Source organism: Labrus bergylta, chromosome 17 (genome assembly GCF_963930695.1).
Source record: "Labrus bergylta chromosome 17, fLabBer1.1, whole genome shotgun sequence".
Taxonomy (NCBI): Eukaryota; Metazoa; Chordata; class Actinopteri; order Labriformes; family Labridae; genus Labrus; species Labrus bergylta.
The window spans coordinates 20,309,709-20,447,758 of NC_089211.1; the positions used below are offsets into that span (position 1 = coordinate 20,309,709).

A 138,050-nucleotide genomic window follows, 5' to 3' on the forward strand; every position below is an offset into this window, starting at 1 on the left:
GCTTCTCAGGCTACCTTGGGCTCTCACACAGACATTGACACCTACACTTCTTCTGTGCTGGATTATATCAACACCACCATCGACAGTGTTACAACATGGAAGCAGATCACCACGTACCCAAATCAGAAGCCATGGATGAACAAGGAGGTGCGTCTCCTGCTGAAGGCCCGCAACACCGCCTTCAGATCAGATGATGCAATGGCCTACAGCGTATCCAGGGCAAACCTGAGGAGGGGTATCATCAAGGCCAAGCACTGCTACAAGCTGAAGGTTGAGGAACACTTCTCCAACTCCGACCCCAGACGCATGTGGCAGGGCATCCAGGCCATCAGTGACTATAAACCCAGAAACTCCACCCCGATAACCACAGATGTCTCCTTCCTGAACGAGCTAAATCACTTTCATGCTCGTTTCGATAGAGACAACAGAGAGACGCAGACCACGACCAGACCTCCTGCAGACAACCAGCCCCTCTCACTCACCTCCACAGACGTCCACGCTGCACTGAGCCGGATCAACGCTCGAAAGGCTGCTGGTCCAGACGGCACCCCCGGGCGCGTGCTTAGAGCATGTGCGGAGCAGCTCACTGGGGTTTTTACGGACATCTTCAACCTGTCCCTCGCCCAAGCAGCTGTGTCAGCATGCTTCAAAGCCACCTCCATTGTCCCAGTGCCGAAACACTCCAGCCCGACAGGCCTGAACGACTACCGCCCTGTGGCACTCACACCCATCATAATGAAGTGCTTTGAGCGACTGGTCCTAGCACACCTGAAAAACTGCCTCCCACCCACACTGGACCCATTCCAGTTTGCCTACCGCAGCAACAGGAGTACAGAGGATGCAGTCTCCACTGCGCTGCACTCTGTGCTCGCTCATCTGGACAATAACAAAACATACGCACGAATGCTGTTTGTTGATTTTAGCTCAGCATTCAACTCTGTCATCCCCTCCAAGTTAAACACTAAACTCGGAGACCTGGGCTTCAACACCTCCCTCCGTCACTGGATAATGGACTTTCTGACCAACAGACCCCAGTATGTTAGGTCAGGACACACCTGCTCCACCACCATCACACTCAACACAGGCGTACCACAGGGCTGTGTGCTGAGCCCATTCCTCTACTCCCTCTTCACTCACGACTGCAGACCTGTACATGGATCCAACACCATCATCAAGTTTGCGGACGATACAGCGGTGATTGGCCTCATCAGCAACAACGATGACACGGCCTACAGGGAGGAGGTACAGCATCTGGCCGCCTGGTGTGCTGACAACAACCTGCTCCTCAACACCAGCAAGACGAAGGAGATCATCGTAGACTTCAGGAGAGAAAGAGGAAGCACGCACAACCCCATTCACATCAACGGGATGGCTGTTGAACGTGTCTCCAGCTTCAAGTTCCTGGGGACCCACATCACAGAGGACCTCTCCTGGTCCACTAACACCTCCAGTCTGGTTAAGAAGGCTCATCAACGCCTCTTTTTCCTGAGGACACTGAAGAGACACCACCTGTCTTCAGCTGTACTGATGAACTTCTACCGCTGTGTGATCGAGAGCATCCTGACCAGCAGTGTCTCAGTCTGGTACGGAAACTGCTCTGTCGCAGACCGTAAGGTGCTACAGCGGGTGGTAAAAACCGCCCAGCGCATCACAAGGTGTCCACTTCCTGCCATTGAGGATGTCCAAAGAACATGCTGTCTGCGGCGAGCTCATGGCATCCTTAAAGACTCCTCCCACCCTGCCCACAGACTGTTTATCCTCCGCTTCAGAAGCCTCCGGACCAGAACCAGCAGACTGAGGAACAGCTTTTTCCCCAGAGCTGTTTCTCTACTGAACTCTACCCCCCGAACTCTGAACTCTGTCTCTCTCTCTCCCCCCCCCCCTTTCCCCTGCATATCACCTCACACCCATCATCCCCCCACCACTCCTCCTGGTCACACACACACATCTCTCAACCTGTATTATTGTATTATAGTATGTTCATATTATGTCCATATTCTTTATATTATCTGTAAACTAGTATAGCATGCTCACTGCATCTTAATCTGTATATTATTAGTATAGCATGCTCACTGCACCTTAATCTGTATATTATAATCCTAAGAATACACTTATTTTGTAGCATCACTTATTTATAGCATTTATTTATATTTATTACATCCCATTAATCCAGCCATCCAGAAATACCTAATAATTCACTTTTTTGTCTACATCTGTAAATTTTGTAATTACTGTACATAGCACAGACTCTTGCACTTTCTGCTTATTTGCACTTCTGGTGAGATGCCAAACCTCATTTCGTTACTCTATACTTGTATATGTGTAATGACAATAAAGTTGAATCTCATCTCATCTCATCTCTCATCTTTTAAATGTAATACAACTTTGTGTATGATGTGATAAGGTACAAATATTCAATGACAAGATTAATGAAAATTCTATTACCAGTGTTGAATCTATACATGGAGTTGGTCGCTCCTTCTGCTGTCATTCCCCCAAAGATATAGATGTTCTTTCCCAAAGCCACAGCTGAGTGGGCTGCTACTCCTGGTGGGATATCTCCTTTGACTTGCACCTTCTCCCACTTCATGATCTCTTTGAACAGTAGACACTTTGTTTTATTTTTTTAATCAAACAAACATGACATTCCCAAGTTTTGAGGCTCTTTATTTTAATCTTGTATTATCATTTAGAAAACTTTGAAAATAGATTTTATTTTTTTAAATCACACACAAAACGTATTACACTTCAGGAGTAATCAGTCTTACTTGTATCGAGAGAGAACACGTCATTGTGGAATTTGTCCCCGGCCATGCCCCCATGGATGTAGATCTTTGAACCTGCTGCTACGATAACATGGCCATGTTTGTCTGGCGGCTGTCGTCCTTGTGTTTCCGGTTGGGACCAGGCGGAAGAGGCTGGGGGGTAATTAAGATAAAAGTGATCTCATATTCCCGTATTGCTGTCTACGTCATGAAACAGACTGAAATGAAAACGAATGTCCTTATATGACCTACAAAAGAAAACAACTCTGATTGTTTCTATACTTGGTCTTTTGAACGCCTGTAACTATTGCAGCGGGGTAGGTGTACCAGGTGATTTACAGCTCGCTGCAAAGGAATTTCCATGGAAAATATTCACAATCAGTGATACGTTTGACTGTTTGAAGAAAGTAGCATGAGATTTTTTGTTAAAAACAATTTTTATACATGTACAGGAAAAAATCAGCAGTGAAATAAGATGTACTGTTTTGTCCACAGAGAGCGCCAAAATTGACATAAACCGAAATTACGAACAGGATCTTTCACAAACAAATAAAAAAAAAGAAAAATTGAGAATTGAAATAGAAACCAAACATCAAGTTAAATGGAAAGACGCTGTATGTCCAGCATTATTATAAACAAAAATTACATTAATAGAGTTATTTATATACCTGAAAGATTACAAACATGTCTGAAGGAGGGCAGAGAGACTTTAGTTTTTCACTACATCAGATAATTCCAAAGTAACATACACAGTATATTAGCACCTCTTCTTCATGTGAATTGGAATTAGTCAGGGAAACCATCTGAAAATAAGAGAGTACTGGATTCATTTGAATTGGGATTTACCTGTTAGCTGTACATTCTGGATACAATTGCGGTTGCCGCTCTGCTGTGCCCCTCCAAACACCCACAGGCTCTGAGGACAGCTTTCTGGGACAAAGCAGCAGTGTTCATACCGCAAGTCCAAACCCTCCCACTCTGGGATGTCCCACTCATGATTATCTGGGGGAGTCAGAGAGAGGAAAAATACCCCAAAAAATGTCTAACAATATAGAAGACATGGGAACACAGATGACACTTCAAAGTAAACAACAATGATAAACACCTTTTAGCAATATGGTTTTTCACAATCAAAGTCAGTCAAAATTTTTGAAATTGCTTGTAACTGCAGACATAATATCTCTGCACAGTCTCTTTCAATTACCTAGATCAGTGGTTCTCAAACTATGGTATGGGCTCCCTGTGGTGGTACGCAAAGAAATCTCCACAATATAAAAAACAAACCCGATCAGCATAAAACCACAATTTTTGTATCTTGTATCTATTGGGTTGTATTTATATCAAATGTGTTTTCCCCTCTAAATTAATCTAGTTTTTGCAACAAACAACTTTAATCTGCTCAATTTATGCTCACGCACACACATAAACAACAACAGGAGTACGCCTCGCGTTTTGAAAAGTTCCACTCGATATTCCGTTATAGTTCAGTACTGAAACAACAGCAAACAGCTGTAGGCCTACATTAACAGATATATTAACAGATATATTATATTCTGTGAATGTAGGCCTACAGTAACAGATTAATGTATGTATTTCCAAACAGGTTGTTGGTCTAAAGTTGTCATTTTAATTTTTCTGCACTTTTGTGTGTGCAAGTTCTAGCGCTAACCATTAGTAGGCCTACAGTGTGCCTGCCAGCAGACAATAATAAATAATATTCTTTTTTTATGAATTAATTTGCCTCTTGCATTAAAAATACGTGTTGAAATTGGCCTACAGTGTATTACAACGTCTAACTAAGCATTACTAGTCTTAAATAGGAAGATTAAATATGGAAGATTGAATGTAAATGTGCAAAAACAGAGTTGTAAATGGACAGTATTGACATAAGTTAAAGTGCATGAGTGTAGACATATTATAAGCAGAAACTATTCAATATAACGGCGAGTAGACAGACAAATGAAGTGAACATGAGTGCAGGGATAATTTGTAAATTTAACAAAATTTAACAACCTTAATACAAACGTGTACAAATGTAAACATTGTAGCCTGTTTTCAATTTGCGGAGTTAATATGACATTAATGATAACAACTTTGGCATCCATATGTGCACTTTTGTCTCTTATCAAGTTCACTCACATTTAATTAGCCTATAACCTCTATTAGCCTAACCTATAGTCTGTAACCTATAGCCTGTAACCTCAGGTGCAATCAGAGATAATAAGTGCAATAAGAAAACTTATTTATATTTTCATTTCATTGTACAGTGTTCCCCTTGTTATTTTATTTTGTATTATATCTTTGCTTTAATACAGTGTATAACTTCTGTAGTTTATTTTAAATCACTTAGCTGTTACTACAACTTTTTTACTTTTACATTTTTTATACTTTTCTACTCTTTTTTTTCTTCTTACAATGCTAGTCTATCTTATATATAATTTTAACTTTTTTTTTGTAGAAGCTGACTCAGGGAGAAACGCACAAGAATTCCAACATACCTGTACTGTCCTGTACCTGTGCAAATGGCACTAAACATCTATTCTATTCTATTCTATAAGCCTCCATGAAAATCCAGAGTAATAATAAATGTAAATAGAAATACACTAACTCAATTAAACCACTTTACGTGGTAGGCCTAATCAAAATGATAATAACACAGCAATACTTAGCCTATTACTGTTTGTAAAAGAAGATAAGATAAGATAAAACTTATTTGATCCCCCATTATGGGGACATTTTTTTGTTACAACAAAATGTTGATTCAAAAAACAGGAATAATAATAATAATTTATTTGCAGATACTGGTCTCAATCCGGCCTAACATATTTCAATAAAGTAATAGTTTTTAATCCAGTATTTACTCAACCAAGGCTATCAATTGATATTTTGGTTTCTAACTGAGATATTCTAAGTGTCTTCAATATCCTTGCGCATAAATAATTATCCTAATTGGGTTAATCCAACTTGGGAAATAAAAAGACAAAAAGGAAAAAGCAGCATATTGTAAATTATGAATAATTTCTACATGAATAATTGTATTTTTTTACTGGATTAGCTCTTATGTTTTTTGGTATATGATGTTTGACACTCCCTCCAGCATTCATCTTGTAGTGCCATAGTTCTACTTTCAATTTTAGGGAGAAAAAAGTGGTTGGGGGGCATATCCCCTTCAAACTTAATAAGGACCCATCTGCTTTTGTCTGCAAACAGAATGGATAACATTGGAGGTTTAAACTTCTCAACCACAGTTTTAAATGTAATACAACTTTCTGCGTATGATGTGATAAGGTACAAATATTCAATAACAAGATTAATGAAAATTCTAGTACCAGTGTTGAATCTATACATGGAGTTGGTCGCTCCTTCTGCTGTCATTCCCCCAAAGATATAGATGTTCTTTCCCAAAGCCACAGCTGAGTGGGCTGCTACTCCTGGTGGGATATCTCCTTTGACTTGCACCTTCTCCCACTTCATGATCTCTTTGAACAGTAGACACTTTGTTTTATTTTTTTAATCAAACAAACATGACATTCCCAAGTTTTGAGGCTCTTTATTTTAATCTTGTATTATCATTTAGAAAACTTTGAAAATAGATTTTATTTTTTTAAATCACACACAAAACGTATTACACTTCAGGAGTGATCAGTCTTACTTGTATCGAGAGAGAACACGTCATTGTGGAATTTGTCCCCGGCCATGCCCCCATGGATGTAGATCTTTGAACCTGCTGCTACGATAACATGGCCATGTTTGTCTGGCGGCTGTCTGCCTTGTGTTTCCGGTTGGGACCAGGCGGAAGAGGCTGGGGGGTAATAAAGATAAAAGTGATCTCATATTCCCGTATTGCTGTCTATGTCATGAAACAGACTGAAATGAAAACGAATGTCCTTATATGACCTACAAAAGAAAACAACTCTGATTGTTTCTATACTTGGTCTTTTGAACGCCTGTAACTATTGCAGCGGGGTAGGTGTACCAGGTGATTTACAGCTCGCTGCAAAGGAATTTCCATGGAAAATATTCACAATCAGTGATACGTTTGACTGTTTGAAGAAAGTAGCATGAGATTTTTTGTTAAAAACAATTTTTATACATGTACAGGAAAAAATCAGCAGTGAAATAAGATGTACTGTTTTGTCCACAGAGAGCGCCAAAATTGACATAAACCGAAATTACTAACAGGATCTTTCACAAACAAATAAAAAAAAAAGAAAAATTGAGAATTGAAATAGAAACCAAACATCAAGTTAAATGGAAAGACGCTGTATGTCCAGCATTATTATAAACAAAAATTACATTAATAGAGTTATTTATATACCTGAAAGATTACAAACTTGTCTGAAGGAGGGCAGAGAGACTTTAGTTTTTCACTACATCAGATAATTCCAAAGTAACATACACAGTATATTAGCACCTCTTCTTCATGTGAATTAGAATTAGTCAGGGAAACCATCTGAAAATAAGAGAGTACTGGATTCATTTGAATTGGGATTTACCTGTTAGCTGTACATTCTGGATACAATTGCGGTTGCCGCTCTGCTGTGCCCCTCCAAACACCCACAGGCTCTGAGGACAGCTTTCTGGGACAAAGCAGCAGTGTTCATACCGCGAGTCCAAACCCTCCCACTCTGGGATGTCCCACTCATGATTATCTGGGGGAGTCAGAGAGAGGAAAAATACCCCAAAAAATGTCTAACAATATAGAAGACATGGGAACACAGATGACATTTCAAAGTAAACAACAATGATAAACACCTTTTAGCAATATGGTTTTTCACAATCAAAGTCAGTCAAAATTTTTGAAATTGCTTGTAACTGCAGACATAATATCTCTGCACAGTCTCTTTCAATTACATTGCATTACTAGTCTTAAATAGGAAGATTAAATATGGAAGATTGAATGTAAATGTGCAAAAACAGAGTTGTAAATGGACAGTATTGACATAAGTTAAAGTGCATGAGTGTAGATATATTATAAGCAGAAACTATTCAATATAACAGACAGACAGACAAATGACAACAAATGAAGTGAACATGAGTGCAGGGATAATTTGTAAATTTAACAAAATTGAACAACCTTAATACAAACGTGTACAAATGTAAACATTGTAGCCTGTTTTCAATTTGCGGAGTTAATATGACATTAATGATAACAACTTTGGCACCCATATGTGCACTTTTGTCTCTTATCAAGTTCACTCACATTTAATTAGCCTATAACCTCTATTAGCCTAACCTATAGTCTGTAACCTATAGCCTGTAACCTCAGGTGCAATCAGAGATAATAAGTGCAATAAGAAAACTTCCAGACAATCTAACTTATCTGATGTAACAGCCTTCACTGTGACATTGCCAAGACGCGGGAGTGCCAGCATGTCGCGGGGCTTTCCAACGAGCAGCCGCTCAGCCAATCGCGGGCCTCTCCGATTGGGGAGGAAGTGACGGCTTATATATGGAAGAGAGCGCGGTTCATTCAACATCACTTCACAGACGGGGAAAAAAACACTAAGAGACAGAAGAAGACGGACACGCTTTGGCGTTGAGAGGCTGGTCCTATCCGAGACGACGTGAAGGCCGTTAATTAATTGACGACATTGTTATTCAGGTACGTGGAAACATTTCTTTGAATACGATAATGTGACGACGTTGTATTTTTTCACGTTGTGAAACAATTTTCATTCTGACCAAGCAAGCTGAGGTAATAATAACAATAATAATAATAATAATAATAATAATAACTTTATTTATATAGCACCTTTTAAAAACACAGGTTTACAAAGTGCTTTGACAAACAGCAAGAACAAAGCAAACTAAACCAAACACAGAAAAAACATTAACAACAGTAAGAATATAACAGATGCAAAATACCAAAAATAATTAAATACAATTCAACAGAAAAGAACCCAAAGTGCACGATACACAACCAGACATATATAACCCAACCATCATAAGAACCATCATAAGAACCATCATAAGAACCCAGGAACACAAGAACCCAACAACACGAGCTGAGACCAAGAGGACCAAAGATTTAAAAAGATGTAAGAAACTAAGAGATAAAAGCAAATAAAAAGCAATGAGAAGTTAAGCGTAGTAAAAGAAATAAAAACAAGTGGTTAAAGGATCAAAAAACCCAAAACTATAATATTAATAAAAATAAAAATTAACTATAAATACGAAACATAAATAGACAAAGTAAGTAAGATCAGAAATTACCAAGTTAAAACACAAGAGGAGATTAAGATATGAGCATAAATACGAGATAAGACCATAAATAAAAGACAGTAAGAAGTAGAAGAAGATAAAAATAGTAAAACCAGTAAGAGAAGACATTAAGAAGACGACATCACATAAAAGCAAGTCTGTAAAAGTATGTTTTAAGAAGGGATTTAAAAGAATTGAGGGAATCTGCAAGTCTTATCTCCTCAGGGAGGTCGTTCCAAAGTCGAGGGGCCCTGACTGAAAAGGCCCGGTCACCTTTAGTTTTAAGTCTGGACTTTGGAACGACCAGGAGGGCCCCACCCGAGGATCTAAGACTGCGGGCTGGCTCATATGGTGTCAGTAACTCTGTTATATAGCTTGGAGCCAGCCCCGTCCGTGCTTTAAAAGTAATGAGTAAAATCTTAAAATCGATTCTAAAACGTACAGGAAGCCAGTGTAATGAAGCTAAAATTGGAGTGATGTGATGTCGTCTGTTACAACCAGTAAGAAGCCTAGCTGCTGCATTTTGGACCAGCTGGAGGCGAGACAGTGACTTATTTGTGATTCCGGAAAAGAGGGAGTTACAGTAGTCAAGTCGGGAGAAGATGAGGGCGTGGATGATCTTTTCAAGGTCTCGTTGGGTTAGGATTGTTTTAATATTGGAGATGGTGCGTAGATGGAAGAAGCTTGATCGGACAACTGTTTTGATATGGGATTCAAAGGTGAGATTGCAATCGAATGTTATTCCTAGATTTCTGGCGGTGGGTTGGACATTGGTGAATAAGGGACCGAGGCTGCTCTTTGAGATATGAGTGGTGTTTGGCGGGTTGAATACTATGATTTCAGATTTAGAATTGTTCAGTTGGAGAAAGTTTTGCGCCATCCAGCAGTTGATATCGTTTAGGCAGTTTCTGACAGCAGCTAGGCTCCTAGGGTCCTCAGGTCTCAAAGGAAGGTATATCTGTGTGTCGTCTGCGTAGCAGTGAAAGGAGACATTGTGGCGTTCAATTATTTGGCCAAGAGGCAGCATATAAATGGAGAATAACAATAGTGACGATAGTGATATATAGTAGTGACGATAGTGATATATTTTACCAAACTTACTTCTTTTTTTTTAATGCATGTAGTTAAACAATGTGATAATAATGACAAAGTAGCTGGCCCTTGTGATTAGATATGTTGCCTTGCATGTCTGCTAAGCACGCCAACGTGGTTAAGCTAGGTGCCGGCGGATGGGGAGGGGGGAGGGGGGGGAAGTAGCCAGGGGTGTTAACAGTGAAAAAGAGGCGGTGTTGCTCCACCCAGTTGACCCCATGTTCTTTTTAAGACTTTGACATTTTGTGATTTCTTTGGCTAAAAAAAAAAAAACACGCTTCTCTCACACAATGACTCCAAATCCCAGAAAATGACACGCCATCATTGTTTGACACTAGCTTTGTGAAATGGTAGACAGCTAAGGTAAAGCCACATTGTTCTAATGATTTGTTTCTTTCTGTAGATTTTTTTTTTCACATACTGGAGTATAAACAAGCCAAGATGAAGCTGCTGTGGGTTGTAATGTTGGTGGCCGGCACCGTGTTCGCCGACGAAGACGACAAGAAGGACAGCGTGGGGACTGTGGTTGGAATCGACCTCGGGACCACCTACTCATGGTAAATAGAGACAAAGTGACAGCTGTCTTGATTGTTTTACACGCAACTTTTAAATGTGGATAACACTAATCATTTCTTAATTGTTTTTTTTTTTTTTTCCTTTTTAGTGTTGGAGTGTTCAAGAATGGGCGTGTGGAGATCATCGCCAATGACCAGGGTAACCGCATCACTCCATCGTACGTGGCCTTCACCAGCGAGGGTGAGCGTCTGATTGGCGACGCTGCCAAGAACCAGCTGACGTCTAACCCTGAGAACACCGTCTTCGATGCCAAGAGGTTGATTGGGCACACTTGGGGAGACTCGACTTTGCAGCAGGACATCAAGTACCTGCCGTTCAAAGTAAGTTTCCGCACTTCTTGACGTTACTGTTAAGAGTCTTAAGGTCCTTTTTTGGTATCGTTTGAGCTTCATTCTCTGTTTGTAACATTGATTCATGTTCCTTTTTAGGTAACTGAGAAGAAGAGCAAGCCCCATATTCAGGTAGACATTGGTGGTGGCACGATGAAGACATTTGCTCCTGAGGAGATCTCTGCCATGGTGCTGACTAAAATGAAGGAGACTGCTGAGGCTTATTTGGGCAAGAAGGTACAAACACATGAAAAAAATACATTTAAAATATGTACCTCATCAAAATGATGTTCAATCAAAGCTAATGAGTTTATCCTTTTTGTCAGGTTACACATGCTGTGGTCACTGTCTCTGCCTATTTCAATGACGCCCAGCGTCAGGCCACTAAGGATGCTGCAACCATCGCTGGTCTGAATGTCATGAGAATCATCAATGAGCCGTAAGTTTTGAATGAAAATGATGTTTGTTGTTGTGTTTATAAAATATTTCCCTTCATTTTTGTATTAACGTATCTTCCTTTTTTTTTTTTTTTAGAACTGCTGCCGCCATTGCTTACGGTCTTGACAAGAGAGACGGCGAGAAGAACATTCTCGTTTTCGATCTTGGCGGTGGCACCTTCGACGTCTCCCTGCTGACCATCAACAACGGTGTGTTTGGGGTGTTGGCAACCAGTGGTGACGCTCATCTTGGAGGTGAGGACTTCGACCAGCGCGTCATGGAGCACTTCATCAAGCTGTACAAGAAGAAGACCGGCAAAGATGTGCACAAAGACAACAGGGCAGTGCAGAAGCTGCGTCGTGAGGTCGAGAAGGCAAAGAGGGCGCTGTCCGCTCAGCACCAGGCCTGCATTGAGATCGAGTCCTTCTTTGAGGGAGAGGACTTCTCTGAGACCCTGACCCGTGCCAAGTTTGAAGAGCTCAACATGGTAAATAATTGAACCAACATTTTGGTTATAGAAAAACTGTAACTCTAGTATAATGTTACCCTCTTGTTTATGAAACATGATTTACTAACAGTTGAACCTTTTTTCTTTCTACAGGACCTGTTCCGTTCCACCATGAAGCCTGTGCAGAAAGTACTGGAAGACTCTGACCTGAAGAAGCCTGACATTGATGAGATTGTCTTGGTTGGAGGCTCCACCCGTATCCCCAAAATCCAGCAGCTGGTGAAGGAGTTCTTCAATGGCAAAGAGCCCTGCAGAGGCATCAACCCTGATGAGGCCGTGGCATACGGAGCTGCTGTGCAGGCTGGAGTGCTTTCTGGAGAGGAGGACACTGGTAGGTTATCATCGTCTCACATCATTTAATTTAATTCTAATTCGCTGAACTAGCTTTTATATTGTGTACTAATAATGTTCCTATCTTACAGGAGATATTCTTCTTGTGGACGTGTGCCCCCTGACTCTTGGTACTGAGACTGATGGAGGAGTGATGACTAAACTGATCTCCAGGAACACTGTGGTGCCTTTAGAGGAATCCCAGATCTTCTCTACAGCTTCTGATAACCAGTCCACTGTCACCATTAAGGTTTATGAAGGTAAGAATTGTGCATACCCAACATGAAGAAAAAAAAGTTTAAAAATAGCTGTTTTTTTTTTTTGGTATGCAGAAAAAAAAATGGAATTTTGCAAAAGTTTATTCATTGATTCTGTCTCTAGGTGAGCATCCTCTCACAAAAGACAACCATCTGCTGGGCACATTCGACCTGACTGGCATCCCTCCCGCCCCTCGTGGTGTGCCAAAGATTGAGGTCACCTTCGAGGTCGATGTCAACGGTATCCTGCGTGTCACAGCCGAGGACAAAGGTACAGGCAACAAGAACAAGATCACCATCACAAACGACCAGAACGGCCTGACGCCAGAGGACATCGAGCGCATGGTGAACGATGCAGAGCGCTTCGCCGATGACGACAAGAAGCTGAAGGAGAGGATCGAAGCCCGCAATGAGCTGGAGAGCTACGCTTACTCTCTGAAGAACCAGAACGGAGACAAGGAAAAGCTCGGCGGAAAGCTGTCGGATGAGGACAAAGAAATCATTGAGAAGGCAGTAGAGGAGAAGATTGAGTGGATGGAGTCACACCAGGAGGCTGAGCTGGAAGACTTCCAGGCTAAGAAGAAGGAGCTTGAGGAAGTGGTACAACCAATTATCAGCAAGCTTTACGGCAGTGCAGGAGGACCACCACCAGAGGGCGCAGAAGCCGAGCAAGACGAGAAGGATGAGTTGTAGGCAAGTTTGCCATCAACTGTTTTGTCGCCCCTTGCCTCTCTGTTAGTGGCACTTAGATGTACATAATGAACTGATGAGACTCAAATCGTGAGAGGAACGGTTGGGAAGGGGTGGCCATAACAAGCAACCCTACTAAATCCTCTGAAAGACTTTAAAAAAAAAAACAAGTTTCAGTGTGTGAGAGGTGTTCTCTTCGCTGGAAGGCGGAGATATTCGTCAGCCTGGATATGAGGCTTGCTGCTGCTGTTCTCAGGCAGTCCTGTTGGGGTGATGTTGTGGGGAGGGACTTAGTGGGTGGGTTGGGGCAGGTGTTAGGGGGCAAGAGCTCCAAACTTGGAAACCCGCCATTTCAGTATTCATAGAATTAAAAAATGTATCTTGGGTTTGTTGATTTAATCAAGACAGAAGAGTTCTTAAAAACGATTTATTTAAACTTTAGTGAGTATTACATCATCATGAAACCACAGTCACAACACAGTCATTATGAATGACACCCTGGGTATCCATCCCTCCAAATACAAAGGCCAAATGTATTGTCTCTGAGGCTGTTGGGCAGTCGGCCTGCTCCTTATCTCCATTCCCCTCAGCATGCACCGTCCAGGGCAATAAACACATGGAGTGGTCCAGGCGGTTGGGGGGCATATCCCCTTCAAACTTCATAAGGACCCATCTGCTTTTGTCTGCAAACATAATGGATAACAATGGAGGTTTAAACTTCTCAACCACAGTTTTAAATGTAATACAACTTTCTGTGTATGATGTGATAAGGTACAAATATTCAATGACAAGATTAATGAAAATTCTAGTACCAGTGTTGAATCTATACATGGAGTTGGTCGCTCCTTCTGCTGTCATTCCCCCAAAGATATAGATGTTCTTTCCCAAAGCTACAGCTGAGTGGGCTGCTACTCCTGGTGGGATATCTCCTTTGACTTGCACCTTCTCCCACTTCATGATCTCTTTGAACAGTAGACACTTTGTTTTATTTTTTTAATCAAACAAACATGACATTCCCAAGTTTTGAGGCTCTTTATTTTAATCTTGTATTATCATTTAGAAAACTTTGAAAATAGATTTTATTTTTTTAAATCACACACAAAACGTATTACACTTCAGGAGTGATCAGTCTTACTTGTATCGAGAGAGAACACGTCATTGTGGAATTTGTCCCCGGCCATGCCCCCATGGATGTAGATCTTTGAACCTGCTGCTACGATAACATGGCCATGTTTGTCTGGCGGCTGTCTGCCTTGTGTTTCCGGTTGGGACCAGGCGGAAGAGGCTGGGGGGTAATTAAGATAAAAGTGATCTCATATTCCCGTATTGCTGTCTGTGTCATAAAACAGACTGAAATGAAAAGGGATGTCCTTATATGACCTACAAAAGAAAACAACTCTGATTGTTTCTATACTTTGTCTTTTGAACGCCTGTAACTATTGCAGCGGGGTAGGTGTACCAGGTGATTTACAGCTCGCTGCAAAGGAATTTCCATGGAAAATATTCACAATCAGTGATACGTTTGACTGTTTGAAGAAAGTAGCATGAGATTTTTTGTTAAAAACAATTTTTATACATGTACAGGAAAAAATCAGCAGTGAAATAAGATGTACTGTTTTGTCCACAGAGAGCGCCAAAATTGACATAAACCGAAATTACTAACAGGATCTTTCACAAACAAATAAAAAAAAAGAAAAATTGAGAATTGAAATAGAAACCAAACATCAAGTTAAATGGAAAGACGCTGTATGTCCAGCATTATTCAACAAAAAAAAAAAATGACGCCTGATTGTGTGGCAGAATTGTGTCAGAGTTCCTTGTAACACAATATACCAAGAAGAAATAATGACTGGGAGTTGGAAACGCAAGAATATACAACATGTTCATAAGCTTTGCATGTGATACAAAGTTTCACCAGTGCTTTCCAACAGGTGAAACATTTCTATCATTGTGGAATCAGTGGCTAATACCACTGTAAAGCTCTGTATGATACACCTACTGTATGTTGAGCAGCTGGTTAATTAAACACAAACCTGTATCAAAGACGTGAAGTGTGGGGTCTGCGACAGGTGCAGCTCCTGCTTCCCCACCCGAAAAGACGTACAGTCTGTCCCCGAGGCAGGCGGAGCTGGTGTGGTATGTTCTCGGGCTGGGGGGTTTACCATTCACAGATACACTCTTCCAGGAAGACCCACTGTCTGGTCACACAGGAATAATTGCTCATGTACAATAATATTAGTCTGTCTGTTCAGAAATGGGAACATCACTGGTTAAAAAAGAATTAAAAACAAAAATTACATTAATAGAGTTATTTATATACCTGAAAGATTACAAACATGTCTGAAGGAAGGCAGAGAGACTTTAGTTTTTCATTACATCAGATAATTCCAAAGTAACATACACAGTATATTAGCACCTCTTCTTCATGTGAATTAGAATTAGTCAGGGAAACCATCTGAAAATAAGAGAGTACTGGATTCATTTGAATTGGGATTTACCTGTTAGCTGTACATTCTGGATACAATTGCGGTTGCCGCTCTGCTGTGCCCCTCCAAACACCCACAGGCTCTGAGGACAGCTTTCTGGGACAAAGCAGCAGTGTTCATACCGCGAGTCCAAACCCTCCCACTCTGGGATGTCCCACTCATGATTATCTGGGGGAGTCAGAGAGAGGAAAAATACCCCAAAAAATGTCTAACAATATAGAAGTCATGGGAACACAGATGACACTTCAAAGTAAACAACAATGATAAACACCTTTTAGCAATATGGTTTTTCACAATCAAAGTCAGTCAAAATTTTTGAAATTGCTTGTAACTGCAGACATAATATCTCTGCACAGTCTCTTTCAATTACCTAGATCAGTGGTTCTCAAACTATGGTATGGGCTCCCTGTGGTGGTACGCAAAGAAATCTCCACAATATAAAAAACAAACCCGATCAGCATAAAACCACAATTTTTGTATCTTGTATCTATTGGGTTGTATTTATATCAAATGTGTTTTCCCCTCTAAATTAATCTAGTTTTTGCAACAAACAACTTTAATCTGCTCAATTTATGCTCACGCACACACATAAACAACAACAGGAGTACGCCTCGCGTTTTGAAAAGTTCCACTCGATATTCCGTTATAGTTCAGTACTGAAACAACAGCAAACAGCTGTAGGCCTACATTCACAGATATTCTGTGAATGTAGGCCTACAGTAACAGATATATGAACAGATATATTATATTCTGTGAATGTAGGCCTACATTAACAGATATATTAACATATATTATATTCTGTGAATGTAGGCCTACATTAACAGATATATGAACAGATATATTATATTCTGTGAATGTAGGCCTACATTAACAGATATATGAACAGATATATTATATTTTGTGAATGTAGGCCTATATTAACAGATATATTAACAGATATATTATATTCTGTGAATGTAGGCCTACAGTAACAGATATATGAACAGATATATTATATTCCGTGAATGTAGGCCTACAGTAACAGATATATGAACAGATATATTATATTCTGTGAATGTAGGCCTACATTAACAGATATATGAACAGATATATTATATTTTGTGAATGTAGGCCTACAGTAACAGATATATTGACAGATATATTATATTCTGTTAATGTAGGCCTACAGTAACAGATATATTAACAGATATATTATATTCTGTGAATGTAGGCCTAAATTAACAGATATATTAACAGATATATTATATTTTGTGAATGTAGGCCTACAGTAACAGATATATTAACAGATATATTATATTTTGTTAATGTAGGCCTACATTAACAGATATATTAACAGATATATTATATTCTGTTAATGTAGGCCTACATTCACAGATATATTAACAGATATATTATATTCTGTGAATGTAGGCCTACATTAACAGATATATTAACAGATATATTATATTCTGTGAATGTAGGCCTACAGTAACAGATTAATGTATGTATTTCCAAACAGGTTGTTGGTCTAAAGTTGTCATTTTTATTTTTCTGCACTTTTGTGTGTGCAAGTTCTAGCGCTAACCATTAGTAGGCCTACAGTGTGCCTGCCAGCAGACAATAATAAATAATATTCTTTTTTTATGAATTAATTTGCCTCTTGCATTAAAAATACGTGTTGAAATCGGCCTACAGTGTATTTCAACGTCTAACTAAGCATTACTAGTCTTAAATAGGAAGATTAAATATGGAAGATTGAATGTAAATGTGCAAAAACAGAGTCGTAAATGGACAGTATTGACATAAGTTAAAGTGCATGAGTGTAGATATATTATAAGCAGAAACTATTCAATATAACGGCGAGTAGACAGACAAATGAAGTGAACATGAGTGCAGGGATAATTTGTAAATTTAACAAAATTGAACAACCTTAATACAAACGTGTACAAATGTAAACATTGTAGCCTGTTTTCAATTTGCGGAGTTAATATGACATTAATGATAACAACTTTGGCATCCATATGTGCACTTTTGTCTCTTATCAAGTTCACTCACATTTAATTAGCCTATAACCTCTATTAGCCTAACCTATAGTCTGTAACCTATAGCCTGTAACCTCAGGTGCAATAAGAGATAATAAGTGCAATAAGAAAACTTATTTACATTTTCATTTCATTGTACAGTGTTCCCCTTGTTATTTTATTTTGTATTATATCTTTGCTTTAATACAGTGTATAACTTCTTTAGTTTATTTTAAATCACTTAGCTGTTACTACAACTTTTTTACTTTTACATTTTTTATACTTTTCTACTCTTTTTTTTCTTCTTACAATGCTAATCTATCTTATATATAATTTTAACTTTTTTTTTGCAGAAGCTGACTCGGAGAAACGCACAAGAATTCCAACGTACCTGTACTGTCCTGTACCTGTGCAAATGGCACTAAACATCTATTCTATTCTATTCTATTCTATAAGCCTCCATGAAAATCCAGAGTAATAATAAATGTAAATAGAAATACACTAACTCAATTAAACCACTTTACGTGGTAGGCCTAATCAAAATGATAATAACACAGCAATACTTAGCCTATTACTGTTTGTAAAAGAAGATAAGATAAGATAAAACTTATTTGATCCCCCATTATGGGGACATTTTTTTGTTACAACAAAATGTTGATTCAAAAAACAGGAATAATAATAATAATTTATTTGCAGATACTGGTCTCAATCCGGCCTAACATATTTCAATAAAGTAATAGTTTTTAATCCAGTATTTACTCAACCAAGGCTATCAATTGATATTTTGGTTTCTAACTGAGATATTCTAAGTGTCTTCAATATCCTTGCACATAAATAATTATCCTAATTGGGTTAATCCAACTTGGGAAATAAAAAGACAAAAAGGAAAAAGCAGCATATTTTAAATTATGAATAATTTCTACATGAATAATTGTATTTTTTTACTGGATTAGCTGTTATGTTTTTTGGTATATGATGTTTGACACTCCCTCCAGCATTCATCTTGTAGTGCCATAGTTCTACTTTCAATTTTAGGGAGAAAAAAAAACTATGGCTTGATTAAGACTGACCTACACAAAAGACAAAAAATGTATAGGGTCCGTAGGTGAAATGTAGAATGATATAGTTGGTGCCCAACACCATGCAGGACGCAATCAGCAATCATTCTTTGTCTGTCTAGTTCATGAATTTTCTAGAATTATTATTATTATTCCGTCTGTTTTCAAGATATAGGGCAAAATTAGTAGAAAAGCCACAAAATGAGTGTGAACAGTTTCAGGAATTTGCTACAAATGATTAATTAACTATATTGGTGTTACCCATTGAAACAATATAGTAGAATAACATATTTTAATCAGGGTAGAGCAGCAGTGTGCAGCGTTGCATCAGTGCTCTTTAAGGACACATCGAGTTTGCTGACTTTTCTACTTTCTGTAACTCTTTATGCGGTTATTCACCAGAAGTGTTTTTGTTGTTTGAATGTGCTCCTTTTTCTACAGTTTGAACCCCTTAAAACAACCCATTAATGAACACATGATTGAATGAAGAAATAATAAAAGAGAAAGAAAAAAAAAGAAAGTAGATCAGTGATACTATTAAACAATACAAATTCACAAATTCCTGAAACAAGCTGATTTGTTTTTGATCCTCACCCCAGTGGCAGATTGATTCCTGCTATAAAAGTGTTTTTCACTCTGTTTCTTGTATTTTTTTACACCATACATTGGTTTTACAACAGAGTAGACTGTGTGTTTGTTGGAAAACCATAGAGCGTCATGATTAAAACAAACACAATTATATATAATATAATATAAATATATAATTCTCATAGTAGAATAGAGTGTGATTTTTTTGTCTGTGCTCCTCGACCTGCAGATGTGTATATTGTACAAAATAATTAAGTGCATTTGTAATTTAAGCTGTTGTGAGCCTGTTATAAAGTCAAGGTTTAAGGTACTGCAGGTTTCTTGCATTTTAAGTGGGGATGTTGAGCCTTAATTGAACTTGTGTACATTATAAGATGAAACGTCCAGACAATCTAACTCATCTGATGTAACAGCCTTCACTTTAAGGTCACTGACTAGTCACATGCATCACATGCAGCGGCAATAAAGCGGCCCAGTATCGGTGACATTGCCAAGACGCGGGAGTGCCAGCGTGTCGCGGGGCTTTCCAACGAGCAGCCGCTCAGCCAATCGCGGGCCTCTCCGATTGGGGAAGAAGTGACGGCTTATATATGGAAGAGAGCGCGGTTCATTCAACATCACTTCACAGACAGGGAAAAAAACACTAAGAGACAGAAGAAGACGGACACGCTTTGGCGTTGAGAGGCTGGTCCTATCCGAGACGACGTGAAGGCCGTTAATTAATTGACGACATTGTTATTCAGGTACGTGGAAACATTTCTTTGAATACGATAATGTGACGACGTTGTATTTTTTCACGTTGTGAAACAATTTTCATTCTGACCAAGCAAGCTGAGGTAATAATAATAATAATAATAACAATAATAATAACTTTATTTATATAGCACCTTTTAAAAACACAGGTTTACAAAGTGCTTTGACAAACAGCAAGAACAAAGCAAACTAAACCAAACACAGAAAAACATTAACAACAGTAAGAATATAACAGATGCAAAATACCAAAAATAATTAAATACAATTCAACAGAAAAGAACCCAAAGTGCACGATACACACCCAGACATATATAATCCAACCATCATAAGAACCATCATAAGAACCATCATAAGAACCCAGGAACACAAGAACCCAACAACACGAGCTGAGACCAAGAGGACCAAAGATTTAAAAAGATGTAAGAAACTAAGAGATAAAAGCAAATAAAAAGCAATGAGAAGGTAAGCGTAGTAAAAGAAATAAAAACAAGTGGTTAAAGGATCAAAAAACCCAAAACTATAATATTAATAAAAATAAAAATTAACTATAAATACAAAACATAAATAGACAAAGTAAGTAAGATCAGAAATTACCAAGTTAAAACACAAGAGGAGTTAAGATATGAGCATAAATACGAGATAAGACCATAAATAAAAGACAGTAAGAAGTAGAAGAAGATAAAAATAGTAAAACCAGTAAGAGAAGACATTAAGAAGACGACATCACATAAAAGCAAGTCTGTAAAAGTATGTTTTAAGAAGGGATTTAAAAAAATTGAGGGAATCTGCAAGTCTTATCTCCTCAGGGAGGTCGTTCCAAAGTCCAGGGGCCCTGACTGAAAAGGCCCGGTCACCTTTAGTTTTAAGTCTGGACTTTGGAACGACCAGGAGGCCCCCACCCGAGGATCTAAGACTGTGGGCTGGCTCATATGGTGTCAGTAACTCTGTTATATAGCTTGGAGCCAGCCCCGTCCGTGCTTTAAAAGTAATGAGTAAAATCTTAAAATCGATTCTAAAACGTACAGGAAGCCAATGTAATGAAGCTAAAATTGGAGTGATGTGATGTCGTCTGTTACAACCAGTAAGAAGCCTAGCTGCTGCATTTTGGACCAGCTGGAGGCGAGACAGTGACTTATTTGTGATTCCGGAAAAGAGGGAGTTACAGTAGTCAAGTCGGGAGAAGATGAGGCCGTGGATGATCTTTTCAAGGTCTCGTTGGGTTAGGATTGTTTTAATTTTGGAGATGGTGCGTAGATGGAAGAAGCTTGATCGGACAACTGTTTTGATATGGGATTCAAAGGTGAGATTGCAATCGAATGTTATTCCTAGATTTCTGGCGGTGGGTTGGACATTGGTGAATAAGGGACCGAGGCTGCTCTTTGAGATATGAGTGGTGTTTGGCGGGTTGAATACTATGATTTCAGATTTAGAATTGTTCAGTTGGAGAAAGTTTTGCGCCATCCAGCAGTTGATATCGTTTAGGCAGTTTCTGACAGCAGCTAGGCTCCTAGGGTCCTCAGGTCTCAAAGGAAGGTATATCTGTGTGTCGTCTGCGTAGCAGTGAAAGGAGACATTGTGGCGTTCAATTATTTGGCCAAGAGGCAGCATATAAATGGAGAATAACGATAGTGACGATAGTGATATATAGTAGTGACGATAGTGATATATTTTACCAAACTTACTTCTTTTTTTTTAATGCATATAGTTAAACAATGTGATAATAATGACAAAGTAGCTGGCCCTTGTGATTAGATATGTTGCCTTGCATGTCTGCTAAGCACGCCAACGTGGTTAAGCTAGGTACCGGCGGATGGGGAGGGGGGAAGGGGGGGGGGGGGGGAGTAGCCAGGGGTGTTAACAGTGAAAAAGAGGCGGTGTTGCTCCACCCAGTTGACCCCATGTTCTTTTTAAGACTTTGAAAACCACGCTTCTCTCACACAATGACTCCAAATCCCAGAAAATGACACTCCATCATTGTTTGACACTAGCTTTGTGAAATGGTAGACAGCTAAGGTAAAGCCACATTGTTCTAATGATTTGTTTCTTTCTGTAGATTTTTTTTTTCACATACTGGAGTATAAACAAGCCAAGATGAAGCTGCTGTGGGTTGTAATGTTGGTGGCCGGCACCGTGTTCGCCGACGACGATGACAAGAAGGACAGCGTGGGGACTGTGGTTGGAATCGACCTCGGGACCACCTACTCATGGTAAATAGAGACAAAGTGACAGCTGTCTTGATTGTTTTACACGCAACTTTTAAATGTGGATAACACTAATCATTTCTTAATTGTTTTTTTTTTTTTCCTTTTTAGTGTCGGAGTGTTCAAGAATGGGCGTGTGGAGATCATCGCCAATGACCAGGGTAGCCGCATCACTCCATCGTATGTGGCCTTCACCAGCGAGGGTGAGCGTCTGATTGGCGACGCTGCCAAGAACCAGCTGACGTCTAACCCTGAGAACACTGTCTTCGATGCCAAGAGGTTGATTGGGCGCACTTGGGGAGACTCGACTGTGCAGCAGGACATCAAGTACCTGCCGTTCAAAGTAAGTTTCTGCATTTCTTGACGTTACTGTTAAGAGTCTTAAGGTCCTTTTTTGGTATCGTTTGAGCTTCATTCTCTGTTTGTAACATTGATTCATGTTCCTTTTTAGGTAACTGAGAAGAAGAGCAAGCCCCATATTCAGGTAGACATTGGTGGTGGCACGATGAAGACATTTGCTCCTGAGGAGATCTCTGCCATGGTGCTGACTAAAATGAAGGAGACTGCTGAGGCTTATTTGGGCAAGAAGGTACAAACACATGAAAAAAATACATTTAAAATATGTACCTCATCAAAATGATGTTCAATCAAAGCTAATGAGTTTATCCTTTTTGTCAGGTTACAGATGCTGTGGTCACTGTCCCTGCCTATTTCAATGACGCCCAGCGTCAGGCCACTAAGGATGCTGCAACCATCGCTGGTCTGAATGTCATGAGAATCATCAATGAGCCGTAAGTTTTGAATGAAAATGATGTTTGTTGTTGTGTTTGCAAAATATTTCCCTTCATTTTTGTATTAACGTATCTTCCTTTTTCTTTTTTTTTTAGAACTGCTGCCGCCATTGCTTACGGTCTTGACAAGAGAGACGGCGAGAAGAACATTCTCGTTTTCGATCTTGGCGGTGGCACCTTCGACGTCTCCCTGCTGACCATCGACAACGGTGTGTTTGAGGTGGTGTCAACCAGTGGTGACACTCATCTTGGAGGTGAGGACTTCGACCAGCGCGTCATGGAGCACTTCATCAAGCTGTACAAGAAGAAGACCGGCAAAGATGTGCGCAAAGACAACAGGGCAGTGCAGAAGCTGCGTCGTGAGGTCGAGAAGGCAAAGAGGGCGCTGTCCGCTCAGCACCAGGCCCACATTGAGATCGAGTCCTTCTTTGAGGGAGAGGACTTCTCTGAGACCCTGACCCGTGTCAAGTTTGAAGAGCTCAACATGGTAAATAATTGAACCAACATTTTGGTTATAGAAAAACTGTAACTCTAGTATAATGTTACCCTCTTGTTTATGAAACATGATTTACTAACAGTTGAACCTTTTTTCTTTTTCCAGGACCTGTTCCGTTCCACCATGAAGCCTGTGCAGAAAGTACTGGAAGACTCTGACCTGAAGAAGCCTGACATTGATGAGATTGTCTTGGTTGGAGGCTCCACCCGTATCCCCAAAATCCAGCAGCTGGTGAAGGAGTTCTTCAATGGCAAAGAGCCCTCCAGAGGCATCAACCCTGATGAGGCCGTGGCATTCGGAGCTGCTGTGCAGGCTGGAGTGCTTTCTGGAGAGGAGGACTCTGGTAGGTTATCATCGTCTCACATCATTTAATTTAATTCTAATTCGCTGAACTAGCTTTTATATTGTGTACTAATAATGTTCCTATCTTACAGGAGATTTTCTTCTTCTGGACGTGTGCCCCCTGACTCTTGGTATTGAGACTGTTGGAGGAGTGATGACTAAACTGATCCCCAGGAACACTGGGGTGCCTACAAAGAAATCCCAGATCTTCTCTACAGCTTCTGATAACCAGCCCACTGTCACCATTAAGGTTTATGAAGGTAAGAATTGTGCATACCCAACATGAAGAAAAAAAAGTTTAAAAATAGCTGTTGGGTTTTTTTGGTATGCAGAAAAAAAAAATGGAATTTTGCAAAAGTTTATTCATTGATTCTGTCTCTAGGTGAGCGTCCTCTCACAAAAGACAACCATCTGCTGGGCACATTCGACCTGACTGGAATCCCTCCCGCCCCTCGTGGTGTGCCACAGATTGAGGTCACCTTCGAGATCGATGTCAACGGTATCCTGCGTGTCACAGCCGAGGACAAAGGTACAGGCAACAAGAACAAGATCACCATCACAAACGACCAGAACCGCCTAACGCCAGAGGACATCGAGCGCATGGTGAACGATGCAGAGCGCTTCGCCGATGACGACAAGAAGCTGAAGGAGAGGATCGACGCCCGCAATGAGCTGGAGAGCTACGCTTACTCTCTGAAGAACCAGATCGGAGACAAGGAAAAGCTCGGCGGAAAGCTGTCGGATGAGGACAAAGAAATCATTGAGAAGGCAGTAGAGGAGAAGATTGAGTGGATGGAGTCACACCAGGAGGCTGAGCTGGAAGACTTCCAGGCTAAGAAGAAGGAGCTTGAGGAAGTGGTACAACCAATTATCAGCAAGCTTTACGGCAGTGCAGGAGGACCACCACCAGAGGGCGCAGAAGCCGAGCAAGACGAGAAGGATGAGTTGTAGGCAAGTTTGCCATCAACTGTTTTGTCGCCCCTTGCCTCTCTGTTAGTGGCACTTAGATGTACATAATGAACTGATGAGACTCAAATCGTGAGAGGAACGGTTGGGAAGGGGTGGCCATAACAAGCAACCCTACTAAATCTGAAAGACTTTAAAAAAAAAAACAAGTTTCAGTGTGTGAGAGGTGTTCTCTTCGCTGGAAGGCGGAGATATTCGTCAGCCTGGATATGAGGCTTGCTGCTGCTGTTCTCAGGCAGTCCTGTTGGGGTGATGTTGTGGGGAGGGACTTAGTGGGTGGGTTGGGGCAGGTGTTAGTGGGTCATTTGAGTTGGAAGTCTGTGGGATCAAGGGCTCATTATGTCCACAGTCAAGGCTAAAAGTTATTTATTGAATCTGGTCGTTGTACTTCTGGAAAGACATTGAAATAAATGTTTGATAAAAAATCCAAATCTGGTGTCTGTCATTTCATAGTGTACCTGGTCACAATCAATATTTCAGCCTTTTGTAGCACTAAGATGAATTCTCAAGAGCTCCAAACTTGGAAACCCGCCATTTCAGTATTCATAGAATTAAAAAATGTATCTTGGGTTTGTTGATTTAATCAAGACAGAAACAATTTATTTAAACTTTAGTGAGTATTACATCATCATGAAACCACAGTCACAACACAGTCATTATGAATGACACCCTGGGTATCCATCCCTCCAAATACAAAGGCCAAATGTATTGTCTCTGAGGCTGTTGGGCAGTCGGCCTGCTCCTTATCTCCATTCCCCTCAGCATGCACTGTCCAGGGCAATAAACACATGGAGTGGTCCAGGCGGTTGGGGGGCATATCCCCTTCAAACTTCATAAGGACCCATCTGCTTTTGTCTGCAAACATAATGGATAACAATGGAGGTTTAAACTTCTCAACCACAGTTTTACGACAATTAAAGACAATTTACAACGATTAAAGTGTGGCCAGCGGGGACAGACTCTGTACTTCAGGACAAGTTCCATCACACAGGCTGGAGTATGTTTGCTTCTCAGGCTACCTTGGGCTCTCACACAGACATTGACACCTACACTTCTTCTGTGCTGGATTATATCAACACCACCATCGACAGTGTTACAACATGGAAGCAGATCACCACGTACCCAAATCAGAAGCCATGGATGAACAAGGAGGTGTGTCTCCTGCTGAAGGCCCGCAACACCGCCTTCAGATCAGATGATGCAATGGCCTACAGCGTATCCAGGGCAAACCTGAGGAGGGGCATCATCAAGGCCAAGCACTGCTACAAGCTGAAGGTTGAGGAACACTTCTCCAACTCCGACCCCAGACGCATGTGGCAGGGCATCCAGGCCATCAGTGACTATAAACCCAGAAACTCCACCCCGACAACCACAGATGTCTCCTTCCTGAACGAGCTAAATCACTTTTATGCTCGTTTCGATAGAGACAACAGAGAGACGCAGACCACGACCAGACCTCCTGCAGACAACCAGCCCCTCTCACTCACCTCCACAGACGTCCACGCTGCACTGAGCCGGATCAACGCTCGAAAGGCTGCTGGTCCAGACGGCACCCCTGGGCGCGTGCTTAGAGCATGTGCGGAGCAGCTCACTGGGGTTTTTACGGACATCTTCAACCTGTCCCTCGCCCAAGCAGCTGTGCCAGCATGCTTCAAAGCCACCTCCATTGTCCCAGTGCCGAAACACTCCAGCCCGACAGGCCTGAACGACTACCGCCCTGTAGCACTCACACCCATCATAATGAAGTGCTTTGAGCGACTGGTCCTAGCACACCTGAAAAACTGCCTCCCACCCACACTGGACCCATTCCAGTTTGCCTACCGCAGCAACAGGAGTACAGAGGATGCAGTCTCCACTGCGCTGCACTCTGTGCTCACTCATCTGGACAATAACAACACATACGCACGAATGCTGTTTGTTGATTTTAGCTCAGCATTCAACTCTGTCATCCCCTCCAAGTTAAACACTAAACTCGGAGACCTGGGCTTCAACACCTCCCTCCGTCACTGGATAATGGACTTTCTGACCAACAGACCCCAGTATGTTAGGTCAGGACACACCTGCTCCACCACCATCACACTCAACACAGGCGTACCACAGGGCTGTGTGCTGAGCCCATTCCTCTACTCCCTCTTCACTCACGACTGCAGACCTGTACATGGATCCAACACCATCATCAAGTTTGCGGACGATACAGCGGTGATTGGCCTCATCAGCAACAACGATGACACGGCCTACAGGGAGGAGGTACAGCATCTGGCCGCCTGGTGTGCTGACAACAACCTGCTCCTCAACACCAGCAAGACGAAGGAGATCATCGTAGACTTCAGGAGAGAAAGAGGAAGCACGCACAACCCCATTCACATCAACGGGATGGCTGTTGAACGTGTCTCCAGCTTCAAGTTCCTGGGGACCCACATCACAGAGGACCTCTCCTGGTCCACTAACACCTCCAGTCTGGTTAAGAAGGCTCATCAACGCCTCTTTTTCCTGAGGACACTGAAGAGACACCACCTGTCTTCAGCTGTACTGATGAACTTCTACCGCTGTGTGATCGAGAGCATCCTGACCAGCAGTGTCTCAGTCTGGTACGGAAACTGCTCTGTCGCAGACCGTAAGGCGCTACAGCGGGTGGTAAAAACCGCCCAGCGCAGCCCAGGTGTCCACTTCCTGCCATTGAGGATGTCCAAAGAACACGCTGTCTGCGGCGAGCTCATGGCATCCTTAAAGACTCCTCCCACCCTGCCCACAGACTGTTTACCCTCCTGCCCTCCGGCAGGCGCTTCAGAAGCCTCCGGACCAGAACCAGCAGACTGAGGAACAGCTTTTTCCCCAGAGCTGTTTCTCTACTGAACTCTACCCCCCGAACTCTGAACTCTGTCTCTCTCTCTCCCCCCCCCCAACCCCTTTCCCCTGCATATCACCTCACACCCATCATCCCCCCACCACTCCTCCTGGTCACACACACACATCTCTCAACCTGTATTATTGTATTATAGTATGTTCATATTATGTCCATATTCTTTATATTATCTGTAAACTAGTATAGCATGCTCACTGCATCTTAATCTGTATATTATTAGTATAGCATGCTCACTGCACCTTAATCTGTATATTATAATCCTAAGAATACACTTATTTTGTAGCATCACTTATTTATAGCATTTATTTATATTTATTGCATCCCATTAATCCAGCCATCCAGAAATACCTAATAATTCACTTTTTTGTCTACATCTGTAAATTAAATGGAGTTGGTCGCTCCTTCTGCTGTCATTCCCCCAAAGATATAGATGTTCTTTCCCAAAGCCACAGCTGAGTGGGCTGCTACTCCTGGTGGGATATCTCCTTTGACTTGCACCTTCTCCCACTTCATGATCTCTTTGAACAGTAGACACTTTATTTTATTTTTTTAATCAAACAAACATGACATTCCCAAGTTTTGAGGCTCTTTATTTTAATCTTGTATTATCATTTAGAAAACTTTGAAAATAGATTTTATTTTTTTAAATCACACACAAAACGTATTACACTTCAGGAGTGATCAGTCTTACTTGTATCGAGAGAGAACACGTCATTGTGGAATTTGTCCCCGGCCATGCCCCCATGGATGTAGATCTTTGAACCTGCTGCTATGATAACATGGCCATGTTTGGCTGGCAGCTGTCTGCCTTGTGTTTCCGGTTGGGACCAGGCGGAAGAGGCTGGGGGGAAATTAAGATAAAAGTGATCTCATATTCCCGTATTGCTGTCTGTGTCATAAAACAGACTGAAATGAAAAGGGATGTCCTTATATGACCTACAAAAGCAAACAACTCTGATTGTTTCTATACTTTGTCTTTTGAACGCCTGTAACTATTGCAGCGGGGTAGGTGTACCAGGTGATTTACAGCTCGCTGCAAAGGAATTTCCATGGAAAATATTCACAATCAGTGATACGTTTGACTGTTTGAAGAAAGTAGCATGAGATTTTTTGTTAAAAACAATTTGTATACATGTACAGGAAAAAAATCAGCAGTGAAATAAGATGTACTGTTTTGTCCACAGAGAGCGCCAAAATTGACATAAACCGAAATTACTAACAGGATCTTTCACAAACAAATAAAAAAAAAGAAAAATTGAGAATTGAAATAGAAACCAAACATCAAGTTAAATGGAAAGACGCTGTATGTCCAGCATTATTCAACAAACAAAAAAAATGACGCCTGATTGTGTGGCAGAATTGTGTCAGAGTTCCTTGTAACACAATATACCAAGAAGAAATAATGACTGGGAGTTGGAAATGCAAGAATATACAACATGTTCATAAGCTTTGCATGTGATACAAAGTTTCACCAGTGCTTTCCAACAGGTGAAACATTTCTATCATTGTGGAATCAGTGGCTAATACCACTGTAAAGCTCTGTATGATACACCTACTGTATGTTGAGCAGCTGGTTAATTAAACACAAACCTGTATCAAAGACGTGAAGTGTGGGGTCTGCGACAGGTGCAGCTCCTGCTTCCCCACCCGAAAAGACGTACAGTCTGTCCCCGAGGCAGGCGGAGCTGGTGTGGTATGTTCTCGGGCTGGGGGGTTTACCATTCACAGATACACTCTTCCAGGAAGACCCACTGTCTGGTCACACAGGAATAATTGCTCATGTACAATAATATTAGTCTGTCTGTTCAGAAATGGGAACATCACTGGTTAAAAAAGAATTAAAAACAAAAATTACATTAATAGAGTTATTTATATACCTGAAAGATTACAAACATGTCTGAAGGAAGGCAGAGAGACTTTAGTTTTTCATTACATCAGATAATTCCAAAGTAACATACACAGTATATTAGCACCTCTTCTTCATGTGAATTAGAATTAGTCAGGGAAACCATCTGAAAATAAGAGAGTACTGGATTCATTTGAATTGGGATTTACCTGTTAGCTGTACATTCTGGATACAATTGCGGTTGCCGCTCTGCTGTGCCCCTCCAAACACCCACAGGCTCTGAGGACAGCTTTCTGGGACAAAGCAGCAGTGTTCATACCGCGAGTCCAAACCCTCCCACTCTGGGATGTCCCACTCATGATTATCTGGGGGAGTCAGAGAGAGGAAAAATACCCCCAAAAATGTCTAACAATATAGAAGTCATGGGAACACAGATGACACTTCAAAGTAAACAACAATGATAAACACCTTTTAGCAATATGGTTTTTCACAATCAAAGTCAGTCAAAATTTTTGAAATTGCTTGTAACTGCAGACATAATATCTCTGCACAGTCTCTTTCAATTACCTAGATCAGTGGTTCTCAAACTATGGTATGGGCTCCCTGTGGTGGTACGCAAAGAAATCTCCACAATATAAAAAACAAACCCGATCAGCATAAAACCACAATTTTTGTATCTTGTATCTATTGGGTTGTATTTATATCAAATGTGTTTTCCCCTCTAAATTAATCTAGTTTTTGCAACAAACAACTTTAATCTGCTCAATTTATGCTCACGCACACACATAAACAACAACAGGAGTACGCCTCGCGTTTTGAAAAGTTCCACTCGATATTCCGTTATAGTTCAGTACTGAAACAACAGCAAACAGCTGTAGGCCTACAGTAACAGATATTCTGTGAATGTAGGCCTACAGTAACAGATATATTAACAGATATATTATATTCTGTGAATGTAGGCCTACAGTAACAGATATATTAACAGATATATTATATTCTGTGAATGTAGGCCTACATTAACAGATATATTAACAGATATATTATATTCTGTGAATGTAGGCCTACAGTAACAGATTAATGTATGTATTTCCAAACAGGTTGTTGGTCTAAAGTTGTCATTTTTATTTTTCTGCACTTTTGTGTGTGCAAGTTCTAGCGCTAACCATTAGTAGGCCTACAGTGTGCCTGCCAGCAGACAATAATAAATAATATTCTTTTTTTATGAATTAATTTGCCTCTTGCATTAAAAATACGTGTTGAAATCGGCCTACAGTGTATTTCAACATCTAACTAAGCATTACTAGTCTTAAATAGGAAGATTAAATATGGAAGATTGAATGTAAATGTGCAAAAACAGAGTTGTAAATGGACAGTATTGACATAAGTTAATGTGCATGAGTGTAGACATGTTATAAGCAGAAACTATTCAATATAACGGCGAGTAGACAGACAAATGAAGTGAACATGAGTGCAGGGATAATTTGTAAATTTAACAAAATTGAACAACCTTAATACAAACGTGTACAAATGTAAACATTGTAGCCTGTTTTCAATTTGCGGAGTTAATATGACATTAATGATAACAACTTTGGCATCCATATGTGCACTTTTGTCTCTTATCAAGTTCACTCACATTTAATTAGCCTATAACCTCTATTAGCCTAACCTATAGTCTGTAACCTATAGCCTGTAACCTCAGGTGCAATAAGAGATAATAAGTGCAATAAGAAAACTTATTTATATTTTCATTTCATTGTACAGTGTTCCCCTTGTTATTTTATTTTGTATTATATCTTTGCTTTAATACAGTGTATAACTTCTGTAGTTTATTTTAAATCACTTAGCTGTTACTACAACTTTTTTACTTTTACATTTTTTATACTTTTCTACTCTTTTTTTTTCTTCTTACAATGCTAATCTATCTTATATATAATTTTAACTTTTTTTTGCAGAAGCTGACTCAGGGAGAAACGCACAAGAATTCCAACATACCTGTACTGTCCTGTACCTGTGCAAATGGCACTAAACATCTATTCTATTCTATTCTATAAGCCTCCATGAAAATCCAGAGTAATAATAAATGTAAATAGAAATACACTAACTCAATTAAACCACTTTACGTGGTAGGCCTAATCAAAATGATAATAACACAGCAATACTTAGCCTATTACTGTTTGTAAAAGAAGATAAGATAAGATAAAACTTATTTGATCCCCCATTATGGGGACATTTTTTTGTTACAACAAAATGTTGATTCAAAAAACAGGAATAATAATAATAATTTATTTGCAGATACTGGTCTCAATCCGGCCTAACATATTTCAATAAAGTAATAGTTTTTAATCCAGTATTTACTCAACCAAGGCTATCAATTGATATTTTGGTTTCTAACTGAGATATTCTAAGTGTCTTCAATATCCTTGCGCATAAATAATTATCCTAATTGGGTTAATCCAACTTGGGAAATAAAAAGACAAAAAGGAAAAAGCAGCATATTGTAAATTATGAATAATTTCTACATGAATAATTGTATTTTTTTACTGGATTAGCTCTTATGTTTTTTGGTATATGATGTTTGACACTCCCTCCAGCATTCATCTTGTAGTGCCATAGTTCTACTTTCAATTTTAGGGAGAAAAAAGTGGTTGGGGGGCATATCCCCTTCAAACTTCATAAGGACCCATCTGCTTTTGTCTGCAAACATAATGGATAACATTGGAGGTTTAAACTTCTCAACCACAGTTTTAAATGTAATACAACTTTCTGCGTATGATGTGATAAGGTACAAATATTCAATAACAAGATTAATGAAAATTCTAGTACCAGTGTTGAATCTATACATGGAGTTGGTCGCTCCTTCTGCTGTCATTCCCCCAAAGATATAGATGTTCTTTCCCAAAGCCACAGCTGAGTGGGCTGCTACTCCTGGTGGGATATCTCCTTTGACTTGCACCTTCTCCCACTTCATGATCTCTTTGAACAGTAGACACTTTATTTTATTTTTTTAATCAAACAAACATGACATTCCCAAGTTTTGAGGCTCTTTATTTTAATCTTGTATTATCATTTAGAAAACTTTGAAAATAGATTTTATTTTTTTAAATCACACACAAAACGTATTACACTTCAGGAGTGATCAGTCTTACTTGTATCGAGAGAGAACACGTCATTGTGGAATTTGTCCCCGGCCATGCCCCCATGGATGTAGATCTTTGAACCTGCTGCTACGATAACATGGCCATGTTTGTCTGGCGGCTGTCTGCCTTGTGTTTCCGGTTGGGACCAGGCGGAAGAGGCTGGGGGGTAATTAAGATAAAAGTGATCTCATATTCCCGTATTGCTGTCTGTGTCATAAAACAGACTGAAATGAAAAGGGATGTCCTTATATGACCTACAAAAGCAAACAACTCTGATTGTTTCTATACTTTGTCTTTTGAACGCCTGTAACTATTGCAGCGGGGTAGGTGTACCAGGTGATTTACAGCTCGCTGCAAAGGAATTTCCATGGAAAATATTCACAATCAGTGATACGTTTGACTGTTTGAAGAAAGTAGCATGAGATTTTTTGTTAAAAACAATTTGTATACATGTACAGGAAAAAAATCAGCAGTGAAATAAGATGTACTGTTTTGTCCACAGAGAGCGCCAAAATTGACATAAACCGAAATTACTAACAGGATCTTTCACAAACAAATAAAAAAAAAGAAAAATTGAGAATTGAAATAGAAACCAAACATCAAGTTAAATGGAAAGACGCTGTATGTCCAGCATTATTCAACAAACAAAAAAAATGACGCCTGATTGTGTGGCAGAATTGTGTCAGAGTTCCTTGTAACACAATATACCAAGAAGAAATAATGACTGGGAGTTGGAAATGCAAGAATATACAACATGTTCATAAGCTTTGCATGTGATACAAAGTTTCACCAGTGCTTTCCAACAGGTGAAACATTTCTATCATTGTGGAATCAGTGGCTAATACCACTGTAAAGCTCTGTATGATACACCTACTGTATGTTGAGCAGCTGGTTAATTAAACACAAACCTGTATCAAAGACGTGAAGTGTGGGGTCTGCGACAGGTGCAGCTCCTGCTTCCCCACCCGAAAAGACGTACAGTCTGTCCCCGAGGCAGGCGGAGCTGGTGTGGTATGTTCTCGGGCTGGGGGGTTTACCATTCACAGATACACTCTTCCAGGAAGACCCACTGTCTGGTCACACAGGAATAATTGCTCATGTACAATAATATTAGTCTGTCTGTTCAGAAATGGGAACATCACTGGTTAAAAAAGAATTAAAAACAAAAATTACATTAATAGAGTTATTTATATACCTGAAAGATTACAAACATGTCTGAAGGAAGGCAGAGAGACTTTAGTTTTTCATTACATCAGATAATTCCAAAGTAACATACACAGTATATTAGCACCTCTTCTTCATGTGAATTAGAATTAGTCAGGGAAACCATCTGAAAATAAGAGAGTACTGGATTCATTTGAATTGGGATTTACCTGTTAGCTGTACATTCTGGATACAATTGCGGTTGCCGCTCTGCTGTGCCCCTCCAAACACCCACAGGCTCTGAGGACAGCTTTCTGGGACAAAGCAGCAGTGTTCATACCGCGAGTCCAAACCCTCCCACTCTGGGATGTCCCACTCATGATTATCTGGGGGAGTCAGAGAGAGGAAAAATACCCCAAAAAATGTCTAACAATATAGACATGGGAACACAGATGACACTTCAAAGTAAACAACAATGATAAACACCTTTTAGCAATATGGTTTTTCACAATCAAAGTCAGTCAAAATTTTTGAAATTGCTTGTAACTGCAGACATAATATCTCTGCACAGTCTCTTTCAATTACCTAGATCAGTGGTTCTCAAACTATGGTATGGGCTCCCTGTGGTGGTACGCAAAGAAATCTCCACAATATAAAAAACAAACCCGATCAGCATAAAACCACAATTTTTGTATCTTGTATCTATTGGGTTGTATTTATATCAAATGTGTTTTCCCCTCTAAATTAATCTAGTTTTTGCAACAAACAACTTTAATCTGCTCAATTTATGCTCACGCACACACATAAACAACAACAGGAGTACGCCTCGCGTTTTGAAAAGTTCCACTCGATATTCCGTTATAGTTCAGTACTGAAACAACAGCAAACAGCTGTAGGCCTACATTCACAGATATTCTGTGAATGTAGGCCTACATTAACAGATATATTAACAGATATATTATATTCTGTGAATGTAGGCCTACAGTAACAGATATATGAACAGATATATTATATTTTGTGAATGTAGGCCTACAGTAACAGATTAATGTATGTATTTCCAAACAGGTTGTTGGTCTAAAGTTGTCATTTTTATTTTTCTGCACTTTTGTGTGTGCAAGTTCTAGCGCTAACCGTTAGTAGGCCTACAGTGTGCCTGCCAGCAGACAATAATAAATAATATTCTTTTTTTATGAATTAATTTGCCTCTTGCATTAAAAATACGTGTTGAAATTGGCCTACAGTGTATTACAACGTCTAACTAAGCATTACTAGTCTTAAATAGGAAGATTAAATATGGAAGATTGAATGTAAATGTGCAAAAACAGAGTCGTAAATGGACAGTATTGACATAAGTTAAAGTGCATGAGTGTAGACATATTATAAGCAGAAACTATTCAATATAACCGCGAGTAGACAGACAAATGAAGTGAACATGAGTGCAGGGATAATTTGTAAATTTAACAAAATTGAACAACCTTAATACAAACGTGTACAAATGTAAACATTGTAGCCTGTTTTCAATTTGCGGAGTTAATATGACATTAATGATAACAACTTTGGCATCCATATGTGCACTTTTGTCTCTTATCAAGTTCACTCACATTTAATTAGCCTATAACCTCTATTAGCCTAACCTATAGTCTGTAACCTATTGCCCAGGGGTGTCCAAAGTTTTTTTAGTGAGGGCCAAATACAAAAAAAATTATTTGGGGCCGGGCCACACACTAGAGGTGACATATTAACACATGAATACTGTGTGTATTTCTAACTCACTTATAATCTGAAGAACATTGCACTCAGTGGGAGCAGTGATGCTGTCCTTTGGATTGAACGATGGCTGACATGTCTGGAGTAAGTTTGGTGGTTGAGACACGAAGGACTTCACAGAGATGGCTATCAGTCATTCTGGTTCTCAGTCTGCTTTTGTTATGATTTAACAGAGAAAATGTTTGTTCACATATGTATGTTGAGCCGAACAGGCTCATCATTCTTTTTGCGTGGCGTCTCATCAGAGGAAACTTGGCATTATCCAAACTCTGATAGAAGTCAGGGAGGGAGAGAAGCTGATGTTGAGTCTTCAGAGAATCATCACATTGCATTTCAATCAGTTCTAACTGCAGACTCTCTTCCACTTCTTCTGCATCCACCAGAAAGGGGGTCGAGAACAGCTTGATTTCTTTTTCAATGACAGAAAAATCTTGGAAACGCTGGTTGAATTCTGTCAGGAGAGATGTAATCACAGACACATATTTCTCCTTTTTAGCAGAAAGGTCGGCCTTTGGAATAGCAGACTTGATTTCAGACAGCGCAGGGAAGTGTGCAGCATTAAAGCTTCGTAGTTGTGTCTCAAACAGACGGAGCTTTACACAGAAGGCTTTCATGTGCGCATACAGGTGAGGCACCAGCTGTTCTTTGCCTTGTAGGTTCTTGTTCAGTGTATTCAGATGATGAGTAAGATCAACTAAAAAAGCCAGGTCTGACAGCCACAGAGGGTCACTCAGTTCATGAAGAGGTCGGCCCTTTTCTTTCAAAAACTGGTCGATTTCTGATCTCAGCGAGCACAGAGCCGCGGCTGAGCCAGCGCACATCAGAGTGGTAGAGTACATCCCCGTATTCCGCATCCACGTCAGATAGGAAAGCTTGAAATTCTCTGTGGTACAGTCCTCTAGCGCGAATTATGTTGACAGTTTTCACAACAGTGTTCATCACATCGCCCAGCTGGACAGTCTTGGCACACAGTGCTTCTTGGTGGATTATACAGTGCATCCTAACAGCCTCACCTCCGCTCTCTTTTACCTTGGCGCACACCATCGATGCCATTCCTTTGCGCTCGCCGGTCATGGCCGGAGCTCCATCCGTTGTTACTCCACAGAGCTTTTCCCATTTAAGCCCCATCTTTTCAACGGCCTCCGACACAGCTTCAAAAATGTCTTTACCCGTCGTTGTGCCTTTTAGGCTCATCATATCAAGCAGCGCCTCCGTACAGGAAAAATTATCATCCACTCCCCGCAAAAAAATTAACAGCTGCGCGATGTCTGTGGCATCTGTGCTCTCATCGCATGCTATCGAGTAAAAATCAAAAGCACAAGCTTTGTCTTTCAGCTGAAGTTTCAAGTTAGCTGACAAGTCCTCGATTCTCCGCACCACTGTATTTCTGGACAAGCTCACGTTTTTGAAATCCTGCACTTTTTCCGGGCACATTATTTCTGTGACTTTGATGAGGCACTGCTTTATGAAATCGCCGTCTGAGAACGGTTTGCCGTGCTGGGCAATAAGTTTAGCCACTTCATAGCTTGCTGTTGTGGCGTTTTCCTGTATTTTGTTTGTACGAAAAAAAAACTGTTGTTGAGCTTGCAGGCTAGCTGCCATTTGCTTGACTTTCTGTGTTCGTTCGGCACCGGTGTACGATGTGTAGCTCTGATGTTGGGTCTCATAGTGCCGATGGACATTATACTCTTTCATCACAGCAACATCTTCCTTGCAAATCAAACAGACACACTTTCCGTTGACTTCTTTGAAGAAATATTCATTTTCCCACCGTGTTTGAAATCTCCTACACTCACTAGCTATTTTGCGCTTCTTCGGTGCTGCCATTTCTGGTGACGACTTTCGCTGTATAAGTTTTTCTTTGCTTAATTTTGTTTAGTGGAGAAGCACCGTTTCTGTGGCTGGCTCCATCTAGTGTTGAAACTGAGGAGTGCAACAGAGTTGAGCTCAAGCTTCTTGTACGGGCCATATTCAATTATATTTTCAGAATTTGCTGCGGGCCAATAAAAACTGGACCGCGGGCCGCAGTTGGCCCGCGGGCCGTAGTTTGGACACCCCTGCTATAGCCTGTAACCTCAGGTGCAATAAGAGATAATAAGTGCAATAAGAAAACTTCCAGACAATCTAACTCATCTGATGTAACAGCCTTCACTTTAAGGTCACTGATTAGTCACATGCATATTACACAGTAATCGGTTACCCAGTATCGGTGACGTTGCCAAGAGGCGGGAGTGCCAGCGTGTCGCGGGGCATTCCAACGAGCAGCCGCTCAGCCAATCGCGAGCCTCTCCGATTGGGGAAGAAGTGACGGCTTATATATGGAAGAGAGCGCGGTTCATTCAACATCACTTCACAGACGGGGAAAGAAACACTAAGAGACAGAAGAAGACGGACACGCTTTGGCGTTGAGAGGCTGGTCCTATCCGAGACGACGTGAAGGCCGTTAATTAATTGACGACATTGTTATTCAGGTACGTGGAAACATTTCTTTGAATACGATAATGTGACGACGTTGTATTTTTTCACGTTGTGAAACAATTTTCATTCTGACCAAGCAAGCTGAGGTAATAATAATAATAATAACTTTATTTATATAGCACCTTTTAAAAACACAGGTTTACAAAGTGCTTTGACAAACAGCAAGAACAAAGCAAACTAAACCAAACACAGAAAAACATTAACAACAGTAAGAATATAACAGATGCAAAATACCAAAAATAATTAAATACAATTCAACAGAAAAGAACCCAAAGTGCACGATACACACCCAGACATATATAACCCAACCATCATAAGAACCATCATAAGAACCATCATAAGAACCCAGGAACACAAGAACCCAACAACACGAGCTGAGACCAAGAGATTTAAAAAGATGTAAGAAACTAAGAGATAAAAGCAAATAAAAAGCAATGAGAAGTTAAGCGTAGTAAAAGAAATAAAAACAAGTGGTTAAAGGATCAAAAAACCCAAAACTATAATATTAATAAAAATAAAAATTAACTATAAATACGAAACATAAATAGACAAAGTAAGTAAGATAAGAAATTACCAAGTTAAAACACAAGAGGAGATTAAGATATGAGCATAAATACGAGATAAGACCATAAATAAAAGACAATAAGAAGTAGAAGAAGATAAAAATAGTAAAACCAGTAAGAGAAGACATTAAGAAGACGACATCACATAAAAGCAAGTCTGTAAAAGTATGTTTTAAGAAGGGATTTAAAAGAATTGAGGGAATCTGCAAGTCTTATCTCCTCAGGGAGGTCGTTCCAAAGTCCAGGGGCCCTGACTGAAAAGGCCCGGTCACCTTTAGTTTTAAGTCTGGACTTTGGAACGACCAGGAGGGCCCCACCCGAGGATCTAAGACTGCGGGCTGGTGTCAGTAACTCTGTTATATAGCTTGGAGCCAGCCCTGTCCGTGCTTTAAAAGTAATGAGTAAAATCTTAATATCGATTCTAAAACGGACAGGAAGCCAGTGTAATGAAGCTAAAATTGGAGTGATGTGATGTCGTCTGTTACAACCAGTAAGAAGCCGAGCTGCTGCATTTTGGACCAGCTGGAGGCGAGACAGTGACTTATTTGTGATTCCGGAAAAGAGGGAGTTACAGTAGTCAAGTCGGGAGAAGATGAGGGCGTGGATGATCTTTTCAAGGTCTCGTTGGGTTAGGATTGTTTTAATTTTGGAGATGGTGCGTAGATGGAAGAAGCTTGATCGGACAACTGTTTTGATATGGGATTCAAAGGTGAGATTGCAATCGAATGTTATTCCTAGATTTCTGGCAGTGGGTTGGACATTGGTGAATAAGGGACCGAGGCTGCTCTTTGAGATATGAGTGGTGTTTGGCGGGTTGAATACTATGATTTCAGATTTAGAATTGTTCAGTTGGAGAAAGTTTTGCGCCATCCAGCAGTTGATATCGTTTAGGCAGTTTCTGACAGCAGCTAGGCTCCCAGGGTCCTCAGGTCTCAAAGGAAGGTATATCTGTATGTCGTCTGCGTAGCAGTGAAAGGAGACATTGTGGCGTTCAATTATTTGGCCAAGTGGCAGCATATAAATGGAGAATAACGATAGTGACGATAGTGATATATAGTAGTGACGATAGTGATATATTTTACCAAACTTACTCGTAGCTTTTCTTTTTTTTTTAATGCATATAGTTAAACAATGTGATAATAATGACAAAGTAGCTGGCCCTTGTGATTAGATATGTTGCCTTGCATGTCTGCTAAGCACGCCAACGTGGTTAAGCTAGGTGCCGGCGGATGGGGAGGGGGGAGGGGGGGGGGGGAAGTAGCCAGGGGTGTTAACAGTGAAAAAGAGGCGGTGTTGCTCCACCCAGTTGACCCCATGTTCTTTTTAAGACTTTGACATTTTGTGATTTCTTTGGCTAAAAAAAAAAACCACGCTTCTCTCACACAATGACTCCAAATCCCAGAAAATGACACTCCATCATTGTTTGACACTAGCTTTGTGAAATGGTAGACAGCTAAGGTAAAGCCACATTGTTCTAATGATTTGTTTCTTTCTGTAGATTTTTTTTTTCACATACTGGAGTATAAACAAGCCAAGATGAAGCTGCTGTGGGTTGTAATGTTGGTGGCCGGCACCGTGTTCGCCGACGACGACGACAAGAAGGACAGCGTGGGGACTGTGGTTGGAATCGACCTCGGGACCACCTACTCATGGTAAATAGAGACAAAGTGACAGCTGTCTTGATTGTTTTACACGCAACTTTTAAATGTGGATAACACTAATCATTTCTTAATTGTTTTTTTTTTTTTTTCCTTTTTAGTGTCGGAGTGTTCAAGAATGGGCGTGTGGAGCTCATCGCCAATGACCAGGGTAACCGCATCACTCCATCGTACGTGGCCTTCACCAGCGAGGGTGAGCGTCTGATTGGCGACGCTGCCAAGAACCAGCTGACGTCTAACCCTGAGAACACCGTCTTCGATGCCAAGAGGTTGATTGGGCGCACTTGGGGAGACTTGACTGTGCAGCAGGACATCAAGTACCTGCCGTTCAAAGTAAGTTTCCGCACTTCTTGACGTTACTGTTAAGAGTCTTAAGGTCCTTTTTTGGTATCGTTTGAGCTTCATTCTCTGTTTGTAACATTGATTCATGTTCCTTTTTAGGTAACTGAGAAGAAGAGCAAGCCCCATATTCAGGTAGACATTGGTGGTGGCACGATGAAGACATTTGCTCCTGAGGAGATCTCTGCCATGGTGCTGACTAAAATGAAGGAGACTGCTGAGGCTTATTTGGGCAAGAAGGTACAAACACATGAAAAAAATACATTTAAAATATGTACCTCATCAAAATGATGTTCAATCAAAGCTAATGAGTTTATCCTTTTTGTCAGGTTACACATGCTGTGGTCACTGTCCCTGCCTATTTCAATGACGCCCAGCGTCAGGCCACTAAGGATGCTGCAACCATCGCTGGTCTGAATGTCATGAGAATCATCAATGAGCCGTAAGTTTTGAATGAAAATGATATTTGTTGTTGTGTTTGTAAAATATTTCCCTTCATTTTTGTATTAACGTATCTTCCTTTTTTTTTTTTTAGATCTGCTGCCGCCATTGCTTACGGTCTTGACAAGAGAGACGGCGAGAAGAAAATTCTCGTTTTCGATCTTGGCGGTGGCACCTTCGACGTCTCCCTGCTGACCATCGACAACGGTGTGTTTGAGGTGGTGGCAACCAGTGGTGACACTCATCTTGGAGGTGAGGACTTCGACCAGCGCGTCATGGAGCACTTCATCAAGCTGTACAAGAAGAAGACCGGCAAAGATGTGCGCAAAGACAACAGGGCAGTGCAGAAGCTGCGTCATGAGGTCGAGAAGGCAAAGAGGGCGCTGTCCGCTCAGCACCAGGCCTGCATTGAGATCGAGTCCTTCTTTGAGGGAGAGGACTTCTCTGAGACCCTGACCCGTGCCAAGTTTGAAGAGCTCAACATGGTAAATAATTGAACCAACATTTTGGTTATAGAAAAACTGTAACTCTAGTATAATGTTACCCTCTTGTTTATGAAACATGATTTACTAACAGTTGAACCTTTTTTCTTTTTCCAGGACCTGTTCCGTTCCACCATGAAGCCTGTGCAGAAAGTACTGGAAGACTCTGACCTGAAGAAGCCTGACATTGATGAGATTGTCTTGGTTGGAGGCTCCACCCGTATCCCCAAAATCCAGCAGCTGGTGAAGGAGTTCTTCAATGGCAAAGAGCCCTGCAGAGGCCTCAACCCTGATGAGGCCGTGGCATACGGAGCTGCTGTGCAGGCTGGAGTGCTTTCTGGAGAGGAGGACACTGGTAGGTTATCATCGTCTCACATCATTTAATTTAATTCTAATTCGCTGAACTAGCTTTTATATTGTGTACTAATAATGTTCCTATCTTACAGGAGATGTTGTTCTTCTGGATGTGTGCCCCCTGATTCTTGGTATTGAGACTGTTGGAGGAGTGATGACTAAACTGATCCCCAGGAACACTGTGGTGCCTACAAAGATATCCCAGATCTTCTCTACAGCTTCTGATAACCAGCCCACTGTCACCATTAAGGTTTATGAAGGTAAGAATTGTGCATACACAACATGAAGAAATTTTTTTTTTAAAATAGATGTTTTTTTTTTTGGTATGCAGAAAAAAAAATGGAATTTTGCAAAAGTTTATTCATTGATTCTGTCTCTAGGTGAGCATCCTCTCACAAAAGACAACCATCTGCTGGGCACATTCGACCTGACTGGCATCCCTCCCGCCCCTCGTGGTGTGCCACAGATTGAGGTCACCTTCGAGATCGATGTCGACGGTATCCTGCGTGTCACAGCCGAGGACAAAGGTACAGGCAACAAGAACAAGATCACCATCACAAACGACCAGAACCGCCTGACGCCAGAGGACATCGAGCGCATGGTGAACGATGCAGAGCGCTTCGCCGATGACGACAAGAAGCTGAAGGAGAGGATCGACGCCCGCAATGAGCTGGAGAGCTACGCTTACTCTCTGAAGAACCAGATCGGAGACAAGGAAAAGCTCGGCGGCAAGCTGTCGGATGAGGACAAAGAAATCATTGAGAAGGCAGTAGAGGAGAAGATTGAGTGGATGGAGTCACACCAGGAGGCTGAGCTGGAAGACTTCCAGGCTAAGAAGAAGGAGCTTGAGGAAGTGGTACAACCAATTATCAGCAAGCTTTACGGCAGTGCAGGAGGACCACCACCAGAGGGCGCAGAAGCCGAGCAAGACGAGAAGGATGAGTTGTAGGCAAGTTTGCCATCAACTGTTTTGTCGCCCCTTTCCTCTCTGTTAGTGGCACTTAGATGTACATAATGAACTGATGAGACTCAAATCGTGAGAGGAACGGTTGGGAAGGGGTGGCCATAACAAGCAACCCTACTAAACTTTAAACTTTAAACCTACTAGACTTTAAAAAAAAAACAAGTTTCAGTGTGTGAGAGGTGTTCTCTTCGCTGGAAGGCGGAGATATTCGTCAGCCTGGATATGAGGCTTGCTGCTGCTGTTCTCAGGCAGTCCTGTTGGGGTGATGTTGTGGGGAGGGACTTAGTGGGTGGGTTGGGGCAGGTGTTAGTGGGTCATTTGAGTTGGAAGTCTGTGGGATCAAGGGCTCATTATGTCCACAGTCAAGGCTAAAAGTTATTTATTGAATCTGGTCGTTGTACTTCTGGAAAGACATTGAAATAAATGTTTGATAAAAAATCCAAATCTGGTGTCTGTCATTTGCATTCATTTCATAGTGTACCTGGTCACAATCAATATTTCAGCCTTTTGTAGCACTAAGATGAATTCTTAAGAGCTCCAAACTTGGAAACCCACCATTTCAGTATTCATAGAATTAAAAACTGTATCTTGGGTTTGTTGATTTAATCAAGACAGAAGAGTTCTTAAAAACAATTTATTTAAACTTTAGTGAGTATTACATCATCATGAAACCACAGTCACAACACAGTCATTATGAAGGACACCCTGGGTATCCATCCCTCCAAATACAAAGGCCAAATGTATTGTCTCTGAGGCTGTTGGGCAGTCGGCCTGCTCCTTATCTCCATTCCCCTCAGCATGCACCGTCCAGGGCAATAAACACATGGAGTGGTCCAGGCGGTTGGGGGGCATATCCCCTTCAAACTTCATAAGGACCCATCTGCTTTTGTCTGCAAACATAATGGATAACATTGGAGGTTTAAACTTCTCAACCACAGTTTTAAATGTAATACAACTTTCTGCGTATGATGTGATAAGGTACAAATATTCAATGACAAGATTAATGAAAATTCTATTACCAGTGTTGAATCTATACATGGAGTTGGTCGCTCCTTCTGCTGTCAATCCCCCAAAGATATAGATGTTCTTTCCCAAAGCCACAGCTGAGTGGGCTGCTACTCCTGGTGGGATATCTCCTTTGACTTGCACCTTCTCCCACTTCATGATCTCTTTGAACAGTAGACACTTTGTTTTATTTTTTTAATCAAACAAACATGATATTCCCAAGTTTTGAGGCTCTTTATTTTAATCTTGTATTATCATTTAGAGGCTGGGGGGAAATTAAGATAAAAGTGATCCCATATGCAGGTATTGCTGTCTACGTCATGAAACAGACTGAAATGAAAACGGATGTCCTTATATGACCTACAAAAGCAAACAACTCTGATTGTTTCTATACTTTGTCTTTTGAACGCCTGTAACTATTGCAGCGGGGTAGGTGTACCAGGTGATTTACAGCTCGCTGCAAAGAAATTTCCATGGAAAATATTCACAATCAGTGATACGTTTGACTGTTTGAAGAAAGTAGCATGAGATTTTTTGTTAAAAACAATTTTTATACATGTACAGGAAAAAATCAGCAGTGAAATAAGATGTACTGTTTTGTCCACAGAGAGCGCCAAAATTGACATAAACCGAAATTACTAACAGGATCTTTCACAAACAAATAAAAAAAAAGAAAAATTGAGAATTGAAATAGAAACCAAACATCAAGTTAAATGGAAAGACGCTGTATGTCCAGCATTATTATAAACAAAAATTACATTAATAGAGTTATTTATATACCTGAAAGATTACAAACTTGTCTGAAGGAGGGCAGAGAGACTTTAGTTTTTCACTACATCAGATAATTCCAAAGTAACATACACAGTATATTAGCACCTCTTCTTCATGTGAATTGGAATTAGTCAGGGAAACCATCTGAAAATAAGAGAGTACTGGATTCATTTGAATTGGGATTTACCTGTTAGCTGTACATTCTGGATACAATTGCGGTTGCCGCTCTGCTGTGCCCCTCCAAACACCCACAGGCTCTGAGGACAGCTTTCTGGGACAAAGCAGCAATGTTCATACCGCGAGTCCAAACCCTCCCACTCTGGGATGTCCCACTCATGATTATCTGGGGGAGTCAGAGAGAGGAAAAATACCCCAAAAAATGTCTAACAATATAGAAGACATGGGAACACAGATGACACTTCAAAGTAAACAACAATGATAAACACCTTTTAGCAATATGGTTTTTCACAATCAAAGTCAGTCAAAATTTTTGAAATTGCTTGTAACTGCAGACATAATATCTCTGCACAGTCTCTTTCAATTACCTAGATCAGTGGTTCTCAAACTATGGTATGGGCTCCCTGTGGTGGTACGCAAAGAAATCTCCACAATATAAAAAACAAACCCGATCAGCATAAAACCACAATTTTTGTATCTTGTATCTATTGGGTTGTATTTATATCAAATGTGTTTTCCCCTCTAAATTAATCTAGTTTTTGCAACAAACAACTTTAATCTGCTCAATTTATGCTCACGCACACACATAAACAACAACAGGAGTACGCCTCGCGTTTTGAAAAGTTCCACTCGATATTCCGTTATAGTTCAGTACTGAAACAACAGCAAACAGCTGTAGGCCTACATTCACAGATATTCTGTGAATGTAGGCCTACAGTAACAGATATATGAACAGATATATTATATTCTGTGAATGTAGGCCTACATTAACAGATATATTAACAGATATATTATATTATGTGAATGTAGGCCTACAGTAACAGATATATTAACAGATATATTATATTCTGTGAATGTAGGCCTACAGTAACAGATATATTAACAGATATATTATATTATGTGAATGTAGGCCTACAGTAACAGATATATTAACAGATATATTATATTCTGTGAATGTAGGCCTACAGTAACAGATATATTAACAGATATATTATATTTTGTGAATGTAGGCCTACAGTAATAGATTAATGTATGTATTTCCAAACAGGTTGTTGGTCTAAAGTTGTCATTTTTATTTTTCTGCACTTTTGTGTGTGCAAGTTCTAGCGCTAACCATTAGTAGGCCTACAGTGTGCCTGCCAGTAGACAATAATAAATAATATTCTTTTTTTATGAATTAATTTGCCTCTTGCATTAAAAATACGTGTTGAAATCGGCCTACAGTGTATTTCAACGTCTAACTAAGCATTACTAGTCTTAAATAGGAAGATTAAATATGGAAGATTGAATGTAAATGTGCAAAAACAGAGTCGTAGATGGACAGTATTGACATAAGTTAAAGTGCATGAGTGTAGACATATTATAAGCAGAAACTATTCAATATAACCGCGAGTAGACAGACAAATGAAGTGAACATGAGTGCAGGGATAATTTGTAAATTTAACAAAATTGAACAACCTTAATACAAACGTGTACAAATGTAAACATTGTAGCCTGTTTTCAATTTGCGGAGTTAATATGACATTAATGATAACAACTTTGGCATCCATATGTGCACTTTTGTCTCTTATCAAGTTCACTCACATTTAATTAGCCTATAACCTCTATTAGCCTAACCTATAGTCTGTAACCTATAGCCTGTAACCTCAGGTGCAATAAGAGATAATAAGTGCAATAAGAAAACTTATTTATATTTTCATTTCATTGTACAGTGTTCCCCTTGTTATTTTATTTTGTATTATATCTTTGCTTTAATACAGTGTATAACTTCTGTAGTTTATTTTAAATCACTTAGCTGTTACTACAACTTTTTTACTTTTACATTTTTTATACTTTTCTACTCTTTTTTTTCTTCTTACAATGCTAATCTATCTTATATATAATTTTAACTTTTTTTTTGTAGAAGCTGACTCAGGGAGAAACGCACAAGAATTCCAACATACCTGTACTGTCCTGTACCTGTGCAAATGGCACTAAACATCTATTCTATTCTATTCTATTCTATAAGCCTCCATGAAAATCCAGAGTAATAATAAATGTAAATAGAAATACACTAACTCAATTAAACCACTTTACGTGGTAGGCCTAATCAAAATGATAATAACACAGCAATACTTAGCCTATTACTGTTTGTAAAAGAAGATAAGATAAGATAAAACTTATTTGATCCCCCATTATGGGGACATTTTTTTGTTACAACAAAATGTTGATTCAAAAAACAGGAATAATAATAATAATTTATTTGCAGATACTGGTATCAATCCGGCCTAACATATTTCAATAAAGTAATAGTTTTTAATCCAGTATTTACTCAACCAAGGCTATCAATTGATATTTTGGTTTCTAACTGAGATATTCTAAGTGTCTTCAATATCCTTGCACATAAATAATTATCCTAATTGGGTTAATCCAACTTGGGAAATAAAAAGACAAAAAGGAAAAAGCAGCATATTGTAAATTATGAATAATTTCTACATGAATAATTGTATTTTTTTACTGGATTAGCTGTTATGTTTTTTGGTATATGATGTTTGACACTCCCTCCAGCATTCATCTTGTTCCGTCTGTTTTCAAGATATAGGGCAAAATTAGTAGAAAAGCCACAAAATGAGTGTGAACAGTTTCAGGAATTTGCTACAAATGATTAATTAACTATATTGGTGTTACCCATTGAAACAATATAGTAGAATAACGTATTTTAATCAGGGTAGAGCAGCAGTGTGCAACGTTGCATCAGTGCTCTTTAAGGACACATCGAGTTTGCTGACTTTTCTACTTTCTGTAACTCTTTATGTGGTTATTCACCAGAAGTGTTTTTGTTGTTTGAATGTGCTCCTTTTTCTACAGTTTGAACCCCTTAAAACAACCCATTAATGAACACATGATTGAATGAAGAAATAATAAAAGAGAAAGAAAGAAAAAAAGAAAGTAGATCAGTGATACTATTAAACAATACAAATTCACAAATTCCTGAAACAAGCTGATTTGTTTTTGATCCTCACCCCAGTGGCAGATTGATTCCTGCTATAAAAGTGTTTTTCACTCTGTTTCTTGTATTTTTTTACACCATACATTGGTTTTACAACAGAGTAGACTGTGTGTTTGTTGGAAAACCATAGAGCGTCATGATTAAAACAAACACAATTCACATCCGATACAGAATGTTTGTGACAATACTTAATACTTCTGCTGAGACAAGTCTAAATATTCAAAAGGGTTAGCTATTGCAACCAGTTACCTAATCTTGACCTACTTGGACTTCTGTCATAAGTGACTGTGGGTCATAGTAGAATAGAGTGTGATTTTTTTGTCTGTGCTCCTCGACCTGCAGATGTGTATATTGTACAAAATAATTAAGTGCATTTGTAATTTAAGCTGTTGTGAGCCTGTTATAAAGTCAAGGTTTAAAGTACTGCAGGTTTCTTGCATTTTAAGTGGGGATGTTGAGCCTTAATTGAACTTGTGTACATTATATGATGAAACGTCCAGACAATCTAACTCATCTGATGTAACAACCTTCACTTTAAGGTCACTGATTAGTCACATACATATTACACAGGGTTTGTACAATTGTACAAAAATGTTCACTGTTCCAACTGTGTTCACGAATTCGCCTGACAGCCAATCAGCAGCGGCAACAAAGCGGCCCAGTATCGGTGACGTTGCCAAGACGCGAGAGTGCGCAAATCAGCGTCGGCCAGCGTGCCGCGGGGAACCAATCGGCGCGTTCCAACGAGCAGCCGCTCAGCCAATCGCGGGCCTCTCCGATTGGGGAAGAAGTGACGGCTTATATATGGAAGAGAGCGCGGTTCATTCAACATCACTTCACAGACGGGGAAAAAAACACGTAAGAGACAGAACAAGACGGACACGCTTTGGCGTTGAGAGGCTGGTCCTATCCGAGACGACGTGAAGGCCGTTAATTAATTGACGACATTGTTATTCAGGTACGTGGAAACATTTCTTTGAATACGATAATGTGACGACGTTGTATTTTTTGTTGTGAAACAATTTTCATTCTGACCAAGCTAGCTGAGGTAATAATAATAATAATAATAATAACAATAATAATAATAATAATAATAATAACTTTATTTATATAGTACCTTTTAAAAACACAGGTTTACAAAGTGCTTTGACAAACAGCAAGAACAAAGCAAACTAAACCAAACACAGAAAAACATTAACAACAGTAAGAATATAACAGATGCAAAATACCAAAAATAATTAAATACAATTCAACAGAAAAGAACCCAAAGTGCACGATACACACCCAGACATATATAACCCAACCATCATAAGAACCATCATAAGAACCATCATAAGAACCCAGGAACACAAGAACCCAACAACACGAGCTGAGACCAAGAGGACCAAAGATTTAAAAAGATGTAAGAAACTAAGAGATAAAAGCAAATAAAAAGCAATGAGAAGGTAAGCGTAGTAAAAGAAATAAAAACAAGTGGTTAAAGGATCAAAAAACCCAAAACTATAATATTAATAAAAATAAAAATTAACTATAAATACGAAACATAAATAGACAAAGTAAGTAAGATCAGAAATTACCAAGTTAAAACACAAGAGGAGTTAAGATATGAGCATAAATACGAGATAAGACCATAAATAAAAGACAGTAAGAAGTAGAAGAAGATAAAAATAGTAAAACCAGTAAGAGTCTGTAAAAGTATGTTTTAAGAAGGGATTTAAAAGAATTGAGGGAGTCTGCGAGTCTTATCTCCTCAGGGAGGTCGTTCCAAAGTCGAGGGGCCCTGACTGAAAAGGCCCGGTCACCTTTAGTTTTAAGTCTGGACTTTGGAACGACCAGGAGGGCCCCACCCGAGGATCTAAGACTGCGGGCTGGCTCATATGGTGTCAGTAACTCTGTTATATAGCTTGGAGCCAGCCCCGTCCGTGCTTTAAAAGTAATGAGTCAAATCTTAAAATCGATTCTAAAACGTACAGGAAGCCAGTGTAATGAAGCTAAAATTGGAGTGATGTGATGTCGTCTGTTACAACCAGTAAGAAGCCTAGCTGCTGCATTTTGGACCAGCTGGAGGCGAGACAGTGACTTATTTGTGATTCCGGAAAAGAGGGAGTTACAGTAGTCAAGTCGGGAGAAGATGAGGGCGTGGATGATCTTTTCAAGGTCTCGTTGGGTTAGGATTGTTTTAATTTTGGAGATGGTGCGTAGATGGAAGAAGCTTGATCGGACAACTGTTTTGATATGGGATTCAAAGGTGAGATTGCAATTGAATGTTATTCCTAGATTTCTGGCAGTGGGTTGGACATTGGTGAATAAGGGACCGAGGCTGCTCTTTGAGATATGAGTGGTGTTTGGCGGGTTGAATACTATGATTTCAGATTTAGAATTGTTCAGTTGGAGAAAGTTTTGCGCCATCCAGCAGTTGATATCGTTTAGGCAGTTTCTGACAGCAGCTAGGCTCCCAGGGTCCTCAGGTCTCAAAGGAAGGTATATCTGTGTGTCGTCTGCGTAGCAGTGAAAGGAGACATTGTGGCGTTCAATTATTTGGCCAAGAGGCAGCATATAAATGGAGAATAACGATAGTGACGATAGTGATATATAGTAGTGACGATAGTGATATATTTTACCAAACTTACTTCTTTTTTTTAATGCATATAGTTAAACAATGTGATAATAATGACAAAGTAGCTGGCCCTTGTGATTAGATATGTTGCCTTGCATGTCTGCTAAGCACGCCAACGTGGTTAAGCTAGGTGCCGGTGGATGGGGAGGGGGGAGGGGGGGGGAAGTAGCCAGGGGTGTTTACAGTGAAAAAGAGGCGGTGTTGCTCCACCCAGTTGACCCCATGTTCTTTTTAAGACTTTGACATTTTGTGATTTCTTTGGCTAAAAAAAAAAACCACGCTTCTCTCACACAATGACTCCAAATCCAATGAAAATGACACGCCATCATTGTTTGACACTAGCTTTGTGAAATGGTAGACAGCTAAGGTAAAGCCACATTGTTCTAATGATTTGTTTCTTTCTGTAGATTTTTTTTTTCACATACTGGAGTATAAACAAGCCAAGATGAAGCTGCTGTGGGTTGTAATGTTGGTGGCCGGCACCGTGTTCGCCGACGACGACGACAAGAAGGACAGCGTGGGGACTGTGGTTGGAATCGACCTCGGGACCACCTACTCATGGTAAATAGAGACAAAGTGACAGCTGTCTTGATTGTTTTACACGCAACCTTTAAATGTGGATAACACTAATCATTTCTTAATTGTTTTTTTTTTTTTCCTTTTTAGTGTCGGAGTGTTCAAGAATGGGCGTGTGGAGATCATCGCCAATGACCAGGGTAACCGCATCACTCCATCGTACGTGGCCTTCACCAGCGAGGGTGAGCGTCTGATTGGCGACGCTGCCAAGAACCAGCTGACGTCTAACCCTGAGAACACCGTCTTCGATGCCAAGAGGTTGATTGGGCACACTTGGGGAGACTCGACTTTGCAGCAGGACATCAAGTACCTGCCGTTCAAAGTAAGTTTCCGCACTTCTTGACGTTACTGTTAAGAGTCTTAAGGTCCTTTTTTGGTATCGTTTGAGCTTCATTCTCTGTTTGTAACATTGATTCATGTTCCTTTTTAGGTAACTGAGAAGAAGAGCAAGCCCCATATTCAGGTAGACATTGGTGGTGGCACGATGAAGACATTTGCTCCTGAGGAGATCTCTGCCATGGTGCTGACTAAAATGAAGGAGACTGCTGAGGCTTATTTGGGCAAGAAGGTACAAACACATGAAAAAAATACATTTAAAATATGTACCTCATCAAAATGATGTTCAATCAAAGCTAATGAGTTTATCCTTTTTGTCAGGTTACACATGCTGTGGTCACTGTCTCTGCCTATTTCAATGACGCCCAGCGTCAGGCCACTAAGGATGCTGCAACCATCGCTGGTCTGAATGTCATGAGAATCATCAATGAGCCGTAAGTTTTGAATGAAAATGATGTTTGTTGTTGTGTTTGCAAAATATTTCCCTTCATTTTTGTATTAACGTATCTTCCTTTTTTTTTTTTTTAGAACTGCTGCCGCCATTGCTTACGGTCTTGACAAGAGAGACGGCGAGAAGAAAATTCTCGTTTTCGATCTTGGCGGTGGCACCTTCGACGTCTCCCTGCTGACCATCTACAACGGTGTGTCTGGGGTGTTGGCAACCAGTGGTGACGCTCATCTTGGAGGTGAGGACTTCGACCAGCGCGTCATGGAGCACTTCATCAAGCTGTACAAGAAGAAGACCGGCAAAGATGTGCGCAAAGACAACAGGGCAGTGCAGAAGCTGCGTCGTGAGGTCGAGAAGGCAAAGAGGGCGCTGTCCGCTCAGCACCAGGCCCGCATTGAGATCGAGTCCTTCTTTGAGGGAGAGGACTTCTCTGAGACCCTGACCCGTGCCAAGTTTGAAGAGCTCAACATGGTAAATAATTGAACCAACATTTTGGTTATAGAAAAACTGTAACTCTAGTATAATGTTACCCTCTTGTTTATGAAACATGATTTACTAACAGTTGAACCTTTTTTCTTTCTACAGGACCTGTTCCGTTCCACCATGAAGCCTGTGCAGAAAGTACTGGAAGACTCTGGCCTGAAGAAGCCTGACATTGATGAGATTGTCTTGGTTGGAGGCTCCACCCGTATCCCCAAAATCCAGCAGCTGGTGAAGGAGTTCTTCAATGGCAAAGAGCCCTGCAGAGGCATCAACCCTGATGAGGCCGTGGCATACGGAGCTGCTGTGCAGGCTGGAGTGCTTTCTGGAGACAAGGACACTGGTAGGTTATCATCGTCTCACATCATTTAATTTAATTCTAATTCGCTGAACTAGCTTTTATATTGTGTACTAATAATGTTCCTATCTTACAGCAGATATTCTTCTTGTGGACGTGTGCCCCCTGACTCTTGGTACTGAGACTGATGGAGGAGTGATGACTAAACTGATCCCCAGGAACACTGTGGTGCCTACAAAGAAATCCCAGATCTTCTCTACAGCTTCTGATAACCAGCCCACTGTCACCATTAAGGTTTATGAAGGTAAGAATTGTGCATACCCAACATGAAGAAAAAAAAGTTTAAAAATAGCTGGTTTTTTTTTTGGTATGCAGAAAAAAAAAATGGAATTTTGCAAAAGTTTATTCATTGATTCTGTCTCTAGGTGAGCATCCTCTCACAAAAGACAACCATCTGCTGGGCACATTCGATCTGACTGGCATCCCTCCCGCCCCTCGTGGTGTGCCACAGATTGAGGTCACCATCGAGATCGATGTCAACGGTATCCGGCGTGTCACAGCCAAGGACAAAAATGCAGGCAACAAGAACAAGATCACCATCACAAACGACCAGAACCACCTGACGCCAGAGGACATCGAGCGCATGGTGAACGATGCAGAGCGCTTCGCCGATGACGACAAGAAGCTGAAGGAGAGGATCGAAGCCCGCAATGAGCTGGAGAGCTACGCTTACTCTCTGAAGAACCAGATCGGAGACAAGGAAAAGCTCGGCGGAAAGCTGTCGGATGAGGACAAAGAAATCATTGAGAAGGCAGTAGAGGAGAAGATTGAGTGGATGGAGTCACACCTGGAGGCTGAGCTGGAAGACTTCCAGGCTAAGAAGAAGGAGCTTGAGGAAGTGGTACAACCAATTATCAGCAAGCTTTACGGCAGTGCAGGAGGACCACCACCAGAGGGCGCAGAAGCCGAGCAAGACGAGAAGGATGAGTTGTAGGCAAGTTTGCCATCAACTGTTTTGTCGCCCCTTTCCTCTCTGTTAGTGGCACTTAGATGTACATAATGAACTGATGAGACTCAAATCGTGAGAGGAACGGTTGGGAAGGGGTGGCCATAACAAGCAACCCTACTAAATCCTCTGAAAGACTTTAAAAAAAAAAACAAGTTTCAGTGTGTGAGAGGTGTTCTCTTCGCTGGAAGGCGGAGATATTCGTCAGCCTGGATATGAGGCTTGCTGCTGCTGTTCTCAGGCAGTCCTGTTGGGGTGATGTTGTGGGGAGGGACTTAGTGGGTGGGTTGGGGCAGGTGTTAGGGGGCAAGAGCTCCAAACTTGGAAACCCGCCATTTCAGTATTCATAGAATTAAAAAATGTATCTTGGGTTTGTTGATTTAATCAAGACAGAAGAGTTCTTAAAAACGATTTATTTAAACTTTAGTGAGTATTACATCATCATGAAACCACAGTCACAACACAGTCATTATGAATGACACCCTGGGTATCCATCCCTCCAAATACAAAGGCCAAATGTATTGTCTCTGAGGCTGTTGGGCAGTCGGCCTGCTCCTTATCTCCATTCCCCTCAGCATGCACTGTCCAGGGCAATAAACACATGGAGTGGTCCAGGCGGTTGGGGGGCATATCCCCTTCAAACTTCATAAGGACCCATCTGCTTTTGTCTGCAAACATAATGGATAACAATGGAGGTTTAAACTTCTCAACCACAGTTTTACGACAATTAAAGACAATTTACAACGATTAAAGTGTGGCCAGCGGGGACAGACTCTGTATTTCAGGACAAGTTCCATCACACAGGCTGGAGTATGTTTGCTTCTCAGGCTACCTTGGGCTCTCACACAGACATTGACACCTACACTTCTTCTGTGCTGGATTATATCAACACCACCATCGACAGTGTTACAACATGGAAGCAGATCACCACGTACCCAAATCAGAAGCCATGGATGAACAAGGAGGTGTGTCTCCTGCTGAAGGCCCGCAACACCGCCTTCAGATCAGATGATGCAATGGCCTACAGCGTATCCAGGGCAAACCTGAGGAGGGGCATCATCAAGGCCAAGCACTGCTACAAGCTGAAGGTTGAGGAACACTTCTCCAACTCCGACCCCAGATGCATGTGGCAGGGCATCCAGGCCATCAGTGACTATAAACCCAGAAACTCCACCCCGATAACCACAGATGTCTCCTTCCTGAACGAGCCAAATCACTTTTATGCTCGTTTCGATGGAGACAACAAAGAGACGCAGACCACGACCAGACCTCCTGCAGACAACCAGCCCCTCTCACTCACCTCCACAGACGTCCACGCTGCACTGAGCCGGATCAACGCTCGAAAGGCTGCTGGTCCAGACGGCACCCCCGGGCGCGTGCTTAGAGCATGTGCGGAGCAGCTCACTGGGGTTTTTACGGACATCTTCAACCTGTCCCTCGCCCAAGCAGCTGTGTCAGCATGCTTCAAAGCCACCTCCATTGTCCCAGTGCCGAAACACTCCAGCCCGACAGGCCTGAACGACTACCGCCCTGTAGCACTCACACCCATCATAATGAAGTGCTTTGAGCGACTGGTCCTAGCACACCTGAAAAACTGCCTCCCACCCACACTGGACCCATTCCAGTTTGCCTACCGCAGCAACAGGAGTACAGAGGATGCAGTCTCCACTGCGCTGCACTCTGTGCTCACTCATCTGGACAATAACAACACATACGCACGAATGCTGTTTGTTGATTTTAGCTCAGCATTCAACTCTGTCATCCCCTCCAAGTTAAACACTAAACTCGGAGGCCTGGGCTTCAACACCTCCCTCCGTCACTGGATAATGGACTTTCTGACCAACAGACCCCAGTATGTTAGGTCAGGACACACCTGCTCCACCACCATCACACTCAACACAGGCGTACCACAGGGCTGTGTGCTGAGCCCATTCCTCTACTCCCTCTTCACTCACGACTGCAGACCTGTACATGGATCCAACACCATCATCAAGTTTGCGGACGATACAGCGGTGATTGGCCTCATCAGCAACAACGATGACACGGCCTACAGGGAGGAGGTACAGCATCTGGCCGCCTGGTGTGCTGACAACAACCTGCTCCTCAACACCAGCAAGACGAAGGAGATCATCGTAGACTTCAGGAGAGAAAGAGGAAGCACGCACAACCCCATTCACATCAACGGGATGGCTGTTGAACGTGTCTCCAGCTTCAAGTTCCTGGGGACCCACATCACAGAGGACCTCTCCTGGTCCACTAACACCTCCAGTCTGGTTAAGAAGGCTCATCAACGCCTCTTTTTCCTGAGGACACTGAAGAGACACCACCTGTCTTCAGCTGTACTGATGAACTTCTACCGCTGTGTGATCGAGAGCATCCTGACCAGCAGTGTCTCAGTCTGGTACGGAAACTGCTCTGTCGCAGACCGTAAGGCGCTACAGCGGGTGGTAAAAACCGCCCAGCGCATCACAAGGTGTCCACTTCCTGCCATTGAGGATGTCCAAAGAACACGCTGTCTGCGGCGAGCTCATGGCATCCTTAAAGACTCCTCCCACCCTGCCCACAGACTGTTTACCCTCCTGCCCTCCGGCAGGCGCTTCAGAAGCCTCCGGACCAGAACCAGCAGACTGAGGAACAGCTTTTTCCCCAGAGCTGTTTCTCTACTGAACTCTACCCCCCGAACTCTGAACTCTGTCTCTCTCTCTCCCCCCCCCCCCTTTCCCCTGCATATCACCTCACACCCATCATCCCCCCACCACTCCTCCTGGTCACACACACACATCTCTCAACCTGTATTATTGTATTATAGTATGTTCATATTATGTCCATATTCTTTATATTATCTGTAAACTAGTATAGCATGCTCACTGCACCTTAATCTGTATATTATTAGTATAGCATGCTCACTGCACCTTAATCTGTATATTATAATCCTAAGAATACACTTATTTTGTAGCATCACTTATTTATAGCATTTATTTATATTTATTGCATCCCATTAATCCAGCCATCCAGAAATACCTAATAATTCACTTTTTTGTCTACATCTGTAAATTTTGTAATTACTGTACATAGCACAGACTCTTGCACTTTCTGCTTATTTGCACTTCTGGTGAGATGCCAAACCTCATTTCGTTACTCTATACTTGTATATGTGTAATGACAATAAAGTTGAATCTCATCTCATCTCATCTCTCATCTTTTAAATGTAATACAACTTTGTGTATGATGTGATAAGGTACAAATATTCAATGACAAGATTAATGAAAATTCTATTACCAGTGTTGAATCTATACATGGAGTTGGTCGCTCCTTCTGCTGTCATTCCCCCAAAGATATAGATGTTCTTTCCCAAAGCCACAGCTGAGTGGGCTGCTACTCCTGGTGGGATATCTCCTTTGACTTGCACCTTCTCCCACTTCATGATCTCTTTGAACAGTAGACACTTTGTTTTATTTTTTTAATCAAACAAACATGACATTCCCAAGTTTTGAGGCTCTTTATTTTAATCTTGTATTATCATTTAGAAAACTTTGAAAATAGATTTTATTTTTTTAAATCACACACAAAACGTATTACACTTCAGGAGTGATCAGTCTTACTTGTATCGAGAGAGAACACGTCATTGTGGAATTTGTCCCCGGCCATGCCCCCATGGATGTAGATCTTTGAACCTGCTGCTACGATAACATGGCCATGTTTGTCTGGCGGCTGTCTGCCTTGTGTTTCCGGTTGGGACCAGGCGGAAGAGGCTGGGGGGAAATTAAGATAAAAGTGATCTCATATTCCCGTATTGCTGTCTACGTCATGAAACAGACTGAAATGAAAACGGATGTCCTTATATGACCTACAAAAGAAAACAACTCTGATTGTTTCTATACTTTGTCTTTTGAACGCCTGTAACTATTGCAGCGGGGTAGGTGTACCAGGTGATTTACAGCTCGCTGCAAAGGAATTTCCATGGAAAATATTCACAATCAGTGATACGTTTGACTGTTTGAAGAAAGTAGCATGAGATTTTTTGTTAAAAACAATTTTTATACATGTACAGGAAAAAATGAGCAGTGAAATAAGATGTACTGTTTTGTCCACAGAGAGCGCCAAAATTGACATAAACCGAAATTACTAACAGGATCTTTCACAAACAAATAAAAAAAAAGAAAAATTGAGAATTGAAATAGAAACCAAACATCAAGTTAAATGGAAAGACGCTGTATGTCCAGCATTATTATAAACAAAAATTACATTAATAGAGTTATTTATATACCTGAAAGATTACAAACTTGTCTGAAGGAGGGCAGAGAGACTTTAGTTTTTCACTACATCAGATAATTCCAAAGTAACATACACAGTATATTAGCACCTCTTCTTCATGTGAATTGGAATTAGTCAGGGAAACCATCTGAAAATAAGAGAGTACTGGATTCATTTGAATTGGGATTTACCTGTTAGCTGTACATTCTGGATACAATTGCGGTTGCCGCTCTGCTGTGCCCCTCCAAACACCCACAGGCTCTGAGGACAACTTTCTGGGACAAAGCAGCAGTGTTCATACCGCGAGTCCAAACCCTCCCACTCTGGGATGTCCCACTCATGATTATCTGGGGGAGTCAGAGAGAGGAAAAATACCCCAAAAAATGTCTAACAATATAGAAGACATGGGAACACAGATGACACTTCAAAGTAAACAACAATGATAAACACCTTTTAGCAATATGGTTTTTCACAATCAAAGTCAGTCAAAATTTTTGAAATTGCTTGTAACTGCAGACATAATATCTCTGCACAGTCTCTTTCAATTACCTAGATCAGTGGTTCTCAAACTATGGTATGGGCTCCCTGTGGTGGTACGCAAAGAAATCTCCACAATATAAAAAACAAACCCGATCAGCATAAAACCACAATTTTTGTATCTTGTATCTATTGGGTTGTATTTATATCAAATGTGTTTTCCCCTCTAAATTAATCTAGTTTTTGCAACAAACAACTTTAATCTGCTCAATTTATGCTCACGCACACACATAAACAACAACAGGAGTACGCCTCGCGTTTTGAAAAGTTCCACTCGATATTCCGTTATAGTTCAGTACTGAAACAACAGCAAACAGCTGTAGGCCTACATTAACAGATATATTAACAGATATATTATATTCTGTGAATGTAGGCCTACAGTAACAGATTAATGTATGTATTTCCAAACAGGTTGTTGGTCTAAAGTTGTCATTTTAATTTTTCTGCACTTTTGTGTGTAAGATTAAATGTAAATGTGCAAAAACAGAGTTGTAAATGGACAGTATTGACATAAGTTAAAGTGCATGAGTGTAGACATATTATAAGCAGGAACTATTCAATATAACGGCGAGTAGACAGACAAATGAAGTGAACATGAGTGCAGGGATAATTTGTAAATTTAACAAAATTGAACAACCTTAATACAAACGTGTACAAATGTAAACATTGTAGCCTGTTTTCAATTTGCGGAGTTAATATGACATTAATGATAACAACTTTGGCATCCATATGTGCACTTTTGTCTCTTATCAAGTTCACTCACATTTAATTAGCCTATAACCTCTATTAGCCTAACCTATAGTCTGTAACCTATAGCCTGTAACCTCAGGTGCAATAAGAGATAATAAGTGCAATAAGAAAACTTCCAGACAATCTAACTCATCTGATGTAACCTCAGGTGCAATAAGAGATAATAAGTGCAATAAGAAAACTTCCAGACAATCTAACTCATCTGATGTAACAGCCTTCACTTTAAGGTCACTGATTAGTCACATGCGTATTACACAGTAATCGGTTACCCAGTATCGGTGACGTTGCCAAGACGCGGGAGTGCCAGCGTGTCGCGGGGCATTCCAACGAGCAGCCGCTCAGCCAATCGCGGGCCTCTCCGATTGGGGAAGAAGTGACGGCTTATATATGGAAGAGAACGCGGTTCATTCAACATCACTTCACAGACGGGGAAAGAAACACTAAGAGACAGAAGAAGACGGACACGCTTTGGCGTTGAGAGGCTGGTCCTATCCGAGACGACGTGAAGGCCGTTAATTAATTGACGACATTGTTATTCAGGTACGTGGAAACATTTCTTTGAATACGATAATGTGACGACGTTGTATTTTTTCACGTTGTGAAACAATTTTCATTCTGACCAAGCAAGCTGAGGTAATAATGATAATAATAATAATAATAATAATAATAATAATAATAACTTTATTTATATAGCACCTTTTAAAAACACAGGTTTACAAAGTGCTTTGACAAACAGCAAGAACAAAGCAAACTAAACCAAACACAGAAAAACATTAACAACAGTAAGAATATAACAGATGCAAAATACCAAAAATAATTAAATACAATTCAACAGAAAAGAACCCAAAGTGCATGATACACAACCAGACATATATAACCCAACCATCATAAGAACCATCACAGGAACCATCATAAGAACCCAGGAACACAAGAACCCAACAACACGAGCTGAGACCAAGAGGACCAAAGATTTAAAAAGATGTAAGAAACTAAGAGATAAAAGCAAATAAAAAGCAATGAGAAGTTAAGCGTAGTAAAAGAAATAAAAACAAGTGGTTAAAGGATCAAAAAACCCAAAACTATAATATTAATAAAAATAAAAATTAACTATAAATACAAAACATAAATAGACAAAGTAAGTAAGATAAGAAATTACCAAGTTAAAACACAAGAGGAGATTAAGATATGAGCATAAATACGAGATAAGACCATAAATAAAAGACAGTAAGAAGTAGAAGAAGATAAAAATAGTAAAACCAGTAAGAGAAGACATTAAGAAGACGACATCACATAAAAGCAAGTCTGTAAAAGTATGTTTTAAGAAGGGATTTAAAAGAATTGAGGGAATCTGCAAGTCTTATCTCCTCAGGGAGGTCGTTCCAAAGTCCAGGGGCCCTGACTGAAAAGGCCCGGTCACCTTTAGTTTTAAGTCTGGACTTTGGAACGACCAGGAGGCTCCCACCCGAGGATCTAAGACTGCGGGCTGGCTCATATGGTGTCAGTAACTCTGTTATATAGCTTGGAGCCAGCCCCGTCCGTGCTTTAAAAGTAATGAGTAAAATCTTAAAATCGATTCTAAAACGTACAGGAAGCCAGTGTAATGAAGCTAAAATTGGAGTGATGTGATGTCGTCTGTTACAACCAGTAAGAAGCCTAGCTGCTGCATTTTGGACCAGCTGGAGGCGAGACAGTGACTTATTTGTGATTCCGGAAAAGAGGGAGTTACAGTAGTCAAGTCGGGAGAAGATGAGGGCGTGGATGATCTTTTCAAGGTCTCGTTGGGTTAGGATTGTTTTAATTTTGGAGATGGTGCGTAGATGGAAGAAGCTTGATCGGACAACTGTTTTGATATGGGATTCAAAGGTGAGATTGCAATCGAATGTTATTCCTAGATTTCTGGCGGTGGGTTGGACATTGGTGAATAAGGGACCGAGGCTGCTCTTTGAGATATGAGTGGTGTTTGGCGGGTTGAATACTATGATTTCAGATTTAGAATTGTTCAGTTGGAGAAAGTTTTGCGCCATCCAGCAGTTGATATCGTTTAGGCAGTTTCTGACAGCAGCTAGGCTCCTAGGGTCCTCAGGTCTCAAAGGAAGGTATATCTGTGTGTCGTCTGCGTAGCAGTGAAAGGAGACATTGTGGCGTTCAATTATCTGGCCAAGAGGCAGCATATAAATGGAGAATAATGATAGTGACGATAGTGATATATAGTAGTGACGATAGTGATATATTTTACCAAACTTACTTCTTTTTTTTTAATGCATATAGTTAAACAATGTGATAATAATGACAAAGTAGCTGGCCCTTGTGATTAGATATGTTACCTTGCATGTCTGCTAAGCACGCCAACGTGGTTAAGCTAGGTACCGGCGGATGGGGAGGGGGGAAGGGGGGGGGGAAGTAGCCAGGGGTGTTAACAGTGAAAAAGAGGCGGTGTTGCTCCACCCAGTTGACCCCATGTTCTTTTTAAGACTTTGACATTTTGTGATTTCTTTGGCTAAAAAAAAAAACCACGCTTCTCTCACACAATGACTCCAAATCCCAGAAAATGACACGCCATCATTGTTTGACACTAGCTTTGTGAAATGGTAGACAGCTAAGGTAAAGCCACATTGTTCTAATGATTTGTTTCTTTCTGTAGATTTTTTTTTTCACATACTGGAGTATAAGCAAGCCAAGATGAAGCTGCTGTGGGTTGTAATGTTGGTGGCCGGCACCGTGTTCGCCGACGACGACGACAAGAAGGACAGCGTGGGGACTGTGGTTGGAATCGACCTCGGGACCACCTACTCATGGTAAATAGAGACAAAGTGACAGCTGTCTTGATTGTTTTACACGCAACTTTTAAATGTGGATAACACTAATCATTTCTTAATTGTTTTTTTTTTTTTTTCCTTTTTAGTGTCGGAGTGTTCAAGAATGGGCGTGTGGAGATCATCGCCAATGACCAGGGTAACCGCATCACTCCATCGTACATGGCCTTCACCAGCGAGGGTGAGCGTCTGATTGGCGACGCTGCCAAGAACCAGCTGACGTCTAACCCTGAGAACACCGTCTTCGATGCCAAGAGGTTGATTGGGCACACTTGGGGAGACTCGACTTTGCAGCAGGACATCAAGTACCTGCCGTTCAAAGTAAGTTTCCGCACTTCTTGACGTTACTGTTAAGAGTCTTAAGGTCATTTTTTGGTATCGTTTGAGCTTCATTCTCTGTTTGTAACATTGATTCATGTTCCTTTTTAGGTAACTGAGAAGAAGAGCAAGCCCCATATTCAGGTAGACATTGGTGGTGGCACAATGAAGACATTTGCTCCTGAGGAGATCTCTGCCATGGTGCTGACTAAAATGAAGGAGACTGCTGAGGCTTATTTGGGCAAGAAGGTACAAACACATGAAAAAAATACATTTAAAATATGTACCTCATCAAAATGATGTTCAATCAAAGCTAATGAGTTTATCCTTTTTGTCAGGTTACACATGCTGTGGTCACTGTCTCTGCCTATTTCAATGACGCCCAGCGTCAGGCCACTAAGGATGCTGCAACCATCGCTGGTCTGAAGGTCATGAGAATCATCAATGAGCCGTAAGTTTTGAATGAAAATGATGTTTGTTGTTGTGTTTGTAAAATATTTCCCTTCATTTTTGTATTAACGTATCTTCCTTTTTTTTTTTTTTAGAACTGCTGCCGCCATTGCTTACGGTCTTGACAAGAGAGACGGCGAGAAGAAAATTCTCGTTTTCGATCTTGGCGGTGGCACCTTCGACGTCTCCCTGCTGACCATCGACAACGGTGTGTCTGAGGTGATGGCAACCAGTGGTGACGCTCATCTTGGAGGTGAGGACTTCGACCAGCGCGTCATGGAGCACTTCATCAAGCTGTACAAGAAGAAGACCGGCAAAGATGTGCACAAAGATAACAGGGCAGTGCAGAAGCTGCGTCGTGAGGTCGAGAAGGCAAAGAGGGCGCTGTCCGCTCAGCACCAGGCCCGCATTGAGATCGAGTCCTTCTTTGAGGGAGAGGACTTCTCTGAGACCCTGACCCGTGCCAAGTTTGAAGAGCTCAACATGGTAAATAATTGAACCAACATTTTGGTTATAGAAAAACTGTAACTCTAGTATAATGTTACCCTCTTGTTTATGAAACATGATTTACTAACAGTTGAACCTTTTTTCTTTCTACAGGACCTGTTCCGTTCCACCATGAAGCCTGTGCAGAAAGTACTGGAAGACTCTGGCCTGAAGAAGCCTGACATTGATGAGATTGTCTTGGTTGGAGGCTCCACCCGTATCCCCAAAATCCAGCAGCTGGTGAAGGAGTTCTTCAATGGCAAAGAGCCCTGCAGAGGCATCAACCCTGATGAGGCCGTGGCATACGGAGCTGCTGTGCAGGCTGGAGTGCTTTCTGGAGACAAGGACACTGGTAGGTTATCATCGTCTCACATCATTTAATTTAATTCTAATTCGCTGAACTAGCTTTTATATTGTGTACTAATAATGTTCCTATCTTACAGGAGATATTCTTCTTGTGGACGTGTGCCCCCTGACTCTTGGTATTGAGACTGTTGGAGGAGTGATGACTGAACTGTTCCCCAGGAACACTGTGGTGCCTAGAGAGAAATCCCAGATCTTCTCTACAGCTTCTGATAACCAGCCCACTGTCACCATTAAGGTTTATGAAGGTAAGAATTGTGCATACCCAACATGAAGAAAAAAAAGTTTAAAAATAGCTGTTTTTTTTTTTTGGTATGCAGAAAAAAAAATGGAATTTTGCAAAAGTTTATTCATTGATTCTGTCTCTAGGTGAGCGTCCTCTCACAAAAGACAACCATCTGCTGGGCACATTCGACCTGACTGGCATCCCTCCCGCCCCTCGTGGTGTGCCACAGATTGAGGTCACCTTCAAGGTCGATGTCAACGGTATCCTGCGTGTCACAGCCGAGGACAAAGGTACAGGCAACAAGAACAAGATCACCATCACAAACGACCAGAACCGCCTGACGCCAGAGGACATCGAGCGCATGGTGAACGATGCAGAGCGCTTCGCCGATGACGACAAGAAGCTGAAGGAGAGGATCGACGCCCGCAATGAGCTGGAGAGCTACGCTTACTCTCTGAAGAACCAGATCGGAGACAAGGAAAAGCTCGGCGGCAAGCTGTCGGATGAGGACAAAGAAATCATTGAGAAGGCACTAGAGGAGAAGATTGAGTGGATGGAGTCACACCAGGAGGCTGAGCGGGAAGACTTCCAGGCTAAGAAGAAGGAGCTTGAGGAAGTGGTACAACCAATTATCAGCAAGCTTTACGGCAGTGCAGGAGGACCACCACCAGAGGGCGCAGAAGCCGAGCAAGACGACTTCTTGCCTCTCTGTTAGTGGCACTTAGATGTACATAATGAACTGATGACACCCTGGGTATCCATCCTTCCAAATACAAAGGCCAAATGTATTGTCTCTGAGGCTGTTGGGCAGTCGGCCTGCTCCTTATCTCCATTCCCCTCAGCATGCACCGTCCAGGGCAATAAACACATGGAGTGGTCCAGGCGGTTGGGGGGCATATCCCCTTCAAACTTCATAAGGACCCATCTGCTTTTGTCTGCAAACATAATGGATAACATTGGAGGTTTAAACTTCTCAACCACAGTTTTACGACAATTGAAGACAATTTACAACGATTAAAGTGTGGCCAGCGGGGATAGACTCTGTATTTCAGGACAAGTTCCATCACACAGGCTGGAGTATGTTTGCTTCTCAGGCTACCTTGGGCTCTCACACAGACATTGACACCTACACTTCTTCTGTGCTGGATTATATCAACACCACCATCGACAGTGTTACAACATGGAAGCAGATCACCACGTACCCAAATCAGAAGCCATGGATGAACAAGGAGGTGCGTCTCCTGCTGAAGGCCCGCAACACCGCCTTCAGATCAGATGATGCAATGGCCTACAGCGTATCCAGGGCAAACCTGAGGAGGGGTATCATCAAGGCCAAGCACTGCTACAAGCTGAAGGTTGAGGAACACTTCTCCAACTCCGACCCCAGATGCATGTGGCAGGGCATCCAGGCCATCAGTGACTATAAACCCAGAAACTCCACCCCGATAACCACAGATGTCTCCTTCCTGAACGAGCTAAATCACTTTTATGCTCGTTTCGATAGAGACAACAGAGAGACGCAGACCACGACCAGACCTCCTGCAGACAACCAGCCCCTCTCACTCACCTCCACAGACGTCCACGCTGCACTGAGCCGGATCAACGCTCGAAAGGCTGCTGGTCCAGACGGCACCCCCGGGCGCGTGCTTAGAGCATGTGCGGAGCAGCTCACTGGGGTTTTTACGGACATCTTCAACCTGTCCCTCGCCCAAGCAGCTGTGTCAGCATGCTTCAAAGCCACCTCCATTGTCCCAGTGCCGAAACACTCCAGCCCGACAGGCCTGAACGACTACCGCCCTGTGGCACTCACACCCATCATAATGAAGTGCTTTGAGCGACTGGTCCTAGCACACCTGAAAAACTGCCTCCCACCCACACTGGACCCATTCCAGTTTGCCTACCGCAGCAACAGGAGTACAGAGGATGCAGTCTCCACTGCGCTGCACTCTGTGCTCGCTCATCTGGACAATAACAAAACATACGCACGAATGCTGTTTGTTGATTTTAGCTCAGCATTCAACTCTGTCATCCCCTCCAAGTTAAACACTAAACTCGGAGACCTGGGCTTCAACACCTCCCTCCGTCACTGGATAATGGACTTTCTGACCAACAGACCCCAGTATGTTAGGTCAGGACACACCTGCTCCACCACCATCACACTCAACACAGGCGTACCACAGGGCTGTGTGCTGAGCCCATTCCTCTACTCCCTCTTCACTCACGACTGCAGACCTGTACATGGATCCAACACCATCATCAAGTTTGCGGACGATACAGCGGTGATTGGCCTCATCAGCAACAACGATGACACGGCCTACAGGGAGGAGGCACAGCATCTGGCCGCCTGGTGTGCTGACAACAACCTGCTCCTCAACACCAGCAAGACGAAGGAGATCATCGTAGACTTCAGGAGAGAAAGAGGAAGCACGCACAACCCCATTCACATCAACGGGATGGCTGTTGAACGTGTCTCCAGCTTCAAGTTCCTGGGGACCCACATCACAGAGGACCTCTCCTGGTCCACTAACACCTCCAGTCTGGTTAAGAAGGCTCATCAACGCCTCTTTTTCCTGAGGACACTGAAGAGACACCACCTGTCTTCAGCTGTACTGATGAACTTCTACCGCTGTGTGATCGAGAGCATCCTGACCAGCAGTGTCTCAGTCTGGTACGGAAACTGCTCTGTCGCAGACCGTAAGGCGCTACAGCGGGTGGTAAAAACCGCCCAGCGCATCACAAGGTGTCCACTTCCTGCCATTGAGGATGTCCAAAGAACACGCTGTCTGCGGCGAGCTCATGGCATCCTTAAAGACTCCTCCCACCCTGCCCACAGACTGTTTACCCTCCTGCCCTCCGGCGCTTATAATGGCGCTTCAGAAGCCTCCGGACCAGAACCAGCAGACTGAGGAACAGCTTTTTCCCCAGAGCTGTTTCTCTACTGAACTCTACCCCCCGAACTCTGAACTCTGTCTCTCTCTCTCCCCCCCCCCACCCCTTTCCCCTGCATATCACCTCACACCCATCATCCCCCCACCACTCCTCCTGGTCACACACACACATCTCTCAACCTGTATTATTGTATTATAGTATGTTCATATTATGTCCATATTCTTTATATTATCTGTAAACTAGTATAGCATGCTCACTGCATCTTAATCTGTATATTATTAGTATAGCATGCTCACTGCACCTTAATCTGTATATTATAATCCTAAGAATACACTTATTTTGTAGCATCACTTATTTATAGCATTTATTTATATTTATTGCATCCCATTAATCCAGCCATCCAGAAATACCTAATAATTCACTTTTTTGTCTACATCTGTAAATTAAATGGAGTTGGTCGCTCCTTCTGCTGTCATTCCCCCAAAGATATAGATGTTCTTTCCCAAAGCCACAGCTGAGTGGGCTGCTACTCCTGGTGGGATATCTCCTTTGACTTGCACCTTCTCCCACTTCATGATCTCTTTGAACAGTAGACACTTTGTTTTATTTTTTTAATCAAACAAACATGACATTCCCAAGTTTTGAGGCTCTTTATTTTAATCTTGTATTATCATTTAGAAAACTTTGAAAATAGATTTTATTTTTTTAAATCACACACAAAACGTATTACACTTCAGGAGTAATCAGTCTTACTTGTATCGAGAGAGAACACGTCATTGTGGAATTTGTCCCCGGCCATGCCCCCATGGATGTAGATCTTTGAACCTGCTGCTACGATAACATGGCCATGTTTGTCTGGCGGCTGTCTGCCTTGTGTTTCTGGTTGGGACCAGGCGGAAGAGGCTGGGGGGTAATTAAGATAAAAGTGATCTCATATTCCCGTATTGCTGTCTGTGTCATGAAACAGACTGAAATGAAAACGAATGTCCTTATATGACCTACAAAAGCAAACAACTCTGATTGTTTCTATACTTGGTCTTTTGAACGCCTGTAACTATTGCAGCGGGGTAGGTGTACCAGGTGATTTACAGCTCGCTGCAAAGGAATTTCCATGGAAAATATTCACAATCAGTGATACGTTTGACTGTTTGAAGAAAGTAGCATGAGATTTTTTGTTAAAAACAATTTTTATACATGTACAGGAAAAAATGAGCAGTGAAATAAGATGTACTGTTTTGTCCACAGAGAGCGCCAAATTGACATAAACCGAAATTACTAACAGGATCTTTCACAAACAAATAAAAAAAAAGAAAAATTGAGAATTGAAATAGAAACCAAACATCAAGTTAAATGGAAAGACGCTGTATGTCCAGCATTATTATAAACAAAAATTACATTAATAGAGTTATTTATATACCTGAAAGATTACAAACATGTCTGAAGGAGGGCAGAGAGACTTTAGTTTTTCACTACATCAGATAATTCCAAAGTAACATACACAGTATATTAGCACCTCTTCTTCATGTGAATTGGAATTAGTCAGGGAAACCATCTGAAAATAAGAGAGTACTGGATTCATTTGAATTGGGATTTACCTGTTAGCTGTACATTCTGGATACAATTGCGGTTGCCGCTCTGCTGTGCCCCTCCAAACACCCACAGGCTCTGAGGACAGCTTTCTGGGACAAAGCAGCAGTGTTCATACCGCGAGTCCAAACCCTCCCACTCTGGGATGTCCCACTCATGATTATCTGGGGGAGTCAGAGAGAGGAAAAATACCCCAAAAAATGTCTAACAATATAGAAGACATGGGAACACAGATGACACTTCAAAGTAAACAACAATGATAAACACCTTTTAGCAATATGGTTTTTCACAATCAAAGTCAGTCAAAATTTTTGAAATTGCTTGTAACTGCAGACATAATATCTCTGCACAGTCTCTTTCAATTACCTAGATCAGTGGTTCTCAAACTATGGTATGGGCTCCCTGTGGTGGTACGCAAAGAAATCTCCACAATATAAAAAACAAACCCGATCAGCATAAAACCACAATTTTTGTATCTTGTATCTATTGGGTTGTATTTATATCAAATGTGTTTTCCCCTCTAAATTAATCTAGTTTTTGCAACAAACTACTTTAATCTGCTCAATTTATGCTCACGCACACACATAAACAACAACAGGAGTACGCCTCGCGTTTTGAAAAGTTCCACTCGAAATTCCGTTATAGTTCAGTACTGAAACAACAGCAAACAGCTGTAGGCCTACAGTAACAGATATATGAACATATATATTATATTCTGTGAATGTAGGCCTACAGTAACAGATATATGAACATATATATTATATTGTGAATGTAGGCCTACAGTAACAGATTTATTAACATATATTATATTCTGTGAATGTAGGCCTACAGTAATAGATTAATGTATGTATTTCCAAACAGGTTGTTGGTCTAAAGTTGTCATTTTTATTTTTCTGCACTTTTGTGTGTGCAAGTTCTAGCGCTAACCATTAGTAGGCCTACAGTGTGCCTGCCAGCAGACAATAATAAATAATATTCTTTTTTTATGAATTAATTTGCCTCTTGCATTAAAAATACGTGTTGAAATCGGCCTACAGTGTATTTCAACGTCTAACTAAGCATTACTAGTCTTAAATAGGAAGATTAAATATGGAAGATTGAATGTAAATGTGCAAAAACAGAGTCGTAAATGGTTGTAAATTAAATATGAAAGATTAAATGTAAATGTGCAAAAACAGAGTTGTAAATGGACAGTATTGACATAAGTTAAAGTGCATGAGTGTAGACATGTTATAAGCAGAAACTATTCAATATAACGGCGAGTAGACAGACAAATGAAGTGAACATGAGTGCAGGGATAATTTGTAAATTTAACAAAATTGAACAACCTTAATACAAACGTGTACAAATGTAAACATTGTAGCCTGTTTTCAATTTGCGGAGTTAATATGACATTAATGATAACAACTTTGGCATCCATATGTGCACTTTTGTCTCTTATCAAGTTCACTCACATTTAATTAGCCTATAACCTCTATTAGCCTAACCTATAGTCTGTAACCTATAGCCTGTAACCTCAGGTGCAATAAGAGATAATAAGTGCAATAAGAAAACTTCCAGACAATCTAACTCATCTGATGTAACCTCAGGTGCAATAAGAGATAATAAGTGCAATAAGAAAACTTCCAGACAATCTAACTCATCTGATGTAACAGCCTTCACTTTAAGGTCACTGATTAGTCACATGCATATTACACAGTAATCGGTTACCCAGTATCGGTGACGTTGCCAAGACGCGGGAGTGCCAGCGTGTTGCGGGGCTTTCCAACGAGCAGCCGTTCAGCCAATCGCGGGCCTCTCCGATTGGGGAAGAAGTGACGGCTTATATATGGAAGAGAGCGCGGTTCATTCAACATCACTTCACAGATGGGGAAAAAAACACTAAGAGACAGAACAAGACGGACACGCTTTGGCGTTGAGAGGCTGGTCCTATCCGAGACGACGTGAAGGCCGTTAATTAATTGACGACATTGTTATTCAGGTACGTGGAAACATTTCTTTGAATACGATAATGTGACGACGTTGTATTTTTTCACGTTGTGAAACAATTTTCATTCTGACCAAGCTAGCTGAGGTAATAATAATAATAATAACTTTATTTATATAGCACCTTTTAAAAACACAGGTTTACAAAGTGCTTTGACAAACAGCAAGAACAAAGCAAACTAAACCAAACACAGAAAAACATTAACAACAGTAAGAATATAACAGATGCAAAATACCAAAAATAATTAAATACAATTCAACAGAAAAGAACCCAAAGTGCACGATACACACCCAGACATATATAACCCAACCATCATAAGAACCATCATAAGAACCATCATAAGAACCCAGGAACACAAGAACCCAACAACACGAGCTGAGACCAAGAGGACCAAAGATTTAAAAAGATGTAAGAAACTAAGAGATAAAAGCAAATAAAAAGCAATGAGAAGGTAAGCGTAGTAAAAGAAATAAAAACAAGTGGTTAAAGGATCAAAAAACCCAAAACTATAATATTAATAAAAATAAAAATTAACTATAAATACAAAACATAAATAGACAAAGTAAGTAAGATCAGAAATTACCAAGTTAAAACACAAGAGGAGATTAAGATATGAGCATAAATACGAGATAAGACCATAAATAAAAGACAGTAAGAAGTAGAAGAAGATAAAAATAGTAAAACCAGTAAGAGAAGACATTAAGAAGACGACATCACATAAAAGCAAGTCTGTAAAAGTATGTTTTAAGAAGGGATTTAAAAGAATTGAGGGAAGTCTTATCTCCTCAGGGAGGTCGTTCCAAAGTCGAGGGGCCCTGACTGAAAAGGCCCGGTCACCTTTAGTTTTAAGTCTGGACTTTGGAACGACCAGGAGGCCCCCACCCGAGGATCTAAGACTGCGGGCTGGCTCATATGGTGTCAGTAACTCTGTTATATAGCTTGGAGCCAGCCCCGTCCGTGCTTTCAAAGTAATGAGTAAAATCTTAAAATCGATTCTAAAACGTACAGGAAGCCAATGTAATGAAGCTAAAATTGGAGTGATGTGATGTCGTCTGTTACAACCAGTAAGAAGCCTAGCTGCTGCATTTTGGACCAGCTGGAGGCGAGACAGTGACTTATTTGTGATTCCGGAAAAGAGGGAGTTACAGTAGTCAAGTCGGGAGAAGATGAGGGCGTGGATGATCTTTTCAAGGTCTCGTTGGGTTAGGATTGTTTTAATTTTGGAGATGGTGCGTAGATGGAAGAAGCTTGATCGGACAACTGTTTTGATATGGGATTCAAAGGTGAGATTGCAATCGAATGTTATTCCTAGATTTCTGGCGGTGGGTTGGACATTGGTGAATAAGGGACCGAGGCTGCTCTTTGAGATATGAGTGGTGTTTGGCGGGTTGAATACTATGATTTCAGATTTAGAATTGTTCAGTTGGAGAAAGTTTTGCGCCATCCAGCAGTTGATATCGTTTAGGCAGTTTCTGACAGCAGCTAGGCTCCTAGGGTCCTCAGGTCTCAAAGGAAGGTATATCTGTGTGTCGTCTGCGTAGCAGTGAAAGGAGACATTGTGGCGTTCAATTATTTGGCCAAGAGGCAGCATATAAATGGAGAATAACGATAGTGACGATAGTGATATATAGTAGTGACGATAGTGATATATTTTACCAAACTTACTTCTTTTTTTTTAATGCATATAGTTAAACAATGTGATAATAATGACAAAGTAGCTGGCCCTTGTGATTAGATATGTTGCCTTGCATGTCTGCTAAGCACGCCAACGTGGTTAAGCTAGGTGCCGGCGGATGGGGAGGGGGGAGGGGGGGGGAAGTAGCCAGGGGTGTTAACAGTGAAAAAGAGGCGGTGTTGCTCCACCCAGTTGACCCCATGTTCTTTTTCAGACTTTGACATTTTGTGATTTCTTTGGCTAAAAAAAAAAACCACGCTTCTCTCACACAATGACTCCAAATCCCAGAAAATGACACGCCATCATTGTTTGACACTAGCTTTGTGAAATGGTAGACAGCTAAGGTAAAGCCACATTGTTCTAATGATTTGTTTCTTTCTGTAGATTTTTTTTTTCACATACTGGAGTATAAGCAAGCCAAGATGAAGCTGCTGTGGGTTGTAATGTTGGTGGCCGGCACCGTGTTCGCCGACGACGACGACAAGAAGGACAGCGTGGGGACTGTGGTTGGAATCGACCTCGGGACCACCTACTCATGGTAAATAGAGACAAAGTGACAGCTGTCTTGATTGTTTTACACGCAACTTTTAAATGTGGATAACACTAATCATTTCTTAATTGTTTTTTTTTTTTTTCCTTTTTAGTGTCGGAGTGTTCAAGAATGGGCGTGTGGAGATCATCGCCAATGACCAGGGTAACCGCATCACTCCATCGTACGTGGCCTTCACCAGCGAGGGTGAGCGTCTGATTGGCGACGCTGCCAAGAACCAGCTGACGTCTAACCCTGAGAACACCGTCTTCGATGCCAAGAGGTTGATTGGGCACACTTGGGGAGACTCAACTGTGCAGCAGGACATCAAGTACCTGCCGTTCAAAGTAAGTTTCCGCACTTCTTGACGTTACTGTTAAGAGTCTTAAGGTCCTTTTTTGGTATCGTTTGAGCTTCATTCTCTGTTTGTAACATTGATTCATGTTCCTTTTTAGGTAACTGAGAAGAAGAGCAAGCCCTATATTCAGGTAGACATTGGTGGTGGCACGATGAAGACATTTGCTCCTGAGGAGATCTCTGCCATGGTGCTGACTAAAATGAAGGAGACTGCTGAGGCTTATTTGGGCAAGAAGGTACAAACACATGAAAAAAATACATTTAAAATATGTACCTCATCAAAATGATGTTCAATCAAAGCTAATGAGTTTATCCTTTTTGTCAGGTTACACATGCTGTGGTCACTGTCTCTGCCTATTTCAATGACGCCCAGCGTCAGGCCACTAAGGATGCTGGAACCATCGCTGGTCTGAATGTCATGAGAATCATCAATGAGCCGTAAGTTTTGAATGAAAATGATATTTGTTGTTGTGTTTATAAAATATTTCCCTTCATTTTTGTATTAACGTATCTTCCTTTTTTTTTTTTTTAGAATTGCTGCCGCCATTGCTTACGGTCTTGACAAGAGAGACGGCGAGAAGAAAATTCTCGTTTTCGATCTTGGCGGTGGCACCTTCGACGTCTCCCTGCTGACCATCGACAACGGTGTGTTTGAGGTTTTGGCAACCAGCGGTGACACTCATCTTGGAGGTGGAGACTTCGACCAGCGCGTCATGGAGCACTTCATCAAGCTGTACAAGAAGAAGACCGGCAAAGATGTGCGCAAAGACAACAGGGCAGTGCAGAAGCTGCGTCGTGAGGTCGAGAAGGCAAAGAGGGCGCTGTCCGCTCAGCACCAGGCCCACATTGAGATCGAGTCCTTCTTTGAGGGAGAGGACTTCTCTGAGACCCTGACCCGTGCCAAGTTTGAAGAGCTCAACATGGTAAATAATTGAACCAACATTTTGGTTATAGAAAAACTGTAACTCTAGTATAATGTTACCCTCTTGTTTATGAAACATGATTTACTAACAGTTGAACCTTTTTTCTTTTTCCAGGACCTGTTCCGTTCCACCATGAAGCCTGTGCAGAAAGTACTGGAAGACTCTGACCTGAAGAAGCCTGACATTGATGAGATTGTCTTGGTTGGAGGCTCCACCCGTATCCCCAAAATCCAGCAGCTGGTGAAGGAGTTCTTCAATGGCAAAGAGCCCTGCAGAGGCATCAACCCTGATGAGGCCGTAGCATACGGAGCTGCTGTGCAGGCTGGAGTGCTTTCTGGAGAGGAGGACACTGGTAGGTTATCATCGTCTCACATCATTTAATTTAATTCTAATTCGCTGAACTAGCTTTTATATTGTGTACTAATAATGTTCCTATCTTACAGGACATGTTGTTCTTCTGGACGTGTGCCCCCTGACTCTTGGTATTGAGACTGTTGGAGGAGTGATGACTAAACTGATCCCCAGGAACACTGTGGTGCCTACAAAGAAATCCCAGATCTTCTCTACAGCTTCTGATAACCAGCCCACTGTCACCATTAAGGTTTATGAAGGTAAGAATTGTGCATACCCAACATGAAGAAAAAAAAGTTTAAAAATAGCTGTTTTTTTTTTTTGGTATGCAGAAAAAAAAAATGGAATTTTGCAAAAGTTTATTCATTGATTCTGTCTCTAGGTGAGCATCCTCTCACAAAAGACAACCATCTGCTGGGCACATTCGACCTGACTGGCATCCCTCCCGCCCCTCGTGGTGTGCCACAGATTGAGGTCACCTTCGAGATCGATGTCAACGGTATCCGGCGTGTCACAGCCAAGGACAAAAATGCAGGCAACAAGAACAAGATCACCATCACAAACGACCAGAACCACCTGACGCCAGAGGACATCGAGCGCATGGTGAACGATGCAGAGCGCTTCGCCGATGACGACAAGAAGCTGAAGGAGAGGATCGAAGCCCGCAATGAGCTGGAGAGCTACGCTTACTCTCTGAAGAACCAGATTGGAGACAAGGAAAAGCTCGGCGGCAAGCTGTCGGATGAGGACAAAGAAATCATTGAGAAGGCAGTAGAGGAGAAGATTGAGTGGATGGAGTCACACCTGGAGGCTGAGCTGGAAGACTTCCAGGCTAAGAAGAAGGAGCTTGAGGAAGTGGTACAACCAATTATCAGCAAGCTTTACGGCAGTGCAGGAGGACCACCACCAGAGGGCGCAGAAGCCGAGCAAGACGAGAAGGATGAGTTGTAGGCAAGTTTGCCATCAACTGTTTTGTCGCCCCTTTCCTCTCTGTTAGTGGCACTTAGATGTACATAATGAACTGATGAGACTCAAATCGTGAGAGGAACGGTTGGGAAGGGGTGGCCATAACAAGCAACCCTACTAAATCCTCTGAAAGACTTTAAAAAAAAAAACAAGTTTCAGTGTGTGAGAGGTGTTCTCTTCGCTGGAAGGCGGAGATATTCGTCAGCCTGGATATGAGGCTTGCTGCTGCTGTTCTCAGGCAGTCCTGTTGGGGTGATGTTGTGGGGAGGGACTTAGTGGGTGGGTTGGGGCAGGTGTTAGTGGGTCATTTGAGTTGGAAGTCTGTGGGATCAAGGGCTCATTATGTCCACAGTCAAGGCTAAAAGTTATTTATTGAATCTGGTCGTTGTACTTCTGGAAAGACATTGAAATAAATGTTTGATAAAAAATCCAAATCTGGTGTCTGTCATTTCATAGTGTACCTGGTCACAATCAATATTTCAGCCTTTTGTAGCACTAAGATGAATTCTCAAGAGCTCCAAACTTGGAAACCCGCCATTTCAGTATTCATAGAATTAAAAAATGTATCTTGGGTTTGTTGATTTAATCAAGACAGAAGAGTTCTTAAAAACAATTTATTTAAACTTTAGTGAGTATTACATCATCATGAAACCACAGTCACAACACAGTCATTATGAAGGACACCCTGGGTATCCATCCCTCCAAATACAAAGGCCAAATGTATTGTCTCTGAGGCTGTTGGGCAGTCGGCCTGCTCCTTATCTCCATTCCCCTCAGCATGCACCGTCCAGGGCAATAAACACATGGAGTGGTCCAGGCGGTTGGGGGGCATATCCCCTTCAAACTTCATAAGGACCCATCTGCTTTTGTCTGCAAACATAATGGATAACATTGGAGGTTTAAACTTCTCAACCACAGTTTTAAATGTAATACAACTTTCTGTGTATGATGTGATAAGGTACAAATATTCAATGACAAGATTAATGAAAATTCTATTACCAGTGTTGAATCTATACATGGAGTTGGTCGCTCCTTCTGCTGTCATTCCCCCAAAGATATAGATGTTCTTTCCCAAAGCCACAGCTGAGTGGGCTGCTACTCCTGGTGGGATATCTCCTTTGACTTGCACCTTCTCCCACTTCATGATCTCTTTGAACAGCAGACACTTTGTTTTATTTTTTTAATCAAACAAACATGACATTCCCAAGTTTTGAGGCTCTTTATTTTAATCTTGTATTATCATTTAGAAAACTTTGAAAATAGATTTTAATTTTATTAAATCACACACAAAACGTATTACACTTCAGGAGTGATCAGTCTTACTTGTATCGAGAGAGAACACGTCATTGTGGAATTTGTCCCCGGCCATGCCCCCATGGATGTAGATCTTTGAACCTGCTGCTACGATAACATGGCCATGTTTGTCTGGCGGCTGTCTGCCTTGTGTTTCCGGTTGGGACCAGGCGGAAGAGGCTGGGGGGTAATTAAGATAAAAGTGATCTCATATTCCCGTATTGCTGTCTACGTCATGAAACAGACTGAAATGAAAACGAATGTCCTTATATGACCTACAAAAGCAAACAACTCTGATTGTTTCTATACTTTGTCTTTTGAACGCCTGTAACTATTGCAGCGGGGTAGGTGTACCAGGTGATTTACAGCTCGCTGCAAAGGAATTTCCATGGAAAATATTCACAATCAGTGATACGTTTGACTGTTTGAAGAAAGTAGCATGAGATTTTTTGTTAAAAACAATTTTTATACATGTACAGGAAAAAATCAGCAGTGAAATAAGATGTACTGTTTTGTCCACAGAGAGCGCCAAAATTGACATAAACCGAAATTACTAACAGGATCTTTCACAAACAAATAAAAAAAAAGAAAAATTGAGAATTGAAATAGAAACCAAACATCAAGTTAAATGGAAAGACGCTGTATGTCCAGCATTATTCAACAAACAAAAAAATGACGCCTGATTGTGTGGCAGAATTGTGTCAGAGTTCCTTGTAACACAATATACCAAGAAGAAATAATGACTGGGAGTTGGAAACGCAAGAATATACAACATGTTCATAAGCTTTGCATGTGATACAAAGTTTCACCAGTGCTTTCCAACAGGTGAAACATTTCTATCATTGTGGAATCAGTGGCTAATACCACTGTAAAGCTCTGTATGATACACCTACTGTATGTTGAGCAGCTGGTTAATTAAACACAAACCTGTATCAAAGACGTGAAGTGTGGGGTCTGCGACAGGTGCAGCTCCTGCTTCCCCACCCGAAAAGACGTACAGTCTGTCCCCGAGGCAGGCGGAGCTGGTGTGGTATGTTCTCGGGCTGGGGGGTTTACCATTCACAGATACACTCTTCCAGGAAGACCCACTGTCTGGTCACACAGGAATAATTGTTCATGTACAATAATATTAGTCTGTCTGTTCAGAAATGGGAACATCACTGGTTAAAAAAGAATTAAAAACAAAAATTACATTAATAGAGTTATTTATATACCTGAAAGATTACAAACATGTCTGAAGGAGGGCAGAGAGACTTTAGTTTTTCACTACATCAGATAATTCCAAAGTAACATACACAGTATATTAGCACCTCTTCTTCATGTGAATTAGAATTAGTCAGGGAAACCATCTGAAAATAAGAGAGTACTGGATTCATTTGAATTGGGATTTACCTGTTAGCTGTACATTCTGGATACAATTGCGGTTGCCGCTCTGCTGTGCCCCTCCAAACACCCACAGGCTCTGAGGACAGCTTTCTGGGACAAAGCAGCAGTGTTCATACCGCGAGTCCAAACCCTCCCACTCTGGGATGTCCCACTCATGATTATCTGGGGGAGTCAGAGAGAGGAAAAATACCCCAAAAAATGTCTAACAATATAGAAGACATGGGAACACAGATGACACTTCAAAGTAAACAACAATGATAAACACCTTTTAGCAATATGGTTTTTCACAATCAAAGTCAGTCAAAATTTTTGAAATTGCTTGTAACTGCAGACATAATATCTCTGCACAGTCTCTTTCAATTACCTAGATCAGTGGTTCTCAAACTATGGTATGGGCTCCCTGTGGTGGTACGCAAAGAAATCTCCACAATATAAAAAACAAACCCGATCAGCATAAAACCACAATTTTTGTATCTTGTATCTATTGGGTTGTATTTATATCAAATGTGTTTTCCCCTCTAAATTAATCTAGTTTTTGCAACAAACAACTTTAATCTGCTCAATTTATGCTCACGCACACACATAAACAACAACAGGAGTACGCCTCGCGTTTTGAAAAGTTCCACTCGATATTCCGTTATAGTTCAGTACTGAAACAACAGCAAACAGCTGTAGGCCTACATTCACAGATATTCTGTGAATGTAGGCCTACATTAACAGATATATTAACAGATATATTATATTCTGTGAATGTAGGCCTACAGTAACAGATATATGAACAGATATATTATATTTTGTGAATGTAGGCCTACAGTAACAGATTAATGTATGTATTTCCAAACAGGTTGTTGGTCTAAAGTTGTCATTTTTATTTTTCTGCACTTTTGTGTGTGCAAGTTCTAGCGCTAACCGTTAGTAGGCCTACAGTGTGCCTGCCAGCAGACAATAATAAATAATATTCTTTTTTTATGAATTAATTTGCCTCTTGCATTAAAAATACGTGTTGAAATTGGCCTACAGTGTATTACAACGTCTAACTAAGCATTACTAGTCTTAAATAGGAAGATTAAATATGGAAGATTGAATGTAAATGTGCAAAAACAGAGTCGTAAATGGACAGTATTGACATAAGTTAAAGTGCATGAGTGTAGACATATTATAAGCAGAAACTATTCAATATAACCGCGAGTAGACAGACAAATGAAGTGAACATGAGTGCAGGGATAATTTGTAAATTTAACAAAATTGAACAACCTTAATACAAACGTGTACAAATGTAAACATTGTAGCCTGTTTTCAATTTGCGGAGTTAATATGACATTAATGATAACAACTTTGGCATCCATATGTGCACTTTTGTCTCTTATCAAGTTCACTCACATTTAATTAGCCTATAACCTCTATTAGCCTAACCTATAGTCTGTAACCTATTGCCCAGGGGTGTCCAAAGTTTTTTTAGTGAGGGCCAAATACAAAAAAAATTATTTGGGGCCGGGCCACACACTAGAGGTGACATATTAACACATGAATACTGTGTGTATTTCTAACTCACTTATAATCTGAAGAACATTGCACTCAGTGGGAGCAGTGATGCTGTCCTTTGGATTGAACGATGGCTGACATGTCTGGAGTAAGTTTGGTGGTTGAGACACGAAGGACTTCACAGAGATGGCTATCAGTCATTCTGGTTCTCAGTCTGCTTTTGTTATGATTTAACAGAGAAAATGTTTGTTCACATATGTATGTTGAGCCGAACAGGCTCATCATTCTTTTTGCGTGGCGTCTCATCAGAGGAAACTTGGCATTATCCAAACTCTGATAGAAGTCAGGGAGGGAGAGAAGCTGATGTTGAGTCTTCAGAGAATCATCACATTGCATTTCAATCAGTTCTAACTGCAGACTCTCTTCCACTTCTTCTGCATCCACCAGAAAGGGGGTCGAGAACAGCTTGATTTCTTTTTCAATGACAGAAAAATCTTGGAAACGCTGGTTGAATTCTGTCAGGAGAGATGTAATCACAGACACATATTTCTCCTTTTTAGCAGAAAGGTCGGCCTTTGGAATAGCAGACTTGATTTCAGACAGCGCAGGGAAGTGTGCAGCATTAAAGCTTCGTAGTTGTGTCTCAAACAGACGGAGCTTTACACAGAAGGCTTTCATGTGCGCATACAGGTGAGGCACCAGCTGTTCTTTGCCTTGTAGGTTCTTGTTCAGTGTATTCAGATGATGAGTAAGATCAACTAAAAAAGCCAGGTCTGACAGCCACAGAGGGTCACTCAGTTCATGAAGAGGTCGGCCCTTTTCTTTCAAAAACTGGTCGATTTCTGATCTCAGCGAGCACAGAGCCGCGGCTGAGCCAGCGCACATCAGAGTGGTAGAGTACATCCCCGTATTCCGCATCCACGTCAGATAGGAAAGCTTGAAATTCTCTGTGGTACAGTCCTCTAGCGCGAATTATGTTGACAGTTTTCACAACAGTGTTCATCACATCGCCCAGCTGGACAGTCTTGGCACACAGTGCTTCTTGGTGGATTATACAGTGCATCCTAACAGCCTCACCTCCGCTCTCTTTTACCTTGGCGCACACCATCGATGCCATTCCTTTGCGCTCGCCGGTCATGGCCGGAGCTCCATCCGTTGTTACTCTACAGAGCTTTTCCCATTTAAGCCCCATCTTTTCAACGGCCTCCGACACAGCTTCAAAAATGTCTTTACCCGTCGTTGTGCCTTTTAGGCTCATCATATCAAGCAGCGCCTCCGTACAGGAAAAATTATCATCCACTCCCCGCAAAAAAATTAACAGCTGCGCGATGTCTGTGGCATCTGTGCTCTCATCGCATGCTATCGAGTAAAAATCAAAAGCACAAGCTTTGTCTTTCAGCTGAAGTTTCAAGTTAGCTGACAAGTCCTCGATTCTCCGCACCACTGTATTTCTGGACAAGCTCACGTTTTTGAAATCCTGCACTTTTTCCGGGCACATTATTTCTGTGACTTTGATGAGGCACTGCTTTATGAAATCGCCGTCTGAGAACGGTTTGCCGTGCTGGGCAATAAGTTTAGCCACTTCATAGCTTGCTGTTGTGGCGTTTTCCTGTATTTTGTTTGTACGAAAAAAAAACTGTTGTTGAGCTTGCAGGCTAGCTGCCATTTGCTTGACTTTCTGTGTTCGTTCGGCACCGGTGTACGATGTGTAGCTCTGATGTTTGGTCTCATAGTGCCGATGGACATTATACTCTTTCATCACAGCAACATCTTCCTTGCAAATCAAACAGACACACTTTCCGTTGACTTCTTTGAAGAAATATTCATTTTCCCACCGTGTTTGAAATCTCCTACACTCACTAGCTATTTTGCGCTTCTTCGGTGCTGCCATTTCTGGTGACGACTTTCGCTGTATAAGTTTTTCTTTGCTTAATTTTGTTTAGTGGAGAAGCACCGTTTCTGTGGCTGGCTCCATCTAGTGTTGAAACTGAGGAGTGCAACAGAGTTGAGCTCAAGCTTCTTGTACGGGCCATATTCAATTATATTTTCAGAATTTGCTGCGGGCCAATAAAAACTGGACCGCGGGCCGCAGTTGGCCCGCGGGCCGTAGTTTGGACACCCCTGCTATAGCCTGTAACCTCAGGTGCAATAAGAGATAATAAGTGCAATAAGAAAACTTCCAGACAATCTAACTCATCTGATGTAACAGCCTTCACTTTAAGGTCACTGATTAGTCACATGCATATTACACAGTAATCGGTTACCCAGTATCGGTGACGTTGCCAAGAGGCGGGAGTGCCAGCGTGTCGCGGGGCATTCCAACGAGCAGCCGCTCAGCCAATCGCGAGCCTCTCCGATTGGGGAAGAAGTGACGGCTTATATATGGAAGAGAGCGCGGTTCATTCAACATCACTTCACAGACGGGGAAAGAAACACTAAGAGACAGAAGAAGACGGACACGCTTTGGCGTTGAGAGGCTGGTCCTATCCGAGACGACGTGAAGGCCGTTAATTAATTGACGACATTGTTATTCAGGTACGTGGAAACATTTCTTTGAATACGATAATGTGACGACGTTGTATTTTTTCACGTTGTGAAACAATTTTCATTCTGACCAAGCAAGCTGAGGTAATAATAATAATAATAACTTTATTTATATAGCACCTTTTAAAAACACAGGTTTACAAAGTGCTTTGACAAACAGCAAGAACAAAGCAAACTAAACCAAACACAGAAAAACATTAACAACAGTAAGAATATAACAGATGCAAAATACCAAAAATAATTAAATACAATTCAACAGAAAAGAACCCAAAGTGCACGATACACACCCAGACATATATAACCCAACCATCATAAGAACCATCATAAGAACCATCATAAGAACCCAGGAACACAAGAACCCAACAACACGAGCTGAGACCAAGAGATTTAAAAAGATGTAAGAAACTAAGAGATAAAAGCAAATAAAAAGCAATGAGAAGTTAAGCGTAGTAAAAGAAATAAAAACAAGTGGTTAAAGGATCAAAAAACCCAAAACTATAATATTAATAAAAATAAAAATTAACTATAAATACGAAACATAAATAGACAAAGTAAGTAAGATAAGAAATTACCAAGTTAAAACACAAGAGGAGATTAAGATATGAGCATAAATACGAGATAAGACCATAAATAAAAGACAATAAGAAGTAGAAGAAGATAAAAATAGTAAAACCAGTAAGAGAAGACATTAAGAAGACGACATCACATAAAAGCAAGTCTGTAAAAGTATGTTTTAAGAAGGGATTTAAAAGAATTGAGGGAATCTGCAAGTCTTATCTCCTCAGGGAGGTCGTTCCAAAGTCCAGGGGCCCTGACTGAAAAGGCCCGGTCACCTTTAGTTTTAAGTCTGGACTTTGGAACGACCAGGAGGGCCCCACCCGAGGATCTAAGACTGCGGGCTGGCTCATATGGTGTCAGTAACTCTGTTATATAGCTTGGAGCCAGCCCTGTCCGTGCTTTAAAAGTAATGAGTAAAATCTTAATATCGATTCTAAAACGGACAGGAAGCCAGTGTAATGAAGCTAAAATTGGAGTGATGTGATGTCGTCTGTTACAACCAGTAAGAAGCCGAGCTGCTGCATTTTGGACCAGCTGGAGGCGAGACAGTGACTTATTTGTGATTCCGGAAAAGAGGGAGTTACAGTAGTCAAGTCGGGAGAAGATGAGGGCGTGGATGATCTTTTCAAGGTCTCGTTGGGTTAGGATTGTTTTAATTTTGGAGATGGTGCGTAGATGGAAGAAGCTTGATCGGACAACTGTTTTGATATGGGATTCAAAGGTGAGATTGCAATCGAATGTTATTCCTAGATTTCTGGCAGTGGGTTGGACATTGGTGAATAAGGGACCGAGGCTGCTCTTTGAGATATGAGTGGTGTTTGGCGGGTTGAATACTATGATTTCAGATTTAGAATTGTTCAGTTGGAGAAAGTTTTGCGCCATCCAGCAGTTGATATCGTTTAGGCAGTTTCTGACAGCAGCTAGGCTCCCAGGGTCCTCAGGTCTCAAAGGAAGGTATATCTGTATGTCGTCTGCGTAGCAGTGAAAGGAGACATTGTGGCGTTCAATTATTTGGCCAAGTGGCAGCATATAAATGGAGAATAACGATAGTGACGATAGTGATATATAGTAGTGACGATAGTGATATATTTTACCAAACTTACTCGTAGCTTTTCTTTTTTTTTTAATGCATATAGTTAAACAATGTGATAATAATGACAAAGTAGCTGGCCCTTGTGATTAGATATGTTGCCTTGCATGTCTGCTAAGCACGCCAACGTGGTTAAGCTAGGTGCCGGCGGATGGGGAGGGGGGAGGGGGGGGGGGAAGTAGCCAGGGGTGTTAACAGTGAAAAAGAGGCGGTGTTGCTCCACCCAGTTGACCCCATGTTCTTTTTAAGACTTTGACATTTTGTGATTTCTTTGGCTAAAAAAAAAAACCACGCTTCTCTCACACAATGACTCCAAATCCCAGAAAATGACACTCCATCATTGTTTGACACTAGCTTTGTGAAATGGTAGACAGCTAAGGTAAAGCCACATTGTTCTAATGATTTGTTTCTTTCTGTAGATTTTTTTTTTCACATACTGGAGTATAAACAAGCCAAGATGAAGCTGCTGTGGGTTGTAATGTTGGTGGCCGGCACCGTGTTCGCCGACGACGACGACAAGAAGGACAGCGTGGGGACTGTGGTTGGAATCGACCTCGGGACCACCTACTCATGGTAAATAGAGACAAAGTGACAGCTGTCTTGATTGTTTTACACGCAACTTTTAAATGTGGATAACACTAATCATTTCTTAATTGTTTTTTTTTTTTTTTCCTTTTTAGTGTCGGAGTGTTCAAGAATGGGCGTGTGGAGCTCATCGCCAATGACCAGGGTAACCGCATCACTCCATCGTACGTGGCCTTCACCAGCGAGGGTGAGCGTCTGATTGGCGACGCTGCCAAGAACCAGCTGACGTCTAACCCTGAGAACACCGTCTTCGATGCCAAGAGGTTGATTGGGCGCACTTGGGGAGACTTGACTGTGCAGCAGGACATCAAGTACCTGCCGTTCAAAGTAAGTTTCCGCACTTCTTGACGTTACTGTTAAGAGTCTTAAGGTCCTTTTTTGGTATCGTTTGAGCTTCATTCTCTGTTTGTAACATTGATTCATGTTCCTTTTTAGGTAACTGAGAAGAAGAGCAAGCCCCATATTCAGGTAGACATTGGTGGTGGCACGATGAAGACATTTGCTCCTGAGGAGATCTCTGCCATGGTGCTGACTAAAATGAAGGAGACTGCTGAGGCTTATTTGGGCAAGAAGGTACAAACACATGAAAAAAATACATTTAAAATATGTACCTCATCAAAATGATGTTCAATCAAAGCTAATGAGTTTATCCTTTTTGTCAGGTTACACATGCTGTGGTCACTGTCCCTGGCTATTTCAATGACGCCCAGCGTCAGGCCACTATGGATGCTGCAACCATCGCTGGTCTGAATGTCATGAGAATCATCAATGAGCCGTAAGTTTTGAATGAAAATGATATTTGTTGTTGTGTTTGTAAAATATTTCCCTTCATTTTTGTATTAACGTATCTTCCTTTTTTTTTTTTTAGATCTGCTGCCGCCATTGCTTACGGTCTTGACAAGAGAGACGGCGAGAAGAAAATTCTCGTTTTCGATCTTGGCGGTGGCACCTTCGACGTCTCCCTGCTGACCATCGACAACGGTGTGTTTGAGGTGGTGGCAACCAGTGGTGACACTCATCTTGGAGGTGAGGACTTCGACCAGCGCGTCATGGAGCACTTCATCAAGCTGTACAAGAAGAAGACCGGCAAAGATGTGCGCAAAGACAACAGGGCAGTGCAGAAGCTGCGTCATGAGGTCGAGAAGGCAAAGAGGGCGCTGTCCGCTCAGCACCAGGCCTGCATTGAGATCGAGTCCTTCTTTGAGGGAGAGGACTTCTCTGAGACCCTGACCCGTGCCAAGTTTGAAGAGCTCAACATGGTAAATAATTGAACCAACATTTTGGTTATAGAAAAACTGTAACTCTAGTATAATGTTACCCTCTTGTTTATGAAACATGATTTACTAACAGTTGAACCTTTTTTCTTTTTCCAGGACCTGTTCCGTTCCACCATGAAGCCTGTGCAGAAAGTACTGGAAGACTCTGACCTGAAGAAGCCTGACATTGATGAGATTGTCTTGGTTGGAGGCTCCACCCGTATCCCCAAAATCCAGCAGCTGGTGAAGGAGTTCTTCAATGGCAAAGAGCCCTCCAGAGGCATCAACCCTAATGAGGCCGTGGCATACGGAGCTGCTGTGCAGGCTGGAGTGCTTTCTGGAGAGGAGGACACTGGTAGGTTATCATCGTCTCACATCATTTAATTTAATTCTAATTCGCTGAACTAGCTTTTATATTGTGTACTAATAATGTTCCTATCTTACAGGAGATGTTGTTCTTCTGGATGTGTGCCCCCTGATTCTTGGTATTGAGACTGTTGGAGGAGTGATGACTAAACTGATCCCCAGGAACACTGTGGTGCCTACAAAGATATCCCAGATCTTCTCTACAGCTTCTGATAACCAGCCCACTGTCACCATTAAGGTTTATGAAGGTAAGAATTGTGCATACACAACATGAAGAAATTTTTTTTTTAAAATAGATGTTTTTTTTTTTGGTATGCAGAAAAAAAAATGGAATTTTGCAAAAGTTTATTCATTGATTCTGTCTCTAGGTGAGCATCCTCTCACAAAAGACAACCATCTGCTGGGCACATTCGACCTGACTGGCATCCCTCCCGCCCCTCGTGGTGTGCCACAGATTGAGGTCACCTTCGAGATCGATGTCAACGGTATCCTGCGTGTCACAGCCGAGGACAAAGGTACAGGCAACAAGAACAAGATCACCATCACAAACGACCAGAACCGCCTGACGCCAGAGGACATCGAGCGCATGGTGAACGATGCAGAGCGCTTCGCCGATGACGACAAGAAGCTGAAGGAGAGGATCGAAGCCCGCAATGAGCTGGAGAGCTACGCTTACTCTCTGAAGAACCAGATCGGAGACAAGGAAAAGCTTGGCGGCAAGCTGTCGGATGAGGACAAAGAAATCATTGAGAAGGCAGTAGAGGAGAAGATTGAGTGGATGGAGTCACACCTGGAGGCTGAGCTGGAAGACTTCCAGGCTAAGAAGAAGGAGCTTGAGGAAGTGGTACAACCAATTATCAGCAAGCTTTACGGCAGTGCAGGAGGACCACCACCAGAGGGCGCAGAAGCCGAGCAAGACGAGAAGGATGAGTTGTAGGCAAGTTTGCCATCAACTGTTTTGTCGCCCCTTGCCTCTCTGTTAGTGGCACTTAGATGTACATAATGAACTGATGAGACTCAAATCGTGAGAGGAACGGTTGGGAAGGGGTGGCCATAACAAGCAACCCTACTAAATCCTCTGAAAGACTTTAAAAAAAAAACAAGTTTCAGTGTGTGAGAGGTGTTCTCTTCGCTGGAAGGCGGAGATATTCGTCAGCCTGGATATGAGGCTTGCTGCTGCTGTTCTCAGGCAGTCCTGTTGGGGTGATGTTGTGGGGAGGGACTTAGTGGGTGGGTTGGGGCAGGTGTTAGTGGGTCATTTGAGTTGGAAGTCTGTGGGATCAAGGGCTCATTATGTCCACAGTCAAGGCTAAAAGTTATTTATTGAATCTGGTCGTTGTACTTCTGGAAACTCATTATGTCCAATAAATGTTTGATAAAAAATCCAAATCTGGTGTCTGTCATTTGCATTCATTTCATAGTGTACCTGGTCACAATCAATATTTCAGCCTTTTGTAGCACTAAGATGAATTCTTAAGAGCTCCAAACTTGGAAACCCACCATTTCAGTATTCATAGAATTAAAAAATGTATCTTGGGTTTGTTGATTTAATCAAGACAGAAGAGTTCTTAAAAACAATTTATTTAAACTTTAGTGAGTATTACATCATCATGAAACCACAGTCACAACACAGTCATTATGAAGGACACCCTGGGTATCCATCCCTCCAAATACAAAGGCCAAATGTATTGTCTCTGAGGCTGTTGGGCAGTCGGCCTGCTCCTTATCTCCATTCCCCTCAGCATGCACCGTCCAGGGCAATAAACACATGGAGTGGTCCAGGCGGTTGGGGGGCATATCCCCTTCAAACTTCATAAGGACCCATCTGCTTTTGTCTGCAAACATAATGGATAACATTGGAGGTTTAAACTTCTCAACCACAGTTTTAAATGTAATACAACTTTCTGCGTATGATGTGATAAGGTACAAATATTCAATGACAAGATTAATGAAAATTCTATTACCAGTGTTGAATCTATACATGGAGTTGGTCGCTCCTTCTGCTGTCATTCCCCCAAAGATATAGATGTTCTTTCCCAAAGCCACAGCTGAGTGGGCTGCTACTCCTGGTGGGATATCTCCTTTGACTTGCACCTTCTCCCACTTCATGATCTCTTTGAACAGTAGACACTTTGTTTTATTTTTTTAATCAAACAAACATGATATTCCCAAGTTTTGAGGCTCTTTATTTTAATCTTGTATTATCATTTAGAGGCTGGGGGGAAATTAAGATAAAAGTGATCCCATATGCAGGTATTGCTGTCTACGTCATGAAACAGACTGAAATGAAAACGGATGTCCTTATATGACCTACAAAAGCAAACAACTCTGATTGTTTCTATACTTTGTCTTTTGAACGCCTGTAACTATTGCAGCGGGGTAGGTGTACCAGGTGATTTACAGCTCGCTGCAAAGAAATTTCCATGGAAAATATTCACAATCAGTGATACGTTTGACTGTTTGAAGAAAGTAGCATGAGATTTTTTGTTAAAAACAATTTTTATACATGTACAGGAAAAAATCAGCAGTGAAATAAGATGTACTGTTTTGTCCACAGAGAGCGCCAAAATTGACATAAACCGAAATTACTAACAGGATCTTTCACAAACAAATAAAAAAAAAGAAAAATTGAGAATTGAAATAGAAACCAAACATCAAGTTAAATGGAAAGACGCTGTATGTCCAGCATTATTATAAACAAAAATTACATTAATAGAGTTATTTATATACCTGAAAGATTACAAACTTGTCTGAAGGAGGGCAGAGAGACTTTAGTTTTTCACTACATCAGATAATTCCAAAGTAACATACACAGTATATTAGCACCTCTTCTTCATGTGAATTGGAATTAGTCAGGGAAACCATCTGAAAATAAGAGAGTACTGGATTCATTTGAATTGGGATTTACCTGTTAGCTGTACATTCTGGATACAATTGCGGTTGCCGCTCTGCTGTGCCCCTCCAAACACCCACAGGCTCTGAGGACAGCTTTCTGGGACAAAGCAGCAGTGTTCATACCGCGAGTCCAAACCCTCCCACTCTGGGATGTCCCACTCATGATTATCTGGGGGAGTCAGAGAGAGGAAAAATACCCCCAAAAATGTCTAACAATATAGAAGACATGGGAACACAGATGACACTTCAAAGTAAACAACAATGATAAACACCTTTTAGCAATATGGTTTTTCACAATCAAAGTCAGTCAAAATTTTTGAAATTGCTTGTAACTGCAGACATAATATCTCTGCACAGTCTCTTTCAATTACCTAGATCAGTGGTTCTCAAACTATGGTATGGGCTCCCTGTGGTGGTACGCAAAGAAATCTCCACAATATAAAAAACAAACCCGATCAGCATAAAACCACAATTTTTGTATCTTGTATCTATTGGGTTGTATTTATATCAAATGTGTTTTCCCCTCTAAATTAATCTAGTTTTTGCAACAAACAACTTTAATCTGCTCAATTTATGCTCACGCACACACATAAACAACAACAGGAGTACGCCTCGCGTTTTGAAAAGTTCCACTCGATATTCCGTTATAGTTCAGTACTGAAACAACAGCAAACAGCTGTAGGCCTACATTCACAGATATTCTGTGAATGTAGGCCTACAGTAACAGATATATGAACAGATATATTATATTCTGTGAATGTAGGCCTACATTAACAGATATATTAACAGATATATTATATTCTGTGAATGTAGGCCTATATTAACAGATATATTAACAGATATATTATATTTTGTGAATGTAGGCCTACATTAACAGATATATTAACAGATATATTATATTTTGTGAATGTAGGCCTACAGTAACAGATTAATGTATGTATTTCCAAACAGGTTGTTGGTCTAAAGTTGTCATTTTTATTTTTCTGCACTTTTGTGTGTGCAAGTTCTAGCGCTAACCGTTAGTAGGCCTACAGTGTGCCTGCCAGCAGACAATAATAAATAATATTCTTTTTTTATGAATTAATTTGCCTCTTGCATTAAAAATACGTGTTGAAATCGGCCTACAGTGTATTTCAACGTCTAACTAAGCATTACTAGTCTTAAATAGGAAGATTAAATATGGAAGATTGAATGTAAATGTGCAAAAACAGAGTTGTAAATGGACTGTATTGACATAAGTTAAAGTGCATGAGTGTAGACATGTTATAAGCAGAAACTATTCAATATAACGGCGAGTAGACAGACAAATGAAGTGAACATGAGTGCAGGGATAATTTGTAAATTTAACAAAATTGAACAACCTTAATACAAACGTGTACAAATGTAAACATTGTAGCCTGTTTTCAATTTGCGGAGTTAATATGACATTAATGATAACAACTTTGGCATCCATATGTGCACTTTTGTCTCTTATCAAGTTCACTCACATTTAATTAGCCTATAACCTCTATTAGCCTAACCTATAGTCTGTAACCTATAGCCTGTAACCTCAGGTGCAATAAGAGATAATAAGTGCAATAAGAAAACTTATTTATATTTTCATTTCATTGTACAGTGTTCCCCTTGTTATTTTATTTTGTATTATATTTTTGCTTTAATACAGTGTATAACTTCTGTAGTTTATTTTAAATCACTTAGCTGTTACTACAACTTTTTTACTTTTACATTTTTTATACTTTTCTACTCTTTTTTTTCTTCTTACAATGCTAGTCTATCTTATATATAATTTTAACTTTTTTTTTGTAGAAGCTGACTCAGGGAGAAACGCACAAGAATTCCAACATACCTGTACTGTCCTGTACCTGTGCAAATGGCACTAAACATCTATTCTATTCTATTCTATAAGCCTCCATGAAAATCCAGAGTAATAATAAATGTAAATAGAAATACACTAACTCAATTAAACCACTTTACGTGGTAGGCCTAATCAAAATGATTATAACACAGCAATACTTAGCCTATTACTGTTTGTAAAAGAAGATAAGATAAGATAAAACTTATTTGATCCCCCATTATGGGGACATTTTTTTGTTACAACAAAATGTTGATTCAAAAAACAGGAATAATAATAATAATTTATTTGCAGATACTGGTCTCAATCCGGCCTAACATATTTCAATAAAGTAATAGTTTATAATCCAGTATTTACTCAACCAAGGCTATCAATTGATATTTTGGTTTCTAACTGAGATATTCTAAGTGTCTTCAATATCCTTGCGCATAAATAATTATCCTAATTGGGTTAATCCAACTTGGGAAATAAAAAGACAAAAAGGAAAAAGCAGCATATTGTAAATTATGAATAATTTATACATGAATAATTGTATTTTTTTTACTGGATTAGCTGTTATGTTTTTTGGTATATGATGTTTGACACTCCCTCCAGCATTCATCTTGTAGTGCCATAGTTCTACTTTCAATTTTAGGGAGAAAAAAGTGGTTGGGGGGCATATCCCCTTCAAACTTAATAAGGACCCATCTGCTTTTGTCTGCAAACATAATGGATAACATTGGAGGTTTAAACTTCTCAACCACAGTTTTAAATGTAATACAACTTTCTGTGTATGATGTGATAAGGTACAAATATTCAATGACAAGATTAATGAAAATTCTATTACCAGTGTTGAATCTATACATGGAGTTGGTCGCTCCTTCTGCTGTCATTCCCCCAAAGATATAGATGTTCTTTCCCAAAGCCACAGCTGAGTGGGCTGCTACTCCTGGTGGGATATCTCCTTTGACTTGCACCTTCTCCCACTTCATGATCTCTTTGAACAGTAGACACTTTGTTTTATTTTTTTAATCAAACAAACATGACATTCCCAAGTTTTGAGGCTCTTTATTTTAATCTTGTATTATCATTTAGAAAACTTTGAAAATAGATTTTATTTTTTTAAATCACACACAAAACGTATTACACTTCAGGAGTGATCAGTCTTACTTGTATCGAGAGAGAACACGTCATTGTGGAATTTGTCCCCGGCCATGCCCCCATGGATGTAGATCTTTGAACCTGCTGCTACGATAACATGGCCATGTTTGTCTGGCGGCTGTCTGCCTTGTGTTTCCGGTTGGGACCAGGCGGAAGAGGCTGGGGGGTAATTAAGATAAAAGTGATCTCATATTCCCGTATTGCTGTCTGTGTCATGAAACAGACTGAAATGAAAACGAATGTCCTTATATGACCTACAAAAGCAAACAACTCTGATTGTTTCTATACTTGGTCTTTTGAACGCCTGTAACTATTGCAGCGGGGTAGGTGTACCAGGTGATTTACAGCTCGCTGCAAAGGAATTTCCATGGAAAATATTCACAATCAGTGATACGTTTGACTGTTTGAAGAAAGTAGCATGAGATTTTTTGTGAAAAACAATTTTTATACATGTACAGGAAAAAATCAGCAGTGAAATAAGATGTACTGTTTTGTCCACAGAGAGCGCCAAAATTGACATAAACCGAAATTACTAACAGGATCTTTCACAAACAAATAAAAAAAAAGAAAAATTGAGAATTGAAATAGAAACCAAACATCAAGTTAAATGGAAAGACGCTGTATGTCCAGCATTATTATAAACAAAAATTACATTAATAGAGTTATTTATATACCTGAAAGATTACAAACATGTCTGAAGGAGGGCAGAGAGACTTTAGTTTTTCACTACATCAGATAATTCCAAAGTAACATACACAGTATATTAGCACCTCTTCTTCATGTGAATTGGAATTAGTCAGGGAAACCATCTGAAAATAAGAGAGTACTGGATTCATTTGAATTGGGATTTACCTGTTAGCTGTACATTCTGGATACAATTGCGGTTGCCGCTCTGCTGTGCCCCTCCAAACACCCACAGGCTCTGAGGACAGCTTTCTGGGACAAAGCAGCAGTGTTCATACCGCGAGTCCAAACCCTCCCACTCTGGGATGTCCCACTCATGATTATCTGGGGGAGTCAGAGAGAGGAAAAATACCCCAAAAAATGTCTAACAATATAGAAGACATGGAAACACAGATGACACTTCAAAGTAAACAACAATGATAAACACCTTTTAGCAATATGGTTTTTCACAATCAAAGTCAGTCAACATTTTTGAAATTGCTTGTAACTGCAGACATAATATCTCTGCACAGTCTCTTTCAATTACCTAGATCAGTGGTTCTCAAACTATGGTATGGGCTCCCTGTGGTGGTACGCAAAGAAATCTCCACAATATAAAAAACAAACCCGATCAGCATAAAACCACAATTTTTGTATCTTGTATCTATTGGGTTGTATTTATATCAAATGTGTTTTCCCCTCTAAATTAATCTAGTTTTTGCAACAAACTACTTTAATCTGCTCAATTTATGCTCACGCACACACATAAACAACAACAGGAGTACGCCTCGCGTTTTGAAAAGTTCCACTCGATATTCCGTTATAGTTCAGTACTGAAACAACAGCAAACAGCTGTAGGCCTACAGTAACAGATATTCTGTGAATGTAGGCCTACAGTAACAGATATATGAACAGATATATTATATTCTGTGAATGTAGGCCTACATTAACAGATATATTAACAGATATATTATATTCTGTGAATGTAGGCCTATATTAACAGATATATTAACAGATATATTATATTTTGTGAATGTAGGCCTACAGTAACAGATATATTAACAGATATATTATATTTTGTGAATGTAGGCCTACAGTAACAGATATATTAACAGATATATTATATTTTGTGAATGTAGGCCTACAGTAACAGATATATTAACAGATATATTATATTCTGTGAATGTAGGCCTACATTAACAGATATATTAACAGATATATTATATTTTGTGAATGTAGGCCTACAGTAACAGATTAATGTATGTATTTCCAAACAGGTTGTTGGTCTAAAGTTGTCATTTTTATTTTTCTGCACTTTTGTGTGTGCAAGTTCTAGCGCTAACCGTTAGTAGGCCTACAGTGTGCCTGCCAGCAGACAATAATAAATAATATTCTTTTTTTTATGAATTAATTTGCCTCTTGCATTAAAAATACGTGTTGAAATCGGCCTACAGTGTATTTCAACGTCTAACTAAGCATTACTAGTCTTAAATAGGAAGATTAAATATGGAAGATTGAATGTAAATGTGCAAAAACAGAGTCGTAAATGGTTGTAAATTAAATATGAAAGATTAAATGTAAATGTGCAAAACAGAGTTGTAAATGGACAGTATTGACATAAGTTAAAGTGCATGAGTGTAGACATATTATAAGCAGAAACTATTCAATATAACGGCGAGTAGACAGACAAATGAAGTGAACATGAGTGCAGGGATAATTTGTAAATTTAACAAAATTGAACAACCTTAATACAAACGTGTACAAATGTAAACATTGTAGCCTGTTTTCAATTTGCGGAGTTAATATGACATTAATGATAACAACTTTGGCATCCATATGTGCACTTTTGTCTCTTATCAAGTTCACTCACATTTAATTAGCCTATAACCTCTATTAGCCTAACCTATAGCCTGTAACCTATAGCCTGTAACCTCAGGTGCAATAAGAGATAATAAGTGCAATAAGAAAACTTCCAGACAATCTAACTCATCTGATGTAACCTCAGGTGCAATAAGAGATAATAAGTGCAATAAGAAAACTTCCAGACAATCTAACTCATCTGATGTAACAGCCTTCACTTTAAGGTCACTGATTAGTCACATGCATATTACACAGGGTTTGTACAATTCTCAAACATTGTATTGAGTCATCATTAGGCTACTACTTATGATGTCATGATTGTAACACAGCAAACCACTTTAAGTCTACTTCCAGTATCGGTGACATTGCCAAGACGCGGGAGTGCCAGCATGTCGCGGGGCTTTCCAACGAGCAGCCGCTCAGCCAATCGCGAGCCTCTCCGATTGGGGAAGAAGTGACGGCTTATATATGGAAGAGAGCGCGGTTCATTCAACATCACTTCACAGACAGGGAAAGAAACACTAAGAGACAGAAGAAGACGGACACGCTTTGGCGTTGAGAGGCTGGTCCTATCCGAGACGACGTGAAGGCCGTTAATTAATTGACGACATTGTTATTCAGGTACGTGGAAACATTTCTTTGAATACGATAATGTGACGACGTTGTATTTTTTCATGTTGTGAAACAATTTTCATTCTGACCAAGCAAGCTAAGGTAATAATAATAATAATAATAATAATAATAATAACTTTATTTATATAGCACCTTTTAAAAACACAGGTTTACAAAGTGCTTTGACAAACAGCAAGAACAAAGCAAACTAAACCAAACACAGAAAAACATTAACAACAGTAAGAATATAACAGATGCAAAATACCAAAAATAATTAAATACAATTCAACAGAAAAGAACCCAAAGTGCACGATACACACCCAGACATATATAACCCAACCATCATAAGAACCATCATAAGAACCATCATAAGAACCCAGGAACACAAGAACCCAACAACACGAGCTGAGACCAAGAGGACCAAAGATTTAAAAAGATGTAAGAAACTAAGAGATAAAAGCAAATAAAAAGCAATGAGAAGTTAAGCGTAGTAAAAGAAATAAAAACAAGTGGTTAAAGGATCAAAAAACCCAAAACTATAATATTAATAAAAATAAAAATTAACTATAAATACAAAACATAAATAGACAAAGTAAGTAAGATAAGAAATTACCAAGTTAAAACACAAGAGGAGATTAAGATATGAGCATAAATACGAGATAAGACCATAAATAAAAGACAGTAAGAAGTAGAAGAAGATAAAAATAGTAAAACCAGTAAGAGAAGACATTAAGAAGACGACATCACATAAAAGCAAGTCTGTAAAAGTATGTTTTAAGAAGGGATTTAAAAGAATTGAGGGAATCTGCAAGTCTTATCTCCTCAGGGAGGTCGTTCCAAAGTCCAGGGGCCCTGACTGAAAAGGCCCGGTCACCTTTAGTTTTAAGTCTGGACTTTGGAACGACCAGGAGGGCCCCACCCGAGGATCTAAGACTGCGGGCTGGTGTCAGTAACTCTGTTATATAGCTTGGAGCCAGCCCCGTCCGTGCTTTAAAAGTAATGAGTAAAATCTTAAAATCGATTCTAAAACGTACAGGAAGCCAGTGTAATGAAGCTAAAATTGGAGTGATGTGATGTCGTCTGTTACAACCAGTAAGAAGCCTAGCTGCTGCATTTTGGACCAGCTGGAGGCGAGACAGTGACTTATTTGTGATTCCGGAAAAGAGGGAGTTACAGTAGTCAAGTCGGGAGAAGATGAGGGCGTGGATGATCTTTTCAAGGTCTCGTTGGGTTAGGATTGTTTTAATTTTGGAGATGGTGCGTAGATGGAAGAAGCTTGATCGGACAACTGTTTTGATATGGGATTCAAAGGTGAGATTGCAATCGAATGTTATTCCTAGATTTCTGGTGGTGGGTTGGACATTGGTGAATAAGGGACCGAGGCTGCTCTTTGAGATATGAGTGGTGTTTGGCGGGTTGAATACTATGATTTCAGATTTAGAATTGTTCAGTTGGAGAAAGTTTTGCGCCATCCAGCAGTTGATATCGTTTAGGCAGTTTCTGACAGCAGCTAGGCTCCTAGGGTCCTCAGGTCTCAAAGGAAGGTATATCTGTGTGTCGTCTGCGTAGCAGTGAAAGGAGACATTGTGGCGTTCAATTATTTGGCCAAGAGGCAGCATATAAATGGAGAATAACGATAGTGACGATAGTGATATATAGTAGTGACGATAGTGATATATTTTACCAAACTTACTTCTTTTTTTTTAATGCATATAGTTAAACAATGTGATAATAATGACAAAGTAGCTGGCCCTTGTGATTAGATATGTTGCCTTGCATGTCTGCTAAGCACGCCAACGTGGTTAAGCTAGGTACCGGCGGATGGGGAGGGGGGAAGGGGGGGGGGAAGTAGCCAGGGGTGTTAACAGTGAAAAAGAGGCGGTGTTGCTCCACCCAGTTGACCCCATGTTCTTTTTAAGACTTTGACATTTTGTGATTTCTTTGGCTAAAAAAAAAAACCACGCTTCTCTCACACAATGACTCCAAATCCCAGAAAATGACACTCCATCATTGTTTGACACTAGCTTTGTGAAATGGTAGACAGCTAAGGTAAAGCCACATTGTTCTAATGATTTGTTTCTTTCTGTAGATTTTTTTTTTCACATACTGGAGTATAAACAAGCCAAGATGAAGCTGCTGTGGGTTGTAATGTTGGTGGCCGGCACCGTGTTCGCCGACGACGACGACAAGAAGGACAGCGTGGGGACTGTGGTTGGAATCGACCTCGGGACCACCTACTCATGGTAAATAGAGACAAAGTGACAGCTGTCTTGATTGTTTTACATGCAACTTTTAAATGTGGATAACACTAATCATTTCTTAATTGTTTTTTTTTTTTTTTACTTTTTAGTGTCGGAGTGTTCAAGAATGGGCGTGTGGAGATCATCGCCAATGACCAGGGTAGCCGCATCACTCCATCGTACGTGGCCTTCACCAGCGAGGGTGAGCGTCTGATTGGCGATGCTGCCAAGAACCAGCTGACGTCTAACCCTGAGAACACCGTCTTCGATGCCAAGAGGTTGATTGGGCACACTTGGGGAGACTCGACTGTGCAGCAGGACATCAAGTACCTGCCGTTCAAAGTAAGTTTCCGCACTTCTTGACGTTACTGTTAAGAGTCTTAAGGTCCTTTTTTGGTATCGTTTGAGCTTCATTCTCTGTTTGTAACATTGATTCATGTTCCTTTTTAGGTAACTGAGAAGAAGAGCAAGCAACATATTCAGGTAGACATTGGTGGTGGCACGATGAAGACATTTGCTCCTGAGGAGATCTCTGCCATGGTGCTGACTAAAATGAAGGAGACTGCTGAGGCTTATTTGGGCAAGAAGGTACAAACACATGAAAAAAATACATTTAAAATATGTACCTCATCAAAATGATGTTCAATCAAAGCAAATGAGTTTATCTTTTTTGTCAGGTTACACATGCTGTGGTCACTGTCTCTGCCTATTTCAATGACGCCCAGCGTCAGGCCACTATGGATGCTGCAACCATCGCTGGTCTGAATGTCACGAGAATCATCAATGAGCCGTAAGTTTTGAATGAAAATGATATTTGTTGTTGTGTTTGTAAAATATTTCCCTTCATTTTTGTATTAACGTATCTTCCTTTTTTTTTTTTAGAACTGCTGCCGCCATTGCTTACGGTCTTGACAAGAGAGACGGCGAGAAGAAAATTCTCGTTTACGATCTTGGCGGTGGCACCTTCGACGTCTCCCTGCTGACCATCGACAACGGTGTGTTTGAGGTGATGGCAACCAGTGGTGACACTCATCTTGGAGGTGAGGACTTCGACCAGCGCGTCATGGAGCACTTCATCAAGCTGTACAAGAAGAAGACCGGCAAAGATGTGCGCAAAGACAACAGGGCAGTGCAGAAGCTGCGTCGTGAGGTCGAGAAGGCAAAGAGGGCGCTGTCCACTCAGCACCAGGCCCGCATTGAGATCGAGTCCTTCTTTGAGGGAGAGGACTTCTCTGAGACCCTGACCCGTGCCAAGTTTGAAGAGCTCAACATGGTAAATAATTGAACCAACATTTTGGTTATAGAAAAACTGTAACTCTAGTATAATGTTACCCTCTTGTTTATGAAACATGATTTACTAACAGTTGAACCTTTTTTCTTTTTACAGGACCTGTTCCGTTCCACCATGCAGCCTGTGCAGAAAGTACTGGACTACTCTGACCTGAAGAAGCCTGACATTGATGAGATTGTCTTGGTTGGAGGCTCCACCCGTATCCCCAAAATCCAGCAGCTGGTGAAGGAGTTCTTCAATGGCAAAGAGCCCTGCAGAGGCATCAACCCTGATGAGGCCGTGGCATACGGAGCTGCTGTGCAGGCTGGAGTGCTTTCTGGAGACAAGGGCACTGGTAGGTTATCATCGTCTCACATCATTTAATTTAATTCTAATTCGCTGAACTAGCTTTTATATTGTGTACTAATAATGTTCCTATCTTACAGAACATGTTGTTCTTCTGGACGTGTGCCCCCTGATTCTTGGTATTGAGACTGTTGGAGGAGTGATGACTAAACTGATCTCCAGGAACACTGTGGTGCCTTTAGAGGAATCCCAGATCTTCTTTACAGCTTCTGATAACCAGTCCACTGTCACCATTAAGGTTTATGAAGGTAAGAATTGTGCATACCCAACATGAAGAAAAAAAAGTTTAAAAATAGCTGTTGTTTTTTTTTGGTATGCAGAAAAAAAAATGGAATTTTGCAAAAGTTTATTCATTGATTCTGTCTCTAGGTGAGCATCCTCTGACAAAAGACAACCATCTGCTGGGCACATTCGACCTGACTGGCATCCCTCCCGCCCCTCGTGGTGTGCCACAGATTGAGGTCACCTTCAAGATCGATGTCGACGGTATCCTGCGCGTCACAGCCGAGGACAAAGATGCAGGCAACAAGAACAAGATCACCATCCCAAACGACCAGAACCGCCTGACGCCAGAGGACATCGAGCGCATGGAGAACGATGCAAAGCGCTTCGCCGATGACGACAAGAAGCTGAAGGAGAGGATCGACGCCCGCAATGAGCTGGAGAGCTACGCTTACTCTCTGAAGAACCAGATCGGAGACAAGGAAAAGCTCGGCGGAAAGCTGTCGGATGAGGACAAAGAAATCATTGAGAAGGCAGTAGAGGAGAAGATTGAGTGGATGGAGTCACACCAGGAGGCTGAGCTGGAAGACTTCCAGGCTAAGAAGAAGGAGCTTGAGGAAGTGGTACAACCAATTATCAGCAAGCTTTACGGCAGTGCAGGAGGACCACCACCAGAGGGCGCAGAAGCCGAGCAAGACGAGAAGGATGAGTTGTAGGCAAGTTTGCCATCAACTGTTTTGTCGCCCCTTGCCTCTCTGTTAGTGGCACTTAGATGTACATAATGAACTGATGAGATTCAAATCGTGAGAGGAACGGTTGGGAAGGGGTGGCCATAACAAGCAACCCTACTAAACTTTAAACTTTAAACCTACTAGACTTTAAAAAAAAAACAAGTTTCAGTGTGTGAGAGGTGTTCTCTTCGCTGGAAGGCGGAGATATTCGTCAGCCTGGATATGAGGCTTGCTGCTGCTGTTCTCAGGCAGTCCTGTTGGGGTGATGTTGTGGGGAGGGACTTAGTGGGTGGGTTGGGGCAGGTGTTAGGGGGCAAGAGCTCCAAACTTGGAAACCCGCCATTTCAGTATTCATAGAATTAAAAAATGTATCTTGGGTTTGTTGATTTAATCAAGACAGAAGAGTTCTTAAAAACAATTTATTTAAACTTTAGTGAGTATTACATCATCATGAAACCACAGTCACAACACAGTCATTATGAATGACACCCTGGGTATCCATCCCTCCAAATACAAAGGCCAAATGTATTGTCTCTGAGGCTGTTGGGCAGTCGGCTTGCTCCTTATCTCCATTCCCCTCAGCATGCACCGTCCAGGGCAATAAACACATGGAGTGGTCCAGGCGGTTGGGGGGCATATCCCCTTCAAACTTCATAAGGACCCATCTGCTTTTGTCTGCAAACATAATGGATAACATTGGAGGTTTAAACTTCTCAACCACAGTTTTAAATGTAATACAACTTTCTGTGTATGATGTGATAAGGTACAAATATTCAATGACAAGATTAATGAAAATTCTATTACCAGTGTTGAATCTATACATGGAGTTGGTCGCTCCTTCTGCTGTCATTCCCCCAAAGATATAGATGTTCTTTCCCAAAGCCACAGCTGAGTGGGCTGCTACTCCTGGTGGGATATCTCCTTTGACTTGCACCTTCTCCCACTTCATGATCTCTTTGAACAGTAGACACTTTGTTTTATTTTTTTAATCAAACAAACATGACATTCCCAAGTTTTGAGGCTCTTTATTTTAATCTTGTATTATCATTTAGAAAACTTTGAAAATAGATTTTATTTTTTCAAATCACACACAAAATTAAGATAAAAGTGATCCCATATGCAGGTATTGCTGTCTATGTCATGAAACAGACTGAAATGAAAACGGATGTCCTTATATGACCTACAAAAGCAAACAACTCTGATTGTTTCTATACTTTGTCTTTTGAACGCCTGTAACTATTGCAGCGGGGTAGGTGTACCAGGTGATTTACAGCTCGCTGCAAAGGAATTTCCATGGAAAATATTCACAATCAGTGATACGTTTGACTGTTTGAAGAAAGTAGCATGAGATTTTTTGTTAAAAACAATTTTTATACATGTACAGGAAAAAATCAGCAGTGAAATAAGATGTACTGTTTTGTCCACAGAGAGCGCCAAAATTGACATAAACCGAAATTACTAACAGGATCTTTACATTCTGGATACAATTGCGGTTGCCGCTCTGCTGTGCCCCTCCAAACACCCACAGGCTCTGAGGACAGCTTTCTGGGACAAAGCAGCAGTGTTCATACCGCGAGTCCAAACCCTCCCACTCTGGGATGTCCCACTCATGATTATCTGGGGGAGTCAGAGAGAGGAAAAATACCCCAAAAAATGTCTAACAATATAGAAGACATGGGAACACAGATGACACTTCAAAGTAAACAACAATGATAAACACCTTTTAGCAATATGGTTTTTCACAATCAAAGTCAGTCAAAATTTTTGAAATTGCTTGTAACTGCAGACATAATATCTCTGCACAGTCTCTTTCAATTACCTAGATCAGTGGTTCTCAAACTATGGTATGGGCTCCCTGTGGTGGTACGCAAAGAAATCTCCACAATATAAAAAACAAACCCGATCAGCATAAAACCACAATTTTTGTATCTTGTATCTATTGGGTTGTATTTATATCAAATGTGTTTTCCCCTCTAAATTAATCTAGTTTTTGCAACAAACAACTTTAATCTGCTCAATTTATGCTCACGCACACACATAAACAACAACAGGAGTACGCCTCGCGTTTTGAAAAGTTCCACTCGATATTCCGTTATAGTTCAGTACTGAAACAACAGCAAACAGCTGTAGGCCTACATTAACAGATATATTAACAGATATATTATATTCTGTGAATGTAGGCCTACAGTAACAGATTAATGTATGTATTTCCAAACAGGTTGTTGGTCTAAAGTTGTCATTTTTATTTTTCTGCACTTTTGTGTGTGCAAGTTCTAGCGCTAACCATTAGTAGGCCTACAGTGTGCCTGCCAGCAGACAATAATAAATAATATTCTTTTTTTATGAATTAATTTGCCTCTTGCATTAAAAATACGTGTTGAAATTGGCCTACAGTGTATTACAACGTCTAACTAAGCATTACTAGTCTTAAATAGGAAGATTAAATATGGAAGATTGAATGTAAATGTGCAAAAACAAAGTTGTAAATGGACTGTATTGACATAAGTTTAAGTGCATGAGTGTAGACATATTATAAGCAGGAACTATTCAATATAACGGCAAGTAGACAGACAAATGAAGTGAACATGAGTGCAGGGATAATTTGTAAATTTAACAAAATTGAACAACCTTAATACAAACGTGTACAAATGTAAACATTGTAGCCTGTTTTCAATTTGCGGAGTTAATATGACATTAATGATAACAACTTTGGCATCCATATGTGCACTTTTGTCTCTTATCAAGTTCACTCACATTTAATTAGCCTATAACCTCTATTAGCCTAACCTATAGTCTGTAACCTATAGCCTGTAACCTCAGGTGCAATAAGAGATAATAAGTGCAATAAGAAAACTTCCAGACAATCTAACTCATCTGATGTAACCTCAGGTGCAATAAGAGATAATAAGTGCAATAAGAAAACTTCCAGACAATCTAACTCATCTGATGTAACAGCCTTCACTTTAAGGTCACTGATTAGTCACATGCATATTACACAGTAATCGGTTACCCAGTATCGGTGACGTTGCCAAGACGCGGGAGTGCCAGCGTGTCGCGGGGCATTCCAACGAGCAGCCGCTCAGCCAATCGCGGGCCTCTCCGATTGGGGAAGAAGTGACGGCTTATATATGGAAGAGAGCGCGGTTCATTCAACATCACTTCACAGACGGGGAAAGAAACACTAAGAGACAGAAGAAGACGGACACGCTTTGGCGTTGAGAGGCTGGTCCTATCCGAGACGACGTGAAGGCCGTTAATTAATTGACGACATTGTTATTCAGGTACGTGGAAACATTTCTTTGAATACGATAATGTGACGACGTTGTATTTTTTCACGTTGTGAAACAATTTTCATTCTGACCAAGCAAGCTGAGGTAATAATAATAATAATAATAATAATAATAATAATAACTTTATTTATATAGCACCTTTTAAAAACACAGGTTTACAAAGTGCTTTGACAAACAGCAAGAACAAAGCAAACTAAACCAAACACAGAAAAACATTAACAACAGTAAGAATATAACAGATGCAAAATACCAAAAATAATTAAATACAATTCAACAGAAAAGAACCCAAAGTGCATGATACACAACCAGACATATATAACCCAACCATCATAAGAACCATCACAGGAACCATCATAAGAACCCAGGAACACAAGAACCCAACAACACGAGCTGAGACCAAGAGGACCAAAGATTTAAAAAGATGTAAGAAACTAAGAGATAAAAGCAAATAAAAAGCAATGAGAAGTTAAGCGTAGTAAAAGAAATAAAAACAAGTGGTTAAAGGATCAAAAAACCCAAAACTATAATATTAATAAAAATAAAAATTAACTATAAATACGAAACATAAATAGACAAAGTAAGTAAGATAAGAAATTACCAAGTTAAAACACAAGAGGAGATTAAGATATGAGCATAAATACGAGATAAGACCATAAATAAAAGACAGTAAGAAGTAGAAGAAGATAAAAATAGTAAAACCAGTAAGAGTCTGTAAAAGTATGTTTTAAGAAGGGATTTAAAAGAATTGAGGGAATCTGCAAGTCTTATCTCCTCAGGGAAGTCGTTCCAAAGTCCAGGGGCCCTGACTGAAAAGGCCCGGTCACCTTTAGTTTTAAGTCTGGACTTTGGAACGACCAGGAGGGCCCCACCCGAGGATCTAAGACTGCGGGCTGGCTCATATGGTGTCAGTAACTCTGTTATATAGCTTGGAGCCAGCCCCGTCCGTGCTTTAAAAGTAATGAGTAAAATCTTAAAATCGATTCTAAAACGTACAGGAAGCCAGTGTAATGAAGCTAAAATTGGAGTGATGTGATGTCGTCTGTTACAACCAGTAAGAAGCCTAGCTGCTGCATTTTGGACCAGCTGGAGGCGAGACAGTGACTTATTTGTGATTCCGGAAAAGAGGGAGTTACAGTAGTCAAGTCGGGAGAAGATGAGGGCGTGGATGATCTTTTCAAGGTCTCGTTGGGTTAGGATTGTTTTAATTTTGGAGATGGTGCGTAGATGGAAGAAGCTTGATCGGACAACTGTTTTGATATGGGATTCAAAGGTGAGATTGCAATCGAATGTTATTCCTAGATTTCTGGCGGTGGGTTGGACATTGGTGAATAAGGGACCGAGGCTGCTCTTTGAGATATGAGTGGTGTTTGGCGGGTTGAATACTATGATTTCAGATTTAGAATTGTTCAGTTGGAGAAAGTTTTGCGCCATCCAGCAGTTGATATCGTTTAGGCAGTTTCTGACAGCAGCTAGGCTCCTAGGGTCCTCAGGTCTCAAAGGAAGGTATATCTGTGTGTCGTCTGCGTAGCAGTGAAAGGAGACATTGTGGCGTTCAATTATTTGGCCAAGAGGCAGCATATAAAAGGAGAATAACGATAGTGACGATAGTGATATATAGTAGTGACGATAGTGATATATTTTACCAAACTTACTTCTTTTTTTTTAATGCATGTAGTTAAACAATGTGATAATAATGACAAAGTAGCTGGCCCTTGTGATTAGATATGTTGCCTTGCATGTCTGCTAAGCACGCCAACGTGGTTAAGCTAGGTACCGGCGGATGGGGAGGGGGGAAGGGGGGGGGGAAGTAGCCAGGGGTGTTAACAGTGAAAAAGAGGCGGTGTTGCTCCACCCAGTTGACCCCATGTTCTTTTTAAGACTTTGACATTTTGTGATTTCTTTGGCTAAAAAAAAAAAACCACGCTTCTCTCACACAATGACTCCAAATCCCAGAAAATGACACTCCATCATTGTTTGACACTAGCTTTGTGAAATGGTAGACAGCTAAGGTAAAGCCACATTGTTCTAATGATTTGTTTCTTTCTGTAGATTTTTTTTTTCACATACTGGAGTATAAACAAGCCAAGATGAAGCTGCTGTGGGTTGTAATGTTGGTGGCCGGCACCGTGTTCGCCGACGACGACGACAAGAAGGACAGCGTGGGGACTGTGGTTGGAATCGACCTCGGGACCACCTACTCATGGTAAATAGAGACAAAGTGACAGCTGTATTGATTGTTTTACACGCAACTTTTAAATGTGGATAACACTAATCATTTCTTAATTGTTTTTTTTTTTTTCCTTTTTAGTGTCGGAGTGTTCAAGAATGGGCGTGTGGAGATCATCGCCAATGACCAGGGTAACCGCATCACTCCATCGTACGTGGCCTTCACCAGCGAGGGTGAGCGTCTGATTGGCGACGCTGCCAAGAACCAGCTGACGTCTAACCCTGAGAACACCGTCTTCGATGCCAAGAGGTTGATTGGGCACACTTGGGGAGACTCGACTGTGCAGCAGGACATCAAGTACCTGCCGTTCAAAGTAAGTTTCCGCACTTCTTGACGTTACTGTTAAGAGTCTTAAGGTCCTTTTTTGGTATCGTTTGAGCTTCATTCTCTGTTTGTAACATTGATTCATGTTCCTTTTTAGGTAACTGAGAAGAAGAGCAAGCCCCATATTCAGGTAGACATTGGTGGTGGCACGATGAAGACATTTGCTCCTGAGGAGATCTCTGCCATGGTGCTGACTAAAATGAAGGAGACTGCTGAGGCTTATTTGGGCAAGAAGGTACAAACACATGAAAAAAATACATTTAAAATATGTACCTCATCAAAATGATGTTCAATCAAAGCTAATGAGTTTATCCTTTTTGTCAGGTTACACATGCTGTGGTCACTGTCTCTGCCTATTTCAATGACGCCCAGCGTCAGGCCACTAAGGATGCTGCAACCATCGCTGGTCTGAATGTCATGAGAATCATCAATGAGCCGTAAGTTTTGAATGAAAATGATGTTTGTTGTTGTGTTTGTAAAATATTTCCCTTCATTTTTGTATTAACGTATCTTCCTTTTTTTTTTTTTTTTAGAACTGCTGCCGCCATTGCTTACGGTCTTGACAAGAGAGACGGCGAGAAGAAAATTCTCGTTTTCGATCTTGGCGGTGGCACCTTCGACGTCTCCCTGCTGACCATCAACAACGGTATGTCTGAGGTGATGGCAACCAGTGGTGACACTCATCTTGGAGGTGAGGACTTCGACCAGCGCGTCATGGAGCACTTCATCAAGCTGTACAAGAAGAAGACCGGCAAAGATGTGCACAAAGACAACAGGGCAGTGCAGAAGCTGCGTCGTGAGGTCGAGAAGGCAAAGAGGGCGCTGTCCGCTCAGCACCAGGCCTGCATTGAGATCGAGTCCTTCTTTGAGGGAGAGGACTTCTCTGAGACCCTGACCCGTGCCAAGTTTGAAGAGCTCAACATGGTAAATAATTGAACCAACATTTTGGTTATAGAAAAACTGTAACTCTAGTATAATGTGACCGTCTTGTTTATGAAACATGATTTACTAACAGTTGAACCTTTTTTCTTTTTACAGGACCTGTTCCGTTCCACCATGAAGCCTGTGCAGAAAGTACTGGAAGACTCTGACCTGAAGAAGCCTGACATTGATGAGATTGTCTTGGTTGGAGGCTCCACCCGTATCCCCAAAATCCAGCAGCTGGTGAAGGAGTTCTTCAATGGCAAAGAGCCCTGCAGAGGCATCAACCCTGATGAGGCCGTGGCATACGGAGCTGCTGTGCAGGCTGGAGTGCTTTCTGGAGAGGAGGACACTGGTAGGTTATCATCGTCTCACATCATTTAATTTAATTCTAATTCGCTGAACTAGCTTTTATATTGTGTACTAATAATGTTTCTATCTTACAGAACATGTTGTTCTTCTGGACGTGTGCCCCCTGACTCTTGGTATTGAGACTGTTGGAGGAGTGATGACTAAACTGATCCCCAGGAACACTAGGGTGCCTACAAAGAAATCCCAGATCTTCTATACAGCTTCTGATTACCAGTCCACTGTCACCATTAAGTTTTATGAAGGTAAGAATTGTGCATACCCAACATGAAGAAAAAAAAGTTTAAAAATAGCTGTTTTTTTTTTTTGGTATGCAGAAAAAAAAATGGAATTTTGCAAAAGTTTATTCATTGATTTTGTCTCTAGGTGAGCGTCCTCTCACAAAAGACAACCATCTGCTGGGCACATTCGACCTGACTGGCATCCCTCCCGCCCCTCGTGGTGTGCCAAAGATTGAGGTCACCTTCAAGTTCGATGTCAACGGTATCCTGCATGTCACAGCCGAGGACAAAGGTACAGGCAACAAGAACAAGATCACCATCACAAACGACCAGAACGGCCTGACGCCAGAGGACATCGAGCGCATGGTGAACGATGCAAAGCGCTTCGCCGATGACGACAAGAAGCTGAAGGAGAGGATCGACGCCCGCAATGAGCTGGAGAGCTACGCTTACTCTCTGAAGAACCAGATCGGAGACAAGGAAAAGCTCGGCGGCAAGCTGTCGGATGAGGACAAAGAAATCATTGAGAAAGCAGTAGAGGAGAAGATTGAGTGGATGGAGTCACACCAGGAGGCTGAGCTGGAAGACTTCCAGGCTAAGAAGAAGGAGCTTGAGGAAGTGGTACAACCAATTATCAGCAAGCTTTACGGCAGTGCAGGAGGACCACCACCAGAGGGCGCAGAAGCCGAGCAAGACGAGAAGGATGAGTTGTAGGCAAGTTTGCCATCAACTGTTTTGTTGCCCCTTGCCTCTCTGTTAGTGGCACTTAGATGTACATAATGAACTGATGAGACTCAAATCATGAGAGGAACGGTTGGGAAGGGGTGGCCATAACAAGCAACCCTACTAAATCCTCTGAAAGACTTTAAAAAAAAAACAAGTTTCAGTGTGTGAGAGGTGTTCTCTTCGCTGGAAGGCGGAGATATTCGTCAGCCTGGATATGAGGCTTGCTGCTGCTGTTCTCAGGCAGTCCTGTTGGGGTGATGTTGTGGGGAGGGACTTAGTGGGTGGGTTGGGGCAGGTGTTAGGGGGCAAGAGCTCCAAACTTGGAAACCCGCCATTTCAGTATTCATAGAATTAAAAAATGTATCTTGGGTTTGTTGATTTAATCAAGACAGAAGAGTTCTTAAAAACGATTTATTTAAACTTTAGTGAGTATTACATCATCATGAAACCACAGTCACAACACAGTCATTATGAATGACACCCTGGGTATCCATCCCTCCAAATACAAAGGCCAAATGTATTGTCTCTGAGGCTGTTGGGCAGTCGGCCTGCTCCTTATCTCCATTCCCCTCAGCATGCACCGTCCAGGGCAATAAACACATGGAGTGGTCCAGGCGGTTGGGGGGCATATCCCCTTCAAACTTCATAAGGACCCATCTGCTTTTGTCTGCAAACATAATGGATAACAATGGAGGTTTAAACTTCTCAACCACAGTTTTAAATGTAATACAACTTTCTGTGTATGATGTGATAAGGTACAAATACTCAATGACAAGATTAATGAAAATTCTATTACCAGTGTTGAATCTATACATGGAGTTGGTCGCTCCTTCTGCTGTCATTCCCCCAAAGATATAGATGTTCTTTCCCAAAGCCACAGCTGAGTGGGCTGCTACTCCTGGTGGGATATCTCCTTTGACTTGCACCTTCTCCCACTTCATGATCTCTTTGAACAGTAGACACTTTGTTTTATTTTTTTAATCAAACAAACATGACATTCCCAAGTTTTGAGGCTCTTTATTTTAATCTTGTATTATCATTTAGAAAACTTTGAAAATAGATTTTATTTTTTTAAATCACACACAAAATTAAGATAAAAGTGATCTCATATTCCCGTATTGCTGTCTATGTCATGAAACAGACTGAAATGAAAAGGTATGTCCTTATATGACCTACAAAAGAAAACAACTCTGATTGTTTCTATACTTTGTCTTTTGAACGCCTGTAACTATTGCAGCGGGGTAGGTGTACCAGGTGATTTACAGCTCGCTGCAAAGGAATTTCCATGGAAAATATTCACAATCAGTGATACGTTTGACTGTTTGAAGAAAGTAGCATGAGATTTTTTGTTAAAAACAATTTTTATACATGTACAGGAAAAAATGAGCAGTGAAATAAGATGTACTGTTTTGTCCACAGAGAGCGCCAAAATTGACATAAACCGAAATTACTAACAGGATCTTTCACAAACAAATAAAAAAAAAGAAAAATTGAGAATTGAAATAGAAACCAAACATCAAGTTAAATGGAAAGACGCTGTATGTCCAGCATTATTCAACAAACAAAAAAATGACGCCTGATTGTGTGGCAGAATTGTGTCAGAGTTCCTTGTAACACAATATACCAAGAAGAAATAATGACTGGGAGTTGGAAACGCAAGAATATACAACATGTTCATAAGCTTTGCATGTGATACAAAGTTTCACCAGTGCTTTCCAACAGGTGAAACATTTCTATCATTGTGGAATCAGTGGCTAATACCACTGTAAAGCTCTGTATGATACACCTACTGTATGTTGAGCAGCTGGTTAATTAAACACAAACCTGTATCAAAGACGTGAAGTGTGGGGTCTGCGACAGGTGCAGCTCCTGCTTCCCCACCCGAAAAGACGTACAGTCTGTCCCCGAGGCAGGCGGAGCTGGTGTGGTATGTTCTCGGGCTGGGGGGTTTACCATTCACAGATACACTCTTCCAGGAAGACCCACTGTCTGGTCACACAGGAATAATTGTTCATGTACAATAATATTAGTCTGTCTGTTCAGAAATGGGAACATCACTGGTTAAAAAAGAATTAAAAACAAAAATTACATTAATAGAGTTATTTATATACCTGAAAGATTACAAACATGTCTGAAGGAGGGCAGAGAGACTTTAGTTTTTCATTACATCAGATAATTCCAAAGTAACATACACAGTATATTAGCACCTCTTCTTCATGTGAATTGGAATTAGTCAGGGAAACCATCTGAAAATAAGAGAGTACTGGATTCATTTGAATTGGGATTTACCTGTTAGCTGTACATTCTGGATACAATTGCGGTTGCCGCTCTGCTGTGCCCCTCCAAACACCCACAGGCTCTGAGGACAGCTTTCTGGGACAAAGCAGCAGTGTTCATACCGCGAGTCCAAACCCTCCCACTCTGGGATGTCCCACTCATGATTATCTGGGGGAGTCAGAGAGAGGAAAAATACCCCCAAAAATGTCTAACAATATAGAAGACATGGGAACACAGATGACACTTCAAAGTAAACAACAATGATAAACACCTTTTAGCAATATGGTTTTTCACAATCAAAGTCAGTCAAAATTTTTGAAATTGCTTGTAACTGCAGACATAATATCTCTGCACAGTCTCTTTCAATTACCTAGATCAGTGGTTCTCAAACTATGGTATGGGCTCCCTGTGGTGGTACGCAAAGAAATCTCCACAATATAAAAAACAAACCCGATCAGCATAAAACCACAATTTTTGTATCTTGTATCTATTGGGTTGTATTTATATCAAATGTGTTTTCCCCTCTAAATTAATCTAGTTTTTGCAACAAACAACTTTAATCTGCTCAATTTATGCTCACGCACACACATAAACAACAACAGGAGTACGCCTCGCGTTTTGAAAAGTTCCACTCGATATTCCGTTATAGTTCAGTACTGAAACAACAGCAAACAGCTGTAGGCCTACAGTAACAGATATTCTGTGAATGTAGGCCTACAGTAACAGATATATGAACAGATATATTATATTCTGTGAATGTAGGCCTACATTAACAGATATATTAACATATATTATATTCTGTGAATGTAGGCCTACATTAACAGATATATGAACAGATATATTATATTCTGTGAATGTAGGCCTACAGTAACAGATATATGAACAGATATATTATATTTTGTGAATGTAGGCCTACATTAACAGATATATTAACAGATATATTATATTCTGTGAATGTAGGCCTACAGTAACAGATATATGAACAGATATATTATATTCTGTGAATGTAGGCCTACAGTAACAGATATATGAACAGATATATTATATTTTGTGAATGTAGGCCTACAGTAACAGATATATTGACAGATATATTATATTCTGTTAATGTAGGCCTACAGTAACAGATATATTAACAGATATATTATATTCTGTGAATGTAGGCCTACATTAACAGATATATTAACAGATATATTATATTTTGTGAATGTAGGCCTACATTCACAGATATATTAACAGATATATTATATTTTGTGAATGTAGGCCTACATTAACAGATATATTAACAGATATATTATATTTTGTGAATGTAGGCCTACATTAACAGATATATTAACAGATATATTATATTCTGTTAATGTAGGCCTACATTCACAGATATATTAACAGATATATTATATTCTGTGAATGTAGGCCTACATTCACAGATATATTAACAGATATATTATATTCTGTGAATGTAGGCCTACATTAACAGATATATTAACAGATATATTATATTTTGTGAATGTAGGCCTACATTCACAGATATATTAACAGATATATTATATTTTGTGAATGTAGGCCTACATTAACAGATATATTAACAGATATATTATATTTTGTGAATGTAGGCCTACATTAACAGATATATTAACAGATATATTATATTCTGTTAATGTAGGCCTACATTCACAGATATATTAACAGATATATTATATTCTGTGAATGTAGGCCTACATTCACAGATATATTAACAGATATATTATATTCTGTGAATGTAGGCCTACAGTAATAGATTAATGTATGTATTTCCAAACAGGTTGTTGGTCTAAAGTTGTCATTTTTATTTTTCTGCACTTTTGTGTGTGCAAGTTCTAGCGCTAACCATTAGTAGGCCTACAGTGTGCCTGCCAGCAGACAATAATAAATAATATTCTTTTTTTATGAATTAATTTGCCTCTTGCATTAAAAATACGTGTTGAAATCGGCCTACAGTGTATTTCAACGTCTAACTAAGCATTACTAGTCTTAAATAGGAAGATTAAATATGGAAGATTGAATGTAAATGTGCAAAAACAGAGTCGTAAATGGACAGTATTGACATAAGTTAAAGTGCATGAGTGTAGACATGTTATAAGCAGAAACTATTCAATATAACGGCGAGTAGACAGACAAATGAAGTGAACATGAGTGCAGGGATAATTTGTAAATTTAACAAAATTGAACAACCTTAATACAAACGTGTACAAATGTAAACATTGTAGCCTGTTTTCAATTTGCGGAGTTAATATGACATTAATGATAACAACTTTGGCATCCATATGTGCACTTTTGTCTCTTATCAAGTTCACTCACATTTAATTAGCCTATAACCTCTATTAGCCTAACCTATAGTCTGTAACCTATAGCCTGTAACCTCAGGTGCAATAAGAGATAATAAGTGCAATAAGAAAACTTATTTATATTTTCATTTCATTGTACAGTGTTCCCCTTGTTATTTTATTTTGTATTATATCTTTGCTTTAATACAGTGTATAACTTCTGTAGTTTATTTTAAATCACTTAGCTGTTACTACAACTTTTTTACTTTTACATTTTTTATACTTTTCTACTCTTTTTTTTCTTCTTACAATGCTAATCTATCTTATATATAATTTTAACTTTTTTTTTGCAGAAGCTGACTCGGAGAAACGCACAAGAATTCCAACGTACCTGTACTGTCCTGTACCTGTGCAAATGGCACTAAACATCTATTCTATTCTATTCTATTCTATAAGCCTCCATGAAAATCCAGAGTAATAATAAATGTAAATAGAAATACACTAACTCAATTAAACCACTTTACGTGGTAGGCCTAATCAAAATGATAATAACACAGCAATACTTAGCCTATTACTGTTTGTAAAAGAAGATAAGATAAGATAAAACTTATTTGATCCCCCATTATGGGGACATTTTTTTGTTACAACAAAATGTTGATTCAAAAAACAGGAATAATAATAATAATTTATTTGCAGATACTGGTCTCAATCCGGCCTAACATATTTCAATAAAGTAATAGTTTTTAATCCAGTATTTACTCAACCAAGGCTATCAATTGATATTTTGGTTTCTAACTGAGATATTCTAAGTGTCTTCAATATCCTTGCACATAAATAATTATCCTAATTGGGTTAATCCAACTTGGGAAATAAAAAGACAAAAAGGAAAAAGCAGCATATTGTAAATTATGAATAATTTCTACATGAATAATTGTATTTTTTTACTGGATTAGCTGTTATGTTTTTTGGTATATGATGTTTGACACTCCCTCCAGCATTCATCTTGTAGTGCCATAGTTCTACTTTCAATTTTAGGGAGAAAAAAAAACTATGGCTTGATTAAGACTGACCTACACAAAAGACAAAAAATGTATAGGGTCCGTAGGTGAAATGTAGAATGATATAGTTGGTGCCCAACACCATGCAGGACGCAATCAGCAATCATTCTTTGTCTGTCTAGTTCATGAATTTTCTAGAATTATTATTATTATTCCGTCTGTTTTCAAGATATAGGGCAAAATTAGTAGAAAAGCCACAAAATGAGTGTGAACAGTTTCAGGAATTTGCTACAAATGATTAATTAACTATATTGGTGTTACCCATTGAAACAATATAGTAGAATAACATATTTTAATCAGGGTAGAGCAGCAGTGTGCAGCGTTGCATCAGTGCTCTTTAAGGACACATCGAGTTTGCTGACTTTTCTACTTTCTGTAACTCTTTATGTGGTTATTCACCAGAAGTGTTTTTGTTGTTTGAATGTGCTCCTTTTTCTACAGTTTGAACCCCTTAAAACAACCCATTAATGAACACATGATTGAATGAAGAAATAATAAAAGAGAAAGAAAAAAAAAGAAAGTAGATCAGTGATACTATTAAACAATACAAATTCACAAATTCCTGAAACAAGCTGATTTGTTTTTGATCCTCACCCCAGTGGCAGATTGATTCCTGCTATAAAAGTGTTTTTCACTCTGTTTCTTGTATTTTTTTACACCATACATTGGTTTTACAACAGAGTAGACTGTGTGTTTGTTGGAAAACCATAGAGCGTCATGATTAAAACAAACACAATTATATATAATATAATATAAATATATAATTCTCATAGTAGAATAGAGTGTGATTTTTTTGTCTGTGCTCCTCGACCTGCAGATGTGTATATTGTACAAAATAATTAAGTGCATTTGTAATTTAAGCTGTTGTGAGCCTGTTATAAAGTCAAGGTTTAAAGTACTGCAGGTTTCTTGCATTTTAAGTGGGGATGTTGAGCCTTAATTGAACTTGTGTACATTATAAGATGAAACGTCCAGACAATCTAACTCATCTGATGTAACAGCCTTCACTTTAAGGTCACTGACTAGTCACATGCATCACATGCAGCGGCAATAAAGCGGCCCAGTATCGGTGACATTGCCAAGACGCGGGAGTGCCAGCGTGTCGCGGGGCTTTCCAACGAGCAGCCGCTCAGCCAATCGCGGGCCTCTCCGATTGGGGAAGAAGTGACGGCTTATATATGGAAGAGAGCGCGGTTCATTCAACATCACTTCACAGACGGGGAAAAAAACACTAAGAGACAGAAGAAGACGGACACGCTTTGGCGTTGAGAGGCTGGTCCTATCCGAGACGACGTGAAGGCCGTTAATTAATTGACGACATTGTTATTCAGGTACGTGGAAACATTTCTTTGAATACGATAATGTGACGACGTTGTATTTTTTCACGTTGTGAAACAATTTTCATTCTGACCAAGCAAGCTGAGGTAATAATAATAATAATAATAATAATAATAATAACTTTATTTATATAGCACCTTTTAAAAACACAGGTTTACAAAGTGCTTTGACAAACAGCAAGAACAAAGCAAACTAAACCAAACACAGAAAAACATTAACAACAGTAAGAATATAACAGATGCAAAATACCAAAAATAATTAAATACAATTCAACAGAAAAGAACCCAAAGTGCACGATACACACCCAGACATATATAATCCAACCATCATAAGAACCATCATAAGAACCATCATAAGAACCCAGGAACACAAGAACCCAACAACACGAGCTGAGACCAAGAGGACCAAAGATTTAAAAAGATGTAAGAAACTAAGAGATAAAAGCAAATAAAAAGCAATGAGAAGGTAAGCGTAGTAAAAGAAATAAAAACAAGTGGTTAAAGGATCAAAAAACCCAAAACTATAATATTAATAAAAATAAAAATTAACTATAAATACAAAACATAAATAGACAAAGTAAGTAAGATCAGAAATTACCAAGTTAAAACACAAGAGGAGTTAAGATATGAGCATAAATACGAGATAAGACCATAAATAAAAGACAGTAAGAAGTAGAAGAAGATAAAAATAGTAAAACCAGTAAGAGAAGACATTAAGAAGACGACATCACATAAAAGCAAGTCTGTAAAAGTATGTTTTAAGAAGGGATTTAAAAAAATTGAGGGAATCTGCAAGTCTTATCTCCTCAGGGAGGTCGTTCCAAAGTCCAGGGGCCCTGACTGAAAAGGCCCGGTCACCTTTAGTTTTAAGTCTGGACTTTGGAACGACCAGGAGGCCCCCACCCGAGGATCTAAGACTGTGGGCTGGCTCATATGGTGTCAGTAACTCTGTTATATAGCTTGGAGCCAGCCCCGTCCGTGCTTTAAAAGTAATGAGTAAAATCTTAAAATCGATTCTAAAACGTACAGGAAGCCAATGTAATGAAGCTAAAATTGGAGTGATGTGATGTCGTCTGTTACAACCAGTAAGAAGCCTAGCTGCTGCATTTTGGACCAGCTGGAGGCGAGACAGTGACTTATTTGTGATTCCGGAAAAGAGGGAGTTACAGTAGTCAAGTCGGGAGAAGATGAGGGCGTGGATGATCTTTTCAAGGTCTCGTTGGGTTAGGATTGTTTTAATTTTGGAGATGGTGCGTAGATGGAAGAAGCTTGATCGGACAACTGTTTTGATATGGGATTCAAAGGTGAGATTGCAATCGAATGTTATTCCTAGATTTCTGGCGGTGGGTTGGACATTGGTGAATAAGGGACCGAGGCTGCTCTTTGAGATATGAGTGGTGTTTGGCGGGTTGAATACTATGATTTCAGATTTAGAATTGTTCAGTTGGAGAAAGTTTTGCGCCATCCAGCAGTTGATATCGTTTAGGCAGTTTCTGACAGCAGCTAGGCTCCTAGGGTCCTCAGGTCTCAAAGGAAGGTATATCTGTGTGTCGTCTGCGTAGCAGTGAAAGGAGACATTGTGGCGTTCAATTATTTGGCCAAGAGGCAGCATATAAATGGAGAATAACGATAGTGACGATAGTGATATATAGTAGTGACGATAGTGATATATTTTACCAAACTTACTTCTTTTTTTTTAATGCATATAGTTAAACAATGTGATAATAATGACAAAGTAGCTGGCCCTTGTGATTAGATATGTTGCCTTGCATGTCTGCTAAGCACGCCAACGTGGTTAAGCTAGGTACCGGCGGATGGGGAGGGGGGAAGGGGGGGGGGGGAGTAGCCAGGGGTGTTAACAGTGAAAAAGAGGCGGTGTTGCTCCACCCAGTTGACCCCATGTTCTTTTTAAGACTTTGAAAACCACGCTTCTCTCACACAATGACTCCAAATCCCAGAAAATGACACTCCATCATTGTTTGACACTAGCTTTGTGAAATGGTAGACAGCTAAGGTAAAGCCACATTGTTCTAATGATTTGTTTCTTTCTGTAGATTTTTTTTTTCACATACTGGAGTATAAACAAGCCAAGATGAAGCTGCTGTGGGTTGTAATGTTGGTGGCCGGCACCGTGTTCGCCGACGACGACGACAAGAAGGACAGCGTGGGGACTGTGGTTGGAATCGACCTCGGGACCACCTACTCATGGTAAATAGAGACAAAGTGACAGCTGTCTTGATTGTTTTACACGCAACTTTTAAATGTGGATAACACTAATCATTTCTTAATTGTTTTTTTTTTTTTTCCTTTTTAGTGTCGGAGTGTTCAAGAATGGGCGTGTGGAGATCATCGCCAATGACCAGGGTAGCCGCATCACTCCATCGTACGTGGCCTTCACCAGCGAGGGTGAGCGTCTGATTGGCGACGCTGCCAAGAACCAGCTGACGTCTAACCCTGAGAACACCGTCTTCGATGCCAAGAGGTTGATTGGGCGCACTTGGGGAGACTCGACTGTGCAGCAGGACATCAAGTACCTGCCGTTCAAAGTAAGTTTCTGCATTTCTTGACGTTACTGTTAAGAGTCTTAAGGTCCTTTTTTGGTATCGTTTGAGCTTCATTCTCTGTTTGTAACATTGATTCATGTTCCTTTTTAGGTAACTGAGAAGAAGAGCAAGCCCCATATTCAGGTAGACATTGGTGGTGGCACGATGAAGACATTTGCTCCTGAGGAGATCTCTGCCATGGTGCTGACTAAAATGAAGGAGACTGCTGAGGCTTATTTGGGCAAGAAGGTACAAACACATGAAAAAAATACATTTAAAATATGTACCTCATCAAAATGATGTTCAATCAAAGCTAATGAGTTTATCCTTTTTGTCAGGTTACAGATGCTGTGGTCACTGTCCCTGCCTATTTCAATGACGCCCAGCGTCAGGCCACTAAGGATGCTGCAACCATCGCTGGTCTGAATGTCATGAGAATCATCAATGAGCCGTAAGTTTTGAATGAAAATGATGTTTGTTGTTGTGTTTGTAAAATATTTCCCTTCATTTTTGTATTAACGTATCTTCCTTTTTTTTTTTTTTAGAACTGCTGCCGCCATTGCTTACGGTCTTGACAAGAGAGACGGCGAGAAGAAAATTCTCGTTTTCGATCTTGGCGGTGGCACCTTCGACGTCTCCCTGCTGACCATCGACAACGGTGTGTTTGAGGTGGTGTCAACCAGTGGTGACACTCATCTTGGAGGTGAGGACTTCGACCAGCGCGTCATGGAGCACTTCATCAAGCTGTACAAGAAGAAGACCGGCAAAGATGTGCGCAAAGACAACAGGGCAGTGCAGAAGCTGCGTCGTGAGGTCGAGAAGGCAAAGAGGGCGCTGTCCGCTCAGCACCAGGCCCACATTGAGATCGAGTCCTTCTTTGAGGGAGAGGACTTCTCTGAGACCCTGACCCGTGCCAAGTTTGAAGAGCTCAACATGGTAAATAATTGAACCAACATTTTGGTTATAGAAAAACTGTAACTCTAGTATAATGTTACCCTCTTGTTTATGAAACATGATTTACTAACAGTTGAACCTTTTTTCTTTTTCCAGGACCTGTTCCGTTCCACCATGAAGCCTGTGCAGAAAGTACTGGAAGACTCTGACCTGAAGAAGCCTGACATTGATGAGATTGTCTTGGTTGGAGGCTCCACCCGTATCCCCAAAATCCAGCAGCTGGTGAAGGAGTTCTTCAGTGGCAAAGAGCCCTCCAGAGGCATCAACCCTGATGAGGCCGTGGCATACGGAGCTGCTGTGCAGGCTGGAGTGCTTTCTGGAGAGGAGGACACTGGTAGGTTATCATCGTCTCGCATCATTTAATTCTAATTCGCTGAACTAGCTTTTATATTGTGTACTAATAATGTTCCTATCTTACAGGAGATGTTGTTCTTCTGGACGTGTGCCCCCTGACTCTTGGTATTGAGACTGTTGGAGGAGTGATGACTAAACTGATCCCCAGGAACACTGTGGTGCCTACAAAGAAATCCCAGATCTTCTCTACAGCTTCTGATAACCAGCCCACTGTCACCATTAAGGTTTATGAAGGTAAGAATTGTGCATACCCAACATGAAGAAAAAAAAGTTTAAAAATAGCTGTTGGGTTTTTTTGGTATGCAGAAAAAAAAAATGGAATTTTGCAAAAGTTTATTCATTGATTCTGTCTCTAGGTGAGCGTCCTCTCACAAAAGACAACCATCTGCTGGGCACATTCGACCTGACTGGCATCCCTCCCGCCCCTCGTGGTGTGCCACAGATTGAGGTCACCTTCGAGATCGATGTCAACGGTATCCTGCGTGTCACAGCCGAGGACAAAGGTACAGGCAACAAGAACAAGATCACCATCACAAACGACCAGAACCGCCTGACGCCAGAGGACATCGAGCGCATGGTGAACGATGCAGAGCGCTTCGCCGATGACGACAAGAAGCTGAAGGAGAGGATCGACGCCCGCAATGAGCTGGAGAGCTACGCTTACTCTCTGAAGAACCAGATCGGAGACAAGGAAAAGCTCGGCGGCAAGCTGTCGGATGAGGACAAAGAAATCATTGAGAAGGCAGTAGAGGAGAAGATTGAGTGGATGGAGTCACACCAGGAGGCTGAGCTGGAAGACTTCCAGGCTAAGAAGAAGGAGCTTGAGGAAGTGGTACAACCAATTATCAGCAAGCTTTACGGCAGTGCAGGAGGACCACCACCAGAGGGCGCAGAAGCCGAGCAAGACGAGAAGGATGAGTTGTAGGCAAGTTTGCCATCAACTGTTTTGTCGCCCCTTGCCTCTCTGTTAGTGGCACTTAGATGTACATAATGAACTGATGAGACTCAAATCGTGAGAGGAACGGTTGGGAAGGGGTGGCCATAACAAGCAACCCTACTAAATCCTCTGAAAGACTTTAAAAAAAAAACAAGTTTCAGTGTGTGAGAGGTGTTCTCTTCGCTGGAAGGCGGAGATATTCGTCAGCCTGGATATGAGGCTTGCTGCTGCTGTTCTCAGGCAGTCCTGTTGGGGTGATGTTGTGGGGAGGGACTTAGTGGGTGGGTTGGGGCAGGTGTTAGTGGGTCATTTGAGTTGGAAGTCTGTGGGATCAAGGGCTCATTATGTCCACAGTCAAGGCTAAAAGTTATTTATTGAATCTGATCGTTGATGAGACATTGAAATAAATGTTTGATAAAAAATCCAAATCTGGTGTCTGTCATTTCATAGTGTACCTGGTCACAATCAATATTTCAGCCTTTTGTAGCACTAAGATGAATTCTCAAGAGCTCCAAACTTGGAAACCTGCCATTTCAGTATTTACAGAATTAAAAAATGTATCTTGGGTTTGTTGATTTAATCAAGACAGAAGAGTTCTTAAAAACAATTTATTTAAACTTTAGTGAGTATTACATCATCATGAAACCACAGTCACAACACAGTCATTATGAATGACACCCTGGGTATCCATCCCTCCAAATACAAAGGCCAAATGTATTGTCTCTGAGGCTGTTGGGCAGTCGGCCTGCTCCTTATCTCCATTCCCCTCAGCATGCACCGTCCAGGGCAATAAACACATGGAGTGGTCCAGGCGGTTGGGGGGCATATCCCCTTCAAACTTCATAAGGACCCATCTGCTTTTGTCTGCAAACATAATGGATAACATTGGAGGTTTAAACTTCTCAACCACAGTTTTAAATGTAATACAACTTTCTGCGTATGATGTGATAAGGTACAAATATTCAATGACAAGATTAATGAAAATTCTATTACCAGTGTTGAATCTATACATGGAGTTGGTCGCTCCTTCTGCTGTCATTCCCCCAAAGATATAGATGTTCTTTCCCAAAGCCACAGCTGAGTGGGCTGCTACTCCTGGTGGGATATCTCCTTTGACTTGCACCTTCTCCCACTTCATGATCTCTTTGAACAGTAGACACTTTGTTTTATTTTTTTAATCAAACAAACATGACATTCCCAAGTTTTGAGGCTCTTTATTTTAATCTTGTATTATCATTTAGAAAACTTTGAAAATAGATTTTAATTTTATTAAATCACACACAAAACGTATTACACTTCAGGAGTGATCAGTCTTACTTGTATCGAGAGAGAACACGTCATTGTGGAATTTGTCCCCGGCCATGCCCCCATGGATGTAGATCTTTGAACCTGCTGCTACGATAACATGGCCATGTTTGGCTGGCGGCTGTCTGCCTTGTGTTTCCGGTTGGGACCAGGCGGAAGAGGCTGGGGGGAAATTAAGATAAAAGTGATCTCATATTCCCGTATTGCTGTCTACGTCATGAAACAGACTGAAATGAAAACGGATGTCCTTATATGACCTACAAAAGCAAACAACTCTGATTGTTTCTATACTTTGTCTTTTGAACGCCTGTAACTATTGCAGCGGGGTAGGTGTACCAGGTGATTTACAGCTCGCTGCAAAGGAATTTCCATGGAAAATATTCACAATCAGTGATACGTTTGACTGTTTGAAGAAAGTAGCATGAGATTTTTTGTTAAAAACAATTTTTATACATGTACAGGAAAAAATCAGCAGTGAAATAAGATGTACTGTTTTGTCCACAGAGAGCGCCAAAATTGACATAAACCGAAATTACTAACAGGATCTTTCACAAACAAATAAAAAAAAAGAAAAATTGAGAATTGAAATAGAAACCAAACATCAAGTTAAATGGAAAGACGCTGTATGTCCAGCATTATTCAACAAACAAAAAAATGACGCCTGATTGTGTGGCAGAATTGTGTCAGAGTTCCTTGTAACACAATATACCAAGAAGAAATAATGACTGGGAGTTGGAAACGCAAGAATATACAACATGTTCATAAGCTTTGCATGTGATACAAAGTTTCACCAGTGCTTTCCAACAGGTGAAACATTTCTATCATTGTGGAATCAGTGGCTAATACCACTGTAAAGCTCTGTATGATACACCTACTGTATGTTGAGCAGCTGGTTAATTAAACACAAACCTGTATCAAAGACGTGAAGTGTGGGGTCTGCGACAGGTGCAGCTCCTGCTTCCCCACCCGAAAAGACGTACAGTCTGTCCCCGAGGCAGGCGGAGCTGGTGTGGTATGTTCTCGGGCTGGGGGGTTTACCATTCACAGATACACTCTTCCAGGAAGACCCACTGTCTGGTCACACAGGAATAATTGTTCATGTACAATAATATTAGTCTGTCTGTTCAGAAATGGGAACATCACTGGTTAAAAAAGAATTAAAAACAAAAATTACATTAATAGAGTTATTTATATACCTGAAAGATTACAAACATGTCTGAAGGAGGGCAGAGAGACTTTAGTTTTTCACTACATCAGATAATTCCAAAGTAACATACACAGTATATTAGCACCTCTTCTTCATGTGAATTGGAATTAGTCAGGGAAACCATCTGAAAATAAGAGAGTACTGGATTCATTTGAATTGGGATTTACCTGTTAGCTGTACATTCTGGATACAATTGCGGTTGCCGCTCTGCTGTGCCCCTCCAAACACCCACAGGCTCTGAGGACAGCTTTCTGGGACAAAGCAGCAGTGTTCATACCGCGAGTCCAAACCCTCCCACTCTGGGATGTCCCACTCATGATTATCTGGGGGAGTCAGAGAGAGGAAAAATACCCCAAAAAATGTCTAACAATATAGAAGACATGGGAACACAGATGACACTTCAAAGTAAACAACAATGATAAACACCTTTTAGCAATATGGTTTTTCACAATCAAAGTCAGTCAAAATTTTTGAAATTGCTTGTAACTGCAGACATAATATCTCTGCACAGTCTCTTTCAATTACCTAGATCAGTGGTTCTCAAACTATGGTATGGGCTCCCTGTGGTGGTACGCAAAGAAATCTCCACAATATAAAAAACAAACCCGATCAGCATAAAACCACAATTTTTGTATCTTGTATCTATTGGGTTGTATTTATATCAAATGTGTTTTCCCCTCTAAATTAATCTAGTTTTTGCAACAAACAACTTTAATCTGCTCAATTTATGCTCACGCACACACATAAACAACAACAGGAGTACGCCTCGCGTTTTGAAAAGTTCCACTCGATATTCCGTTATAGTTCAGTACTGAAACAGCAGCAAACAGCTGTAGGCCTACAATAACAGATATTTTGTGAATGTAGGCCTACATTAACAGATATATGAACAGATATATTATATTTTGTGAATGTAGACCTACAGTAACAGATATATGAACAGATATATTATATTTTGTGAATGTAGGCCTACAGTAACAGATATATTAACATATATTATATTCTGTGAATGTAGACCTACAGTAACAGATTAATGTATGTATTTCCAAACAGGTTGTTGGTCTAAAGTTGTCATTTTTATTTTTCTGCACTTTTGTGTGTGCAAGTTCTAGCGCTAACCGTTAGTAGGCCTACAGTGTGCCTGCCAGCAGACAATAATAAATAATATTCTTTTTTTTATGAATTAATTTGCCTCTTGCATTAAAAATACATGTTGAAATCGGCCTACAGTGTATTTCAACGTCTACCATAATGGTGGTACTTGGAGAGGTGGTACGCAGTCTAAAAAGTTTGAGAACCACTGACCTAGATTTATGATGTTGCAATGTGTGAAACTGCCGCTTGGGTTTGCTCCTCCAACAATAAGGATGCTTCCCTTTCCCTCATCTGCAGGTGGAATGAACGTGCAGGTGTGACCCACACTGACACCTGGAGCACTTCCTCTGGGCATCAAAGAATACCTGTTGAACAGACAGTAAAAGTTAACACAAAGACAAACAGTGACATTTACATCAAGATGCTCTTAGATACATTCACTTACCATATTCCTGCTTTGGGTTTATCTAGGGGGTCAAGTACAGGGAGAAACTCCATGGCTGTCAAGGATGAATGAATGGACCATGTGTTGTTGTTCCTTTTGATGCTCCCTGCTGTCATCAACCAAGCACATACAATTTACAAACCACAGATTGTAAATAATAAGGTTACTAAGTGACAAACCTTTAACCTTGGTCTACATTATTGTAGATATAATATTGTCATTACCACCACATATACAGAAGCCCTTACATGACATCTCTATAATCCACATATTAAGGAGCTTCTATAGACATTTTATGCACACGGTTTCGCACAAGGGTGGCTTGTAAGATCCAGTTAGTAACATCTGTAAAATAAACCTTCATGCATGTGTCACGCTGATGAGTTGTGAACACACAGTGCGGTTATCAAGCTGCTACGTGCTAACTCGAATGAGCGTCTTTGAAGAGCTTCCTACACACTGACCTGTTCTTCCGGGTGAAAAAGAGACTTCTTTACTCGTGTCTTATAAATACGAAACGTTGCTCGGTTGCAGCGTTGTCTTACGTCCGTTCAGTAACAGCAGTGACAGCGAAGTGAACTGTACGTAAATTGTTTTGTTTGTGTACGTTCTAAACGTAGTTGCTGTAGTTCTCACAGCGCATGCGCAGTTCAATTCGCTCGCTTGGCCATCCCAGAGCCTTATAATGTCGCGACTAACTTCAACCCAAATCCCGATGTTATTATCAGTGAAACATAATGTTTATCAATGAGTCTCTCACGGAAGTGTATTTCCTGCCCATAAGACTCAAAACAGCGTCTTCCTCTTGAATGTAAGTGAGAAGAGAGGTAGGCTGTGGAGGGGGGGGGGGGGGGGGGGCATCATCAGACCCCTTCACAGGTGAAGTTAATTATCGTCTTTTCAGTTAAAAAAGTTTAAAGTTGAATAAGCCCACTCGAAATAAGTGAAAAGCAATTCCGTCTGTCTGACTTTATGTCACATATTTTAAGGATTCAAGCTCTATTTTTGACAAAAAAAATAAAAATATTTGCTGCTAAATAAAGTTTTTAAGCCTTTTGAAATTAGCTCGAACCTTTTCTTATCTCTGTTAGGCCAGCTTTTACTTAACATCATCTAATATTTATCTATAACAGTTATAATAAAACAATTTGATTTGTCTTAGGCGAGGAAAAACATTGTAGTTTCTGGCTGCCGTATTTGTTCGGTGTAGTATACATTTGGATGGGCCTAGTGAAACACATGGAAAAAAAAAAACATATATTTTCTAATTTCATATGAATAAGAGAAAACACATTAAAATGAAACGAGTTGCCCAAATTCTACCCAATGCAATTTTCCCCATGTTTATGATCCTGCTGGGTGCAGGCAGGATAGAAGGTCACATTATATGCAAAATGCATTTTACCAAGTTTTTCTGACACTAATGTTTTGGGGAGAAAAAAAAGAAAGAATATTTCACACTGATGACATCATCTATTATCAATGTCTGATGAATTGTGTGAACCTAAATGTCTGTATTTTGTGACTGTATGGGGGGCAGAGCTGGACTTGAGTCTGTCAGAGGCCATGCCTCTGCAGCGGTATCTGCACAGTTTCCCCTTCAGGTGAAGCAGAGTATGACTTTCAGAGAACTCCTTTGTTTTCCATGACATATTGAAGATGTCAAGTTTCATGTGACTTTTCTATTTACAGGGCCTTTCACTATACATGTGTTGTTGCACCGTCATGCATTTGTAATATATACTATAGAGTGATTTTTTTTTAGTGCAGATAGATATAGTCATGCATGGGTTTGCTGTACTATTTTTTTTTTTTTTTTTAGCAAATGTACAAAAAATTAGAACATAACTGCAGGATAGGATTAGAAAGTCGAATAGCGACCTCTTGTGGTTACATTAAGTTGATGCAGGCACTCTCCAGTAAAGCATGTTATCTTTAACACTATATTAAGTAACATGGGATACATTTTTGACCAGTTCTAAAGTGACCCTCAAATTAAGAATATATCATATAGTTATACAATTTACTGAAACAATTTGCATGCACAATGCTATTTTCAAATACGTCACTATTTACATTTTTTTGGACACCATAATATATTTCATATGCAGCTATAAGACATAGTTAAAGTGCTATATATTATTGCATTAAGTGTGGGGACTAACAATTTGAGTTTTACCTTCTAAGTGCAGTATTTGATCATCAATAGATTCTGTAATACTACATGACATGTCCAGTAGGTGGTGCCATTGTTTTTTCTTCAAAAAGATCGAGATGTTTGGACTGCCTGGATGTTTTTTTTTATTAATATTTTTTATGTGTTCGTGTCTACAGACAATTACGTTTATATTCAGAGGTTAAAAAAATACATAACGTTTTGACTGATCAATACCAAAGAGAGTATAATCTGCTCAAAATGCATAACAAAGGCATACTGTTTAAAACAAGTATTTTCTTGGGCCTTTAATATTATTCCTTTAAATTACTGCATTCAAAAAAAGAGAGAAAAGAACAAAGAAACTTTTTGGCAGGAAAAGACAGCCCCAGTGAATGTGAAGTTGTACCCACAATCAGATATAAAGTAAATGGACTATAATGGATGATAAGGATGTAATCTCTAATTGAAATATACATTGACAAAGTAACTGACTGCTATAAATGTAAAGCTTCCTGTACAGTCAGCAGTCCTGCAGATACGATGGTAGCTGAGTGAACAAATCTGCATCAGTTCAGTCTACTGTAGACACTATCACACCTTCTTTCTCAACCAATAAAGGGAAAAAAAGGTGAATGAGCAAAGAAGGTATTCAAGATCAGGTAGGCATTATTAGTCCTCTGAGTGAAAAAAAAAAACTAGAAATAACTGAGCGAGGACAAGTAATCACTATTCACTATGCCCCCTTTCTTTCACTGAAGGAAAAGGACAAAGATTTTCTAAAAGAGCTGCTTCTGGCAACTGTTGAATGACAGAAAGATAATTTGTGCTTCTGAGCAAGATACATCTTTAAGGCTACTTATAATTGCTCTTTCTTTCTTTCCAACTGTGGCACATTTTGTGTTGTCATGTTTGTGGTGCAGTTTGAAAAGATGAGATGCCCATCTCTCAGATACAATCCATTTCTCCATGGACGGCGCATTGATTTTAATTCAATATGACGATGCATAAGCACTCACACAGCTGCTGTCTCAAGCAGATAAAAGAAAATTTGACACATGTTTTGACCAGGCTTTATTGTCAACCACTGTCTGCTCAGTTTGATTCTGCTTTACATGCTGCAGATAGTGTTGAGGGTATAGTATAAGGTCATCACTTGCTTACAGATATGCAATGTGATGTCCCCTTTTCAAAAGCACTTTGGCATTTCTTCACCCTAAATAAGTTCTGTAAAGACAGTATATCAGTAATCGCACATGTTGAAAAACATAGACGCTGATACTGATAGGTCAACATGATTGGCCTACACTTGTGTAGCTCTGGCTTTAAGTGAGTCTGAATAATGTTCAGAGACTTGCTTTAGCTAAATGTTCTTCTCATCCCTAAATAATAACTTCAAAGTGTGTTTTATAGCAAAGCAAATTGTTTTGCATCTAGCATTTTTGTGTCTCACATGCTGATGTCTTTTAACCTTAAGTTGTTTTATTAGCAGATTTGTGTCACTTAATTGATTCGGCTGCCATGCGCTCTAATAAGCTAGATGCTCATCCGTCCCCTGTGGCAATCTGGACATCTCTGCACAAAGTCGCCCCTCTTCTCCTCCCACAGTTAAACCCCAGTCAAAACTGCACAGTCATGCCCAATCTTGGAGCACAAATTGAAAAATGCATCATCTTGGAGGAGCATGTTCGGCTCACTTGTCCTTATCGCTGCTATCTTAATTAACTATCCCTCGCCTCTACCTTCCTTTTACAGTTGCATCTGATGTTGCCCCTTCCTAACACTTCCTACCTTGCACCAACTGTTTATGTCTTTTTGTTGCACTTCCTTCTCATGGCTGAACCTACTGGGGACATAGGAAAGTCTTCTGTATACAGTATGTCTTCAGGAAACTTGAATTTTGGTTTAAAGAAATGGTCCTCCGCAATATTGGCCGCCCAGACGCAAATCTTGCTTGTGGCTAGTCCTCAGCATGCCTTTGTGCCAATTCTGGGGAACCAAAAAAAAAACATTTTTATCACAATTTTCAACTTTTGTGTTTACAGTTTACATCCTTTTTATATGATGATTAAGAACTCTACCGTTTTAAATTTAGAAGCGAACGTAATTCTCATGGAAGTTGACATGGTAACATCATTAATCTGTGCCTTACTTAAGGATAGAAACAAAACAAGTAAATCGAGCCTCATTTTGAACAGAATGTGGAATATGAAAAGATTATCAACACAAAGGGTAGAAATAACTTCCCCCATCAATCTAAAGCCTTGTAGTGCAACACAGTAAAAACCTAAGCGGATTTCATGTATGTTTTATTGCCAAATAGTGTATAAAGATGCTGCTGCGACTCCTTTAAACTTTTTAAAATAAGGAAATAAATATACCTTTAGAAACAGTTTTTTACTAAACAGATTTCTTCTCTTTTCTAATTTCAAATAAATAAGAGAAAACACATTAAAATGAAACGAGTTGCCCAAATTCTACCCAATGCAATTTTCCCCATGTTTATGATCCTGCTGGGTGCAGGCAGGATAGCTTGAAGGTCACATTATATGCAAAATGCATTTTACCAAGTTTTTCTAACACTAATGTTTTGGGGAGAAAAAAAAAAAAGAATATTTCACACTGATGACATCATCTATTATCAATGTCTGATGAATTGTGTGAACCTAAATGTCTGTATTTTGTGACTATATGGGGGACAGAGCTGGACTTGAGTCTGTCAGAGATAGAGCCGGCCCATGCCTCTGCAGCGGTATCTGCCCAGTTTCCCCTTCAGGGAAGCAGAGTATGACTTTCAGAGAACTCCTTTGTTTTCCCTTCACTGTTTTTGATAAGCATCAAATGAATCGGGGGCTTTTTGTGGAGGGACAGAATGAGAGGAAAAAGGAAAAAAAGATTCTGTCTTTTTAAAGTCCTGAGGAAGAGACAAGAAGAAGGAGAAAGAGATAATAGGAGCTATAGTTTGGAGTTGTGTTATTCTTGTGAGCATTTTGCGTGTACAGTACTTGCTTTTGTGAATTTTGGCTCTGTGTGTTGTGGAAATCAGATCTTTTTCGTCTACGTTTAAATAAAGCTTGATTTGAGTGCGTGCTTGGTGGGCAGGCAGTTTTGTAATCAGGCTTAGCGGCGAAGTTCATCTGTGGGTTACTGGTACACTGCCACTGGGCAAGATGTCAAAACAATGTGCTGCAGTTATCAGTGTTGTGTCACATTTAACCCAGAGGTGTGTTAAGTCATGCTGAAAAGTAATCTGGATTATTGCCACAAAACCAAAACACTGGCTTAGTTCCATCAATTCTACAACTCAAAGTCACTGATAACTTAATCTGTGATTTCAAACCGTGTTGTTGTTTTTTGTCTTTTATCTTGTTGTTCGCTCTGGAGGCAGACTTTGGAGGCAGACTTTGGAGGCAGACTTTGGAGGCAGACTCTGGAGGCAGACTTTGGAGGCAGACTTTGGAGGCAGACTTTGGAGGCAGGCTGCTTGTCTTTTCTTTGGCATTTGTACCTCGTTAGCTTCATTGAATATGACAAAAGTAATTCCCTTTTGAATCATTCTGCGTTAAACTGAATTATCAAAGCATCTTTAACATTGAATAAAAATGTTGCACCTTCAGTTATGAATGATAAGATTAGACCTTTAAACCAACCAACCATGAGATTGTTAGATTTAGACTTTGAGCAGGCATTTGTTACTTCAATCTAGGAGAGAGAGAGAGAGAGAGAGAGAGAGAGAGAGAGGCGGGGCAGAGTGAAGAGGGACAGACAGTGAGGGGAGAAATAGGTGAACTGGCGGCTTTACCGGAGATGCATGTAATTTTATTTTAACACAACATAAACTATATCCATGTCAACAATATCGTCTTACTCTGTATTTCATTTGAAAATATATTGATATATCTTAGAAACTCAATTTATTACCAGACCCTTAATTGTCTACTCTGAAATACAGCTACAGAGATGAACCTCTAGGGTCTACTTCTTCTTTTGCTCATCACAGTTGACTCCAAATGGTGTTATATCAAACAACCCACAGAGAACCAGGAAACAGCTGCATTGTAGTAGAAAGTAATCATTTCTGTAAGGATATTGTTGATGTCAATTTCAAAGACATCTCTTATCAGCGGCTCTTTTTTCAAAACAAAGAACAACAGACAAATGAAACAGAATGAACACTGTAAAACCCCTGATGGCTGTTGCAGATGCATAATGAGTTTTTTTTAGCCTGAGTGATAGACTTAAAGGCAATGACAATGTCAGTAATATTGCTTTTACTGACGTCCTTTCCGAGCTACATTTTTGTCCCGTTTTCTGCAGATTATGAAATGCCTTTGGCTAGAGGCTAGTCCCCTTGGGTAATAAAGAAAGCTGAAGAGTTAAAGATGCACTTATGAGCCTTTAATACACCTCCTATGAAATCATGGAAATAACGATATGACTGTTCATATGCTCTGTTTAGATCTTACTGCACCGTGCACACCTTTGTATGCTGCACACTTGTGGACAAACTATGTAAAGGTCAAGGTTGCATATACCACAAGAAGCTTATGATGTATGAGAATATTACTAAACAGACCGAGATGTTGCAGTGTTGAAGCTGCACTCGTTAATACTCTTCAAGCTGTCTTGAGAAATCTTATGTTTAAATGTATTTGCCGACTAAATGCCTCTGAGAATAAAATCACCTTGGTCCTGTCCAGCATCAGATGCAGTACTGTTTTTTTACCAGCCCAAGTTATGGAGACATTGGGACCGATGCCTTTTTTAGGTTTAATGTTTTTTATTTGAATTTCTTTTGCCTTTTATTGTAGAGACAAGACAGTGGATAGAGTAGGACATCGGCAACAGAGAGAGTCGGGGGATTAAATGCGGGAAAGGAGCCACAGGTTGGATTTGAACCCGGCCCACCGGCTTTTTTGGTCAGTAGCCTCTGTACACTAGGTGCGAGAACTAACCACCAGGGCAAAGGCGCACAAGTTCATCGTTTTTTTTAAATTATTATTTCTTAAATACTGTAAATAAATGATTAACTTTTATTGTGCTTCTGTAGAATTCAGTGTTTTGTGCTGTCTTTCTATATTTCAGGTTGTCTTTTATTCCGGACCTTGATTCTCTAGTTTGATTTGATTGTGCAGAATGTCCTGATATGTCTATTGTAAGCAGTTAGAAGTAATTAGATCCAGCCTTGACCGCTACATACAACCGGATGCTTTGAAAACAAAAAGGTTCCACCTTTACTTTAATACTTGCCAGCCATGCTAACAGCATCCTACTGCTGGACGAAGCATCATCAGTTGTAACTTTGAAAATAACAAAACAAAGAAGTAATCGTGCCACTTTAATTTTTCAGGATTCATTCATCTCTCTCCTTTGTGCTTCCTCTCTCTGCCTTACCTGTGCATATACAAACACACGTTCACATGCACACACAAACTGGCATCAAATTTCGTGTTCCTTTCTTCTCGACAGTGGCTGAAACCCTCCCGCCTGCAGTGGCAGCTAGCATGCTCTCTCCAACATGACCTGTGTCAGAGTGTTCCTGCGCAACCCCCCTGCCAACTCCCTGGAGACATCGTCCTTCCTCCTCTGTACCCATGGTGAGTTTCTTTCCTTTCACTTTTTATTGAACTCATTTCTTGTTGAGGAAAAAGGGCTGTAGTTTTTAGACGGTTGATTGTTTGATAATAGTTCTTTCCTTTTTGGTATGCATCCTCACCGGCACCAACAAAAAAAAAGTAGAAAAGCTCATCCGTCTGTCTGTCTTGATCCAGCATAATAACAGTAAAGGAATGTGTCTATGTTACATGATGGATTGTACTTCATGTGTACATCTTCCGGCACAGATGCTCAATACTGCATTCAATCTCACATGAGCAGCATATCACTTGCAGCAACAAGCGGGCTCAGATGTAGCAACAAGTCGTTTGGTCCGGTAATGAGGCTGCCCCTCCTTATCCTGTGACACCCTGAATCATTTATTGAGGATAGAGGGAGGGGGGGGTTGCAACAGTACTGTTTACTATGAGACTAAAGCCTCATCCATTATCCAGTATTTACGTGCCCTCACACATGAATATGGATAATGTATTACAGGTGGTGCAGTTACAGTAAGGAGGCAGCCTGGCAGAGAGGCCAGTGTGAGTGTGTTAAGATGAGTTGTAGAGTTCTGGCTGACTTTTAAGAGCCCATGAGGAGGATTTATCCCCACACAGGTTTCTGTAAAACATCAGAGAAATGTGTATCTTTTTTCAACCTTATACAAATCATCCTGCAGTCAGCTGCAAGAGATAGCTGTTTGAACAATCCTGCGTAAATTCCTTTTTAAATACATGCAAACTGAGCTGGTTCTTTTCTTAAGCTAAGACATCATCTTTCATGTAATTGAGTTGAATGTTCTTGACGACATCATTCAGAGGCAACTACTTTTGAGTGGGAGGGGGTTGTCGTATAATTCAATGTAGATTGATTAAACATTATAGTCTAATAGCTGGAGCTACAATACTGAATGGGATTCCAATTTTTTTTCTGAAATACAATAGTAAAAGGCATTTTTTAAATCTAAACAAAACATAGTTTGTATAACTATAGAGTGCAAAAATACATCTTGTTTATGTTTCTTGATTGAGAGTTGTGGCTGGTCAATATGTTTTGTGTTTATTGAGGAATGTTTGCTGAAAAAGAAAAGTCAAAAATACAAACGTTAATGGTTTATTGACTTAAGTAACCCAAATCTTGTAAAGGTTTCTGATTTAAATACTTTAAATCAGTGGTTACCAACTTGTTTTTCTCCTTGGAGCCCCCCCTATTTAAATCACAGAGAAGCTGAGCGCCCCTAGGACCCACACAGAAAAAAAATTCAGCCAAGCAACATGTATAAACGATGGGTAGCTTACTTCCTCAACACTAAAAAATCGTGTTCCCTAGCTCTCCATTCTGACTGCTTTTGATTACATAGCTATGAAGCTACACAACATGCTCTGTCACTTTCTGGAAATGGTTTAACAGGGTTATAACTTATAAGGCACTAGGAGTAGCCAAAGACATCTTTGAGATGTTTCTTTGTGTCGGATTGACCACATGAAGATCTGACCCATAGAGCATAAAAACACTTTTTTGGATTCAATTCCAAAAGTGGCTTGGACAACGTTTTTTCCTTTCATGGTGGGGTCACAAGTATAACCCTGTAATCATCATATGTGATGTTTCACTTTAACTTTCCTCTGTAGATGAATCTAAATTAGTTCAGTGTAGTCAGCTCTATCAGCCGATTCTCAGGATTTCTGATATTTGTCATCCCACCCGAAACAATAAAAATTAAATCTATTTAATCTGTAATGCTATGGATGATTTTCTCACTTGTGCATTCTGACAGCATGACTTTTCAGAACTGGGTCACACTTTGCCCTGAGCTTGACTTCTTCCAAAAGCTTAAATTCTTCTGTCACCCTCAGGAAAAGATTTTCACTGCCCAAGACCGAATGAAAGTCAACAACTGTGAGGGGACCTGATCTTTTCATTGCACCCTCTGGGACCTATGGCTTATCTGCTGTACAGTTTTCCTTTCTACAGCTGCATCCTGCAGTTCTTAACATTACACCGTGGCAGTGACTTTACCATGGACTGTGAGTGTACAAGTGGTTGAAACTTCTACATACCTTTCCACCAAATATTATTTGAATTAAGGAAAGGTCAATGACACGTACACAAACATCTAGTGAACTTACACACATGCAAACTCTGTGGTTAGTATTAACTGAGTTTTTTGTCTTTTGCTACCTCTTGTTTGACGGTGCCACTCACGTTGTGACGCTGATAAGTGCACCGCTGTCTGTAGCTGAGGCTGTGCCAAGCCAGGTGCATGTGCAGGGGCTTCATTGGCTGATATATATGTAGATGTATATGATCTATTTTATTTTGTCCTTTCAAATTCATCCTCCCTATTTAGACGATGTTTACTATGTGTTTTGTGATTACCTGGATGAAGGCCACAAGCCCAAATGTTTTGTTCTAATGAAGTTGTGCGTCTGATCATCTGGGTTAAATCAAACAACCAATCTGGGTTATCGTAAAGGCCTCGGCACGCTGAGTTAAACATTTTTCGGATGTGTTTTTTAGATCTGTAATCCGATAAAAAAAACGTTACCCACAGACCACACGCACACTGACTCTGATGCATTTCTTTTTGTATTAATTGCGAAAATGTGCAGAATGAGAAAAAATATCTGTTACTCATCATTACACAGAGTGATCAAGCAGTGAAGTTGATTTGATTCTTTCACTCCTTGAAAAAAAGCAAAAGGTCTGTCAACACCTGAATAAAAGAACAGAGCCAGGAGAGTTTCACCTGCACATATACTGCTAGTTGTACTGGAACCACACATTGAAAAGAAGACCACCAATTAACTTGAAGCAATTGATCCTGAACAGAGTTAACTTGCATCATTAAGCTTCTATGTGACTTGTGTCGCCCGCTCTCTCTCTCTCTCTCTCTCTCTTTCTCCCACTGTCTCACTCTCTCTCCTCCCCTCTGTGGTACTGAGAGCACATTGGCTCTGCGGCATATACCGGTACCTCTGGTTTCTCTTATACATTGTTGGGATGTATATCGATCGGCTGTCAGTGTTTCTTTCCTCTGAGTCAGACATAAGTAGCTGAGTGGGAACAGACAGTTTGCAGTAACAATGGTTGGCGTGCATGTTTTGTGTGTCATTTTGTAGGCGGGGCTTAGAGTAAAACAAGAACGCAGAGGGAGAGGGGAGATCTGAAAGTCCTAAAAGTTGTTTTTACTTAGTCATGTAGTCATGTGAGGAAGATGAGGAGTTCTTAATAGTTTTTTATTCTAAGACTTTTGTTTTTACAGCCTTAGTGTTACCACTTTATTTTGCTCGTACTTCCCCATGTCCATATTTACAAATTCCCAGACTATTCTACTCTTTGACCTTTCCTCTACCAACACTTCATCAACTGTTTTCTTTTTTTCAAGAAAGTTAATTAAGCAATAATCTTATTTGTATCACCATCGATCATTTATCTCTCTCCCCCTCCTCAGGATGGACAGGCCTGCCAATGATGGTCTGTAATTGATGGAAGTTCCTTGTCATCATGATCAAAGTGCACAGAGAGTTTCCGATGATTAAATATTAAACACAGGCAAAGGCCTTTTAGAAATATGAATTGTGTTGTCTTCCAGAGACTGAATTCCATGCTGGATTATGTTTTCTTTGTAGGCGTGTAATGATGCAGTTCTGTCCGATCTATGAAGGCATATTTTCATCTGACTTAGAGGTGTCTCACTCGGTGATATAACGGCCACAATAAATTTTACTCTTCAGATTACAGCTCCGTGTCACTGATTTTTGGCAGCCAGTATGGAAGAAAATGAGCTTCAGGAAGTAATATAACAAGCCAGCCCGTTAAAAGTAATTCACCTTGTGTGGCGCTCATCAAATCTGCTCTTTTGTTCCCCCTCGGATCAAATAGGATGAATTGGCAATCGCCCCAGATGAGAACTTTGAATCCTATATGCACAGCAGTTTTCCAACTTTCCAAAACCCCCCCCCCGTTACAGAACACTGATTAACTGCAGACTCTTCTTTGCCTCCTTTCTGTCGATAATGGCTACTTTAACTGTCACATAAAGACCAACAGTGTCCCCTGTATGGCCCTTCTTGGATGCTGGTGGGGCACAGGGTTTTCAAATGTAAATGTGACAAATAAGCAGCAAAGTCTTTGAAAACAGAGTGAGAAGAAGTGGGAGGTAGAGGAAAACAAAGAAACAGTCAGAAAATAACCTTCTCACGAGCCCCAGTATGGCCCTCATTTCCTTTTTTGGCATTAAACTGAAGATGTATTTTGGGTTGACATTCTGTACTCCTTCCTGAGTTTTGTTTTTTAAAAACTTATTTCTAGAGTGGTAAAAATGCACCTTATGAAAGGAGACAACACGACCTTGGTGTCCTTTTCTTTAGTTGTGGCCTTGGGTTGTTGTCTGCCTTGAATCAGGGCTGAAGCCTCAGAGCTGCGTTGTAGCGCCGCATCATCTTGAGTGACAGCATGGTGACAGGGACGCTGTTACAATAACAAAGTAGGACAGCGATTCAAACATTTTGTTATGTGACAGAAAGTGGCAAAGTGAAATGTGCTGCTGTGTTTGGAAGTAGAAAAAAACCCCAACAAATACATTTTAAAGATCATCTTTGACATGTGACTAATAGCTGCTTGTCATTGTTGTCATTTTTGCACGGGGAAAAGTACCTGCAACATTTTGAAAGTTTTCCCTCCAAGTGGAGCCTTATTGTGGTTGTAGATTGCGAGTTTGGGTCCATGGATGTGGTCGTATAGTACCAGAGGAAGTGGAGCAAAAGTAAAAGTTGCACAGGGTAACAATGAAAGTCATCATTTAATTTCTTAGTATAAGTAAGGGTTATGGCTCGACGTTATAGCAATGTGACGCAAAAGTAAACTCTAGAAAATTAAACCGAGTCTCTTTGTTGTTGTTTTTTTTACAGTCTCAATATTAAATATTTGCTCAAGCACGGTAGTTGAATTTATCATCTTAATTATTTCCTGTCTACTTATCTGTCTTTTATTACAACCTACGCTCCTAAAGTAATGAATACTTTTGTTGTGAGGGGATCTCATTATTTTTTTTTACAGCTGCCATAAAGTTTCATTTTAGACCTTTTATAACGCTGCATTATTTTAATTACTTTCTACTCTGTAAAAGTTGTAATGTTGACGCCTTATGTACACTGAAGGCCTGTTTTCCTTGACCTTACTTCACCTGGACGATGCTGCCGTGTATTGAAGCATTTGTGAGTGTGCATTCTGTGTATTTCTGAAGTGACAAAGCCGTGCATGTACAAAGAAGGCATGTGTGCACCTGAGGTTGCTGCTTGTTTCTTCTGAGGTCATCATCATCGTGTCCATGCCGTGGGAAAAAAATATTCTTTTGATGCTCCTTAAATATGGCCCAGAGGTCACAGTGGCAGTGTTCCATCTATGAATTCGGGTTTAATATAGGACCACTTACCCAATTGTTTTGCCAAAGTATTACTTAAAATGCTTTTCCTTACTTTTCATCCCGTCCTGGTCATAGTTATACTTTCATTTTTCTGGAAACACTGATAGAATCAAACTGCGTACTGGCACAGGCATATAAAACTGTAAGGTGGGTGTTCTCGCTTAAATTCTTGTGGCAGCTGAACTTTACTCCTTAATGACATTTCTCTGACTGGAATAGATTGGTGAGATTTTTTTTTTTTTTTTTACCAGTACTGATGAGTGACTACTCAGAGCTTAAAGTAAGACAGGGAAGCGGTTCTATTGCTGTAGCCTCTTTGGAAACAGGTTTAAAACTGCTTTTCATTTTAGAATGGAGTAAAAGTGAATCCTTCAGCTTAGACTGGCGTTGGTAGGCTGAACATGTCACCTAGGAATATGTTCCACTAATTTGTTTTAGCTATTGCTTTTTGGAGGTTAAGTAGATGCCAACATATTTACATTTACTGGCTCTGCTTTGCGCCAATGTTTTTTTCTCCAACACCAGCATGAAGCTGACATTTGTGGTTTTGAATGACATCTTTTTACAACTGTTGTGATGGATTTGGTCCAGACATCGAAGTCTCCAGGACAAATTGTAGTAACTTAACTGTTCCTGCGGCTCCATCATAAGGTCACATGTCTAAATTATGCCATAGTGGGGTTTGAAGTTGGCGTGACAGGGCTATTTAAGGACAAAATAATAAAGATAATTAATTTACAGAGCTAGTGGAGTGAACAAATATTTTACGTAAAGTAAAGGCTCAGAATTTTTGTATTCTTTCTTAATCAAAGTAGTGAATTTCCAAACCTGCATTTTACTCCATAAATTACAAAATATATAATACACTCAAAAATGTTGTTAGAGCAAGTGCAGTGTAACGGGCGCACAGTGGCCATGTATCCATTCTGCAGCTGTTTCTGGAGCACATCTGCATGCGTGCTGTTGTGTGGTGGGCGTGTTATCATTTTAGCATGTACTGACCCACAGTGCTGTCTCGTCTGCCATGCCATATTAATTCTCTCCTACTCTTTCAGGCTGTAACCTCTGCTTCCACAATGTCGTTGTTCCACTCCTACAGGCCATCTGCCTTTTAAAAAGACAGCTCTCTTTTCTTTTGGACCTTCTTGTTATTTCCTTCTTGAAAAAAAACCTCTGCATGTCAATCTGTAATTGTAAACACCAGCTAATGTCTCATGCAAAACCAGAAAAGACTTATGTATATGACAACTTGTCTGTCAATCACTTCAATGTTTACATTTGCATAGATACAAATGATCAGATCTGCTTTTACTGATGGACCTTTTGCACCACCCTGTAACATTATGCTATTTTTCTACAGCATTGGAATTGCCATATTTAGTATTAACTTGTCTTTATAGCTGTTGTGAGATGTTGTCTTCATATGCATTTGTTTGGATTGATACCTGCAGGGAGTTCCAGCCATTTGTTGTTTTTGAGACTGCTTCGTCTGTACCTTCATG

At 40.5% G+C, this 138,050-nt stretch overlaps 15 protein-coding genes, 3 long non-coding RNA genes and 1 pseudogene across 30 annotated transcripts; 10 read left to right on the top strand and 9 right to left on the bottom strand.

Annotated features, from left to right (window-relative positions):
- Nucleotides 1–6,094: 6,094 nt before the first annotated feature.
- LOC136183163 (uncharacterized) lies at nt 6,095–8,132 on the bottom strand. Its single transcript, XR_010668999.1, has 2 exons — nt 7,262–8,132; nt 6,095–6,567 (listed from the first exon to the last, which is right to left on the bottom strand). It is a non-coding gene; the product is annotated as an uncharacterized lncRNA (long non-coding RNA).
- Nucleotides 8,133–8,249: 117 nt separating this feature from the next.
- On the top strand, nt 8,250–13,339 carry LOC110002808 (endoplasmic reticulum chaperone BiP-like). The gene is made up of 9 exons (XM_065965421.1): nt 8,250–8,370; nt 10,465–10,618; nt 10,726–10,957; nt 11,066–11,203; nt 11,293–11,405; nt 11,501–11,891; nt 12,006–12,243; nt 12,335–12,502; nt 12,624–13,339. The coding sequence occupies exons 2-9, from the start codon at nt 10,503–10,505 to the stop codon at nt 13,190–13,192; spliced, it is 1,965 nt and encodes a 654-aa protein (XP_065821493.1). The 5' UTR covers nt 8,250–8,370; nt 10,465–10,502; the 3' UTR covers nt 13,193–13,339.
- A 260-nt stretch (nt 13,340–13,599) lies between these two features.
- LOC110005610 (rab9 effector protein with kelch motifs) lies at nt 13,600–19,939 on the bottom strand. Its single transcript, XM_065965837.1, has 5 exons — nt 19,808–19,939; nt 15,688–15,883; nt 15,223–15,387; nt 14,325–14,474; nt 13,600–14,151 (listed from the first exon to the last, which is right to left on the bottom strand). Exons 1-5 carry the CDS (start codon nt 19,937–19,939, stop codon nt 13,646–13,648), a joined length of 1,149 nt encoding a protein of 382 aa, XP_065821909.1. The 3' UTR covers nt 13,600–13,645.
- Nucleotides 19,938–25,301, top strand: LOC110005609 (endoplasmic reticulum chaperone BiP-like). Of its 3 annotated transcripts, none has more exons than XM_065965723.1 (9): nt 19,938–20,064; nt 22,128–22,281; nt 22,387–22,618; nt 22,727–22,864; nt 22,954–23,066; nt 23,163–23,553; nt 23,668–23,905; nt 23,997–24,164; nt 24,287–25,301. In XM_065965723.1, exons 2-9 carry the CDS (start codon nt 22,166–22,168, stop codon nt 24,853–24,855), a joined length of 1,965 nt encoding a protein of 654 aa, XP_065821795.1. In that variant the 5' UTR covers nt 19,938–20,064; nt 22,128–22,165; the 3' UTR covers nt 24,856–25,301. The 3 variants fall into 3 exon arrangements, with proteins under 3 accessions (XP_065821795.1, XP_065821793.1, XP_065821794.1); XM_065965721.1 differs by lacking the exon at nt 19,938–20,064 and adding an exon at nt 21,347–21,374; XM_065965722.1 differs by lacking the exon at nt 19,938–20,064 and adding an exon at nt 21,347–21,374 and having other exon boundaries at nt 24,000–24,164.
- A 153-nt stretch (nt 25,302–25,454) lies between these two features.
- On the bottom strand, nt 25,455–30,865 carry LOC136183211 (rab9 effector protein with kelch motifs-like; annotated as a pseudogene).
- An 873-nt stretch (nt 30,866–31,738) lies between these two features.
- LOC136183212 (rab9 effector protein with kelch motifs-like) lies at nt 31,739–36,754 on the bottom strand. Its single transcript, XM_065965838.1, has 6 exons — nt 36,656–36,754; nt 34,090–34,285; nt 33,625–33,789; nt 32,726–32,875; nt 32,403–32,552; nt 31,739–31,749 (listed from the first exon to the last, which is right to left on the bottom strand). Exons 1-6 carry the CDS (start codon nt 36,752–36,754, stop codon nt 31,739–31,741), a joined length of 771 nt encoding a protein of 256 aa, XP_065821910.1.
- Nucleotides 36,755–39,071: 2,317 nt separating this feature from the next.
- Nucleotides 39,072–43,349, top strand: LOC136183184 (endoplasmic reticulum chaperone BiP-like). The gene is made up of 9 exons (XM_065965696.1): nt 39,072–39,376; nt 40,166–40,319; nt 40,427–40,658; nt 40,767–40,904; nt 40,994–41,106; nt 41,200–41,590; nt 41,705–41,942; nt 42,034–42,201; nt 42,322–43,349. The coding sequence occupies exons 1-9, from the start codon at nt 39,364–39,366 to the stop codon at nt 42,888–42,890; spliced, it is 2,016 nt and encodes a 671-aa protein (XP_065821768.1). The 5' UTR covers nt 39,072–39,363; the 3' UTR covers nt 42,891–43,349.
- A 5,295-nt stretch (nt 43,350–48,644) lies between these two features.
- On the top strand, nt 48,645–53,977 carry LOC136176997 (endoplasmic reticulum chaperone BiP-like). 3 transcript variants are annotated; one of them, XM_065965692.1, is made up of 9 exons: nt 48,645–48,805; nt 50,872–51,025; nt 51,131–51,362; nt 51,471–51,608; nt 51,698–51,810; nt 51,905–52,295; nt 52,410–52,647; nt 52,739–52,906; nt 53,028–53,977. In XM_065965692.1, exons 2-9 carry the CDS (start codon nt 50,910–50,912, stop codon nt 53,594–53,596), a joined length of 1,965 nt encoding a protein of 654 aa, XP_065821764.1. In that variant the 5' UTR covers nt 48,645–48,805; nt 50,872–50,909; the 3' UTR covers nt 53,597–53,977. The 3 variants fall into 3 exon arrangements, with proteins under 3 accessions (XP_065821764.1, XP_065821762.1, XP_065821763.1); XM_065965690.1 differs by lacking the exon at nt 48,645–48,805 and adding an exon at nt 49,796–50,095; XM_065965691.1 differs by lacking the exon at nt 48,645–48,805 and adding an exon at nt 49,796–50,095 and having other exon boundaries at nt 52,742–52,906.
- Nucleotides 53,978–56,887: 2,910 nt separating this feature from the next.
- Nucleotides 56,888–58,128, bottom strand: LOC110005489 (uncharacterized). The gene is made up of 2 exons (XR_010669018.1): nt 58,054–58,128; nt 56,888–57,360 (listed from the first exon to the last, which is right to left on the bottom strand). It is a non-coding gene; the product is annotated as an uncharacterized lncRNA (long non-coding RNA).
- Nucleotides 58,129–59,551: 1,423 nt separating this feature from the next.
- Nucleotides 59,552–64,528, top strand: LOC136183181 (endoplasmic reticulum chaperone BiP-like). Of its 2 annotated transcripts, none has more exons than XM_065965686.1 (9): nt 59,552–59,689; nt 61,791–61,944; nt 62,052–62,283; nt 62,392–62,529; nt 62,619–62,731; nt 62,826–63,216; nt 63,331–63,568; nt 63,660–63,827; nt 63,949–64,528. In XM_065965686.1, the coding sequence occupies exons 2-9, from the start codon at nt 61,829–61,831 to the stop codon at nt 64,518–64,520; spliced, it is 1,968 nt and encodes a 655-aa protein (XP_065821758.1). In that variant the 5' UTR covers nt 59,552–59,689; nt 61,791–61,828; the 3' UTR covers nt 64,521–64,528. The 2 variants fall into 2 exon arrangements, with proteins under 2 accessions (XP_065821758.1, XP_065821757.1); XM_065965685.1 differs by lacking the exon at nt 59,552–59,689 and adding an exon at nt 60,661–61,012.
- Nucleotides 64,529–70,125: 5,597 nt separating this feature from the next.
- On the top strand, nt 70,126–75,503 carry LOC136183183 (endoplasmic reticulum chaperone BiP-like). 2 transcript variants are annotated; one of them, XM_065965694.1, is made up of 9 exons: nt 70,126–70,262; nt 72,328–72,481; nt 72,588–72,819; nt 72,928–73,065; nt 73,155–73,267; nt 73,362–73,752; nt 73,867–74,104; nt 74,196–74,363; nt 74,486–75,503. In XM_065965694.1, exons 2-9 carry the CDS (start codon nt 72,366–72,368, stop codon nt 75,052–75,054), a joined length of 1,965 nt encoding a protein of 654 aa, XP_065821766.1. In that variant the 5' UTR covers nt 70,126–70,262; nt 72,328–72,365; the 3' UTR covers nt 75,055–75,503. The 2 variants fall into 2 exon arrangements, with proteins under 2 accessions (XP_065821766.1, XP_065821765.1); XM_065965693.1 differs by lacking the exon at nt 70,126–70,262 and adding an exon at nt 71,292–71,551.
- Nucleotides 75,504–75,677: 174 nt separating this feature from the next.
- Nucleotides 75,678–79,908, bottom strand: LOC136183213 (rab9 effector protein with kelch motifs-like). Its single transcript, XM_065965839.1, has 6 exons — nt 79,768–79,908; nt 77,755–77,950; nt 77,290–77,454; nt 76,393–76,542; nt 76,069–76,218; nt 75,678–75,939 (listed from the first exon to the last, which is right to left on the bottom strand). The coding sequence occupies exons 1-6, from the start codon at nt 79,906–79,908 to the stop codon at nt 75,713–75,715; spliced, it is 1,029 nt and encodes a 342-aa protein (XP_065821911.1). The 3' UTR covers nt 75,678–75,712.
- On the bottom strand, nt 79,614–81,116 carry LOC136183197 (general transcription factor II-I repeat domain-containing protein 2B-like). Its single transcript, XM_065965760.1, has one exon. The coding sequence runs from the start codon at nt 80,987–80,989 to the stop codon at nt 80,030–80,032; it is 960 nt and encodes a 319-aa protein (XP_065821832.1). The 5' UTR covers nt 80,990–81,116; the 3' UTR covers nt 79,614–80,029.
- A 511-nt stretch (nt 81,117–81,627) lies between these two features.
- Nucleotides 81,628–86,713, top strand: LOC109976588 (endoplasmic reticulum chaperone BiP-like). 2 transcript variants are annotated; one of them, XM_020626631.3, is made up of 9 exons: nt 81,628–81,765; nt 83,842–83,995; nt 84,103–84,334; nt 84,443–84,580; nt 84,670–84,782; nt 84,876–85,266; nt 85,381–85,618; nt 85,710–85,877; nt 85,998–86,713. In XM_020626631.3, exons 2-9 carry the CDS (start codon nt 83,880–83,882, stop codon nt 86,564–86,566), a joined length of 1,965 nt encoding a protein of 654 aa, XP_020482287.2. In that variant the 5' UTR covers nt 81,628–81,765; nt 83,842–83,879; the 3' UTR covers nt 86,567–86,713. The 2 variants fall into 2 exon arrangements, with proteins under 2 accessions (XP_020482287.2, XP_065821767.1); XM_065965695.1 differs by lacking the exon at nt 81,628–81,765 and adding an exon at nt 82,568–83,053.
- Nucleotides 86,714–91,202: 4,489 nt separating this feature from the next.
- On the bottom strand, nt 91,203–92,583 carry LOC114921801 (uncharacterized). The gene is made up of 2 exons (XR_010669017.1): nt 92,369–92,583; nt 91,203–91,675 (listed from the first exon to the last, which is right to left on the bottom strand). It is a non-coding gene; the product is annotated as an uncharacterized lncRNA (long non-coding RNA).
- A 3,030-nt stretch (nt 92,584–95,613) lies between these two features.
- Nucleotides 95,614–100,495, top strand: LOC109976587 (endoplasmic reticulum chaperone BiP-like). The gene is made up of 9 exons (XM_065965697.1): nt 95,614–95,962; nt 96,741–96,894; nt 97,002–97,233; nt 97,342–97,479; nt 97,569–97,681; nt 97,774–98,164; nt 98,279–98,516; nt 98,608–98,775; nt 98,897–100,495. The coding sequence occupies exons 1-9, from the start codon at nt 95,950–95,952 to the stop codon at nt 99,463–99,465; spliced, it is 2,016 nt and encodes a 671-aa protein (XP_065821769.1). The 5' UTR covers nt 95,614–95,949; the 3' UTR covers nt 99,466–100,495.
- A 2,126-nt stretch (nt 100,496–102,621) lies between these two features.
- LOC136183182 (endoplasmic reticulum chaperone BiP-like) lies at nt 102,622–108,565 on the top strand. 2 transcript variants are annotated; one of them, XM_065965688.1, is made up of 9 exons: nt 102,622–102,761; nt 104,820–104,973; nt 105,079–105,310; nt 105,419–105,556; nt 105,646–105,758; nt 105,855–106,245; nt 106,360–106,597; nt 106,689–106,856; nt 106,978–108,565. In XM_065965688.1, exons 2-9 carry the CDS (start codon nt 104,858–104,860, stop codon nt 107,544–107,546), a joined length of 1,965 nt encoding a protein of 654 aa, XP_065821760.1. In that variant the 5' UTR covers nt 102,622–102,761; nt 104,820–104,857; the 3' UTR covers nt 107,547–108,565. The 2 variants fall into 2 exon arrangements, with proteins under 2 accessions (XP_065821760.1, XP_065821759.1); XM_065965687.1 differs by lacking the exon at nt 102,622–102,761 and adding an exon at nt 103,579–104,040.
- Nucleotides 108,566–114,355: 5,790 nt separating this feature from the next.
- Nucleotides 114,356–119,453, top strand: LOC136183186 (endoplasmic reticulum chaperone BiP-like). 2 transcript variants are annotated; one of them, XM_065965706.1, is made up of 9 exons: nt 114,356–114,524; nt 116,585–116,738; nt 116,845–117,076; nt 117,185–117,322; nt 117,412–117,524; nt 117,619–118,009; nt 118,124–118,361; nt 118,448–118,615; nt 118,738–119,453. In XM_065965706.1, exons 2-9 carry the CDS (start codon nt 116,623–116,625, stop codon nt 119,304–119,306), a joined length of 1,965 nt encoding a protein of 654 aa, XP_065821778.1. In that variant the 5' UTR covers nt 114,356–114,524; nt 116,585–116,622; the 3' UTR covers nt 119,307–119,453. The 2 variants fall into 2 exon arrangements, with proteins under 2 accessions (XP_065821778.1, XP_065821777.1); XM_065965705.1 differs by lacking the exon at nt 114,356–114,524 and adding an exon at nt 115,807–115,834.
- A 427-nt stretch (nt 119,454–119,880) lies between these two features.
- On the bottom strand, nt 119,881–124,019 carry rabepk (Rab9 effector protein with kelch motifs). Of its 4 annotated transcripts, none has more exons than XM_065965710.1 (7): nt 123,835–124,019; nt 123,371–123,476; nt 123,136–123,290; nt 121,998–122,153; nt 121,533–121,697; nt 120,636–120,785; nt 119,881–120,461 (listed from the first exon to the last, which is right to left on the bottom strand). In XM_065965710.1, exons 2-7 carry the CDS (start codon nt 123,421–123,423, stop codon nt 119,956–119,958), a joined length of 1,185 nt encoding a protein of 394 aa, XP_065821782.1. In that variant the 5' UTR covers nt 123,424–123,476; nt 123,835–124,019; the 3' UTR covers nt 119,881–119,955. The 4 variants fall into 4 exon arrangements, with proteins under 4 accessions (XP_065821782.1, XP_065821781.1, XP_065821780.1 ...); XM_065965709.1 differs by having other exon boundaries at nt 123,371–123,479; nt 123,835–124,018; XM_065965708.1 differs by lacking the exon at nt 123,835–124,019 and adding an exon at nt 123,619–123,823.
- Nucleotides 124,020–138,050: the final 14,031 nt, after the last annotated feature.

What these genes read in the sequence shown, in the direction of transcription:
- LOC110002808 (XM_065965421.1), top strand. Translation starts at nt 10,503, where the DNA reads ATGAAGCTGCTGTGGGTTGTAATGTTGGTGGCCGGCACCGTGTTCGCC. An exon ending in TCAAGTACCTGCCGTTCAAA is followed by an intron (nt 10,958 to 11,065) that starts GTAAGTTTCCGC and finishes GTTCCTTTTTAG; the next exon opens with GTAACTGAGAAGAAGAGCAA. An exon ending in TTCTGGAGAGGAGGACACTG is followed by an intron (nt 12,244 to 12,334) that starts GTAGGTTATCAT and finishes CCTATCTTACAG; the next exon opens with GAGATATTCTTCTTGTGGAC.
- LOC110005610 (XM_065965837.1), bottom strand. Translation starts at nt 19,939, where the DNA reads ATGTTGAATGAACCGCGCTCTCTTCCATATATAAGCCGTCACTTCTTC. An exon ending in CACTCCCGCGTCTTGGCAAT is followed by an intron (nt 15,884 to 19,807) that starts GTCACCGATACT and finishes CTATATTGTTAG; the next exon opens with ACATTTTTTGGGGTATTTTT. An exon ending in ACTTCACGTCTTTGATACAG is followed by an intron (nt 14,475 to 15,222) that starts GTTTGTGTTTAA and finishes ATTACCCCCCAG; the next exon opens with CCTCTTCCGCCTGGTCCCAA.
- LOC110005609 (XM_065965721.1), top strand. An exon ending in AGTTTGAAGAGCTCAACATG is followed by an intron (nt 23,554 to 23,667) that starts GTAAATAATTGA and finishes TTCTTTTTCCAG; the next exon opens with GACCTGTTCCGTTCCACCAT. An exon ending in TTCTGGAGAGGAGGACTCTG is followed by an intron (nt 23,906 to 23,996) that starts GTAGGTTATCAT and finishes CCTATCTTACAG; the next exon opens with GAGATTTTCTTCTTCTGGAC.
- LOC136183212 (XM_065965838.1), bottom strand. Translation starts at nt 36,754, where the DNA reads ATGGGGCTTAAATGGGAAAAGCTCTGTGGAGTAACAACGGATGGAGCT. An exon ending in CATCGATGGTGTGCGCCAAG is followed by an intron (nt 34,286 to 36,655) that starts GTAAAAGAGAGC and finishes CTATATTGTTAG; the next exon opens with ACATTTTTTGGGGTATTTTT. An exon ending in ACTTCACGTCTTTGATACAG is followed by an intron (nt 32,876 to 33,624) that starts GTTTGTGTTTAA and finishes ATTACCCCCCAG; the next exon opens with CCTCTTCCGCCTGGTCCCAA.
- LOC136183184 (XM_065965696.1), top strand. An exon ending in ATGAGAATCATCAATGAGCC is followed by an intron (nt 41,107 to 41,199) that starts GTAAGTTTTGAA and finishes TTTTTTTTTTAG; the next exon opens with ATCTGCTGCCGCCATTGCTT. An exon ending in TTCTGGAGAGGAGGACACTG is followed by an intron (nt 41,943 to 42,033) that starts GTAGGTTATCAT and finishes CCTATCTTACAG; the next exon opens with GAGATGTTGTTCTTCTGGAT.
- LOC136176997 (XM_065965690.1), top strand. An exon ending in TCAAGTACCTGCCGTTCAAA is followed by an intron (nt 51,363 to 51,470) that starts GTAAGTTTCCGC and finishes GTTCCTTTTTAG; the next exon opens with GTAACTGAGAAGAAGAGCAA. An exon ending in CACCATTAAGGTTTATGAAG is followed by an intron (nt 52,907 to 53,027) that starts GTAAGAATTGTG and finishes TTCTGTCTCTAG; the next exon opens with GTGAGCATCCTCTCACAAAA.
- LOC136183181 (XM_065965685.1), top strand. An exon ending in AGTTTGAAGAGCTCAACATG is followed by an intron (nt 63,217 to 63,330) that starts GTAAATAATTGA and finishes TTCTTTCTACAG; the next exon opens with GACCTGTTCCGTTCCACCAT. An exon ending in CACCATTAAGGTTTATGAAG is followed by an intron (nt 63,828 to 63,948) that starts GTAAGAATTGTG and finishes TTCTGTCTCTAG; the next exon opens with GTGAGCGTCCTCTCACAAAA.
- LOC136183183 (XM_065965693.1), top strand. An exon ending in TCAAGTACCTGCCGTTCAAA is followed by an intron (nt 72,820 to 72,927) that starts GTAAGTTTCCGC and finishes GTTCCTTTTTAG; the next exon opens with GTAACTGAGAAGAAGAGCAA. An exon ending in AGGCTTATTTGGGCAAGAAG is followed by an intron (nt 73,066 to 73,154) that starts GTACAAACACAT and finishes CCTTTTTGTCAG; the next exon opens with GTTACACATGCTGTGGTCAC.
- LOC136183213 (XM_065965839.1), bottom strand. Translation starts at nt 79,908, where the DNA reads ATGAAAGCCTTCTGTGTAAAGCTCCGTCTGTTTGAGACACAACTACGA. An exon ending in AAAAGGAGAAATATGTGTCT is followed by an intron (nt 77,951 to 79,767) that starts GTGATTACATCT and finishes CTATATTGTTAG; the next exon opens with ACATTTTTTGGGGTATTTTT. An exon ending in CGTGTTCTCTCTCGATACAA is followed by an intron (nt 76,219 to 76,392) that starts GTAAGACTGATC and finishes TGCTGTTCAAAG; the next exon opens with AGATCATGAAGTGGGAGAAG.
- LOC136183197 (XM_065965760.1), bottom strand. Translation starts at nt 80,989, where the DNA reads ATGAAAGAGTATAATGTCCATCGGCACTATGAGACCAAACATCAGAGC.
- LOC109976588 (XM_065965695.1), top strand. An exon ending in AGGCTTATTTGGGCAAGAAG is followed by an intron (nt 84,581 to 84,669) that starts GTACAAACACAT and finishes CCTTTTTGTCAG; the next exon opens with GTTACACATGCTGTGGTCAC. An exon ending in AGTTTGAAGAGCTCAACATG is followed by an intron (nt 85,267 to 85,380) that starts GTAAATAATTGA and finishes TTCTTTTTCCAG; the next exon opens with GACCTGTTCCGTTCCACCAT.
- LOC109976587 (XM_065965697.1), top strand. An exon ending in ACGAGAATCATCAATGAGCC is followed by an intron (nt 97,682 to 97,773) that starts GTAAGTTTTGAA and finishes TTTTTTTTTTAG; the next exon opens with AACTGCTGCCGCCATTGCTT. An exon ending in CACCATTAAGGTTTATGAAG is followed by an intron (nt 98,776 to 98,896) that starts GTAAGAATTGTG and finishes TTCTGTCTCTAG; the next exon opens with GTGAGCATCCTCTGACAAAA.
- LOC136183182 (XM_065965687.1), top strand. An exon ending in CTCGGGACCACCTACTCATG is followed by an intron (nt 104,974 to 105,078) that starts GTAAATAGAGAC and finishes TTTCCTTTTTAG; the next exon opens with TGTCGGAGTGTTCAAGAATG. An exon ending in TTCTGGAGAGGAGGACACTG is followed by an intron (nt 106,598 to 106,688) that starts GTAGGTTATCAT and finishes TCTATCTTACAG; the next exon opens with AACATGTTGTTCTTCTGGAC.
- LOC136183186 (XM_065965705.1), top strand. An exon ending in CTCGGGACCACCTACTCATG is followed by an intron (nt 116,739 to 116,844) that starts GTAAATAGAGAC and finishes TTTCCTTTTTAG; the next exon opens with TGTCGGAGTGTTCAAGAATG. An exon ending in AGTTTGAAGAGCTCAACATG is followed by an intron (nt 118,010 to 118,123) that starts GTAAATAATTGA and finishes TTCTTTTTCCAG; the next exon opens with GACCTGTTCCGTTCCACCAT.
- rabepk (XM_065965707.1), bottom strand. Translation starts at nt 123,640, where the DNA reads ATGTGGATTATAGAGATGTCAT. An exon ending in AAACCCAAAGCAGGAATATG is followed by an intron (nt 123,291 to 123,370) that starts GTAAGTGAATGT and finishes TCTGTTCAACAG; the next exon opens with GTATTCTTTGATGCCCAGAG. An exon ending in CCAGAATGTACAGCTAACAG is followed by an intron (nt 121,698 to 121,997) that starts GTAAATCCCAAT and finishes CTGTGTGACCAG; the next exon opens with ACAGTGGGTCTTCCTGGAAG.